General features: G+C 40.6%; 5 protein-coding genes and 1 long non-coding RNA gene across 16 annotated transcripts; 4 read left to right on the top strand and 2 right to left on the bottom strand.

Moving 5' to 3' along the window:
- Positions 1-20,687: 20,687 nt before the first annotated feature.
- On the top strand, positions 20,688-40,655 carry slc13a4 (solute carrier family 13 member 4). 2 transcript variants are annotated; one of them, XM_019265624.2, is made up of 16 exons: positions 20,688-20,832; positions 27,693-27,821; positions 30,623-30,759; positions 30,907-31,082; positions 31,295-31,358; positions 31,725-31,761; positions 31,855-31,953; positions 32,084-32,268; positions 33,927-34,046; positions 34,294-34,395; positions 35,072-35,173; positions 35,428-35,540; positions 37,056-37,168; positions 37,458-37,619; positions 37,935-38,072; positions 38,329-40,655. In XM_019265624.2, exons 1-16 carry the CDS (start codon positions 20,710-20,712, stop codon positions 38,464-38,466), a joined length of 1,938 nt encoding a protein of 645 aa, XP_019121169.1. In that variant the 5' UTR covers positions 20,688-20,709; the 3' UTR covers positions 38,467-40,655. The 2 variants fall into 2 exon arrangements, with proteins under 2 accessions (XP_019121169.1, XP_010733825.1); XM_010735523.3 differs by having other exon boundaries at positions 31,722-31,761.
- On the bottom strand, positions 40,647-42,236 carry coa6 (cytochrome c oxidase assembly factor 6). Its single transcript, XM_010735522.3, has 3 exons — positions 42,012-42,236; positions 41,561-41,715; positions 40,647-41,429 (listed from the first exon to the last, which is right to left on the bottom strand). The coding sequence occupies exons 2-3, from the start codon at positions 41,702-41,704 to the stop codon at positions 41,331-41,333; spliced, it is 243 nt and encodes an 80-aa protein (XP_010733824.1). The 5' UTR covers positions 41,705-41,715; positions 42,012-42,236; the 3' UTR covers positions 40,647-41,330.
- A 1,073-nt stretch (positions 42,237-43,309) lies between these two features.
- Positions 43,310-49,644, top strand: LOC113745664 (uncharacterized). The gene is made up of 4 exons (XR_003462304.1): positions 43,310-43,492; positions 43,888-44,031; positions 48,204-48,253; positions 48,345-49,644. It is a non-coding gene; the product is annotated as an uncharacterized LOC113745664 (long non-coding RNA).
- Positions 49,645-52,283: 2,639 nt separating this feature from the next.
- Positions 52,284-106,226, top strand: ptprz1b (protein tyrosine phosphatase receptor type Z1b). 2 transcript variants are annotated; one of them, XM_027274492.1, is made up of 32 exons: positions 52,284-52,598; positions 73,002-73,070; positions 85,896-86,075; positions 88,024-88,175; positions 88,287-88,382; positions 88,480-88,546; positions 89,159-89,316; positions 90,223-90,373; positions 91,861-92,045; positions 92,905-93,031; positions 93,123-93,175; positions 93,669-94,142; positions 94,320-94,521; positions 95,218-95,442; positions 98,635-98,779; positions 98,924-99,015; positions 99,126-99,211; positions 100,189-100,209; positions 100,693-100,789; positions 100,867-100,949; positions 101,025-101,159; positions 101,324-101,455; positions 101,583-101,740; positions 101,824-101,959; positions 102,049-102,195; positions 102,304-102,397; positions 102,488-102,561; positions 102,656-102,784; positions 102,875-103,027; positions 103,110-103,252; positions 103,350-103,485; positions 103,652-106,226. In XM_027274492.1, the coding sequence occupies exons 1-32, from the start codon at positions 52,535-52,537 to the stop codon at positions 103,793-103,795; spliced, it is 4,308 nt and encodes a 1,435-aa protein (XP_027130293.1). In that variant the 5' UTR covers positions 52,284-52,534; the 3' UTR covers positions 103,796-106,226. The 2 variants fall into 2 exon arrangements, with proteins under 2 accessions (XP_027130293.1, XP_027130294.1); XM_027274493.1 differs by lacking the exon at positions 100,189-100,209 and having other exon boundaries at positions 52,285-52,598.
- Positions 106,104-113,622, bottom strand: LOC104933233 (HMG box-containing protein 1). 8 transcript variants are annotated; one of them, XM_010748627.3, is made up of 14 exons: positions 113,598-113,622; positions 113,225-113,338; positions 112,130-112,234; positions 111,429-111,533; positions 111,137-111,332; positions 110,926-111,052; positions 110,704-110,815; positions 110,409-110,518; positions 110,143-110,299; positions 109,917-110,061; positions 109,705-109,823; positions 109,388-109,571; positions 109,150-109,291; positions 106,104-108,856 (listed from the first exon to the last, which is right to left on the bottom strand). In XM_010748627.3, exons 1-14 carry the CDS (start codon positions 113,614-113,616, stop codon positions 108,839-108,841), a joined length of 1,653 nt encoding a protein of 550 aa, XP_010746929.3. In that variant the 5' UTR covers positions 113,617-113,622; the 3' UTR covers positions 106,104-108,838. The 8 variants fall into 8 exon arrangements, with proteins under 8 accessions (XP_010746929.3, XP_019121175.2, XP_027130321.1 ...); XM_019265630.2 differs by lacking the exon at positions 113,598-113,622 and having other exon boundaries at positions 111,429-111,530; positions 113,225-113,335; XM_027274520.1 differs by lacking the exon at positions 113,598-113,622 and having other exon boundaries at positions 112,130-112,232; positions 113,225-113,283.
- A 1,311-nt stretch (positions 113,623-114,933) lies between these two features.
- On the top strand, positions 114,934-128,219 carry pik3cg (phosphatidylinositol-4,5-bisphosphate 3-kinase, catalytic subunit gamma). 2 transcript variants are annotated; one of them, XM_019265626.2, is made up of 24 exons: positions 114,934-115,102; positions 116,309-116,524; positions 116,616-116,787; positions 116,876-117,138; positions 117,549-117,635; positions 117,728-117,828; positions 117,928-118,097; positions 118,190-118,377; positions 118,787-118,894; positions 119,000-119,087; positions 119,173-119,602; positions 119,714-119,812; positions 119,903-120,038; positions 121,703-121,768; positions 121,969-122,112; positions 122,251-122,332; positions 122,608-122,711; positions 122,813-122,959; positions 123,036-123,126; positions 123,217-123,347; positions 123,870-123,981; positions 124,322-124,479; positions 126,134-126,215; positions 126,443-128,219. In XM_019265626.2, exons 2-24 carry the CDS (start codon positions 116,312-116,314, stop codon positions 126,640-126,642), a joined length of 3,372 nt encoding a protein of 1,123 aa, XP_019121171.2. In that variant the 5' UTR covers positions 114,934-115,102; positions 116,309-116,311; the 3' UTR covers positions 126,643-128,219. The 2 variants fall into 2 exon arrangements, with proteins under 2 accessions (XP_019121171.2, XP_010746933.3); XM_010748631.3 differs by having other exon boundaries at positions 116,305-116,524.
- Positions 128,220-137,680: the final 9,461 nt, after the last annotated feature.

Raw genomic sequence — 137,680 nt, 5'->3', positions numbered from 1 at the left:
CGTACTATATATATAATTATTTAACTTGTGATACTTTCACTACAGTTTTATGTATGTTTATTAATTTATTTCATCGTGCATTAAAAAAAATGAAAATAAATAATAATAAAATATAAATAATAATAAAATACATTTTATTTCATAGGTGCCTTTCTGTCACCCAAGGACACCTTACAATAAATAAATAAAAGTAGACAGCAAATAACAAAAAACAACAACAACAACAACAAAACAAAAAGAACCATAAAGTTTACCCAAATTACAAGAATCCAACATTTAAAAACAGGTTAAGATAGGACAAGTATTGAATCAGTCAGGTGGGTCTTCTTTAATGCGGACTTGAATTGTGAGAGTGAGTTGATGTTCCCTTATGACAATAATAGAATATTATTAAAACTACTATCTTGTTTTAATACTTTCATTCTGTATGTATTTGTTTATCTCTACTAATTTGCGTGTGATTATAAAATATACACTCACTGCAGACAAACTTTTCCTTATATAAGCTAACACAGGTTTACAATCCAGTTTTTGAATGATTAATGAATAATAAAAATTATTTCTCATTCTAGATGTCCAACATCCAGCACTAAGTCACCAATGTTTTTTTAAGATTTATTATAAAAGTAAAGAAATTAAAATGAATACATTTTACAAAACAAGTGTGTCTGCATCTTATATGTTGCCCCATTACTGGAACATAAAGGGAGAACATTCTAGTTTGTGAGGATAATATCTTTACTTTTATTATTTTGAATGCGGGACTTAAACTTGAACTGTTTTAAGGTTACCGGGGCAACGGACTGGAAGGGATATTTAAAGGGACAGTAGCACGGCAGCTGCAGCAGCTCGTGCAGATGTTCTTCCATGTTGTGAGACTTTACATCTTTTTAATCAAATATGATACAAACTACCCATCACTATATTACTATATACTGTATAATGCACCAGTAATACTATATATATAATATATTTAACTTGTGATACTTTCACTACAGTTTTTATGTATGTTTATTAATTTATTTCATCGTGCATTAAAAAAAATGGAAAATAAATAAATAAATAAAATAATAAAATAATAATAATAATACATTTTATTTCATAGGTGCCTTTCTGTCACCCAAGGACACCTTACAATAAATAAATAAAAGTAGACAGCAAATAACAAAAAGACAACAACAACAACAACAACAACAAAAAGAACCATGAAAGTTTACCAAATTACAAGAATACAACATTTAAAAACAGGTTAAGATAGGACAATGTAATTGAATCAGTCAGGTGGGTCTTCTTTAATGCGGACTTGAATTGTGAGAGTGAGTTGATGTTCCCTTATGACAATAATAAGAAATGATTATAAAACATAATATCTTGTTTTAATACTTTCATTCTGTATGTATTTGTTTATCTCTACTAATTTGCGTGTGATTATAAAACATATACACTCACATGCAGACAAACTTTTCCTTATATAAGCTAAACACAGGTTTACATGAATCCAGTTTTTGAATGAATTAATGAATAAATAACAATTATTTCTCATTCTAGATGTCCAACATCCAGCACTGAAGTCACCAATGTTTGTTTAAGATTTATTATTAAAAGTAAAGAAATTAAAAATGAATACATTTTACAAAACAAGTGTGTCTGCATCTTAATATGTTGCCACATTACTGGAACATAAAGGGAGACATTCTAGTTATGTGAAGAGATAATATCTTTACTTTGGACTTAAACTTGAAATGTTTTAAAAGGTTGTACTGCACCCTGAATGTGGCGACATGAGACAAAGAGACAGGAGATCTGAATACTTCCTCCAGCACTGCTAACGTCTGTATAAGAATGTGCTCTATGTGATTACTGAATAGAAATTAGGGCTTTGAAAATGAAGGAGAAAAAAATAATAATTGTGCAGGTGCAGGATCCCATGCCATTTGATTATGCATTAGGCTGGCTGTTTGACTCGCTGCAGGTGTGTGCTTTTGTGTTAAGAGTACATTAAGTCCATTCTTCTCCACTGACAGCTTCACTTTGTTGTTCTGTGTTGCATAAGAGAAGCTACATGACATTTTGATTGTGTTTAATTTGTGACTTGATGACTGATCAACTTTAGTTTTCCCCAGGATGAAGGACTATGGGAACAATCTGTATTTTATAGGATACATGAATTAGTGAAAAAGATGAAAAGAGCTTTCAGCAACCATATTTATGAAATACCAGTGTAATTTTAAGATTGTACAAAGTAAGGATAAATATATGTATCAACAGATAATAAAGTCAAATACTTCTGCCTATTTTACATGTGTCAACACTGTTGGGACAGGTAGTGGTGTATGTGTGACATGGTGCTTGTTTATCATGATAGTGTACTGTGAATATTTTATACAGGATTTGTGTCAGGATAAGAACATAGCTTTTTTTTCTCACCTGGGCCTGTGTTGTACCTTAGTGACTTGCAAGTGGTACTAAATGAATCTGATGACACACAGATATATCTTGCGCTGTCCCCAGATGACTGCAGTCCTATAGAGTCATTGTGTAACTGTCTAGAGCAAGTCAAAAATTGGATGAACCAAAATTTTCTTCAATGAAATCAAGAAAAAACGGAGGTCATTGTTTTTGGCAATAAAGAGAAAAGGGTTGCTGTCAGTAAACACCTTGAGTTACTGTCTCTAGAAACTAAAGACCAAGTCCGAAACCTTGGCGTGTTGATAGACTCAGATCAGACCTTCAACAGTCACATAAAATCAGTCATCAAAACAGCCTTCTTCCAACTTAAGAACATATCCAGAGTTAAGGGCTTTATGTCCCAAACAGATCAGGAGAAGCTGATCCATGCTTTCATCTCCAGTAGACTTGACTACTGTAATGGTCTTTTGACTGGACTCCCCCAAAAAAGTATCAAACAGCTGCAGCTCATTCAGAACGCAGCAGCTCGAGTTCTGACCAGAACAAAGAGATCAGAACACACCACCCCAGTTCTTAAGTCTTTACACTGACTCCCAGAATAGATTTTAAAGTTCTGCTACTAGTTTACAAATCACTGAATGGTTTAGGCCCACAATACATAAACGACATGTTAGAATACAGACCCAGTAGGGCTCTGAGATCTACTGACTCAGGTCAGATAGTGGAGCACAGAGTTCAAACCAGACACGGTAAAGCAGCATTTAGCAGTTGCTGCTCACAACTGGAACAAACTACCAGCAGGACTGAAATCAGCCCCAACTCTTAGCACTTTTAAATCCAGGTTAAAAACTTTTCTCTTTTCATGTGCTTATAGCTGAGCTCTTTTAAAGAACTTTTAAAGATTTTTTAATCATAATCCAGTGATTCGTTTAATGTTTTAAATTGTTTTCAAATTTGCTGTTTTAATGATTTTAAATGACATTCTGATGTGTTTAATTAAATTTTCTTCTGTTTCATGTTTTATTGGGGTCCGTGCAGCGAAGCTGCGGGAACCCATTGTGTTTCTACCTTTTCTTATTATTATTATTATTATTTCTATTGCTATTGCTTGTCTTAATGTCAAATGTTTTTCCTTGCCTCTGTAAAGCACTATGAATTGCCTTGTGTACGAATTGTGCTATACAAATAAAATTGCCTTGCCTTGCCTTGCCTTTGAGAAATGTCATTGAACAAACTTCTATGAATTACTGTAATGCAAAAAAACATATTTAGGAGTCGGTTTTGCACCTTACTCACACAGAGTACTCTTTTTTATTCTTTTATACTCTTTTTTACGCTACAGTATAGTGCGCCACATATGGGGGTTACACAGAAACATTGAAAAATGTTGGAACAATATCCACTTTTGTATTTTTAGCAGTGTTAACTTACATCCAGTTTAATTCAAGTGGTGCATTTGAGTTCATTTGACAGGCCTCTCCTAAAATCTGTCTTCACTCAGTGATTTTGATTTGGCTGGTCACACGCATAAAAGCCTTCTATATTTAACTGGATTATTTTTTGTAAATAACTACGAGACACTCGAGAAGTTGAAAACAGACCTGAAGGAAAGTCAAACAGGCTTAAGATGTGGTGGAAAGAAGTAAACAAACTGAGGAGCTTTTATCTGTTAACACTGTCCAGGATAAGTAGTTTATACTGTCATACACACACACACACACACACACACACACACACACACACACAATTTGATATTATTCACAGTTAAAGGATTTGGAATTGGTGGAAGCTCATGTACTGTAAAAAGCTCCGGTGTCACGCATGTGGTGCGATGTGGCAATCCAGCTGATCACCTGTGTGTGCTTTTGTGTGTCTAGGTGTGTATGTGTGTGTGTGTGTGTTAGAAAGTATAAAGTGCTTATTCCTTCTCTGTCAGACAGAGCTGCCGTTATGAAACGAGCAACTGTGTTGTTTATTCTCTAAACCTTTAAGAAGATTGGTGTCGCTTGGGCCGAGTGAGTCCATTTCCAATGTGTGTGTGTGTGTGTGTATTAGGCACGTGTGGTTTGCATTTTATCATCTGCTGTAGGCTGTTTATACATACACGTGAGTGAGAAGGGGCGGGCGAGGGACATAAGAATAAATGGTGGGAAGCGAAAGAGAGAAAGAGAGATGCAGTGGAAGGAAATAAAAGAAGAAAGTGAGTCAGAGAATGAAAAATAGAACAACAAGGAGAAAGAAAGAAAGAAAGAAAGAAAGAAAGAAAGAAAGAAAGAAAGAAAGAAAGAAAGAAAGAAAGAAAGAAAGAAAGAAAGAAAGAAAGTGACAGCGGGAGAAAAAAGCAATTAGTATAAAAAGATACACAAATGAGGCTGGAGAAGATGAAGAAGAGAGAGAGAGAGAGAGAGGGAGATGAAATGGACAGAGGGAGCGGAGGAGAAGAGAAAAGCAGCTCATGCTCCAGTGGAGGTGAAGTCATGCGAGCGGCTCTGCAGCTTTCTCTTCAGGCTGAGCAGCTCGGACAAAATGAACTGTCTTTAACTGCATCACCTGCCACCTCTCACACACACACACACACACACACACACACACACACACACACACACACACACACACAGACTTAAAATGCTCATTTGCTTGTACACACACGGCCAAAAACATAAATTCACACGTGTATGAACATTTTTTGTACATATCGACCTAATTATACATAATCAACGTTTTAACTCTCATTCATGTACAAGACAACACACACATTCATGCAAACATGCGTGAACAAATTTACTCTGAATCAAAAGTCACACAGAGTTAACACACGTACATGTACACTCCAAGTGATCCACAGTCACGCACACACACATTTCAGCATACACAAGTTTGCTCAGACACTTGAAACTATCTCTTTCTTGATAAGTCTTTAAGAGGAATATTTTTATGCCATGTGGATCAAAATGTGGATAGGATTTGGAGCGGTCTCCTCATGAAGGGTGCTCCAAAAAAAGTCCAAGTTCAAGGAACTTCAGTCACATTTAAAGACTGGTTTGGTATGGCTCGGTTAAGGTTTGGTTTTAGATTAGTTCACGTTAAGTATACACGGGATGAGGACTGAGGTCAGGTTCAGGTCAAGGTAAGGAGAAAAACAAATCTTCAACACAACAGGTACCATTTCAAGAACTTTTAAGAACTTTTTGCAATGAGAAGTCTTAGAAAACACTTTGTGATTATATATTGTAACTAAAATATGTTTCTGTGATGTTGTTACAAGGTCAACAATATCTACATTTATATATCTATAAACTATTTATATATCTATATACTATATACTAGAGTCAACACTGACAGTCCAAAACCCAAAGAGATTCAGTCGGCTATCACAGGATTTTAAAAAAACTTGATGAGTTTTGATGTAGATCAGCTAATTGTCTTTCTCTAGGCACAAACTTATTATCTCATTGACAGCGGTATGAGGTTTCAGAGTAAAAAAAGATTTGACATGAGGTGCTTCAGAGTAAAAGTTTAGTCCAAACTCCTTCAATAAGTCAACATTTGCTCTTATGGCTGCAAACAGGGAATCACTGGTGACTGACAGACTAACCTGTATAGTTGTTGGTGGTTCTCTGAGTTGGCGTGTCTGTCTGTCTTTCCGTCTGTGTCTGGGCTTCAGTCTGCAGGTCCGGCTGCAGCCGGACTGTGGTGCTGGTCGAATCCTCCGGCAGGGACGTGGTAGTGCTCTGCTCAAAGTCCTCAGGGCTCAACGTGGAGCCTCTAGCCAGGACAAGAGCACAGAACAGGGGGCACAGCAGCATCCAGAGGTGGGTGCCTGTGCTTTGAGTGGTGGGTCCCACGTTTGGAGCCATGAGGTCAGGCAGTAAAGAACAAGAGTTATGTGAGAGGGAAGAAGGAGGATGGATTCACTCCCTCGTGGATGAAAACATGAAAAAGATCCTTGAGGGATAACTTCCCTTTGCCTCCTTTTCTGTCTTCCTCCTCTCCCCTTCCCTCCTCTCCTCTGAATTCTTCTTGTCTGTCCTCCTCCTCTTTTTCTTCTCTCCTCACTCCCTTGACGGAGAGAGGAGCACCCCCTCCGTGTTGCCACTCATGATGCTGCCGTGCTGCAAGAATGTACGACAGAGAAAGAGGAGAAGTGAGGGAGTGTGTATGTTCATGTGTGTGTGTGTGTGTGTGGTAGATCCAGCTGTAATCTTCTTGCTCTCTGCTCACTTGCTGTTGTTTTCTCTCCAGCTCTCTCCTCTCTGTCCCTTGGCTGGTTTGCTCTCTCTCTCTCTCTCTCTCTCTCTCTCTCTCTCTTTCTCTCTCTCTCTCTCTCTCTCTCTGATCTCCAGCTGGGCTGACTGAGCTCTTGCATAACAGTAACTCATTCGCTGAGCTGTGCTGAGCTGTAACTCATGCAGCCTTAAGTCCTGATATTCCTGCTTGCTGCTCTCACTGCAGTTTTGGCGTATTGACTGTATAGACAGTCGAAGGTTTCGCTCAGACTTTTTACTGGAAGAACCTTCATGGTGATCAATATTTGCCTTGGGATCGCTTGATAAATCCATGAGCTATTGGTTGTAACCCCAGTTTAGGCAGCGGGCTGAGAGGCTTTAAGAGCATGTAGCTGTTGAGCAGAACAACACTGTCATCCATTGTTTAGCTGGAGAGTCTTACACCATAAGACACGAGCTCTTCCAACCAAGAGCTCATTGTTCTGTATTAGAGTGCAGTACACTGAGCATCAGATGTTGTGATGCTACAGTGTCAACAATATTTACATCTATCTATCTATCTATCTATCTATCTATCTATCTATCTATCTATCTATCTATCTATCTATCTATCTATCTATCTATCTATCTATCTATCTATCTATCTATCTATATATATATATATATATATATATATATATACTCTATATTAACAGTCCAGAGATTCAGTTTGATTACAGAAGATAAAGAAAACTTGCAAATCTTCATGTTTGAGGAACTAAAATCAATCATTTTCTTTGCATTTTTGTTTAAAAATGACATAAATCGGGGCGGTCGGTAGCGTAGTGGGTTAAGCGGCCGCCCCGTGTGTAGAGGCTATAGTCCTTGCTGCAGCTGGCCCCGGTTTGAATCCCGCATCGGACAGCCATTTACTGCGTGTCACTCCCCCTCTCTCTGCTTCCTGTCTATCTTCAGCTGTCCTATAAAAGGCCCAAAAAAATAATCTTAAAAAAAAATGACATAGATCGACTGATATTCTCTCATGGAGAGGCAGTATGAGGATTCCACACACTTGTACCCACAAACCTTTCTTCGCTCATGGTGATCTGGTGAACGAGTCTAGCTTCCAGTTCTTTGTGCTAACTTTTTCACAAGCATGAGCTTAACTCACAGGACTCACTAACATTCTTGACTACTCGACAATGCTCCTTCTCTATCAAGAACTTTGCTTTCATGGACAAAACTCTAAGGTCACATGCATGTTTTCTGGCAGCATGTCACCATTATCATACAGTTTTGTGCTGACTCTTGAACAGTATCTGACTATGAACTGACGATAGTGAGCACCAAGGCCTTGTGAAGGTCATGTGTTTGTGACACTGTGGCTTGTACGGGATCAGCAGAAGAGTTCCTAAACAAGAATATCTCTAAATATCTATGGAAACGTGACTTGACTACCTTCCAACCTCCCTGTGAACGCACAGGAGTGTGTGCACGGTCTCCCATTTGTGTTTTAGCCCCTACGTTTGTGTACACGTGCATGCATCCTCATGTGGGACTGCATGTGTCACAGGTGGGTGCTCAGGTGTAAACATGACAGCCCTGATAGCTCATCTTGATAGCTTTCTCATCAGAAAGCCCATGCAAAGACATGAATAATTGATGCAACCGAGACCAAAAATAGGAGGAAGATGGAGAGATAAAAAGAATAGAGATGGAGGTGGAGAGGGGAGCGGGCAGAGTGAGCGATGACATAAGTGCGGGAGGAAAACAATCAGACAATCAGAGAGAGAGAGAGGGAAAGACAGCATGAGATTGGAAAAGAGAGACAGATGAAGTGAGATGTGCTTTTAGCTCCAGAAAACGGTCTTCTATCAAATGTTCGGTCAGTAAATGGGGACGCGGCGGGCTCTGCTGCCGCAAACTACATTATTTACAGCCACAGCTTTGCCAAAGTGGACACAGGAAAGGCTTCAAAGGACTGATCCAAGATTTTATTTTAAGCCATCAAATTATAGCTGCACTAAGCAAGCTTTTTATGATAAAAATACACCCATCCTATCAGTATAAATCACAAATGACTGTTGAAGGTGTTTTCGGGTTTTAATTGATGCTCTTAACACACAGGAACCTGAAAGTCTCAGCTTAAGACAAAGCTGTCATGTGATATCGGGGGAGAACAATTTGAAACATTTCTATTAAAGCTACAGTTTCTCTTGGCTCTGCAGAGCTGATTTGGTCACTTTCAGCTCGTTGTTTTGGTTTCTGAGCGCACAACTCTACTGTTATCAAACCTGTATGCTACCACAGGAGACACACACGCTCATGAAGCGGAACATGTAGTAGGTACTTCAGACTTTTCTCAGGTGGCACCTTGACTCTGTAAACGCTGGAGTTGTTCTGTGTCTGCGGAAAGCGTGTTCACGGTTTAGAGAGCACCACAACAACACAACGCAAAACATACAGAGGTGTAGAGGACTGTGGGATTTCAACCACACCTCCCTCTTCCACATTGTTAGATCAGGAGGAGGAAAATTACATTAAGGCTTAAAGTTATGCAGAATTAACAGTGTGCCAGCTTTGATTGACTTGCTTGTTTGAGCAATCAGCCGTCATTCAGCGCGTCTCAGCTCCATTCACACTCCACATTTTTGCCCATTTTTAGATTCGCCAGGAGTCAGGACTGCCAAGGTGGCGATGGCCAGAGCCACCACACTGATCTTCATAGCGGCTCTTCAGAAACCTTTGGGTGACGTCACAGATACAACATTCATATTTTATATAGTTTTCAAACAAAGAGCAGTTAGCTAGTCGGCATCATTTAAAATATGGTACATTTACATTACTTTTTATACGAGGGAAAAGAGTTGAGTTTTCATATAAAAAAATATTTTTCACACATAGAATACAAGAAATAACTAAACAATTAATACAGAGACACAGGATTATTTCTGTCTCACTGTATCTTTAATGTTTTAGTACAGGAAATACTTCAAACTTGTTTTCAATTTTTTTTATTTGCAATCCGGTTTTTCATTTACAGTCTGTGTATCACTTTAATTATCTTGTGTGACTGTGATTTTGACAGTTATTAAAAACTGCATCACTTTAACTTTTTTTCCATTCCATGTCAAGTCTCAGCCTTTAATTTATTAGGTGAAAAGAAGCAATCTGATTGGTCAAAGACATACTTTAACCGTATAATTCCCATAAAACATCTGTGTTGAGACATGACTTCATTCTGTTCCTACTCTGCTTTAAGTGACGTTTCATGTTTTTCATTTGTTTTCATGTAAGTATTCATTTGACATCCACGGCTGCGACATGTATTTATTATGTAAAAGCCGTAATGCTCATGAGGATGTTCTTTACTGTATGATGATGATGATGATGATGATGATGATGATGATGATGATGTGGCTCATTGAGGCACAGCTCTGTATTAGAATCCCACATAACAAGCCTACTTTTCAGTCAGCTGGAGTCCCACGTCTAAAACCTTGCCTTTTTTTCTATAAATATGATTAGATTGTTCTGCAAGAATCTGTTATAATGTAATATCGAGAGAGAGTATTTGGTGACTGTCCAATGTGGTCAAATGAAAAGTTATACAAGCTCATCATTCAGTCTTTAGTAATCATTTTTTGACTTAACTCCCCTCAGTATGTTTTTGTCTTTTGCTGTAATAACCTTTTGCATCATCTCAAGTACTTATTTTATCATATTTCTCACTGTTGCAGTGAGCCACATCTGCATTTATTCAAACTGACACTGACTACAAAGTTTGATCAGAGAGCCATTAACAGTTTTTACTCACAGCCTCAGAGTAAATGTCCTTAGAGGCATACATTAACGCTAACAATCAATAATATATAGTGTTCTTAATATGCTACTTGCAGCATTTTTCACTTGAATGAATCACTACCGCATTAAATCTGAAGCATACTGTATGTACAGCTAGTTCAAACAAATGAGGTGGTCACCGAGCAGACTATCAGCCTCTACTCTGCTCTTTACACTGTGTTAGATGAATGTAAATCTGCTGAGTTGCTTTATGGAAGATTAAAGGGGCGAAAATCCATCCAAACGTGGGAAGGAGAAACAGAGTGTGAGTGCTGCTGATCAATGTCAATCACATGTTCACACATTTAAAACAACAAGGTTTACTCATGGGACTGTGTGTGTCATGTGTACAGTGGAGTGGATTCACTTGGGAGAAGGATTATGGGGATTACGGAAGCAGCCGGACAGATGTGGATGAGACGGATGACTGGAACGTGTCACGTTTCATTCTTTGTTTAACTGGAATGTAAACTGTGGCTTCTAACAGTCTCTAAAGAAAATATCTGACCGGCAATTTCAAATGCTGTAGGTTTAAAAAAAAAAGAAAAAAAAGTGAGCACTATTTAAAATAGTGTGAAATGTTTTTTTGGCCACTTGGTGGCAGCACAACAAGCTGTAAATGCAATATTAAAACATTTGTTTCACGAACATATAGCAAACCGTTGCCTATTCTGAAGGACAAATACAGAACAATGCTAAATGTGTCATTTGTTAGTGCTGGGCGAGTACTACTAAAAACAGCTGCCTTACTGGAGGCAAAGTTGACGTGAATGATGAGAGCGAACAAATATAATAAAGTTGTGGGCTACAAAACCAAAACAATGAGTTAAAAGAAGCTAAAATGCTTAAAAGGCAGAGCTGAGTGGTTGTTTTGGTTGGGTTTGTTGAATGACAGCTCTCATGATACATGTAGTTATTTTATCTATTGTCAACATGAAAATACTGATTTAATATGTAACTAAGAAGAGGTGGCTGTGTGTGTTCATCACTACAAGGGACCTCTTTCAGTTTACACATAAAGTATTGACGTTAAAGCTCAGCTGAGGAAGACGCCCGAATGTTAACGTCCTGTTATATCCTCTCGACTACGCGCGCCTTTTCTGCACTTTTTTTGGTGGGTGTAGTTCAGTTGAAAGATATTGATTCCTACGTGAAACTCAGCTTGTGGATTATCTTGAGTTACAGGGTCATGATTTCTGTAAAAACACTATTTATATATTTTTTTTGGTGCTTTGAACCCAACAAACATCCCATGAGCCCCACATCTATGATATTCACGAGAAGTCAGCCATATCTGATATCTCCAAAGCTCTGCAACTCACACTAAACTAAAGACTTAGATGGATAAATATCTAGAATTATAGGTAAGAGGAAAATATACTTGATTTTGGGGTTAACTCTCCCATTAAACTGAGATTTTCTCTGCAGTGCTTACTCGTACATTTCAAATTTACACTGCAGTAAAAGCATCCCCTAGCATCATTTAAACCCTGACACCTGAAACCACCTTCTCCATTCAAGATTTCTGATGTATACTGATAGCATGGGTGTATTCTTACCTTTGCCTCGTATACACGGCTATAATTTCTTTTAAATGAAATTCTTTCGTTGGACTCACACAGCTGCTTTTCACAGTTTAGAGATGAGGTGCAGAGGAAATGAACTGCTTTGAAAAAACAGTATGGAGAAAAAAAGGTGAGGTCTAATAGCCTGGGGAACAATTAACAGCCCATGTTTTTATATTGTAGTTCAGAGAAAAACATTGAAATGATTTCAAGTTCTGCCAGACAGCTCTCCATCCTGAGCTTTTCAGCCAGACCGGGGAAACACAGACTCATTCTCTTATGATGAACAATAAAGCTACGTGCATGTACGGTGTAGTTATTTTGATGACTGTTAAACATTATCATCTGTCTGTCACACACAGAGGCAATGCAGCTCTCTCACTATCAACCAAATCCCTAATGCCACATCTCACAGCACATTATATATAATATAATATGAAGACAGCACACACATGCAAATACACACACAAATTTGTGTTGCTTATAAAGCCAATAATCAGTGCTAAGTATGGAAGTGCAGGGTCACACACAGGACAGAGGGGCTTTCCTCTAATGAGAGATTAATGGAGGACAAGACAGCCCTTCACACTGGGGTTCAGGTAATCTGTGACAGCAGCTCAAATAATGAAGATCGGTGAGCAAAAAGCCGCTCTGATTGGACCGCGGTTTCCCTGCAGTGGCCGGAAGGCTCCAATTCTGTTGATTCCACTGATTATATTTTACTTTAAGGACTTCAGCACAAACCGCATGTGAAAACCTCGCCTGTGTGGAATATAGTTTTTATTTTACTTGTCAAAAGTTCTCTATGCTTCTTTTGTTATTTGTAGTTACTGCAAAACAACTATCCAATTGTCCTACAGTTGCACCAATAGGTCTACTGTGGTTAGCACTGTACTTTTTGCTCATAAAACAGGACGTGTGACAAATAAACTTTACATAATGCTAGAAACCACCACAATCCAAGAAAATAATCCAGCTTATAATGTGAAATGATCTCACTTGAACCTTGTGGACCAAAGTGTTTGTATATAAATGACCACTCAGTTTATCACAAACCTTCATTTATCCATGCCTTCAAGATAAAAAAATCAGCATTTTTATATGAACAGTGGTTTTGGTTTCACAGATTGTAAATGAACTGTTTTGCTTCACCACCTCCGCTGTTCTCATCAGTCTGTTTCCAGCAGCTTCTTTTCTTTTTAATTACCTCGGATAGTCTCGCTGAGCGGACAGCAGACGGCATTTAGAAATGTAAGAATGAGGAAGAGCCAAATATTCTTCTCACGAGTTGTTGGAGACCAAAAACAGGCCTAAAAGCAGAGGAATTATCAGACTTATACTCTAAAAGTGGCCAAAAAACAAAAAACAAATGAATGTTTCTCCAATGTGTCCAAATTTGGAGTTTGCCATTTCAGCTCAAAAGGTGATACATATGTCAGTGTTGTGTTTGTCCATGCATTTCATTGGCTTTCACCTACCATCCACCAGTCATTTCAATCCAGGTCCTGGCGCTGTCATCGCTTCACCTGCATCTCATTCCCTCATCAGCCACTCCCTACATTTACCAGATCCATTGTTCCTCTGCCAGTTTGGCAAGCTCCTGTACCTTGTTACCGTATCACCTGCAGCCCTCCTGCCTGACATTGTGACTTGGACTGCCTTCACCTGCCCCCTTACCTACCTTCACAAATCACTGAACTGATCCTGTCTGCCTGGTTTTACAGTATCTGTGTTTGGGTGTATGTATTGACCAGATGTGACAGCTGCTACTGTACTTCTAGTTAACTAAATAATTAGTAATAGTAAGACTGTGCGTCAACTGTTGCTAGCCAGGAGATCCCAAACACTCATAAATGAACATGTAAATCAGTAAGATTGATTTTAAATGAGCAGTTTCATCATTTTAGTATCACATTACATACTTCAAGTTATCTTTGGCTTGAAGAAAAGAGTTTTCGGGTACAAACAAGATCACAAAACCAAGTTGAAAAGGTTTTTTTCAAACAAACTTCATGAATGATTTCTTATTTTTTACTTTTGGATACTTTTTTGATGTTTTATTTTTAGTGAGAATCTGCTCGCTTCCAGCTGGGCCCATGTCTCTTTCTTCTCTCAAACTAAGTCGACTCATTACCTTCAATACATCTTTACTTTTCTCATATCTTACATCGTCATCACGCCAACAGCTAACAGCTCTGATGGTCCTACTGCAGCACAGTGTACTGTAGACTCAAGGATCCTCACTGACTGGACTCGAGTTTATCTCACACCAAGTGTTTTTTTATGCGAGTACTGGTTAAGTCTCAGGTCTTGTGATTCTGATTCCTGCTGCAACAAAACCACATCCGACCCCAGTGAAGCCGAAGCAAGGCTCAAACAAGAGGAAGGGGATTTGAAGGGCAAGGGGTCAAATCCCTGAACCAGCTGGGGAATAATCCTTCACAGAAAACTCCTGAAGCGTGTCTCTTGATACGGTATTTTGTCCACAGCACTTTGTGTGTGGTTCTTTTAGTGAGAATAATCATGTGCCTTATGGATAATTATGTGTTTGTTTGTGGACAAATGACAAATCCTTGAGGAAAAAATACTTGATTGACTCGGAGAGGTTGAAAATTGGAGTGTGACCTAAAAACAGCATCCTTCCATCACCGAGGTTAGGTATGAAAGATGAGATAAGATGAAGTTATCGATCTCTGAGGAAGCTCACACAAGAGTGTAAGATGATGCACTGAGCTCTTCTCTTCGTCTCTCCCCCTCCATTCTGTACGCATTCATGTCCCATTAATACATCTGACTAACTTTGGAGTTTTTCTGTTACACCGAGATCAGGGGTCGGTCGAACCTGCTGCTTGACATCCCCTGCTAAATACTGTCATTATTATCATTATTGCTACTAGTCTTAATTCCATTAAAGTTGATCATAATTTCTTTTGCACTGTATGAGTGTCTGTCTAACTCTATCTATCCGTCTCTGTCTGTACCAGTCACGACAGATGGACGCCCAATAATGAGCTCGGTTTTAGTCGAGGTAAAGAGTATAAAGAGTATGTAAATTGAATTTGAACGGTGAATAAAAATATGAAATCACAAGAAACGTTTAAAGCTGAAATGTAATCAATAATTCAATGTTTCTTCTTCCACTTTGACTGCTCTCTGGTTCCCACATGTGCAGATGCAACCTCCAACTCTCAAGACCGAGAAACACAGAACTACTTGTGAATCTATAATATAAGAACGTACAGTAAGATCCAGAGCTTTGGATGACTCCCTGCAGCTCTGACGTTAATTTGGGAGGCTGGACAGCCATGGCAGATTAGAGAATAAGCAGACGGACAGATAACCACGCAATGACGCTGTGTGAGGCCTGGGAGATTTTTTTGGACCCCTGTAGCTTGTCTGAGCTTCCATTTGATCTCCGCTGCGGGGACCTGGCTGCAGTCAATAACCACCATGGTTAGAAAGTGATTAGTCAGTATCGTTCCAAGAAAGGTCAGTGAGAGGACAGCAGCACGATGACATCTGAATGTAAAAAAAAAAAAACTTTCACAGTGCATATAACCTATTATATATTATATGCTGGACTTGAGGGAAAAAGCAGATTGCCACTCATAAAAATGAAATGACTTATTAAAGCTCAGACTATCTTTTACAACATCTAAAAATATATCAAAAATACAGCCAATGAAATCCAGATTATCTTGCTTTTAGGTTGACTGAAGGTTAAAACACTGTGCTGCTGCCAAACAGCTGACTCATGTGGGTTTAGATTTGGTTCCCAATATGAAGAGTGTGTGTCTGCTCATGGCCATGTGTGTGTGTGTGTGTGTGTCTCGTGCATTTTGGATGTGATTCCTAATCTGAGGTTAGAGTTGGCTGCAATCTGGCACTACATTTTCTATTTATATTCTCGGCCTTTTACTGAACTGTAATCTGGCGGGAAACGGCTTCTTCTTTTTTTAATGAAAATTTTTAATAAACTGTTAAAAAACAAGAGCAGAACAATATTTAAAAAAATCCACTGCTATCTCATATCATGATGAACCTGATGGAGTGGATATAAAGTCATATATAAATATGGAATATCGACTCCTAATGACAACAAATATAAGAAAAGTTGACAGACCTGCTGAGGTCAAATCTCAATTCCTTATGTGCTGCAGAATATTAAATGCCACATGCTGAGTGAGTGAGTCCATCCACACAACAGACACTTGACCTTTAAGGTACGTTCTTTATCTGCTGTCCCTCGTGATACACACAGTATGAACAGCATATAGGCAGATTAATTTAATTTAAAAAAACTTATTAAGAAGAAAAGAGGTCGCTGTCATGAACTAAAGCTTGTTCAGTAACATTTTGGATATCCAAGCACCACGTCTCAGCTCTGACACACACCCTGGGGAAGTACACAGCACCATCTTGTTGTGATTAGGTGATATTGCAACTTCTTTATCTCCTCTCTCTCCTCCAGCACCTCCTTCATTCACACATATTAAGTTGTTTCTTTCTTAAATACATTTCTAACAACATCTCACACCGCATGGTTCGGAGTCAAGCAAGTTTGAGTTGAACCGTGAAAGAAAAGTAAAGCAAAAGCTGGTGCTCATGAATGGTATTCAGCACCACCGCAGACTGGACAGCTCCGCCTCAGGCGACAATATTCTTTATTAGTATTTATATTGTGTTTATATTAGTGCGGATTGACTGCAGGGCGATGGATTTCTGCTGACTGTAGCAAAGAAAGATAGGTTTGGTTTCTGGATATCATAAGATTTCAGGATGATTGGTTGAGACTGTGCAGCTCAACACATCACAAGACCTTAAAAGAACGTCAGCATCCCGAGCCTCGGCGTTATCTATGCATTTACAGGAGCTGCAGGGCAGAGGATGCAAAAACTGCTGTGACAGGACGAAAAAAATCCCTTTGTTGCCTTTTGTAGATTCTGTTGACCCAAATTTTCCTTCTGTGTTACTCAGACTGTTATTTGTCTTAAGATCTCTCTCCTGCCTATAGCAGAAGATGATGATCCCTCAGCAATACCTTCAACAATCTATTTACAACTCATTTCAGAGAGCCTAAGTCTTGAGCCTCATAAAATATTAAAAAGCCCCCAAGATGGAGGGAAGGTCCCCACAGTGGAATGAGCTGTAAATTCCTCTGACCTCACATTGTAATGTAAACTACACTCCACATGCAGAGTCACAGCAGAAAGGTGTGAGGTCATGTCAGCACTGTTTCTGGATTTTAATCATTTGAGCACAACTTTACATTCCACAATGTATCCACAGACAAAAGTTTTTTCTTTCTTGCTTTTCTGGACACTTTAGGGCAACTGAAACAAGTCGTATGCACAAAATCGACAGATCATGACCTTTTAAGTTGATATGACTAATGTTATAACACACACTTTCTTATTTAAACTCTGAGCAACATTAGCGTTCAGGTCTAGTCATGTTACTGACCACATGGCAAAGTTAAGTTACTCTCTTTTAGCTCTGTTTTTAGTCTCTACCCCTACTAAGGGAAATGTCCAGCTAGTCACTAACTGTCCGTTATCTGCTGCTGAGAAGTCGTATGAGATGACGATGACGATGACCTCCCGACAGCTACCTGTTTGTTTGGTAGGAGTTTTGTGCTCATGGCTTTAGTGATTCTGAAATCCAAGAACAAGCAGAGAGCAGCCAAATAATGAAATATACTAACTTCACCTGCAGGGAGGCTCTCGCCTCGGCCTCCAATACTGAGGAGAGGAGCAATCTTTGAAAGTTTATGTCGCACTTACATTATATTTCATTTTTATAAAAAGCCCTGCTCTCTAACCCTCCATCTGTGAGTGACACACACACACACACACACACACACTGGAAACTCTGTGTGATGTGTAAAGCCATTGATAAAGTTTTACACAACACTAAAAGAGGTTTAGAGAGAATTAGCTAAAAGTGATTGTGTTATGTAAGCTCAAAAGTCCAATGAAGAGGAGACAAACACACACACACACACACACACACACACACACACACACACACACACCACTCACATATATATAAGTTATATCCAGACTAATAAGAAGCTTTTGGTCCCTCTTTGGTATAATTACATGTGTGTGATTTAAATGTGTTTAATTATTTTAGCATTAAATGACAATTCTTCTTCATTTCCACACACGTGCATTGATTGTATAATCCCTTGAAACGCCTCTTTGCATTTGTTTGCTGGACAAGAAGATAAGAATTAATCCTCATTACACAATGAAAGAAAAGCTGTTTGGTTGTTTTGTGAGTTTATAGTATGTGTGAGCTTTTGTCATAGTGGGGACCTGTACATGGTTTTTAAATGTTTTCAAGGTGTTCTGTAACTTCTGAACAAGGTTTGACCCAGATGGGAAAATGTCACTTTGTGGACATTATGGACAAGTTCATGGTAAGTGCAACCAGAAAGTGAGTCAGCAGCAACAGAATCAAACCACATGATGACATACTGTCAACATCAACAAAGCAGTGATGACTGTTGACTAATGAACTGGGCAAATAAGAGCTGTGGCAATTATTCTTTAGTAATTTCATAGATTGCAAATGTGTTCCTGATTCTGTAATATGTATCCCCGATGCACACGAATAAAGCAAGTAATATGCATCTTAAAGCAACCCCTGCATTATTATCTAATCTTGAGATGCATCTTTCATTTTTTCTGACTTTCATTATTTCTGTATTTTTTGTGTTTATAGTGAACTTGATCAGTTTGTACTTAAAGAGCAACTTAGCAGCAGTTGAAAATCTTTCTAGCTCCAGAGGTTTCACTTCTCACCTTGCTGCAGTGAGGTACTGTATAGGTGTACACCAGGACATGCCAGTACATTGTGCCACGCAGTTAGGCATGGTTACAGGTGCAGCAGAGCACAAAATCATTCATTTCTGCCAAATCTGACTGTCCGACAAAAATATTTGGAAAGTTCCCCTTTTTTGTACAGGAAATTAACTTAATCAACTTGATAACATGGACCAGAACGAGGTTCAGGACTGAAAACAGGATTTAGTGGCTCCTAGCAGTGAAGTTGCAGATTGCAGCCAAATGAATACTTTCCCACACCTCAAGCTCTCTGGCTGGCAAACTCACGCAAAAAGATCATAGTTTGTCTCTTCTGGGCTACTGTACAAAAATGGACTACATGGAAGAGGACCCGCTCTCACTGTAGATATAAAGGACTTATTATAAGACAAGAAAACACGTTCTTATTCTTATTTTCTGGTGATTATACACTAACGGAAACATACTTATAAATATTGTATTCCATTCCTGCTAATAGATATTCCTAAATCTTACACACTGGACCTTTAATTCAACCATAAATGAAACAGGTCGTTAATTGTGTGTGCTATACCTCTAGCCCTCACAGACTGATAGAAACATATCCTCTGTTTATCAAACAAATGTATTATAGATGAAAATCAAAAATCAAAAACATGCAGTCCTGCATTTCCACTGTGCCTCCATTGAACAACGTGTTGAACCTAATTGCTGACCTCTGTTAAAGAGTGTCGACCCGGCTCTGGTAAAAAACTGCATAAGGGAGAAGTATATGTATTCAGGCAAAAACATCTAATTATGTAATGTAATCATTGAAATGTCTACTTACAGCAGCTACCTGCCTGTGGTAAGAAGAGATAATAGTTAGAAACTTCATTGATCTAATTTAATTGAAGTGAAATTGTTTAACAAACTCAATCACCAAGCTGGAGAGCTCATATCCACTTCAATAATAACACTAATACTCTTCCAGGGTCCTGTGTGCAGCTGCTCGCACTGAGCCGGTGAATCCACCAGAGGGCAGTGTGTGACTGCAGCCACAACTCTAATCTGGCCTGTTCGTTTCACTGTGCAGGCTTGGTGATGTGTTATTAGATTTAAAACTATATAATTCATTAACAACGGCTATTGATTTAAAACCTTAGATAATAATATCATTATATAATAATTAGATAATGATATGGCCAACAAAAACGCTTTAAAGAATGTGGTGTGTTATATCCTGCAAAGCTCCAAAGTATTCTGTAATATTCTATTTTTAATTATTCTATATTCTATGTCTTATAGTGCACGATTAAATGTCCATTTTATCTAGCACCCTACTGTCCCAACAACATTTCTTGTCACAGTACTACCTTCCTGTTCAGTTCATATTCTTGTGTAGACAGTTTTTCAGCGTGAAAACTCTTGCACAGGCACACACACACACACACACACACGCGCACTTGTGCAAACTTTACTCGTGTCTGATTGGTCGAAACGCAGCCAGAGAGGGTGGTGCAGAGTTGTGATGAATTAGCATACCTATCCAGGCTCATAAAAGTGGCTGCAGCCTCACCTGATGCCTCGCTCAGTATCAAGCGCACAAAGGAGGTGAAGGAGGAGGAGAGAGACTTCGGGTGTAGTGCATGGCACGAGAGTCAAACACGGTGGTTAGATTTAAAAAAGCAAGTTCAGGCGACTCACCTCACAGGGACACACACCGGTCTGTGCGTAAAAGCGCACGGCCCAAACTTTTGCGCGCTCCTAGGAGACTGCTCCCCTCCTTCTCCTTCCTCCAGGCTTTGTCACAGTCGTTGGTGGTGTGAGACGGTTTGTATCTTTCACACCCGGTTCTGCTGAGTTGTGGCCGGTCCGACACAGAGCCCCGGGTCACCCATGAGGCTAGAGGCCGCAGCCAGGATGGATCTGTTCAGGAAGCTATGGAAGGCGAGGAAGCTGATCGTCGTGGTGTTCATCCCGCTGTTCCTGCTTCCCTTACCGCTCATCCACCCCACCAGCGTGAGTACATACAAAATACAAGACCATTTTTTTTAAAGTTATAATTATAGAAACAAAAAGTTAACTTATGCAATAAAAGGCATGCTTTTCAAAATAAGAGCACATTTCAAGTTTATGGTGGATTTTAAAGAAGGAAAGTGACAAAACATAACAAACTATTATTGAACATTTCACACATAATTGTCAGTTCTACCACAAGGTACTGCAACGTTTCTAACAAGCTATATGCCTAAAATATTTAAGATATTATACAATAATATTCCGAGTACCTGTATTATTGTGCCAGTGTGTATAAGGCTTACAAATTTGATATGACTGAGATATCACAAAAACATGAAAACCGACAGCGTACATTAAAGTATCATACGTGCTGCTTATAAAAATGTTGTTTTTATTTATTTCAAATTGAGTAATGTGGTTAGTCATTGTTAAATATATCAACAAACAATATAAATACCTCAAAAACATCAGACAGAGCAGTAAACAAAACATCCAGTTGATGTGTTCACGTTCCTCCTGGTTGCTGCCAACGGCTGTAGTGTCCCGATGGGATTGGATGTGTGTGTGTGTGTGTGTGTGTGTGTGTGTGTGTGTGTGTGTGTGTGTGGGAGAGAGAGAGAGAGAGAGAGAGAGAGAATCAATCAAAAGACACACTGTCTTCTGTTTTGATGAATGCTTGTCCTCAGCTGTCCCGACCATCAGCTGAGCTGTGTGTGTGGAGAGGAGATGTCGCGACATGTTGATGAGATGGAGATCAGTGAGAGAGAGAAGGGGGGAGAGGGCGGGCGGTGGAAGGAGAGAAGAGTGGACAACTTGATGCGCATTTAGGCTCAGGCTCGCTTTGATTGTTCGCTGTGAGAGTCATTGAAAATCTCTCTTTCTGCCTTGTGCTGCAGCTTTTGGAGAGTTTTGTCATGCACTAGAAATATCAGGGTTATCTCAATCTGCAAGACATGTTGCTTCATTCAATGTCATACTTCTTGCATATTGCTTGTCGTCTCATTCTTGCTTGCACTCGTCTCATTGCAGTTGTTTTGGAATTTTGGAATTAGAACAGGATCATGTTTAGTGAGGCTGTGATTAGTGTGGTTAAACTTCAGGAGTGAACTAAAACTCAGTGCTTGTCAGATTAAATAATACCTTATACCTGAATAATACAGCAGGTTTTCTGGCTCAGTAACTCACAACGAATGTCCTTCCAGAATGTTTTCTATAGTCTATGAGCCGCAGTTAGTGTCATTTCTCTGAAGAATAAATACCTTTAATAATCTTTGAAAAAGTCTAACAGCTGTTCTGAACTAATTTCCAGAATCTCTTTGAACCATCTGATGAAAAAAAAAACAGTTTTATTCTTCTCCAAAAGGAAGTTTCATTATAAGTTATATTAGTACATATGGTTTATACTTCATACAAAATAACCTTTAGTTTTTCTTGTGCTCTACAAAAAGAGAAAGGACAGCTATTATTCCCAGCTACCTGGATTAGAAAATATAGATTCAATTTAGATAAAAAGTCTAAGAACTCTTAGATGACTCCATTTAATAATAATTTGTGGGATTAGGTCACAACCAAAAAAGGTCATTTTTATTCATATAATATGATTTTGTCCAGTGATGCAATGAATTAAACAAGGTGAATGCTCACTTTAAAACAATATGAAAGCATGCGGATACAACATACAAGACATAATTGAGGTCTAAATATTTGAATAAACTTCAACATATTAATTATTAATATTAACATTCAGTCATGTTTTTTCCATCATTTGATAAATAGCGTACTTGGTGGCAGGTGTGTGTTGTTTGTGTTCATTAATATTCAAAGTAAGTGTCTTGTGCTCACAAGTTGTCCATCAGCCAATCACATTGTTGCCCAGGAGCCTTGCTGTTATGTCAGGACTGGTGGATGTTTGGCAGGAGTAGGTGGCGCAGGATGAGGCCAAGAAGAAACAAAAGAAAAAAAACTTCACTACAAAGAAAAAGAAAGAAACAATCCAAGCAATTAAGTTATATAATCAACCTACCACCACGCTGGATTTTGGCCCCCACGTGGCTTCCTTACAAGACCAGGGACCCCAGACTGTGTCAAGAATGTGCGTGTGTGTTTGGAGTGGTACTGTGTCCAGCTGCAGCAGGACAGAACATCTGTTGGATGCAGTCACACCAGGTCAGAGACACAAAGGGACAGACAGAAATTTAAAGCCAATGACAGATACTCATCATAGTCACGCTTGTGCCATTTTGCATCCCCATGTAAAGCGTAAAGTACATCAGCTTTAGAACAGAGGCAAGTCCGGCAAGACATGGGCCTACATGGATATGAAAAAATGTTCCCTAGCATGCTAGATTATAATCCATTAAAACTTTTGCTATGCAAGGACTGTGGCTAAAAGGTTGGCAATGATTGTTGGACTGTCCAGACTGAAATATCTTAACAACCTTTCAATAGACTGGCATTGACACGACATGACACATTTAAAGTGGTACACTGTCTCCTTCACACGCAAGCTGACAAAGCACATTTACACGATGAACCGTCACTACATTCTTGGACAAATGTACAGTACAAAAACAATAGGTTTAAAGTGAATTGCATTTTAGACAGTCTGCCAGAGAATGTCTAGAGTCTGCAGTGAATGCAGGTTTCAGCTGTAGTCTAATCTGCCCATCAGGAGATCTTAAGCCACTGTGTTTGGCTGTGTTTCTAAATACCAATCATCTCCTACACTGCAGATAATAGAGAATTGATCAATCAGCTGAGACAATCAATAGGCTTCTGTTACATGCTGAGACAGTTTTTAGGTCATGGAGATATAGCAGCCCACATGTACTGCATTTTGAAAACATGTTACTGATTTTAATAATTGTATGCAGTGTTCTGGCTTTTCTTCTGGGCTCTCTGGGGTCTGTATTTTCTGAACAGGATTCATAAGCAGAAGGAAAACCATAGCGTTAGAGGTTTTGCTATATGAAAATAACAAATGAAATGCATTGTTTAATTTTTTTTGAGTTCTCTGACCTAGTGGTTGCATCTCATCAGTCCTCATCACATTCAGTACACATTGGCACATTTGCTAGATGAGCTTCGACAGGATGGATGGATTACACAGACAGAAGTGTTTGTTCATATTTTGTGGCTTTAAAAAGAAGTCTCTGTTGGCACTATCTTGGATGCTCGGAGTATAAATCATTGTACCGGCCTAACTAGTGGAAAATAGTTGCCTTTTAGCTATTAGTTACTTAATAATGCAGCTATTCTATCTGAGTCGTGCATTTATCTGAAAATAATGCACACCCTCTGGCCAATCAGAATTCTCTGTGGCCATATTACGCCTCATTCCTCCGTATATAGAGCTATGCAAAGTCTGTGACATAATGGTTATAAACAGTTTGCATCCAAATGCTCAGCACTCGGCTTTGATTATGCATTTTTCATCCCACAGCAGGGTGCATAGTGAATGTATTTCTTCTACAAAAGGGAATGTATGTTCAGATTTTGTCAGTATGAGCTGGAAAGTCGTAGGAAAGATGTGATTGTTTCAGAAAGCTGCATTAAGGTTCAAATTTCTTAGCCTCAGCATTACTGATGTAGTGTGCCCCGCTGAAACACACACACACACACACACATACACACACACACACACACACACACACACACACACACACACACAATTACGCACAAACATTGTCCATTTCACCTCAGGCACTCCAGCATCACATTCCTTTTGAGCCTCCCAAAATCAAGTGAACTTTCGCCCAGATTTTTAGGCGAAAGACATTGATTAACTATGTCGCCACACTTCCTGCATTATTACCGGTTAATTTATTCACTTGTTAACCTGCTTACTTTTCAGAATCAGGTCTGACCTCAAAGCAAACACAGACACAGTCTTCCATTAGAGTCCCAGCATGTATTGACGTCTGTCTCAGTATAAAGTCTGATTATCACGGAGGTTGCATCAGCACACTCAGTGATTCCTTCCTCTCTGCTTACCCAGCACTTTGACTTTAACTTGCAAAGGTACGAATACTGGAAGATCTGATTGAAGCTGCAATCTTTGTGTGGCGACTATCTTCTGATAGGAGGAAACCAATAGTCAATGATCGGTGACTGAAGTGCTGAATCAGACTAACTCTGGTGTTTATTTTGTCATCGATGTTTGTCTCTTTTTATCTGTCCATTTGTTCTTAGTTCCCCTTATGCTGCATCTCTTTTCCTGTTTTCATTCTTCTCAGTGTGAATGACAGATTAACAGTCAATTCAATCTGATTTATCAGGCTCCTCAGCTATCTCATGATTCCTGAATGCTCAGACAGACATGCTGACTAAAACAACCAAATGGAGACTAGCAGGCTAACAGCTAATGAGCAAAAACTTCTCAACTGATGTAGATTTTGAACAGTCTGTCTTTTGTTTAAATCATTTTTGAACCACATGCTCTCTCTTTATGAAGTCTGGACTGTATGTGTTCGAGGATTTAAATTATTGTAACATTTCCATTGGCTAGGCTCTCTTTGATCTTGAACCCAAACACCTTGTTCTGTTCTCAGTCTAATCCAACAGCTGTGCCTAATGCCTAGAAATGCTTCTTTCCCTCTTGCCAAGTTAAATCCACAGCAAAGCATCCAAATAGAGCAGCGGTTGTGGCTTTAGAGTGACAAGCTGTGCCATGAAAGCCAAAGCAGTGCCAAGTGCTGATAAAAGCAGTATCCATTATGGATGGGAAATGTAGTTACATGTGTCAATATCTGTTCTCACGTTGAAGGAAAATCCTCATTGGGTAGTCTACAGTGCATGTGTTATGTTCATTGCTTCTCTGAAGTTTATTCATTCAACTTTGCCCTTGTTTAATCAAAAATGTTGCTCTGAAGCTGAATTCTGAGGCTATAATAGTTTTCTAATAAATACAGCAATTCATGATCATTTTAGGTTTGAGTGTATAGTCACACAAAGGCAAAGGGGTGAATAAAATGCTGGTATGCTGGCATCTCTGCTTTGCCTAACATTGGTGACTTCTACTGTATGTGTGTATGGTTTATCCCTAAAACAGACTACAAACTGGTAAACTGATTTCACAGTGGGACTAAGGTCATCCTCCCAGTGTTTCCCAGACAATTAATCTTTTTACTTGAATAGAAGTTCTCATCAGACTCAGCTGTACTTTGTGTTTAGTTCTAATAAGCACATGTATGCCTGCTAAGATCCTGAACTTTGGATGGTGAACATTGTGAACATAATACTTATTTAACATCTGCATGTTAGCATTGTCATTTTGAGCATGGTAGATGTATTTGGACTCATCTGAATCTGCAAACATGAGTTTGGCTTCCAAGTGTTTTATTTCTTCCATGTAGTAGATGATAGCACAAGAGACTTTCAGACTGCTATAGGCCACAATCATTTTATATTGTATATCATATTTTTGGTGGCTGTTGAGAACAGAAAGTTGTATTTTATGTCCCTTTTCAGTCATATCAGATTTGAACAGTAGACAGCAGATGTGCAGAAAGCTTCATGTAACACACATGGCTGATGATTGATCAAATTAGAGCTAGTGATTTCTGTAAAGTCCATGTTTTGAATGGCTGTGAGGTCTGAACAGGTCTGGACATGCTTCATCCTGGAGCCCCGTGGTTCATTCTTCCTCCTCTGTGGTTATTAATTTGAGATTAACTGACCCGCTTCTGGCAACATGTTATTCAGAATGTTCCTCTTACGCAAAAGCACTACAAGCTCACACAGCATGTGCCGTGAGTCAACAAATAAAACACTGAATCCAAATATTACCTTACTAATAGTAATAATAACAATATGACATAGTAACTATAATCGTAATTGTTAGAGCCATTTTGTATATGGTATATAAGGTGATTAATAATGCAGATTTGTTGCATATTGCATATATTGAAGTTACAAGAATGCCTCTTAGTTAATAGTAACTGCACTCTTCTTATTGGCTTAGACGTGTAACGTGATATGTGCATATTTTGTTTTTGGTTGGAAAGAATGGAGGCGGGGAGACTAGTACACTAGTCTTTGGCCGTGCTTGTGATTATTATTTTTTGGATTACTGCAGTTTTATTGTTTGTCATGCTCAATAGAAAGATAGAAAGACACGCGTCAGCTACATCCTCATGCTCCATAGCTTTAGTGTGTGTTTAAAAGTAAAAAAGTGCCAAAACCACACTAACAGTAATAATAATATAGTAATATCTGAAGGATTCTAAGAGAGCATATATTAACATGTATGAACATACGTGCAATTTCCATGTATGTACATGTGAGACTGAATATATACTGATATGACTGATGTCAGTGTCTATTACATCAGTTTCTGGCTCATTTATGACTCAATCCTGTGTACATACTGTATTGAACAGGACCTGAATGTTTTCTGATATCTTTAAAACTGTTTTTAACTGCTTTTCTGACTGATAAATATGAAGCTACAGCCAGGAGATGGTTAAGTCTGGGAGCAGAGGTGATCTAGCCTGACTGTATCCAAAGTTACCGCCCATAAAACAACAACTTACCATTTTAATACTTCAATTAATGAGATGTGATGTGTCAGTAGATCTTTTTCACTGATACTAATTAAGGTTCTGTTCCATTTAGTGCAGCAGAGACTTTCCAGTGAGGAAACATGCAGCACAGCAGCACCCTGACTCTGTGTGAGCTGAATGGAATGGGGCCTTAATTAGTAACATTGCTAACACCTGTGTTTACCTGCTGTTTCATGTCAGAATGGCTGCTGTAAGAAGGTCTAGTAGTGAGTTTTAGACGTGCTAACAGGCTCGTTTCTTTAATGAGTATGAACGTGTCTTTTCCCGCCGGTGACAAAGTGTTTTTCGCTCTCACAGGAGGCATGCTGTGCGTACGTGCTGATGGTGACAGCTGTCTACTGGGTGTCTGAGGCTGTTCCACTGGGTGCTGCTGCTCTCGTACCCGCCTTTCTCTATCCGCTCTTTGGGGTGCTTAAATCCAGCGAGGTGAGTCTCCGTGTATCATTATCGTTAGGAGATGAATTTATATAGCATCTTTATTTTATTTTTGCATTTGTATTTATATTGTGATTTTATCTTTTGCCTATCCTGTACTATTACCTATATTAGGACCAGCACCTTGTCAAAGCCCCCTGTAATTTCATTATGCTTACAGTATGTCTGTCGTACAATGACAATCAAAGCTTTCTATTCTTCTATTCTATTCTAATTCTGCACTAATTTCTCAGAAACTGAAATATCTTTCAAACTCTGCTTCAGTTGGTGTGGTCAGTGGGCTAACGTTGAACAAAACTAAGAGCGTAAGGGACAGTCTAGACCAGTTAGACAAAAAGTGACATAGTCTATACATTGTATTATTATGTATTTTATCATTTGGGGCTCAAAATAAGGCTTAGTTTATTACATCTCCACGAATTTAGAGCTATGCTAATTGTTTTGGTTTTTTGACCCCCTTTAGGACAAAAGAGCTACATAACATGTTGACAGGCACACAGTTTAGATATTTTATTACTATTTAGGCCTACAACAAATTTGCACAATATTTACTTGTTGTTTTAGCTCTGCTTGGGTCTCCACCAGTTTTAATGAATAATAGCTGACAGTTGACTTTCTCCCCTAGATAATGTTAGGCACACACCAAAAATCAGAGGAAGTGCAGTTGTTGGCACGTCCTCGCTGCTCTGGCTGAACAGTTGACTTACTCAAGCTTGTTGCTTGCTGAAAACAGTGAGCTAAAAGAGGCTAAAAAGCTACATCTGCGTCTTCCATAAAAGAGATAAACACCGGATAAAACTCCTCAGTTTTCCCATTTAATAGACAAATTAGCCTGGTGCTGATGACATTATCTCTTTACAGTGACTGCATTTAGAGAACATTTACATTTCTGAATTTCTGTCCAGGAATAAGCATACTCGAGCTGAGACATGGAAACCTTTCATTTGATCTGAAATATTAACAGTTATTTGGGTGTTCTGTTTTCAGCAGGTAGGCAAATATTGTATAGTCGGTGTGAATACACGGCCAATAATGAACTCTACTGACCTTAATCTAGATGAGCCTATGCTGAAATATGTCTGCTGTCTCTGCAACAGTTGTGTTTGCATGTTGCAGAGCGGAGCTCATTTGATAACTAAGGATGTCCCGTTCACTAAATCATTTTCACGACAATGTAAAGCTTCACTGTTTGGGGATTGGAAAGAACAAATATATGGAGGGGGCTATAAATGGGGGAGAGTGAGAAAAACACTTCAGATCTTGTATGGATTAACAGCAATGCATGGATCAAGCAGGACTTCCCTGGATATCCGGTTGTGTTACTGTGCTGGTAGTAAGAGTCAGCTGATCAGATTGTTGTATATGTGGGTGTACAGTAAGTCCAGATCAGGAAGAAAATGGGTGAAAGGCCTTTCTATGCCTCTATAAACTGTGATCTACTTTCTGTACGTGGGAGGTGTGCCAAACACATTTCCATTAGTGTTTTATGATGAGGTGTTATCATATAGCATGCCAGTTTAAGCCAGAGGCGTAATTATTTAGCTGTAAAGGTTTTATTAGCCATGATTCTATGGAGTGTGTGACTCCATTAACCTGGCGCTCATCGTCATTATCACACTGATGTGTCTCACTGTTCTTTCCTCTCAGACATGCATGCGTTCAGACCTGTCTACTCAGACACGTTACCAAACATCGTCACCCTCGCCAGCTCTGTCGCTTCATCCCGATTGTTTCCTCAGGATGTCACGTCTTTTTACATACCAGTGACACGCGTTTCCATTAAACTCACCGCCTCCTTCTTCACTTTTCTCATTAGCATTACATAAAGTGATCTATATACGCCTCATGTGACCAAATCGCATTGACAAACAGTGACAAAGCTTTCTGTGAAAACTGCTGTAAGCCTCTTGTGATTGTGTTCGGTAAATATGCCGGTGGAGCTTTATGCAACATTTCCAGTCTATTACTGTATTCACAGTCTCTCCTTTCCTCCTCTTTCACAAAGGACCCCACTGAGTGAGTATAGAATCCCTGTATAAGAGATTACTATGTATAGTACACACAACCTAAGCTCTTGACTCACACACTGTAAGTGTTGAATGGAACAACAAAGCGAGGTCCATATTAAATCTGGTTTGTCATTTTCCCAAAAATTGAGTTTTCTGATGTTTCCTAAAGACCAGAGACATGAAAACCCCTGAGACTACGACTGCTGATTGCTGGCTAGAAATCTCATTCAGAGCGGATTCCCAGGGTTTCTAAATGTGTCTCTGACACTGGTGAGACATGGAAAGGAGTTCTGATTTTTTAAGTGGACCTCATAGTCATCAAAGCACTTTAGAAAGTTGCTCTTTTAGTTGATTTTACCATGTTTACAGTCATGGCCTGAGGAGGAGAGTTAAAATATTACAATACATCTTGTGTACTTAGGTGTATGTTTCCTGCGTTGCACCTTTCAATGAATGGAAATGACGGAGAAAGACGATGAAGAAGGAAAAAAAAACAGGAGTGAGGCAGATTTGCAGCAGGTTTTAGGTGAGACGTGGGGAGATGCAGGCTTATGCAACTGAGGCCATGAACCCTGCAGGTGGGAAGTAGAGCAGATTAAAAAGAACAAATGGCAAACTGTAAGGAGGGGCAACTAGGGAAGTGGGTGAAGGAGGGAAAAGCCTCCGTCACTCCTTTCTGTCTCCTCAGATCTCCTGCTGTTTATTTTTCCTAAGTTCATGTGCCATCGCATGAATTTTGTAAATACATACCACTACTTATATTTTGAAATGTGCCTCTGTTAGGTTGCAGCAGAGTATTGTAAGGACACCACTCTGCTGCTGATAGGGGTCATCTGCCTGGCAGCCTCCATAGAGAAGTGGAACCTGCACAAACGAATTGCCCTACGCATGGTGATGATCGCAGGGGCCAAGCCCGGCATGTGAGCAGCACACACACACTGTCACACATTCAGTAAGCGATGCAAACAAATCCAAAAGTGAGTGTTACATTAAGCCAAATTGTCTTTACATCACAGATCTAAAGCACATAGACACACACATCAGTCTCACACATCTCTCATGTCCAGGTTGGTGCTGGGCTTCATGTGCTGCACAGTGTTTCTCTCCATGTGGCTCAGCAACACTTCCACCACCGCCATGGTGATGCCCATAGCCGAGGCTGTCCTGCAGCAACTCATCTGCACTGGCCTGGCTGACAGCCATGCCGACTCTGAAACCGCTGAGCCCCCCGATGATGACGGTGGTAAGTTCGGCTCTGTCACTACAGAGTGACTAAACTCCTAAAGCTCCTGTGCAAAAAAACTGTGACATTACACAGTGCTTGCACCAACATTCATATTAGTTGTAGTTCAGCAAATCCAGCTGTAGCAGAACAGTTTTTCCTTGTTACCAGACTTGCCAATGCCACCAGCAGTTTTCCTGTTGCATTTGTATGATGAATGTTGTTATTTGCAGCTGCTTCAGACAAAGAAGAGAACCTGGACAAAAACCAGTTAGAGCTGCTCTATCGCAACGACAGGTACGTGTATGTTTGTGTGAGCATATACTGCAGGTGAGGTGAAAATGAAAGATTTTCTGACAGTTTTTCTCCAATTCTCCTTCCCAATGGAAACACTAGTATGTACCACAGTGCTTCTCACTGTAAACCTTTCAAATGTTGGCCTGGAGAGAGTGCAGCACACTTTCCTGATGCACACACCTCTGAGGAGTTTGACTGGGAGAATAATGCTACTGCACAGACTGAGAAACTAAAAACTAAATTTTAGCTTTGTGTTTTTTTTAGTTTTACCTTTATTTTTATATGAATGCTGTTTATACACAGTTTTTCAGCATGTCTCATGCAGTTGATTATCTGTATTAACCTCAATTCTTCTCCCCCCAGTAGTGACTGCACTAAAGAGGAGCTCTCTACACTAAGTGAGGTGAGACCTGTTAGGCTTTTTGCCACATAGACAGAAGTAATTAGCAGCAGAGTAACATAAACTGTAAGTAAGGTCTATTTTTCTTGTTCTCAGGTCCAGACTGGTGAGGTCAATGGTTTGGGTCCGCAGCCTGTCTCTAACCAGTCTAACCTGATGACCACCATCAGACACACCAATGGACATCTGCCCCAGGTTAGGAACACACTCACGCAGATTATTAAAGGTTAAACACATGAATGAGAAACACACCGCCACTCCCTTATAAGTTAGATTTAAGTAACATTTTCTATTTATTTACAGTATTCTCCTCACTCTCTCTCAGGCCGCAATCGAAATCCCAAACGTGAAGCGGGTGAAGGCCAGGAGGGACTCGCAGTATCCCACCAAGAGGGATCACATGATCTGCAAATGCCTGTCGCTCAGCATCACCTACGCTGCCACAATCGGCGGTCTCATCACCATCACCGGCACGTCAACCAATCTCATCTTTGCCGAGCAGTTTAACACGTAGGTACACGTGCAAACACTGCTTTAGAAACTGGTATTTTGGTTTGGTCTAAGCTCAGGACACCTGTGGACACCATCTAGATTTTTAAGCACATTTACAGCTTAATTGATTTCTTGGCTGAAGTGCTAGTTAGGCTCATGTCAACTGAGTGTCAGGGGAGCAGGCAGGCTCTGAGATCAAACTAATCAGCCTGTACACTCCTGACAGAGCCGATTTCCTCCAGCCGCAGCACTAAGCCCGACAGAATGGCCTCCTTCATGTCGCAGCTTGTTGGACAAAGGTCAGGTTTTGACTGTGTGGGTTTGTGTGTGCAGTAGTAGTTGTAATCCTAAAGTGATGTTACCAGGACGAGCAACCAATGCAAGCAGTGAATATGAAAAGGCCCAAAAGCTATAGCTTTGAGTATGAATTTTTGAATTTTTACTCAGATAGCCTGAGGTCGACTTCTGTAAATAAGGTTAGTGTTTGTGTGTGTGTGTGTGTGTGTGTGTGTGTGTGTGTGTGTTTGTGTTCAGGTCAGTCAGTCCAGGTCCTTGTTGCAAGTTCATACTTGTACGACAAGGCCAAGTTATCAACTTGACCCTTGTGTTTCAGTCTACTCTTGTTTTGTAACTCTGCTGTTGTAAAACATGTATTCATTTCATTTTGCTGAGGTCAGCAATCAGCAAGATATGATATCAAAACATTTTTCTCAGATTTAAAAACAATAATTTAAAAAAATTGGGTGGAGATACAGAACCAGATTAAAACGATCTATCATCATAATAACAACTTCAAAAGATTGTGCAGTCTTTGTGGAGGTGTGTGATTTTCAGTTTTTTGTAATATTCATTTAAATGAATATTATTTAGATTTTAAATGGAGAAAAAGACTTTACTTTTACTTTTAATGTGAAAAGGATCGCTCATAGTGACAGACTTGCACAGAATTATTGCCCTTCTCCACAGCTTCCCTTTATGGACCCATTATGGAGCATTGTAGTGTCTTTCAGCACAGTTTTATTTGTTTTGTTTTTTTCTTAATGCCATAAGTTGAATGTTTTGGTCCAGGCTCTTTTCATCAGCAGAAATAGGCGTCTTTTTTATTGAAAGCACTCATAATACATAACCCCGCTGTACACTATCTGCCCAGCACTAAATGACGTAGCTAAATGTAGCTGGCGTAGCATGGAGCTAGTGGAGAAACCCAGAGCTAAAGTTTACCATGTGTTATACCAGTTGTTTATAGCTTGTCTGCAGCTAAGAACTCCCTGTTTTCTCTTTGTGCATCTTCCAGTTTATTAGTTTTCTTTCCTTCATTTTGACACTCAGTCAGTCAGCTGATACAAAGTCATGGATGGTGCTGCATTATTGAGGATTATTGAAGGGATGACAGACTTGTTTCTGCAGCACACACACGACCATCATCTCTGAACGTCACCTTTACCCTACTTGCAGTCCAGATAGCAGAGAGCTCAGTGAAGCACGTCTGAGCAAACACACTTTATCACCTGTACAGCTACGTGCTCTTTTTGAGCTTAAAGACAGTCTATCAGACAATAGACCTTGTTGGAGGCCACTGGTGGCTGATTGTCTAGATCCCATCATCCCTTCTCTCCTACGCACACACACATTTGCAGACATCCTCTCAAACTACCTGTCTCTCTTTGTCTTTCCAGTCGTTATCCAGATGCGAAGGTGATAAACTTCGGCACGTGGTTCATCTTCAGCTTCCCCATCGCCATCATCATGCTGGTCCTCACCTGGCTCTGGCTTCACTTCCTATTCCTTGGCTGCAAGTGAGTGTGTGTGTGTGTGTGTGTGTGTGTGTGTGTGTGTGTGTGTGTGTGTTTAGGTGTATTTTACAGATTGTATCCAACTGTGTGATTATGTTAGTGTGTGTATCCACTTCTTTCCTGCACATCTTATCATTATAGACTCATGATAATCCCTCCGTCTCTACATCGCTGAGCCATGGCGCCTTCAGGTGTCATGTGGCTGTGTCGGGTCACCCTGTGGTTGACATTGCTGTTGTTGTGTGTTTAGCTTCAGGGAAACATGCTCATTGAGTAAGAAAAGGAAAACCAGGAGAGAGATGATGTCAGAGAAGAGGATCCAGGAGGAGTACGAAAAACTGGGACCCATCAGGTGTGTTTGTGCGCTCCTGTGTACGTTTCTGGTTTCTTTGTCCTTGCTTTCCCGACTGGATGTCACTATTGGAAAACTATACTATAATATTGAATTTGGTCAATTCCTTTCAAGAGTCTGACATAACACGATGGATATTTAGAAATCTATAGGAATTCATAGAAATAATAAAAGAATATATGAAATCTTATGTATATAATACACTGTTTATTCGTAGTGACACTTCCTTAATACTCAGTATACTTTGTCACTTTTACACACAATCCTTAATCAATGCTTTTATGCTGCTACGCAACTAGGACTCTTAATGCTGAGCTGAGTTTTTCATTTCATAGTACCATTGATTGATAACCTTCTAATGACCAATAAAACTGAAAACTCAAACTGAAGGAAGACCATTTGGAAGTGGTCATCTACTGAAGTTACAGAAACTCACAGGAAAAGATTGGATTTTTTTTTACATCAGGGTCATGGTGAAAACTAATAAAAGCCCAAATTTGTCTGAGAGGAGGATTTAAAGACTTTTAAAGTGATGTGAAACATCACTACTTTTGGTAGCAACTAGTTATCTTACTCACATACCTAGACATGACATTGTGGCACGATCATTTCATCACTCATGTAATTGTTGCTCACATGCGTTTGTGGTTTTGGTGTGTGTGTGTGTGTGTCGCAGCTACCCCGAGGTGGTGACCGGCGTTTTCTTCATCCTGATGACTCTGCTGTGGTTCACCAGAGAGCCAGGTTTCGTGCCCGGCTGGACGTCCCTTTTTGAAAAGTGAGTACCCAAAATGTTGTGACATCACCACCGCAATTGGTGTTTTTATCATGAACAAGCGTTAGAGATCAGACAGGTGTCTGTGGCTTTAGGGAGGCAGTGCAGTAAGAACTACATAAAGACATACTGTCACACAGGCAAAGACGCACATGACACTGTAGGCATACACTTCATGTTGAACTTCTGGTTTTCTCTCGTCTTCTGCATCTTTTATACCTGTGTTATATCTTTTATGTGGATGTTTCCTTTCTAAGGAAAGGCTACAGGACCGATGCAACAGTGTCTGTCCTTCTGGGCTTCCTGCTCTTCCTCATCCCTGCCAGGCGACCCTTCTCCCCCTCCTCCTCCTCCAGATATGCAAACACAGGTCAGGACCATACCCCTGTCCAACAGAAAGTTTTTGATATAGTTGTGCTATGTTCAGTTTATCTCCCTGGGGACCAGTGTTGGGTATAGTTACTTTGGAAAGTAGTTAGTTAGGTTACAGCGTTACCTATGAATAAAAGTAACGCGTTAGAGTACTCATGTGTTACCAAAAATTAAAAGCCATGACATGCTGCAACTTAACAGACACAGACACACAGCCTCCTTTAAATGCACCGAGACGTCCTGACAATGAATAACGTCAGTCATCCAACCAGACTAACAGGAAAGACAGTCAGCAATATGCCACATAGTGTTTTATTAATTAATTATTTTTTGATCAGTCAGAATATTCTGACTGATCATATAGGTAACTCCTGACTCACTGGCACACAGGCAAATTACAAATAGCCTAATACGAACTATGAAAATACTATTCAAGTGTCACAGGCTTAAATTCACTTTACCACTGTCCACTTACATTTACTCTTCACGTAGCACGTAGCAGAAGAAGATTTTCGAAATGTCTATTTCTCTGAGGAGTAAGAACGAGACTCCCAGGGCACAGACGCATCATCACAGCGCTGCACCTCTGCTGACACATCCGCAGGTGGCACAGTACTGTCTGACAAAAAGCAGGCTGCAGTTGGAATTTTTATTTCTATATCTAGGAAAGAAAAATTCCTAAATTCTTAAAGCAACGGATTAATTTTAGAAAAAAATAACGAAGTTACTGATTACTTAATGCCGAAACTAACACGTTACGTACCACAAAAAAAGTAATTAGAGTACTCTAAACAAAGTAACGCATTACCCACAACACTGCTGGGGACACAGTGTCAAGGGGGTCAGTGGGTTCCACAGACCTCAGTTATCATTTCTATATCTACTGTGACGGCATAAACATCACACTGCAGTTGTTATCTTCATTCATCTGGCGCTATTATGATCCCAAAATGTATAACAGTATTAGACAGTAACACACACCTTCCTTGACCTGCAGCAAACAGCTGTCCTGTCTGTGTTATCCAGCCTGTGCAGGTTGATTTACTGTGTATGCTGCAGGTTCACCAGGTCAGACAGACCTCTGCTTTAACAGAAAAACAGTTCAACCTGACACACTGGTGCTGACACTCAGTCAGTGCTGTCAGTCAGTCCACTAGCACCATAAGAAACACAGATGTAGTTCAGGCATGCAGACAGCTGCATGATGTTTAAGACTCGGAGACGTGAACAAAAAATTACAAGAATATTTTACATGAATTTACTGCCTCAGAAAGTCCTTCATTCTAATCAATTTGTAATAATTTGAGAGACATTCTAACCAAAATGTATTCATTGCTAGCATAACCTAGATGTTCACAGCCAATCAGCTGAAATGCAGAACTCTAGGTAAAAGCATTCTGTTAGACATAGTTGCTTATTTGATTTAGAGGCATGATGCTTATTTTACAAAACCACCAATTAATCCATTAGCATTACATGTGTGTACATGTTTTCTGTGGTGTTAAACCATCAGGTGACGATGACCCACTGGCTCCCATGATCACCTGGAAGGACTTTCAGAGACTGATGCCATGGGAGATCGTCATCCTGGTGGGAGGAGGCTATGCCCTGGCTGCTGGTTGCAAGGTATGCATGTGTTTAGGTGTGCTGTGCAGTACTGCAACATCTTGTTGAGGGTTAAGAACCATTTTTATCTTCTTCATATGTGGAAATAGCAGTATATCTGTGAATACAGCTGATTTTTTATTTGATGGTGGATGGATTTGCTTCCATCTGTTTACACAACCTTGATTTACATGACTTGAGGTCAAAGCAGCAGAGGTTCAGGTAGACGTGTTTGCAGCTGGAGGGCGAAAGGCTCTTTCAGGATGCTCACGTGGTTTGTCCTTAAGTGTATGAGTGTGTGTGTGTGTAGGTGTCAGGTCTGTCAGTGTGGATCGGCAGACAGCTGGAGCCCATGAGTGGTCTTCCTCCCTGGGCCGTCACCCTGTTAGCCTGCCTGCTGGTGTCAGCGGTCACAGAGTTCGCCTCCAACCCAGCAACTCTCACCGTCTTCCTGCCCATCCTGTCAGCACTGGTACGACACACGCTCCTCTACACACTTACACAAAGAAAAAACTGCACTGACAAAAAATCTGGCTTGTGTGTTAGATGAACATTTAATGAAGCTACTTTATGTGATGACGAGTGTAGTACATTTGTGACATGATGCTGCAACGTCAGTGAATAAGTGACACAATGAATGTGTTAGGAGGGAACATTCTATCTCAAACTATTGTCTCCCGATTCTCTCTCTGCTACCCCTTCCACATTATTTACTATCCCTCTCACTGTCTCTCCTTTCTTTTCCTTTTTTTCTTTACCTCATTTGTTCTTCTTCACCCACTTCCAGTCAGAGACTCTGCAGATCAACCCCCTGCACACTTTGATCCCTTCCACCATGTGCGTGTCATTTGGGGTCATGCTTCCAGTGGGGAACCCCCCCAACGCCATCGTCTTCAGTTACGGACACGTGCAGATCAGTGACATGGTACGACACACACGCACACACACACACACACACACACACACACACACACACACACACAGTCACACAGTCACACAGTCACATGCTCTTTCTGCACCTGCAGCATCAAAAGGCTCAAGAGTACAATGTGTCAAAGTTGTTTTACGTAATCAGAGGGATGAAGATTTTTTCTTAACTCTTAAAGAACCAAAACACCAAATTCTGAATATTTTTTTAACAAATATTGTTTTTGTTTTCTTTTCCCCCTCCCCTTCTCCAGGTGAAAGCTGGTTTTGGGGTGAACCTGATCGGCGTGGCGGTGGTTATGTTGGCCATCACTACGTGGGGAGTTCCCCTCTTCAACTTGACTGAGTTCCCAGCCTGGGCAGTGGCCAGGAACGTCACCGGGAGCTTATAACCACTGCTGGGGTGGGGTCAACGGGAGGAAGATGGGATGAATCAGTAAAAGACAGAAAGAGAAAATGATATGTGAAGAGGACGGTCATTAACCTCCTTGATAGACTGATTAAACTGGATCTGAGGGAGGAAGAAGGATGGAGGGAAGGAGGAGAAGAAGAGGAGAGTGAAAAACCATTACCTGTTGCTTAGATTTAATACTTAGGATTCTATATTTTTGTTGGCCAGAAGAGGGAATGCATAATGCCTTTGTCAAAGTGGCCACTGTGTGGAGCTCTGACCGCCAGCAGAAACACTTTTCTTCTACTTCTTCTTCTTTTTTTTTTTTTTTTACCTCCGTTAACAAAGTTTGATGGAGATCAAATCACTGAAGATATTACGAAAACACTACAACATATTTGTGGTGATCGAGAACTGAGATTTTGTTTCATGATTTTTTTTAAAATAGACACTTTTTAGAAGCTACCTGGGAAGTCTTTTCAGAGTCACATCACGCCTCGGTCTGTGGATTTTTTCACGTTTAGTTAGAAATAATAATAAGCTGTATGGACACTGGAGAAAAGCCTCTCTTTACTGCACACTTGCTGAACTTCTGCTGCACTTAGATGTGTTGCTGTATAACCAGATCACACTGCAACATGGTGGGCTGGTGACAAGTTACTGAGAAAAGAACGAGCTGACTGTTGTATTAAAGCAAGAGTTCACGAAAAGAGGCTTCTGCTGTGGCTGATAATGTACTGTATACAACTTTCAGATGAACCCAGTGTCTATATGATCTGCTTCTAAAGATATTACAGCTTGTGTACATTTAGCAACACATTGAAAGTGTGCACACAATCCATAGACATTCTTAGCTGCTATATACATTGCTTTACAAATCTAGGCCTCTTAATATCTGCCTGATGTCTTTACCAAAGTTTCTGAAGCTAATTTTCATCATACTGTGAACAACAAAGCGCCTTACAGTACCACTAGTGCCTTCACCACATCACTGTCTGTCATATTACTCTTTTAGCATGACTGTCTCTCGTGGAATCCAACCTGTAACTCTGACAGTGTTGCTTCATGTGGTATCAGAGCAGTGCAGGAACTCGGTTCACTACGACCTTTTTCTCAGCCATGTTTCTGTACCTGATACCAACACAATATTAAGAATGTAAACTGTACTGTATTTAAGGTAAAGAAAGTCGTACCATCATGTATTTTATGCTGACTCCATTTCTGAGCTTTTACTTAAAGTGTCTTGCATTTTGGGGTTTTGTAGACCAGAGGGGTTAGACACAGTCTTACTATTATTCTGTGTATTCATGTGGGTGCTTTGGACTCCACAAATAAGGCTCCTAACTGTGTTCTTCCTAATCCTATTTCTCAGTGTCATAAAATCTGAGAAAATTGTACCAGCTGAGTTCTTGAGCTATGCCAATATAAAGAGCTTTAACCATGAAAATGTGATTCTGTTAGTAGAAAACACTTAAGCTTTTTTCAAAAATCAATGAAACAAGAATTATGACAAAAAAAAGAGAGGAAAAAAATGAATGTGTTACAAGTTAAGTAACACAAATGTCATGTTGGAGGTGAGGTTTCTCTCCTGGCATGTGAACGCAGAAAGTTTTGGGAGGTTTCAAAGTCCCTCCAAGTTCTGTGGAGTGTTTGAGTGTTGAATGCAGCGTCCAAAGCTTTGAAGGAAGACGGACAGAGCGAGGGTTGTACCGTACAGGAGTTTGTTCAATCAACTCTCAAATCACATTAACTGTTGTCTGGTGGTGAAAAGGTTTGCACATAACTTTCACTGTACTGTGCAAAAATATTAAAGATATGCTTTATATTTTTACACAATTTTTAAATGTAATTTGTGGCTTTTTTTTTTTTATATATTATTGCATGAGAGGTTTAGGTCCTAGCGTAGGCAGAATCAAAAGCCTGTGCATTTCTTGTGTAATTTATTCAGTTCTACTGAATGTTTCATACATCTTGATGGTGTTACAGCAGTGACTTTTGACCCAGGGGCCACACTCCTTTGTACATATACAGATTTGTAATATAATGTGCCTTTGTCTGTTGCCAAATGAGCTGTAATATTCCTAAATGATATCTTGATATTTTAATTCATATCCAACTCAAACGAAAACTAGAGTTAGGATGATACAACATTACAAACAACAACAACAACAATAAAACAACTAAAAGCACTGATTGTATGTTTTATTTATTTAAATACACCACCACAAATCAGTCACACTTAGATTTTGCCTCATGAAATAAAAGTTAAGTATCAGCAACCATTAATAATCAGCATTAGTCTGTAAATCACACTAGGAGGATTTAATCGATCAGGACTCATGATTGGTTTGAATGCACAAAAACACACAAAGCAGAGGCAGTACACTTCTCTGTGTTCTGGAAACTTTCATTCAACACAATCAGAAAATTCACAAAGCCGTGTTGGTGTGTGTGTGGAGGACTGTACATGTGGATATGTGTCAGAGCTGCAGGAGTATTTCAACATCATTTAAATGTTCACAAGGAACAATAGAAAAGGTTCTCCACGGGGAAATCCAACTGGCCGGGAAAACTGGATTCACTGAAATTTCCCCTGTCGTAGTTTCCATTTCTTTTGTTGAGCAACATCTCAGAGCAGCTGAGCGGGTTAACATGAGCTGGTGTCACGCATTTCTGATGAGAGCAACTCAAACAATTCAGGTCGCTCATGGTTTCTTGATGCAGCTTACACTGGTACAAATAAATAAATGGGTACTCCGTCCACAGTAAAGTTTTTAAAATCCGCTCCGAGTCCTGCACCTCTGGCCCTGGTCTGAATAAGGCTAAAAGTCAGTCTGCAGATTCTGATGGTCTGCTGTCTGCTGGTTAGGAAGGCTGGCGTGGGCCTTCAGCAGGCGTGAAGCTATCCTTCTCCATCTTCTTTTTGAATTTCAGGAAGTCTCTCCTCTTGGTGAAATATTTCACCTGCAAACGGGAAAAGATGAAAGCGTGCTTGTTTGAATGATGACTATTCTTCTTTACACACAGTTCATGCTTTATCGCCATCACGGTCTACACATGGCTGATCATAGGGATAAAAAGACGGGACAGTTTACCCACTGAGCCGGGCAATTTGCCTCAAACTCGCTCTGGAACTTCTGGCAGGATGCAGCTTTGTCCTGATTGTCATCCAGACATTTCCATAGTCTGTCCCTGGCGTCCCAGCAGGCCTTCCTCTCTGCAGAGTTTGGAGCTGTCATCACTGCTTGACCTGGAGGAGATTTAAAAAGTAAATATGTTAAGTCCAAGTTAACATGGATGGAAGTAGCCTAGGATGTGTCAGGGGTTGATTGGGCGCACAAAACATCACATTAACCTCTGCTTTGTAATGTATCACTATAATCCATACATTACTGCAGGTTTACACTACTTGCTATATTACATGTTTACATCATAACATCTTCATTTAACCTCTTAACACCGCTGTCATGCACCGTGTTCACTTTGATATTAAACTACAAATCCACAGAAGGGAAGCTGACATGTTCACACTCAGCTGCCACTCACCGGATTCAACGCTTAAAAACTCACAAAACCATTTATCAGTCCCAAACACCGCTGCTGCTCGCTCCTGTCACTCCATCAAACCTTAAAAAACAAAAGGTAATACTGTTAATAAACTACAAACACAGGTCCTCCATAACGTGCGCAGGCTGTGGTGAAGTGAAGGACGCCGCACTTCCTTGTCGCTGCGTGATGACGCAAAGGCGCGGTTGACGCTCAGTACCAGGTGATGGCGCAGTTTGTTAAAAAACAAAACTCAGGTAACTCACTAACTTTATTATTAACAGCCATAGGAGTATGGCGTCATTTAAAAACATTAATTACATTTGTGGCATTAATTACATTTCAAGACTCCAACACACACAACCTGTGTTTTACAATAACTTCCTAAATTAAGTGTCACAGTTTGACAAAACATAGTATGTGCGACTTATCACCATAAATGTTTTGCTTTTATCATTAGTAGCACATTTTGTAGAGTACAGCTGAAACAATAAGTATTTTTTTTTTTTATTAAACTTTGTTACATAAACAAAGGAACACAGATCATATACACTCATCATATATGATGACACTTTTATCATTTCTTATTCGATTTTGTTGCATTTTATTGTTTTTATTTTGTTTGTTTTTTACCTATTGTTCTCGTTATTTATTGTCTACTGTAAAGCACTTTGGTACACCGAAAGGACTGTTGTAAAGGGCTGTATAAATAAAGTACATTTACATTTACATTTACATTTACATATACAAAACATTACAAAAACATTCATGTATATTCTACGCCAAGTGGGAGAAAGAGTTTACATAAATATATTTAAATGTTCACATATATTAAGAGTTTTAATAGCTTTTGTGTTATTAGAAAACCTAATGGAAGCGATGTACTGTCTGAGCTCAGCGTGAAAGGCAACAAAAGATGGTTTTCTTCGAGTAAATTTACTTATGAATATGAAATTTTGCCATCAGTATGATGAGATTGATAATAAATGTTTTGTTTAATCTTACTCTATTTTTGTTCAAGTCAAAGAGCCCAAACAGTACATCCCTCCAAAACAACTTAAAATCATTATCAACATTTTTAGCAATAAAGTTACAGATATCAGTCCACAGACTTTGGACAAAGGGGCAGTGCCAAAAAGCTGAAACAACAAGGAGTCAGTAGACCTTCTTCATGGCAGCCATTTTGACATGAAATAGCAGGTGAACAGGTGTTACCAATGTTACTAATTATGGTTCAGTTCCATTCAGCTCACACAGAGTCAGGGTGCTGCTGTGCTGCATGTTTCCTCACTGGAAAGTCTCTGCTGCACTAAATGGAACGGGACCTTAATTAATATCATTGGAAACACCTGTTTCCTGTTAGCAAAGTAACCAAAGACAATTTTCATTGATTAACTTGCTTAATATAACAAAAATGTCATGTATGTGCTGCTCCGCTTATGTGAGGCTTCTTCAAAACGAAAGAAAACAAAGGTAAAAAGGTAGGTTAAAGTGTAACTGTTATATTGATTGAGTAATACGTGGTATACAGTATTTCGAAAAGTCTAATTGCTTCTAATTTGAAAATCATTTCCACTTATCTTTAGCCAAGTATTTGCAGTAGCATTAACTAAAGGCTAAAAGTTCAGTTTGTGTCTGTTTATATGTGCATCCATACTCCATACTCACATCAAGAAGGAAAAACTTTTTCTCCCCTCAAAGCATCTTTTCCTCCACAGCACAACAAGGGCTTGTCACTGAGCTATGTGAATGTAGAATAAAGTTTGTGTGTGTGTGTGTGTGTGTGTGTGTGTGTAGCTTGGCAGTGAGTAAAGGCAGAATAAAAATGTGTGTTGTTGATGAACTCTCTCCCTCTCTCTCCTTCTCCCTCCCTCAGCCACAGTGGCGGAGAATAGCCCCATCGGTTGCCATGGCGCCCAGCAGCAATCCGTCTCAGTTGGTGTGCTTGTGCGCACTGAGGGGGAATGAAAAAACAAGTACTCTGATGCAGGGCTGAGGTGCTCGCCCTCTTCCTAGGGAAGTAAGTGTTTGTCACCCTGTGTGCGTGTGTGTGACTTAAGTGTGTCTCTGTAGCCGCTTCGGAGACAGAACTTCATTCACTATTCATACCACACACCATTTACTGACCTCGCTTCAAGTTTGTTTCCTCCTCCGTTAGTGAGTGTTTTTATTTTAGTCTGTTCCAGTATGGAGATTTAAGACCAAAGTTCCTGTCCATGAATACTTTTTTTTTTAAAATGTGTCCTTATGCATGACAGGGCAAATATGCACAAGTCCTGTGAAGGAGGACTGCTACGATGAGATTGGATCAAAGACCAGACAAAAAGATTTTCCAAAAAGTTCTAACAAGTGGCTAAAATTGTCAGTAGCTGTTGTGTTTGCATTCAACTACCACAGTAAGAATAATTAGTAGATTACATTTTTTCATTCATTTCATGCTTTAGATAGAAAATTCGACCTAAAAGAACACCCACAGTCCAGATATGTCATACTCGTATCGACCAGGACCTTATACCACTGTCAGACAAACTGCTATAATGTTGTTTTAGAAATTAAAAATATCCAAAAAAGAAAGCCTGGTTCACATGACATGAATCACAAGCAAACACACTCAGGTGTAAAGTAAAGTAGTTTTTTTCTAACGAAGAATGAGTGCTTCCTGCCATGTCATATGTGACACATTTTGTATAGTATAAGTATATTTCGCGAACAGAGAGTTTAAGTGAAAATGTTCCACAGCATCATCTGCACTGTTTGATTAGCAGGTGATCTCTGACAGCGAGTAATAAAGATGCAGACTAAATAAAAAAAACATAATTTCAGTGCACATGCACACATTCATCCTCACAGACATTTCAAATGCACACACCCACAACATGTTTTGCACTGTTTTTGTCCCTGCACCATATGTTGACACTGCTTAAATGTTAAAATGTGGCACCGCTGGCCCCAGACAGAAAAGGAGTTTCATCCCTACTGTGTACTTCTATGTAGATGGCCTGACAATACACTTCTCTTGAGACTTGATATCATGCGCAGGATGTTATGTTAATAATTGCACATCATTCACAGTGACCTCTGATCACTGAAAGAGCTGTTCTTTGCAGAGCTCCAGCTGAGGTACATGATTTTCAGATGTATTAGCATATAACCTGTTCAGAAGGTATAACATGTTTAAAGGGGAGGGAGAGTTGTACTTGTCACTTAATATTCAGTTGTGTTGTTTGATCATTGAATATAAGTTTGTACATATTCAGCACAGGTGGTATAGGTGGTGTTTGAAGCTTGCATCCTGGCTCACTCTGTTCTGTATTTCAGGCTCTCCCATCACAAAGCTCTCACAGGTTTCTGCTTTTAGATGCTGTGTGTGAGAGGCTTTCATTACACCCTGATAGCTGTTGAACTTATTTTCCCCATTCTGTTTGAAACTCTTGTTTTCTGGGTTGTTCTAACTAAACTAGTGAGCGAGCTGTTCCACAGTGCCATTTGGAGGCTATTAAAAGCACTAAAGCATTTCCTCGTTCTCCCTCTGCAGCACAGCAGCCATGTGACGTGGCTCTGGAACATTTGCGGAGAGGACTAGAAACATGAAGAGGGTGATATGTGATCCATTCACATCATCATTATCATGACTAATATCTGGATAGACAGATCTGTCTGTAACAAAATTACTTTGAATTTTGAAAAGAGCATCTCCAGTATGAGTACCTGTCTCATAACAGAGAAGTAGCTATCACAGCCTGGAGCCACAGCTGAACTTCATACCTGTTTTGTCTCAGAAGTAATAAAAGCAACATTAATTTATCAATTGTCCTCTTTATAGAGTGGATTCTTCATTAAATTCACCCATCCACAAAACAACCTGGCAACCCAGTATCACTCCCTTCATGGACAAAAGAGGAGCTGCAGTGGTCACGAGCCTGCTGTCAGCTGTCAGTCAGTGTCAGCTCAGCCAGGACGTCAAAGGAGGGATGACAGTGCTTGACACAGGACACTTTGTTAAAAAGAGGCATATACAGTAGATCCAAGTGGTTGTCAGGCACAGACTGAATGCACAGAGGAGGCTGACATTTACTGTGGACTCAAGGCCAAACTAGTTCAGTTGAAGCCAAACCAATCCGTCTGATTGATTGCCTTATCTTTTATTAGGAATGAATCATTTTAAGCAGCATTCTCAGCTGTTTTTGACCTCACTTTAACTGCATTTCTTTTTTGTTTTTGTTTTTGGTCACTGCCAAAATACCTCCCCACTGGTAATTCATATGTGATCTGGTCAAACTACCATATCTGTGGATTATATTGTTAACAGCTGACTTAGACTTCCCAACTTTTTAGTCAATAATATAGCAGTCAATTGTTTTTTCCCCTCATTTATTAAGAACCTACTTGTAGAAACCTACAAGAGATTTGACATATAGTCCGCCTTTGTGAAAACACTTGTTGATCCACCTACATGTCCATCTCTCCCTCTCTCCACCCTCTCACTCACTCTCTCTCTCTTCTGTCTTACTTTCTGCTGACTCATTGAAACTGTGATACAAACAGCTCCCTCTGAATAAGGTCATTAAGGTTAATTAGATTATTGTGATAATGTGAATGAGTATGCACAACATTTATCAGCATGTGCTAACACACTTTTGTCTTATCCACATGTGCAAATTGGTGCAATGTGGCATCTTTAGAGAATTGAAATAAAAGGGAAAATTGCTCTGATGTGACCGACTGCTTTAAACTGATAATAGAAAGACATGTAAATCCAATAAATACCAATAGCTGTCCATATATGGATACAGATTGTCTTAATAGGTGGTAGTCATCATTCCTCACATGATATGAGTCATATAACTTTAAGATCTGTGGTGGAACCTTTAGTATGCCAGGAAGGTAAATGTCAGATCACAGTCAGACACACACAGGCTGTAAAAAGGCCAAAACACACACTTACACAGAAACACACAAAGATGCGGCAGGTAGCTCCTGCTGTTTTCTGAAGCCGCTTGATGCTGATGAGAAATGACACCATGACATTACTATCCACTACATGTCTGAGTCTTGGCTCACTGGTTTCTGTTTTTTTTCTTGGATTCAGTAAAATTAGAGTTTATTGATCATCAATTAGTGCAGATTCTCTCTAAAGGATAGATCAACCTGCCTGTTAATTAAATACCGATGTAAGAAGTGCTTATACTGTAGATCTGGGGCTCCTCTTGCACTACAGTGACAATACCACCATGAGTTTTTCAGTCATACAAGGACAAATATACCACAGAGGAGTGTTTTGTTGCACTGCTGTATCGTGCGCTGTTCCTGCAGTTGTAAAGTGCACGTGAGATTTGTGGGATTTAAAAGAACAGGTTGCTTATTTTTCTGTTCTGTAAAAGAGAGAAATGAGTTTCCACCTAAACACAAACATTGTCATTCCTGATGTCATAATCACCAGACTAAAAAGCATTAGAGCTGCAATAAATGTTATATTCCGTTATTCTGCCGCATTGTCACCATCACCATGAGATCACATTGAGTTTGCTGAATGCTACCTTAAAGGTTCATCTGATCTTTGCAGAGTGTGGCCGTCCTATGATAGTGGAGACGCTGTTTTAGAAGCTTTTCCAGTCTGAAAGAAATGTTTTAATCTTAATTTAAGAAATAATCATCAAATCAAATAATCAGCAGATCATCAGTCAGTTGTTCACAAACCTGAGTTTTTACAGTTCTAATATTATTTACTACAAAAGCACAGACTGTTAACAGTCGTTCAGTGCATCTCCAGAACACTTGCTGTGTTTGTGTGAGTGGTAGTAAATGATCTAACATGAACTCACGCTTCAACACTCTGAAAATTAAGTGTTTTGTTAACAAAGAGTCTGATTTTGTTTTTCAGTGAAAGATGTATTAGATAGATTTTCCATTTTTTGAGAATTTTGCAACCCATAAATGTTTTGGGTAAACTGATGATCCTGTCACTTTGTGTTGTAGTAGAATTGACTTGTTAGATGTTTGCTAGAGCAGAGTGAACAGGCTGGGGCTGAGGTGGGTATTGTCTGTTTATATCCTTTGGGCTCTGTGCATGTACCTCCCTGCAGTAATATCACTGATACTTATACTTAAAGGTGTGTGTCCTTATTAGAGCAGCTATTTTCCTTTTGCTGTATATATGATCGATGTGTGTGAACACTTTGTCTCTCCACTCAGATTTCCAATGACCCCAGTCCAGGTTACAACATAGAGCAGATGGCTAAAAAGTGAGTGAGAGCACTGAGCAGCTTCACTGACCTGCTTGTTTTTACATGACTTAACATTTGACTATACTTTGCTTCCTGTCTGTGCTGTTAGAGGGACTCAGTACGTGGAGCTGCCGTATACAGTAAAAGGAATGGACGTCTCGTTTTCTGGGATTTTATCCTACATCGAGCTCAGTGGAACTATGAATGTACAAGAAGTGCTATCTAAATCATGATTTCATTCTCTCTGTTGTCTTTTGACAGGAATTGATTTCTAAATCTGTAAAGTGTAGAATCAAGCCTCTTCCAAACTCCACAAGAACAACATCGACATGTCTGGAAGGCCTGTTCTGTTTGGAGCTTTAGATATGAGGTGTTAAACATCTTGACTGCCACAAGAATTTTCTTGGTTTATCAATTGATTGTTTTGGCTGTAAAATGTCAGAAAATGATGAAATCTTTAAATGCCCTGTTTTGTCTGATGAACAATTCAAAACCGAAAGATATTCATCTCACTGTCATGTATGGCAAATTAAAAAAGATCAAATCCTGCCACTTCAGGGGGCTTTAAAAATACTGCTGGTTAACTTTCTGTTGAACGTTTACTCAGCTAACTGTTGCATGTGCATTCTTGAATGTTGTCAGTGTTACCCAGCAGTGACACGTCTCTCCATGCATGATGATATTTAAACATATGTCAAATGATAGACACCCCCACTTTAACATGCACAGGCCAGTGCTTTCAACACTTTCACATTTGCACACACACAAATGCACATAGACATTAATTAACTACTCTATGCACGTGCAAGACCAACAAGCTATACACACGCACACACACACACAAACACACACACAGCTATGTTGCTCCATAGGAGGCATCAACCACCGATGGCATCTCTCTCTGTCACACACACACACACACACACACACACACACACACACACACACACACATCGACCAGTATTTGTCAGCCCTGTGGTGTCCAGAATACTGACCTCCAGTTGCCACTGCTGGAAGTCAATATCACTGTCAACTGAGAAACAGCATCCGCTGTCATGGCAACAGGAGTTAAGGCACATACACCACATACATGATATATCAAATGTGAGGTGGATGTAGCAATTAATTATATTTGTCACTTTTTGTTATGTCTCCTGATGACTCCTTTAACTGAACCTTTAGAGGAAGAAATTATTTTTTTGACCGCAAATACTTCACCAGAGGACGTTTCATTTGAGAAACTTGATTGGTCTATATCTTGTGGTAACCAGAGTGCCATTAGGGGGTGATCTATATTGTTTTGCTCATATTCTTGCATATCATTTTAGTTTTTCGAAATATAGCAACATCTTTAAGCCTACAACTGCTTTCATTTTGAACTTACAGTATAATGTCCCTTTGTCAAACTCCAACACCTGCTTTAGAGACAATAAAGAAATTGCAATGCCATCCTCTGAGCAACCAGTCTACATCCAGCTATAATGTACAGGAGCTATGGTGAATCTTTTTCCAGAGCAGGGCCAAGCAGTTGACAGTGGATGGCCTAAATGAACTCCTGGGGAGTTGTTGACCTTGCCCCCCTCCCAGTCCAAACTCGCAGTCAGAGCGAGGAAAGGCAGAGCAAACACATAATCTATAATCCATAGCTGCCTGTGTGCGCTGTGAAAACCAAATCAGCTTTCTGCAGCAACAGGATCTGAAAGAGCTCAGGATATTTTGCAGGAGGCAACAGCATGCTGTGATCATTCACCACACAGCTTGTGTCTTTACACCTATCAGAGCAGACAGGAACTCTGCTTGTGTGTGTGTCAGGCGAACATGTGTGTTTTGTGGAGAAGTGTCATTCTTTTTGCACTGACATTGTTTAATTCAGCTCCAGCTCCAAAAGATCTGTGTGTGTGTGTGTGTGTGTGTGTGTATAAAAGTTTGTCTCTGTGTGTGTTTGTTATATAAGTCTCAACAAGAGGGCATTTTTTTCAAGCCGCATTCATTTCTCTCTATTCTCTATTTTTGTCAGTAATCACACAGATGCTACAGTCAACATGTTGTTATTCCCCAACCAACACTCCCTTTCTCCAACAACCACACACTCACATAGGCTTATATACCGGAAACACAGAGGCAGAGAGGATAATGTAACAAGCATCCGAAAAAATGTTGGTCCAACAAGTGAGACAAGGCTCCTGTCTGAATCAAAGAGGATTATCTGTCTTAATTTATGATAATGAATGCACACAGAGTAATGAGAGCAGCATGTTATTGTGTGACTGAAGCCTGTCTCACACACACTCACTCTCCCAAACACAAACCGTGTGTGCCTGTTACTTGAGCTACACTAGCTCTTTTTCCTCAAGGCACACACACACACACACACACACACACACACACACACACACACGTACTATGCCATTGTGTACTTCATGGGAATCTTGTGGTCCAACGATTGCCAAATCTCCTCACTATTGCGAAAACACACACGCTGATTCCGCTGTGGGACAGTCCTGCTGGTTGGATCCACATCCTTGTTTCTTTTCAACGCTTTAAAGAAAATCTAAAAACACTTGAGAGGTTTCCCTCCTGAGTCTCCTTAAAGCTTTGTGAGGGACTCAAATGAAACCTTTCCTGAAAATCACCAAGATGAAGAGAAATTTTGTTCATTTCCTATGATGTCACTACCTTCCTCACCTAGCAGCACATATGTTATTTGAAATCCTTATTTCGTATCAAGAACTTTTTATTAGAATTAGATCAACAACAATCAACAAAACTACCCATCATTCCCTGTATAAATTCTACAAGTTCATAGATGAAGCCACAGCAACTGTTTGTGGAACACCTAACAGTGACATATGGGATAAAAATGTCATATATGATTATATATGCACTGACAAATCTACTTTAATACATTACAGTGACACTAGAGGTGTAGAAGTTTCTTGATGCTAGGATACATTTCGATGCGGACGTGGAAGATTCTGCATCGATGGTATATAATCTGGAGTGTGCAGCCTCCACAAAAGCCTCAGCCTCAGCCTGATGATGATGTTGCTACATCACTCTCTTGCATTGAGGCTAACAGTGCATCTTTGGCTAACCAACGTTACTTTTATTTGTTGACTGGGACTGGGAAACACAAACTGGACAAGATGCATGCTGTGTGTAAAACCCAAGTGCCAAACTCTGTGGCTGTGAAGTGAAGCCTAAGTGCCAAAAACTGCAGTTCCTCAAACAGCCACTTCTGTTCTACAGAACGAGTCAGTCTCCATAAGTCCCCATGTCCAAATGTCCAACTTCACAGCAGAAATAAACATGTTTACAGCCTGGTACAAAAAACAGTTTTGGTCTCTGTAGCTAAATTCCCAGTTCATGACAACTGTACTGAGGGTGAATTTATATACAACTCACCTGTTCAGATTATAGTAAAGCTTAAAGTTTCACATAATTAAGAGCATGGCGACTTTGATTGACAGGTGAATGCCATTACAGATGGCTTGTTTGAGCACCCAGGTGTCATTCAGCCCACCTCAGGTCCACCGACACTCCATCTTTGCCCATTTTTAGATGCCAAGATGGCAGCAGCCAGAGCCCCCACACTCTGAGCTTCACAGTGGCTCTTGAGAAACCTGTGATACAACGTCAATCTTTTTATACTGTCTATATATAAAGAATACATTTTTCACTGCAATACATCTAGAATTGCTGGCAGGTGAATCGTAATGGAATCAGTGAAGATCCTCTAAGTGTCACTGTAGAAGCTGATGAGGTCACAGGATGACTGGATACACCTTGACCTCATCATACATGAATTTTCTTACAATATTGCGTTATATTCTCTAAATACCATAAAGTATAACGTACTTCAAACACTTTGAAACATCTATAAACTCGTTGTTTTAATTCCACACATACTATAAAGCTACTATATGAATATGAAATGAATCCCACGCCTGTAAACCGCAGCAGCATGCCGCAGACGCACACACGTCCCTGTGGTAACATCATAAGAATATAACAGGAGTGATTTCCGTTAAGAGCAGTGGGAGGCGCGCACACAGTCTCCTATTGCGATTTACGAGTGCGCGCGTCCGTGATCATCCAACCAGCCGGCGAGCCAGCACTCCTCCAGCCGAACCACGCCGAGCCGAGCCAAACCGATCCGAGCGTTTAGCCCTGCCGCCCCACACAGAGGCAGCAGAGGAGGAAGGATGACCTGGTAGCGCATCTTTACGCACAAGACCCGCCGTCCGTCCCTTATAAACCCACACTCTGCCTCTTTACGGTTATTTTCTCGCCGAGACCATGGAGACGGCAGTTCACAGGACCAATATCTTCACGTGCCAGCTTCTCCTGTTCAGCCAAATAGGTAAGAAACTGCAAAGGAGGGAAACATGATTTAATTGACTGTGGTGTCTGACATGTGATGCTGGGGACGTTTTGCCCGCTGTCAAAGACTGGACTGAAAGCACATATAGAAATGTATTTCTGTGGATATTTAACAGCCTGCACACTTCACTGTTTTTTAATCTGCAGTCAAAGCGGCAAAGAAACATGAGTGTTGCATGTAGATGTAATCTGTCAGGACGTGCGTGGAAATGTGTCCCCACAATGAGCACTGACGCTAAATGAAATGTAGTTTGAAGTGAATCATCTGCAGTCCGCGGGCTGTTTCTCTTGCCATGCTTTGAGCAGGTCGAGCCGTTCTTCCAAACACATGTTGAAGTGTGAATGAAATTGTGCAGTGTGACGACGCTCCGTGTTTTCTGTCGTCTGTCCTGAATACTGGATTTGAAGCTGCTGCTCCCACAGCGTCTGATCAGCTTTGATTTGATGGAGGATCGACACAGTTTCCTTTCAGAAACTTGGCTTCACTTCCAAAATCCATTTAATATATTTTATAACAGCACTGTGATATTTTTCCAAAAGTATTGTTACTTAGTCATGACTTTTATAACCTTGTTAGTTATATATTATTCCTATGCTATATGACCTGATCACTCTTCACATTGGCTTCTTTTCACCATGTTAGTTCTGTTTAGAGAATGAATTCATAAATTTTAATAGTTTGATAAAACAATCAAGATCTGAGACATTAAAGCACAGATCCATGTATGTAAAGAAATCTGGGAGTAGGACTTAAAAACAAAAAACATTTTCTATGCGTTCAGCCTGTATGCTCATTTCTCTGCTTCTCTAGAACCAGAATCATAACTTCAGGTTTCATCAAATCCAGCCTGGAAGCAGAGCAGATATTTACAGTTAATTATCACTTCCCAATCACTTCCATGATGCAAACATGTATCATTGCTTCATATCTAGCTAAAATTAGACCAGTGGCATTTGTGGCATCAAGCTTGAAGTCAGATGTTTGAGAGAAAAAATTGGACTGTTTATTTTGAACGCTCTGTGGAAAGCAATTAGTTTGAAGGGTTCTCTCGATTCTGTCACAGTATTAATGAAAAAACTTTTGGTAAATATACAGACACCTGCCTTTATCAAATAGACATGACATATCTAATCACTGTCATGAAACATGAGACATAATAGAAGCAGAGAAGAGCTTGACCAATAAATCACCAGTGCTGATGTATCAGACAATATTTGTTTATTATTACAGGTAAATCAGTGGACGGGTTGATCGTTGAGTAACATAAAATTGCAGTATAGAAGCACCAAAGATATCTTTGTGCTAGATTTAAAACTGTTAAACTATTACATAGTTTGTCCATCAGACAGAAGCAGATTTTTGCAGCTGTTTATGTTGTTGATTCAACATACTGACCACTAAAATCAAAAATGGTTTGACGTAAACTTAGTATCATCAGGTTCTGTGTAATCTTTGTCCAGACAGAAGGACAAATCCTTTTTTTTTTTACGATGAAAATTAAACTGTAAAAGTTCCCGAATTTTCCTCTGGACCCTCTGAAGGACCCCTGGTAGTTACCCAATAAACTCTGGAACCAATAAAGAAATGTCTTTGGAAAAGATTTGATTTGATATTTTGATTTGACCTTTAAGGAAAAGATTAGCATGCTCAAATGTTTAACCATTGATTTTTGATGTTATCACTTTGTTTTTATTCCATTGTGCTCGTTCTGGGAAAGTGCACGATATAAATCTTTTGAAATTCAATTCAGGAAAGCCGAGATCAGAGGTTTCTAAGTGATTTCGTGTCCTGAACCACAAACCTGCGTGTTCCTTTTTGATGAAATCTTGTGTGACCAGATTAACTCAGGTGAGCCGTTTTTTAATTTAATATAACTTAGTACAGAAATAGACAAATGGTGATAGATGGGGTGAGTGAGCTCTGTCATTCCTCAGACCTCCCTTTGCTTTTGATTGGTTGTTTCTAATCACAGCAGTGTCATTGCTACTGCTCTTGTTTCATAAAATGAAGATCACGTTTCCCATAAACATGAGTAGACTTAAACTCCTTCCTCCACCTGCTGTCACCAGAGAAGAAAGCTGTTCTTTAATTAACTGGAGATGCTTAGAATCAAGTCATCTCTGGATTCCAAATTGGCTACAAGTGGCTGAGATCATTTTCTGGTAGATTTGATGCTCATTTGAGAAATGCCTTCTCACAGCCAAAGTTTGGTTATGCTCTGCTGGTTGCAGCAGTCGACTCAGTTTTAGCAGATGTTTGTGAATTTACGCTTGTGGATTCACTTTGCTGTGACTCTTAAGTTTAGAACTACTGTATGCAATAAACATGCTTTTGTGCTCAACATGCTTTTCAGGCACATAGAGAGAGAAAGACAGTTTGCTTAAGGGAAAGGAAATAGAGCATCCTCGAGCCATCTGTCCAACAATATGCCTGGACTCCACTCAAAATCACACACAAACACATTTTCTTGCATGGCCTCTCGCTCGCACTCTCCCATACAAACACACACAAACGAGTCACCGCGATGTCGTGGGAGCTCTCATTTTGGCCCTGTTTGTTTGAGCAGTTCTGCTGGAGTCCTTCACAGTGCCATATGGTTTTTCAACAGCATGGTGGCCTCTATACGTCTGACTTCTCAGTGGTTATCACACCGTACGCCTGTGGTTCCATATGCGCAGTTCAGCAGGGATTTAAAGGATTTAAGAGCATAGTCCTATTTTGATGTAATATTTTTTGAATATATGGCGATACGAGTGTTGGAAACCCTTATAGCTTTGAGTTTTAGTACCCTGCAATCCTCTTGGTTTAGAGATTTATAACTAATCTGTTCAAGCCCAGCTTGATGGTGGTATCTGTGCTCCTCTCATAGCTCTTTTCTCTAGACTTCATTTTGTTCTGCTCAGCTTTCAGACATGAAGAACTGCATCTGACTCCTTCAACTCATAATCACTCCCAACAGACTGCATTTCATTTCTGTCATTAGATGAGCCACTCACACATTTATTTTAGAACTTCTGTTGCAATAATGTGGTACCACCAGAACTCTCCTGGCATTATAAGTAAATTGTACATCATATTGCTACAGTATCGAGATATATTTGTAATTTAGCCATAGTGTTTAAAATGAAAGTGTTGGCAAATGCACTGCAGGATTAATAGATTGGTGGTGTATGGTGATCGGTTAGATGGAATAACACAGCCTGCATATTCCATTGATCATTCAACAGCTCAATAGGATCTATACTGGAGTTTGGGCACCATTCATTATGTAAGTGTGAGTGTCGACACAAACAGTCAGTACCTACAAATCATTAAAAAAACTAAAGCAAAGGTCCCCTATATATTGCTTCTAAAGAATTCTGGCCAACACACCACCATACTCATAGTCATAGTTGATGTGTTTTGGTTAATAAGACTTCAGTGATCATATGTCCTCCTTGTGAGATACCATCTGGCCACCCAGTGCACTCAGGGCATTTGAACCAGAGGGGTTGCATCCGGTGGCATAATAGGATGCCTGATGGTGTAATAGTAATTGCCTACAAAATACAGGCACACACATTCTGGCACACAGAGCACACTGAATGTTTAATTCCATCAATAATATAAAGAGAGCAGAGATGACAGAGAGTCAGGTGCACAGTAAATTACAGGAGGGATGAAAATGTCTCAGAAGAGGTTCAATACATTTCAATTGATACATTTAAAAAAAAAAATCTATAAACGTATGTACTCAATGCTAAACTTACGCATGCATGGGGTGATCAGTAATGTCTCACACTGAACTACAGGTGACGGCAATTCACCAACAAATTCAGCAATGTGCCAGCAGAGACAGAGAAAAGTTAACACTACAAGCTAGTAAACATGAATATCAACAAGAAAGCACTAGTGGACCTTCTTAAACGTGGATCAGTTTCATGTGGCCATTATGTCATTCGTTTAATAAGGTCAGGTTTTAGGGGGGTGATGTTGATCTGATGGATTGCATTGGTGCATCCCTAACTGAATTTTTTAAATTAACTTAAGTTAAATACGACAGTCATTAGGGTCTTAATGTTTAGGCATCTATTTAATCCTCCTGATGCTTGAGAGACTGGTCTGGTCAATTTATATATATAGGGATGTTGTCACCAGCTTCATATGTCATATGTCCTCATGGTGACCCTCATGGTGACCCTCGCACAATCAACATAGTCCATGCCAAAGTGTTGACTCATATTATAAGAACCTATTCCCAACTCTTTTTTTTTGTGACTGTACACAGTGTGAGTTGTAACTGTGTCTCCCTCCTTCTAGTTTGATCTCCATGCTTAAAATGAGATTATGTGTGCTCTAACTTACAAACATGCACACACACATACACACAGCTTGATGGAGTCAAGCTCTGTAAGCCAGCCAAATAAAAATCTTCACTGAGGGAAATAAATCTTGTTAGAAAGATTTTCCAAAGCCTTCTTAGCTGTCTGGTTTCTAGTGGAAAAAAAAAATCTAATCAGATTTTCTTATTTTTTTTCTTTATGGCATATAAATTTGAGAGATGATGATTTTGTAGAGAAATCTTTAATTATGACATTGAATAGAACGATTGTTGAGTGGATCTCATTTTGATTTTCTCAGTGTTGCACTCTCATAGTCACCTCAGTCTTGGTATTGCTAAAAACCACAGATGTTACATTGAATAATTGATTGCCTGCTTTCTACTGTTATATTTTGTCTTCTTTCCCTCTGCCCCCCTCTGTCTGCTGCTTTTTTTGTCCGGGCTTTCCATCTAAAGCATTTTATTCATAAGTGCTCTTATTCTTTAATCCACTTAGCTGCAGACTGCTTTTACTGTGGCAGCGTACGGTCACAGTTATTTTAAAGCTGGTCTGTGCCATGAGGACAGCTGAAGTCCTTTGATGCTGAGAAGCCTGGACAGGGAACTCAGCTCAGTGAAACACATCTGTCACTCAAAAGTTTCTTCAGGACTGTTGTTGGCAGTGATTGGTAGAAGTACAAAGTCTCAGGTAAAAGTGGAATCCAATTGTGGAAGGCTCTCTTGTATTACACAAGGGAAGAGTCAACAGAGCAGTGACAAATCTAAATCCAAATTTGGGAGTGTATCCCCTTAAAAGGTTTCTGGTTTGAGTAGAACATCAAGGAACGCTCTCTTCTTCTGTCGTTCACTTCCTCACTTTAGCCTGATTTGACTCTTAAAAACCCTTCAAGGAATGTTTGACTCCAAATCTTCAGTATCAAATACTCACCACCTGTTGCTTTGAAAAGTGTACAGCTTTCCAATGGTGACCCAAAGTTATGTGTCAAAGTAAAAGCATCAAACCTTCAGAGAAACAACTCCTGCTGTTGCTACTGTAAATCAATAAAAACTGGTGGAGCTCCTGAGTTATGAGGAACCAGGGTTGTGTATTTCACCTATGATGCTGAATAACTATGTTAACATAATGAACAAGAGAATGATGTAGATAATGTTGCAGCAGTGGTTTGAGAAGTGCTTGAGAACTCCACTGGAATTCATTGTAACTGTAACTCTGTCCATGTTAACAGCTGCTGTACTCAGAAAGAGTTTTTCTTTGCAGAGCCACTTTTCAAGGCTTCAGAGGAAATTAGTATTTGATATATTGAAGAGATTTTCAGTGGAGTACTAAACACTGTCAGTGCAGGGCTCAGGTTACTTGATAGATAATGTGGTTGAATATATGAACTAGATATATATATATATATATATATATATATATAGATATAAGATGAACTGAAGAAGAGATGGGCAAAAGCCATCTTTTTGAACAATTTACTGACTTATTTTGTCAGTTGTCCTGTATATTGACTGTTGAAGGTACAGTACTGTATATATGTATACAGTATATGTAAAATTAGTTGTATGATCCTGGTGTCATCCCAGTATAAGTGTAGTATAGTAGTAGACATGCAGTTAAAGCTATTAGAAAAGAACTAGTTAGTAAGATGCATTAACTGACCATCTAGGCAGAGGTGTTTATATTTCTAAACCACACTTAAAAAAGATGTCCGTCATACAAAGGGAGAATGCTTTGTACCCATGAAAAATGTCAGAAGTTCTTGTGAAACAAAAATAAAAAAAGAGAGCTTGAGAGAGAAGGTCAACTCCTTTCTTCTTTCCTACCTGAGCACAGCTGGCCAATAACCGTGCCAAGTAGGTGGATGTTGGATTGTCTGTTACAAAAATGTACAACATTTTTAAGAATAATGACCACCTTGCCAATGAGAAGTCATCTTGGCCTTTAGGTACTTCCTGTCCAAGGAGTTAGTCAAAATGCTCTGCTACGCATTGTGTGTATAGAATCGTGGTTTAGCTTTCAAGTCCTGTAAGTAATTATAAAGGGAAATGGAGAGGGGAGTTTCTGGATTATGACAAGAGGAAGGATTTAGATTCAACATTTGGGACTTAAGGAAGTAATAAGGCATATCCAGCAGAGGAGCGTGTTGTAGAAAAGGAGGATGGCAGGATCATACAGGACAAAAGGTGAAAGGAGAGGAAGAGTGAAACTAAGTCACTGAAACCACAAAATGCCAATGCTCTCTCTGTGGTCTCTCCAGTTGAGGAGGCCTGTCTGAAGTTACAGCCACTGACAATGGCCGTCTGTCTTTGTCGGTGCCCACATACAAAAGCCACTGTTGTTTTTTTAAAAGGCTGGCACCAAGGACTGAGGCTACTGGAGAGGGAAAGAACCTGGCTAACAACTTCGACTGTCCAGCTGAGTCGTAGGTTTTAATATGTACAAACAATCATTTGAACAAAATTAGTCACCAGATATTGTGTAGAGTTGGAGAAGTGATGAAGTAATTAGACTTGTGAACTTAATCTAGATAAGAACGGGTTTAATCTGTTATGCCAGGGTCAGACTACATTTCAGCCTGATTATAGCCCCATCTGGCAGATGTAGGTTGTCGGGTCTGATGAGGAACATCAATGGGTCATGCATTGTGTAGGGTGGCAGAGTGGATGACGACCAAAGCTGCAGCCTCACAAAGTCTCGACCAAAAGGCTAGCAATTTTTTTTTTCCTCAACACGAACTCTGCAACATTTAACGTTGAACTGGAGCACAGAATGTTCTTCCTTGCACACATGGAAACATGCCATAACGAATGAGGAATGATTTTATTGGTAATTTGGAACTGTGAAACAGAAGAAAAGGTCACTATTGCCTTTTTAGGCTTTTCCCAACGTGAGGCAGCCAGTACCATACACACTGCCATGCTTGTTTACATTGTTGTTCTGCCACTAGTTCCTCCTTCACAGTGACAATATGCGTCTTGATGATGATTGGTCAGGGAGCAACATGTGCTATAGTCTGTCTTGTCTTCTGGACAGTACATGTCAAGAATTTCTCTATAATCACCTAATCTGACCCAGTGACGGTTATAAAAGGCAAACCTATCTTGTAGTCTGACCCAAGAATTACATGCACTCTTTAAATGTCATTAATATTCATGTTTTCCCACCTTGGAGCAGAGCTTGCGTCACAGTATGACTCCCACAGTGTAGCACAGCTTTGAGGCTTCTCTGTTGTGTAGTATTTTCTGTCATGGTGTTACTGTTGATTCCTCTGTGTAACACCTACATCAGCAATGAGTCAGGTCTTGGCAGCACCAAGACTTAAAACAAAGTTATCACAAGGAGAGGATTGCATACAAATAAGCTGTGTAACCTTTGGAAAACATATTATGAGCACATTGTGAATGATTCATTGCTGTACTTATACTTACATATCATCCTCGGCTTAAAGAGAAAATTCACCATGACAAGATATGGATATTTGTCCACAGGTGCCCATTCCTAAGTACAGTACAGTACTTAACTACAATTTCGAGGTACTTGTACTTTAATTCAGTGTTTCCATTTTCTGCTACCTTATACTGCATCGATGTATAATCGATGTACAAGCCTATCACTGGGATCTGTGTTAGATAAGTTAGATAAAGAAAAAACTTTATATACTGCCAGATAGCTCTGAATTTAACCCTAAGGATCAATAAAGTCATTAAATGAGCTGGAACGTTAAAGTGATGAACACAGTAATGCATCAGTAATTATAATCCAGTAGCATATATCATTCTGAAATGGGCCGGACTGCATAATGAGTACTTTAACTCAACGAGCTGAGTACTTCTTTCACCTCTTCACAGTAGTGAGCTCAACGCTCATTTCACACAGATTAAAATGAACAGGATAAAATGTTTTTGCTTTACCAAATGCTGAGTTTGACTGCAGACTTGACTTGCAGAACTCCTGTTCCACTTGCATTTCACATGTGTTTGCTATCTAATGTGCAACAGAAGTTATCATTAGCACAGCAATTGCATTTTGAACATCTGACTGGGGCAATAAACTTCAAAAAACTATTGATGAAGTGGTTAGAAAAAAGTTTTGAGACATGGTAATTGGTGAAATTCTTTATCTGAAACACCTTTTTGTAGAATAGCTGCATTTGAGCATTGTCCAGTGAAAATAAACCCTCTGAGCCTATTAAGTGCTGGCAATTTGTCCAGACCACAGGGAATGAATCCAATGACACTGCCCTGTAGTGACTCATTTAAAACTGTACAAGACAACTTCACATTGTGTAGTACGACGTGTCACGGAAGGATACAATAAGTCTGTTTGAAAGACTTGAAATGTGACCTGAGTAAACTGTGACCATGTCAAAGCTAATAGGTTTTTCTTCTTAAATCCAGCTTTGTCTGGATACATGGACAGTTTTGTTTTCAGATTCATGATGTTGATTTCCAACTTGTGTTCCACACTGACATCTGAAATAATGCTTTTCCTGTTGTACCTCTAATTGGTGACTTTATCTGAATCAACAAGGTTTCATTACACCAGCAATGAGCCAGTCAGACAGTAAGCAGGAGAGGTCTTTGAAGTTTACTGAGCTTCTCAAATGAAAGTCTCTTTTTCCTTTGAGCTTTGTTGTAGTCGAGGACCCGCTGTGAAAAACAGTCTGAATGAAAGTTAGACAGAGAAATGCAAAGTTAGTACTAGAAGTTACTTTACTTGAAGTGCTGACAAATATATTGTTCAGAGAATTGCTGAGAGTTCAAAGAGAGAAACAAATGAATCACAACTGAAACTCATTTCTCAAAGTAAAGCCTTCGTTTCCTGCAGAAAAAGTCAGCATTTCGTCACAGGGCTTTCATCTGATGATTCGCAGACAGGTTTGTTGTTTTAGGCAGCGATGAAGTAAAGTGAAAACCAAAACCAATTGGTTTGGTGAAAGTTAACGGAGGCTTGTCTATTGCTTTGTAAAGCGTGGAATTCAGAGACGAGCAGAGTGGAAGTTAACGGGATCTCGGCACAGGACGAACTTTCTTTTCCCAGTGAGGAAGTTCATTGGGGGACTGCCGCTGTGACCAATTGGTTGGTTGAAAGTTGATTAACCCCAACCCCCACCAGCCAACCACCCCCCTTAGTCACACACACATTTCAAAAGAAGTCTGTGGGTGGGTGCATAGAGTAGTCTCCCCTCCCAAATATACACACACATATATATTTATACACACATCGCACACTCACAACAACAGTACTTCAATGGGCATGTGAGTGTATATATATATACATGCATGCTTTTATTTTTGTAAGGGTTATATTTGCACGTCTGTGAGTGCATATGTCTCTGAATACAGTCTTTTTGTTATTATCCCTGTGTGTGTGTGTGTGTGTGTCTGCCAGACAAGTGAGGAATTGGGGCCGCGACCCCACACTGAAAGATAGAGAGAAGAAGGGATGGTTTTGTATCCATGGCGATAGGGAGAGTCAGAGCAGGAAGCTGACAGGAAGTCAGGGTGTTCCACGCGCCATCGGGGGCCCTTCCGTTGTCATGACGCTGTGAGCCGCTGTCATGGAAACTCCGCTGATTCAAGCTGAATGCTGATGGAAAACATGTCAACTAGATTCTTCAATGAAAGTATATCATCCACAGACACAGACTTGTGTGTGTAAAAGTTGAACTAAAACAAGGATGAATGAATCTGTATAATCAATATATAAACTGAATGAAACTTTTAATATTCAACAAACCTAGGACAGAAAATCCTACAGCAAAATAATTTATTCAAATCCTGTATGAAGCCAGTTGCCTTTATGATTTACTTTCTTCTTCTTTGTGTCCTTTTATGTTGTGCTGCTGATTAAAACAGCAGCAGACTTCAGGCTCTGCTCTCCTCGTTAAATAGTGATCAATGCTTTAGATACCAGAAAATCTCAGTCTTTTTTTTTTTTTTCTACCAGAAGCTGCTGTAGCAGTTTGTGGCCCTGCTACAGGATTATTAATCACACACACACACACAATGCTATTTCCGTCACTTCAGAGGACATTGCATTCATTTTCTGGAGACTTATCCTTCTGTAACCATAACCACTACTTAAACCAAGTCTTCACCCAAAAAGGACAAGGAAGAATTAAATTTGCTAAATACACTCACACACACAGACACACACACACACACACACAAACACACACACACACACACACACACACACAGTAGATTCACACTGAAGACATAAAAACTGTGAAATAACACATGGAATTATGTGGTAACTGCAAAAAGTGTTAACAAAGCAAAATATTTTTATATGTTAGATTCTTCAAAGCAGCCATCCATGAATGAGAAGGTGTGTTTGAACTTTTGACTGGTACTGTACACACCGTGCAGTATTTTCTCAATTTGTGCTGAGCAGATGGAAATGGTGCATCTCGCTGCTCTAACTAGGCAGGCAGATTAGTAGCAGACTGTGTTTTCTGCCTGTGTGTGTGTGTGTGTGTGTGTGTGTGTGTGTGTGTGTGTGTGTGTGTGTGTGTGGGTGGGTCCTAAATGTCATGTCACATCACACGCCTTACTGTTCACACATGATTTCAATTATCTTTTTTGATACTTGTGTTTTCACCTCATTTGTCAGAGACATCGATCTGTGCATGTCTGAATCCCTGCATGTGTGTGCGTGGACACATTTGTCATGTGTTTATGCAGGTCATTTATTCATAGCTTCTTGATTTGTCCTGCCTGCCTGATTCAATTTTTAGCCCCAAGCTAAGTTTTGAGGTCAGTCCCTGCAGGGTCTCTACCTCTCACGGTCCATCAAAAATATCTGTGCTCCAGGGTAAAATGTGGAAGAAACATGTTCATCCATCCCCCTAAATTCTGACTTTAACCCAAGCCTGTAATTGGACAGCTCTAAATAAATAAAATGTAGGTGCAACAGTTAAAAAAACAAGTCCAAAGAGAAATGAGAGATCTCTTGCCATTAATTGAACAAATATCTTAATCTTTAGCTTGTAAATTAATCTTCTTAGCATCTGTTATCATGCAAAATATAATCCGGAATTGATGAACTAGAAGTGTTTTGCAATTATACTCAGTTACACAGAGGTAAGGGGTTATTCAGTATTTATATTTTGAGTTCTGACAGCAATCTCGTGGAATCATATTTTATGAAAAATGACAAATACTCTCTTGTTTCAGCTTCTCTACTAGATTAATCTAGTAGTGTGGTTAGTGTATGTGTAACTGTCCCCAGCTTTACCTCTAAACAAAGACACATAATCTCAGTGTGTTATTCTGAAATTTGCCAAACCTTTTGACACGTAGAGACCCAGCAGAATCTGACCAGCGATCACTTTTCCATTGTCAGCATTTTTTTTTTTGCTTGAAGCTGAGCAGCGTTTTAAATAACAGAAGTGTTTGGTTTTATTAGAATTTTGTGGAGCCAAAAGGAGCTGCAAAGGAATCTGTGATACCCCATCTGGCTGCACATAGTGGGGCTGTTACCTGACACTGTATGAGTGTGTGTGTGTGAGTGTGTGTGTGTGTGTGTGTGTGTGTGTGTGTGTGTGTGCGTGTGTGTGCATGTGTGGACTTTTTAACCCCCCAGCTGTTCCAACTGTATTACCACCTCCGACACAGGGCCCCAAATTCTCACGGTCACCTCAAAACTGACTCCCTTTATCCCCACCAGAATAACTGGAGTCCAAGACACTCCACACACTATTACACACACCCACACAGGCGTGCACACACACACACACACACACACACACACACACACACACACGCACACAGATCCCAGTGATAGGCTTGTCTGATAAGGTTTTGTATTGCGGCTCTAATGCTGTTGTGTCCCTGTAGAACAATGCGGGGTTTGTGTAGCACTCAGAAACAATATCCTCAGTTTAATATGGAGCCTAATCTCATCAAGTCATAACCTGAGTCTGTGCTGGACTTCACTGTAAGGTTTCGTTCATTAAGCCAGACAGAGGAGCTGAATGGGAGACGTCTCGCATACTGCATCATTAGTAGCAGGGCACAGACGGACCATAAAAGATCCAGAGTCTGTGGACTAATTTGTGATTTTAAAGCTGTGTGAGACAAATTATCTATATATCATTACATATTCTATTATTTTACTTTTTGGATGATATTAAGAGAATGTTGTAGTCTTATTCCTTATCCAGATCCAACAAGAGCCACTATTTGGTTTGAGTACCTGCAGCATCTGTAGTTATAAAAGGCTACAAAAACATAATGAAAACACAGTTGTGCATAATATATTCCATTTCTGCCATGTTCTATGAATAGAGCCCCCTAAATCTGACACACTAGACCATTAAAATCTTCACTATCCTCTCTATCCATCTACTGTATATAAATCCTCTCTGCTTTGTTTTTGTGTAGCCATCTTGTTTACAGCTCTGTGCATGCTTCCTCATATAATCTGCAGCAGATCAGAAAGAGGCTGACAGAGTTAAAGATAAGGCAGCAGAAACCGTGAGACAGTGAATGAGAGAGAAGTCAAGCGTACTAATTTAACCAGCTGACACTCAACACAGCTGAGTGCTATATAAGTTATAGTGTGGCCCCTGGAGTTATGTGCCTGTATGTATGCATGTAGATGAGAGTGTATACGTGACACTGAGGTCAACAGGTGTCATGTTTTATGTGACACGGATGTCGTGTGCTCATCAGTTATGGCAGTCTCAGAGTCCTTTCACTTGGCGAAAGACAGTTAACAAAAGTTGTTTTAATTAAGTGTAGACTGTAGGAATGCTACGTGTTGATGGGCTTCATTTAAATACTGTCAGTTTTACAACCCTCAGCCATGTTGGAACGAAGACTGTGACTCAGGTTAGACTGGGTTTCCATATTGCCATGAGGGGTTGAATTGTGATGTCTCAATTTGGCTTTGGATGACCATGTTGGGTGGTCCACCGCTTACGATGGCTGGACAGAAATATCTCATCAACTATTGGATAGGTTGGACATGGTTGACGTTGGTGAATCACAGACTTTTCTTATGCCTTTTTTAGTGAAATGTCTTGACAATTTATGGATGGATTGCCATGAAATCTGGTGCAGCTATCACTGGTCGCCAGAGGATGTTGTATGAATGCTTTGTACAAGTGCTTTGTAAGCACAACCTCCATAACTGTAGTTTTTGCTGCATTAAACAAATATTTCCCTGCCTTGGCACTGAATCATCTGAAATCATAGTTTAATACTTAATGTTTAATGCTGAAGCCTCGTTCAGACTTAACCCTTCATAAGTGGGTAAGTTCACAGAACAGTACACTCATACTTTGACTCACACTTTGACTGTGGGTTGATCACACAGGCTTTGTGTCCCTGGAGCAACACAGGGTTTCATTTATTAGAACAACAGTAATCACATCTACTGTTAAAAATCAGTTTGTGTTGGTTTAAATGCAGCCGATGAAAGATTCCCTCATCGCAGGGATTCGGGCTAAATCAGCCCCAGGAGTCCTGTAATCCAACGCGGTGCTATTCATTAGTGTTCAGCTGGGACCGGCTCACTTATTTCAACACTAACAACATAGAGCCAGATTCAGTGAATACTCCCTGCAGCGACTCCATCCCAAAAAACTCCCATCTAGCGCTGATGCTGCATATATTTAAAGAAGAAATCTTTTTCAAACTAGTCCCTGTTAGACTTGAAATTGATGCAGTTTTAAATAGATCAAACACATGATCAAATTCATGCTCCAACTAGCTAGCTATATTTCGTTGCCCGTATTTGATTGAAAGCAGTAACTTCATGCCGCCTCCCTCTGGATTGTCGAAAGGTGTTCTAGGTAACATAAGAAAATTGGTAACTGAAGAAGTGCAATGGTCAAGGCCAAGTGGATACACCTAACAGTAAATGTCGACACTTCATCACAAAATAACTCCTGGAATGAGCAGAACATGATGGATTGATGCAAGACGATCTAAGGAGACACCCTAGCCTGTTGGGAGAGTGAAAGCAGGCAATTTCATGACCTTTGCCTTTGCGATTGATCTGGCGACACCTGTGGTTACTGTGATAACAGGAAGTGTGGCTTAATACCACAGCAGACATTCTCTGAGCAGCTATTTTGTCAGAGATACATTTAAGACCTCTTTTTCTCTGTCCAAAAAAATGCCAGACATGACCCAAAATCTAACGGGACTGCTTCACGATAAAAGCTGCCGTGCCTTTTGTCAGTTGAATGCTTTAATGGGCAATCACACTGAGATGAGTTACTGCTGCATTGCTGCATTGTCTTTTCCTTGTATTTTTTAGATGCACTTAAAAGTCAAAACTTCTCATCACTGTCACACTTGGGCTTAACTACTTTACCACTTCCTTCCTGTTTTTGATGCCTTTAGTTGGACAGCGTGTAATGCAGCCAATAGAGTTTCCTGTTAGTTATATATGGTCACCCAGTTATGCAAGCAGCCATGCTCCACAATGCTTTCTAGCTGCTTTGCCTGATGCACTTTGCCCAGGTGTTTTTGAAGCAGACCTGCATGTATTAATGGGTGTCTATGTGATTTTCCCTTTTAAATGTGAACTAATAGCAGAGGACGGGTTGGTTTGCATTAGCATGAACTAATTACAGGTCTGATGTGGCGTTTGGAGAGAGAACAGTAAACAGTGAGGCTGATACCATTAATATATCATGACAGACATTAACACAGCAGTAACACTGGCATGCATCATTTCCAGTGATGTGCAATTTAAAGGTGGGAAAGGTGGACTCTGCCAGTAATGTTAAATACTATACAGTGTATACAGAGAGGTAATTGCTGGATGTAAATTGTAAAAACAGATTTTATATTCAAATAAAATCTCAAAGATGATAGCTTTAAAACAGCTGTACTGATGTAAATTATTGGAAATGTACATTTCATTTTCAAAAAAATGCACATTTCATTTTAGAAAATAAAATAATGTAACTCGAAGTAATCCCATTACCACCTCAGGAAGGTCAGCAATTATATTTTAGTGTAATTCACAATCTGGGTTTGCATTATGTCAGTCAAACCCTTGAACTTCTCACTCTGTGTTTAATGTTTATAAGATCAATCCTCTGCTATGATAGGAATTTTAACATCCTCCTGATTGACAAGTGAGAACTAATGATCTTCACTTCTGCATTGCCTCAACATGTTTTGGTCATATTACATGTTTATGAGTGGTGCTCTTTTAATAAATGATCCTCAGTGACTGACACTTCAGTACGAGAGGAGCTTGTAGTTGGAGTATCAGGTGTCTGGCTGACACACATCCTCATCTGGCTTTTCATTTCGCTTCATTATTCTGCCCCACACCGACAGCCGTGCAGTCCTACTCACTCATGCCAACACACAGAACAGAGTTCAAATTGGGCTGAAGCGCAGTTATATTACAAATTGGAGTGGAAATCAGAAATTCACTCCATCAGTTTTTGCATTTGGTTTTCACTTCCCGTGATACAGGTGTTGAAAATGAGCTGTATAAATGTGTGACAATGAAGTGGAGCATGTCTGTTGACCTTTCCTATATGAATAACACCATCCATAGAAACGTCTTGTTGGAACCGCAGTCACATAACCCTTTAATGTCAGGTCTCTAGTTCCTCCTGGGAAATGATAAATCAGATAGAGTTCAGATGGGTGGAATAATACAGTGATTCAGCTGTGAGCTTCATGCATGGCCAGCCTGTAGCCATGAAGCCCCAGCACTATCTGCTGTGCTCCTAAAGCTGAGCACCGGTGTCTTTCTGCTCCTGGCTGTTCACCTGTGCAGCACTGTCTCATCCCCTCATTCCTCTGCTGCCTCCAGTGACTGACAGCTACTGTATCTCTGTGTCTCTTTAGCTCTTACAATACCATTAACTCACCACTGCTTAGTGAAGTGTATGACCCGAAACGTCCATCAAAACCAAGTGGCTGCTATTACATCTCTCCAAAAACCATGTAACAGTGTTATCTTCTTGTGAAGCACGTGTCGAAAAAGCCACAGAAATAGTTCACAAACGGCAGTTAACTTTTCACTGATTTATTATTTCTGCACTGCCTATAAACATGAAATGATAAGCTGTAATTGAAGAAAGATATCTGATGAGCAAGTTGTTAATATTTTGTGATTTTTAAAGCAACCAGTCAGACTAAGATAAGACTTTAATGATCCCGCTACAGGGAAATTAAAAAAATCAAAGATATACTCAAAATAGGACAAAATAGCAAATAAAAGATCATACTGTATAACATAAGATAATAGTAAATATAATTAAAACAGTAAAAAGTAATTAAACAGTGCTACATGGAGTCACGCTGGTGTTAAAGAGTGTGACAGCTGTTGGAATGAAAGACCTGTGGTAGTTCTTCTTACATGGTGGGAGTAGCAGTGTTCATGATGGATGTCAGCTATATGTCAGCTATATGTCAGCTATATGTATATATATATAGATAGAATAGAATATATAATATATATATATATATAAAGCCACCTTCATATTCTCATATTCCTCTTCAGCCACCTTTATGTATTTTCATTAAATTAAGGTGCTCAGAGGTGTAATCCATCACTGCAGAAAAACTGACTTGGCCAGCTCTTCCCTGTGAGTGCAGCCTCACTTAGATGTCTCATAGTCACATCAAGATGCATCAGCCTGAATAAAGGGCGACTGTCGGTCCATCAGCTTTTGTGCCCTTTGCTTTCATAAATCAGGGCAAATCAAGTGAGGCCACGAGACACTGACTGCATGGGGAGAAAATACGTTTGACATACATTTATTATGGATCTCAAAATGTGTTTGGTACATTTGAATACATCTCAAATGCATTTTTAATGCAGTTCCACGCTCTGATGATCAAGTTCTCATGCACGTTACATTCTAAATCCATTTTCAGTAGTTTGGTTTTTCCGATTTTAGGTCAGAATATTCCAAGTACTTTCCCTTTGCAAATGGAAATTCTGTCTAATAAGCTGCCAGAAACCACATTGAAACAACAAGTGATCCTTGGGGTGTATTGTGTGAAAATGTATGTGTGTGTGTGTGTTGTGTGGTATGCCAAGGGCAAATTAGATTAAAATCCCTCAGTGTGATGTTAATGAACCATTATTGGCGCTACAACCCCACAGTCGTCTCTATTCTTCACTCTTTCCTTTTTGCTTGCTTTCATTTGTTTCCCTCGTCAGTTTCTCCTCCTGTGCGCTAACATGAATATAATTATTTAATGCACTGGATGGCGGTCTGAAGGACACTGGCAAACAAGGCTGTAAATAAACTGCTATGTTTATTGTTATTTTCAAGGATGTACTGGAGACCTTTGGGCATTTTCTTGTGATGGTCTATATCTTTCTGTTTTTTTGTCTCATCACATTTTCTTTTTGTAAAAAAGTTTCTTCTCTTTATTCTTTCTTCAGTCCTTCTCTCTTTTCACCATCCACTTATATTACACAGACATGAAAGATGATCGCAGGCTGCATGTGCTCAGGTCAGTCTGCTCAGCCCATAATTGTCTACACTGTATAATATATTGGTCCAGTATTTGTCATTTCTTTCAGTGCAGTGTGGCACAATGTAGGACTCTGATCACGTGTTCCACACTCAATCTTATCATTTCTCATTTGTAGTACTTATATTTTCCACTTCATTTCATATTTTTTCTTTTAAGGACTATTCCCAAGGTCAAGAATCAGCTTCATCTAATGGTGAAGAAGCATCACAAAGAAATATTACTTATAATTCATTTTAAGGTTGAAGAATTGAGTCCCTGCTTAGACTTTTAAAGACCTTTTTGATTCTCAGGTCTGTTTTAAGCTCTTCCTCCAGCCAGTTAACACAGACCCCCAAAGGCAGAAATGAAAGAAAAGATTTTTTTTACTTTTAGCATCAGTCTCCGTGGGGAAAGAAGCAAGAGTGAGATAAAAAAAAAGTGTAAAGTACAACATGAAATCCCCCCCGTGGCTGCATCAGTCTCATCGGGGTTTGTTGAATATTCATTGATGCAGAGGATTTTATAGCTGATACACAAGAGATGCACACACTGGGTTGCATGTCACACAATTGATAAAACTATATGAACAAGTGCATGTTGTCCCAGTGTTTTAATCCGGCTGCTGTACACAGTAAACAATAGGATTATACAGTGTTCATCTGGGCCACATGGACAGACCTAATGTCGTCGTTATGGTGGTATTTGCTCATGACCTAAATCTGATTCCACACGGCTTTCATCTTCCTGGAAACGAGGTTTTTGGTTTTCTCAGTGCGCAGTGAAAGATCAAAAAATAAATGTATTGTTTTATTTTTTATTTATTCATGTGTTTGTATTCTGTGATGAGTTCTGATATTGTAATATGCGGTAGTCTGTATCTGTCTGATGCTGTAATCCTCTCTATATAAAGGGTAGCTCAGCAGCAGGCTTCGACACATTGTGCGATGTGCTGTTTGTGCTTGGCTGCACAAGTTTTGATCACATGAATCTGATTGTGTCTTAAGTGCTGCTGTCAGTACCCGTGCTCGGCCCCTGATGGGCTGCTAAAACTCCTGAAACATGAACCGCATGTTTTTAGTATGTGTCAGCTTAATGGAAGTGAAATCTCGGCAGAGTGTGTTAATGTTGCGATTTTTGTACTTTTCCCACCAGCAACACTTCATAATGTTGCTGACATTATCCATCTGACATTAGTTCACTGTTCAGCTGCGAATGAAATGTTCAGAACAGTGCTTTTAAAAGTCAGAGCCTGCCCTCAGACGAAGGCTGGACAAAGTCCTGTAGTCGACTTGACTGAAGCTTTGCTCAATTTCTGGATGCCTGTGGGATCATTACTATCCTGTTAAATCCCACTCAACATTTGAGCCAAGAAAGCCTAATATTGCTGTTTGACATAACTTCAGATCACATTTAGGCTGCTCTGTGTGATCATTAATGTTTTTATCCTTCCATTCATTTAGAATGAAAGACTGGGAAGAGCTGCTTTTCACTTTGAAAATTCCTGAATAGGAAAATATACTGGTGTGGCTATGTCACATACACCAGGTGTATGTTTTAATATACAGATTTCATGGATTTGTTGTTATCAGTTCACATGTTGACCATTTAAAAAGAGAAGTGACTCATTCCTGTTATAGCATGAGCAGGAAGAGTGGAACAGAGAGAGAGATTTATAGAAACAGAAAGAGAGACTTCAATAGAGATAGCATATGTAAAAGAGAGAAGTGCATTTTTGTGTGTTTGCGCACGTGTGTGTGTTATACAGTGTCCTCAGATGTCATGGGGCTCGAGAGGAGGGCTCGAGAGGGACACAGAGCTATTAGTGAAGGTACAGGTAGTACGGTATGAGCATCCGTTAGGCAGGGAGCACTCACACAGATACACACACTGAATCCTCCAACTGTGACTTCATACATCATTGTCTCCTCTGCTGTCCCTGTGTGAAAATTACTACCATAAAATAGATAGCTGTGTCTGCGTGTGTGTGTGTGTTGATAAAACTGATGTTAATGGCGATGCAGTTCCTTCCTGCACCCTAAGTGGTCCACTGTATAGTGATAACTGTGATATCGGTACCCTGTGTGTCTATTAGTGAGACCAAAGGTTAGTGTTCTGCCGTTGCTTCACCTCGGCCACCTGTGTGTGTGTTGCATCATTTTCCAACCTATGAAAAAAAAAACGCTCATAGGTGCTGCGTGGCTGTAGAAGGAGTCAAGTCACTTCATGCGCAGCAGCAGCAGCAGCTGACAGAATGGCCAGAATGGTCCAATTAAAATCAAAGTGGGTAAGATGGCAGCCTGTTGTCAGTGTTGCTGTTCTTATCCAGGGCAACTCAAGATTGGCTCTTAGCACAGATAACTTGGTGACATCACATATTTGGCACGGCGTCGGGACATTTTCCTCTCTTATTGAATGAAGTCTATTTCCAGGCAGGCTGTGTCGCTATGAAATGCATCCGGTGAATGACAGAAAAAGCCACTCATCGTGAGGCAAAGTTACACAGCAGCTGGTTTGCGGCTTCACCTGTCGGTCTCTACATTTGTGTGTGTTCTTTCAAATGCAAAGTGACACTAATAGCCTTTCTCTCTTTCTCTCTGCTGTAGTTGTGGCAGCAGAGCCGCTGGTCCGAGGCCTGAGGAAACTCCCAGAAGATATCGACTGGTCGTACTCAGGTCAGTATGAGCCCTTTTTTTGACTGTCGTGTGTGCAGCAGGAGCGCTCTACCACAAAGATGACAGAGATTCACAGAGATCTGAGGTGTTTTCTATCTATTGTGGGTCACATAGTGCATCTTACAGGTATTCACTGACTAACAGTGTAATTCAGCCAGTCAGATCTAAAGCTAAGTACAATTTTTATTGTTAGAAAATGTTCTTCAAACATACTTTTCTACATCAATAATAAAGGAGCAATACAGTGGTCCCTCGTTTATCGCGGGGGACACGCTCTAAAAATAAAGTTTTACAATTATTGTACATGTTTTAAGGCCGTAAAACCCCTAACCACACACTTTTATACACATTTTTACACGCATTTTGTACAGTACTCCCTTAACTCCCTGTACAGATTGTAAAACCCTCTGAGGCAAATGTACTTTGTGACTTTGGGCTATACAAATAAAATTGATTTGATTTGATTTGATTTGATTTGATTTAATTAATCAGGACGCAGAACACATGTGCGGTTCTCCCTTAGCCAATCAGGATGCAGAACACAATGCGCGTTCATACTGTACAGTACGCTGTAAAAAAAGCATGCAAAATTACACTTAAAAAATCCGTGAAACAGCGAGTCCGCGAAAAGTGAACCGCGATATAGCGAGGGACGACTGTACAACACAAGTGTACTAACCACAGGAGCTGTTTCTGAGTTCTTAAAGGACTTGATTGTTCAAACATAAGTCATTGACAGGATGTTGCACTTGGAAAGCCCCAGACATCGGGTTGCCCTCTGCTTGTCTCTGCTTGTCACATCACACACACACACACAGACATGGTCAGTATGAACAGTCTTTATATGACATGAACTGAAGGAATTATCTGTCAACATCTCCCATTAGAGAGCCTTGAACTGCCTCCGACCATATGGTTGGATGACATCAGCTCAACTCAGCACAAAGCCCCCGCTGGGCTAAGCTGTGGTCCAACAGAAACAAAGAGTGGACACAGACAGACAGTAATGGTCCCAGAGGGAGAGATTAGCCTCTTTATGGTCTGTGGGGGGGATCAGGAAGAACGATCAGGCTCAACAGGTCAACAGTGGGCTAAATACAGACTATTAAACTTATTAACCTGCACCCTGAGTGGCCCCCTGCCAATAATTGACACATGTCATCAGAAGCTGATACTACTGCATGAGGCAGGCAGAAGAAGCCTTGTCTATAATAGTGCCTCTTCTGTGAGGTCATTAATTGATCAACCATCTTGAATTTCTAGCATGACTGCAAATTATTTCAGCAGCTTATCAGCTGAGAAGCTGCTGATTTGTTCACCTCACTTATTCACTCATTAGTGGATTAATCACCATCATCATCACCAGCTAATGAAGATCATTTATTAATGCTTTCGTGAGGAACAACTATGAATACAATGGGATGGACTTTTTTTTCTGAATGCTGTGAAAAAGAAAGGTCTATGTTTAATGTTTGTGTTTTTGACTTATCGACCAATCACAGACAGAGTTGGGCAGGTGAAAAGAATCTGAAAACTATGCTCTGGAATAACATGAGAAACTGCGGTGACCACAGTAATGAGCTCAACTCCATGGTTGGCGTCACATGACGCAGCCTTAAAAAAAAAAAAAAAAAAAAAAAAAAAAAAAATCAATTGATCGAGAAAATGATTGACAGACTAATCAATAATGAAAATTATTATGAGTTGCAGCCCAGCTTGTAGCCGGAACAGCCACATGTTGAAGAAAACCAAATATATTTACTGATAAAGGACTCGGGTAATTGCAGGAAAAGCACAAAAAACATTATTGATCTTACTCATAAACACAACTACTATTTTTTTCTGGCTTGAGTATTTTTTTAAAGTAAGTATTAATGACTTGTAGCAACATTTTGAGCAGCCCGGTAACGAGAAGGGAGTTGGCAGTGCTGTTCTCCGGTATGCTCGATCCAGCGTTTGAAGCCCTGCAGCAGGTACTTAAAAGGGAAACGCTTACCGTTGCACAGACACACAGTTAAGTCACAGTCTGTCACTCAAAAACGTGAAACTGTGTTCAAGAGCCAGAATGGAGAAAAAAGGTAAGACTTTAAATTACCAGAAAGTGTGTGTAGATTCTTCTTCTTTAGTCTGTAAACTTTAAGGCATCAGTCCTATTCAAGAAAGAAAAGAACTAACATCCACTAAAACCATGACACAATCTGACACAGGCCAAAGCTATACAGTAGATGAATAATCACCATACATACTGCACCATTATTTTTTATGCAACTGGCAAGAAATACTGTACATGCTTTCTTAGCTGGTTGTTCCCAACAACTGATCAACACTTTCACATTCATGGTATCAAATAAATATGAAACACAGAATCAAATTATTGCAACATGACCAATTTGTTGAGCTACAACAACTTAAACTACATGAACTTCTACTACAGCATTAAATATGAAACCTGCAGATGAGCCACGCTGTAATGGACTCATATTAATGCAGTGATTCAAGGCAGATTCATTCACATGCAACAGTACAGCTGTGAGATTTTGTCTCTTCTCATATCAGTCAAAGCAGCATGAATATCAATAGATTCATACGTATTTTCATCTTGAAGACTGTTTTCCTCCCGTCTGTCAAATCTTCACAATCAATTCGCGGGCACATACACCCCGTTCAACAAAGTGTAATAGGTTTTTTTGTGTGATACACTGAAGTAGACATGACAGACCAAAAGCCTGTCTGCAGTCCAAATGAAGTGGAAACACCTTTTCTGTCTGTGTCTTCTTTTTCTAACTTCAGTTTCTTTCTTTCTTTCTTTCTTTCTTTCTTTCTTTCTTTCTTTCTTTCTTTCTTTCTTTCTTTCTTTCTTTCTTTCTTTCTTTCTTTCTTTCTTTCTTTCAGTTTTCTCTCTGTTGGGTTTAGAAGTTCCACATCACAACTGAATTCAACTCAGTGGCAGTTCATTTGGATTCATTGAAACTGTAGCCATTCCTACATCATGTACATATATGTGTGTGTGTGTGTGTGTGTGTGTGTGTGTCCACAATCTTGTTTTTCTGAGCAGCTCTATTTCTTGCATTGTGCTGTGCACTGAGCCGTGAGTAAAAGCATTAACATGTGAAAGAAACGCACTTCATTGTGAGGCACTGTGCACAGCTTTTTGGTTGGGTCAGAAGTGGGAGGGCAAAGGAAAATAAAGGGAAATAATAGAAAGAGGGGGTCAGGAGAGTGAGCGAGTGAGTGGTGGAGAGAAAGAGAGTTGAAAAAGAAGAACTCAACTGAAAGGAAGAGAGAGGCAGGAGAGGAAAGTTTAAAATTAGGCTACATCAAAATCACAATACACTTTTTCAGAGTTGGTTGCGTCAAACAAACTACGGTTGTTTGAATAGATTTTTATCAAGAGGTTTACATTTTAAAGTTACTAACAGTTACATTCAGAGTTTTTTTTGTAAAATTGGAACTCTCCACAACAAGCCAGTTAGTTTTATGTTCTGTCATCACTGCTGGACTACCAAATAATAGTTTTAAATTATGAGCGTTAAAGTCAAAATGAGTGAGGATTCAGGACATAAAGTCATCGAGTCAATTTGCTTGCAAAGTGCAGCTAAAAAAGAAAATCAGAGAAATGCAAAATGATCTTAGGCGTAAGCTAATACAGACAGATTGAAGTATTTGTTAAGATAATCAGCACTGTCCTTCAGCATGTCTTACAGGCATTATAATGTGAATGCTGGAGCAGATTTAGGACAAATATTAGTTACAAATATTCAGTTATAGGACATCCAACCTCCTCTCAGATCAGCTGGTCTCATGTTCTGGAAGTGCACCTTTATTTCCACAATGTAAAAAAAAACAACAATTTAATCCCTTGTACTCTATGAAGACTTAATCTCTAGAAGTGGGGGCAGTTCAACAAGCTGCATGTTGTCACCTAGCTCACTGAACAGTCCAGTATTCACTTTCCTTTAACCTCTCTTTTGTCTTCTACCATCTCCTGAGAGGAATATCTCTCTCTGTAGCTGCTAGATTATGCACAATGTTCACCAGCTAGTTGCTAACTGTCTGTTTACTGTTTGGTGATAGGCAGGTAGCATTCAGTGTGCTTATCTGACAGCAGCTGCATGCTACACTACAAATAAAGTTGTATGCTGTAAAACCAAAACAGTGAGCTGAAAGGCACTAAAATGAGTAACTATTAATATTTAGCTTATCTGAAGCATTTTTAGTATGTTAGCTTTTGATCCAGATTTTAAATCAGAATGTTTCTTTGTTTCTTAAGCTGATCTCAATAAAAATGTATTCGTAGCATGGCAAAACGTATTTAAAAGTCCTAAAATTAAGCCTGGAGGTACACTGTGCACCTTACTGTTTGCCTGTGAAAGAATCCCTGCTTCTCCTCCTCCATGTTGTTCTCATCATTCCTGTCTGCTTTGTCTCCAGGGGTTCCCTGGGATCCTTCTGCCTGGAAGACACCCCCGGGGCCCCATATGTTATGTGTGTGCGTCTGCATGTGTTTGTGTTTGTGTATAATTGTGCACTCTGATAATCCAGAGTTTCCTCCTACAGGTAAATGCAACGGGTCGCAATACATTTTTCAAATAATTCACAACAAAACTACAAGTCCTTATAGGAATACCATAGTTATATGATACTGCTGCTACTTGTTTGCTTTTTAATTGTATCGAAACTGCATTTAAAGCCATTTGCAATAACTTAGTTGCCACAGAACAACATAAATAAGAACAGAAGATACAATTAGATGAGACTAAACTTAATTGTTTCCTATCATTAAAGCAGCAACATTAAGAGGAACAAAAATAATGTTATAAAATCAAAATATTGAATTCATTACTGATCTCCCTGGTCTCCCTCTCAAACTAAGTTTTACTCAGGGGTGATGTAGGCTTCAGTATTCCCCTGGTGCTTTTTCTGGGGCACATTCACATCTTCTTGCAGATTTTTAATATGAATACTAATGCCCGTCCATGTAAGTTCATACAATTCTGTGCTTAAATAATGTCTTCATGTTCTAAATTAGGAGAAGTAGACTGTGGCAGACACAAAGGGCTTTATATGTTCACATTTAGAATCCGATTACTGCAGTAGTTTCCAAGAAAACACCATGTATCTGCCCTTCATTAGTACAGCAGAACCATTAGGATCAATCTAACCAAACCCCAGAAGAATTCTCTATGCAAAATTGACTCTAATCATTGCAATGTCAGAATGGTAATTTTGGATCAGTATGCAGGTGTGAATAGTTTAAACTCCTCTTCCATTCGTTCAGTTGTATGTGAACATTATGTGTAACTGTCACCAGGGTTTTTAAAAATGAAGGGATGGTAACACCAAAAGATCTGTTTCTAAGATACGGTAGCTGCAGTTTTCTTATATGCTCTAGGGTTGAACTCAGGTTATCGTACCTTGAAAATCTCATCCTGTTGCAACCCTACTCATCATATTATACTGCAGTGTGCACTGTGCCGTGTTTCTGTGTCTGATAAGGCTTCAAACTAATGTTCTGGCCTTTCTGTATCATAGTTTAGTTTCTCATCACACAATGCTGTTTTCAATATGAAGATCCGATAAAGTCTGTTTGTCATCTACATGATGAAAAGACGGAGACTGTCTTTGTATCTATGGTAACAGGCTTTGTAAGATGTATGTTCTATGCAGTATGAGATGTAATTACAGGCGATTAGCGTAATCCTGCCAGTGAGAAAGTGAAAGCATTTTAGAGATGTGACTAAACCTGCCAGGCTTGGCACCGAATCAGACAAAAAGAGCACATGTATAGCTGTGCTTATCAATATTTTACATTAACAATAGCTCTAATGACTTTAATCTGAAAGGTGTTGCTTGTAGTGACAAACACGAAAAAAAGAAATATCACCTGACCCTGGAGTTCCATTTTTGTATCTTTTATTTGGTTCCACTGCCTTCGACTTTACTATTAGGTTCACTCTCACCTCTCAAATCCACTGTGGTTCGAGCCATAGCACTCTCTGATGCTACCCACCCAGCAGACAGACAGAGATAGTGACCAGCCAGTGAACACAGTTGCTTTAGCAGCTAAAGAACCACATATTGGGGTGTTGTTTAGAGTGTGCGCCCCATGTAGGAAGGCTCAGTCCTTGCAGCAGCCGCCCAGGGTTCGATTCCAACCTGTGGCCCTTTGCAGCATGTCACCCCCCCTCTCTCATTCCCCGCCTTCCTGTCACTCTTCAGCTATCTCTGTCAAATGAAGTCTGACTAGAACAACAAGAAGCTGTTTGCCGGCGTGATGTTTACCATACCCACAGAATATTATAATATGTCAGCGTTGTGTTGTTGGCTTTTTCTGCTGCCTCCGAAATTGCCCAAGACTTATTTCATAGAGTGCTTCATTTCATACATTACAGTTTCTAATGGCTGTAGAAAACATTATAACTTGACAAACATATACAGTAACCCCACAACATCAGTGTAGTCATTTGAAAGCCATATACCAGCCTTCATTCTGTTATCTTTATTCTGCGGTGGGTACGATTACATAATTATTGTAGAATGCATCCCTAGTTATCTGTTAGAGGCTCTTAGCCTGAGTTGACTGTAATCCTTGTAAGTACACATCAACATGCCTTTGTAGATTTTATTATCATAATTTTAATGAGAAGGTTTTAGTCCCGTGAGGGTCTAAAAGCTGTTGCAGATGCTTTCCCAGTGACAAAAGAAGAACGCCGGAGCTTTGATCCTCGAGTGCCAGGAAGCTGTTTTCTCCTTCTCGCATCTCACATGTGTATTGTGTCTTTTTTTTTGTTGTTGTTGTATACATGTGTGTGTGTTCACCACCCACTATGTTCTCAACCGCTCTCTTAGTCACCAAATACTTTAGGCTGCTGTCTCTTCTGCTCCAGTTGCCGCTCAGCTGATGTGGCTGCTCCTGGAGCCTTGTGGGAGACATGAGGTAATGATGCAGAGGTGTATATATGTGTGTGCTCCTTTTTTTTTCACACAACACACACCCTCTGCCCACCATTTTCCTTTCTTGCTCCTTGCCTGTGCCAGTATGTGGCCGGGCTAATGAGTTCACACGGCCATGACAGGCAACCATGAACTGAGATGACCTCATTATCCAGAAATTATAGCCGCAGAGCAAGGTCATGTTAGCCAGCCTGGCCAGTCTATTTCTCTTCTATGACAATCACAGGTGATTGATGCAAAAACAATGCAGGAGTAATCTCATTGGTTCAGGTAAACATCAGTGGGCGGAGCCAAAGGAGCATACTTCTTTTGTTTAAGTTTTGTGCTGCTTTATTTTTGAGTTGCCTTCGCTGTATACGATGAGATAAACAGTAAATCAGTTCAGAGATTCAGTCTGCCACTGTTTAATATTTAAACTCCACACAGAGAGTCTTCTCCCAGTCGTCTCTCGCTCCAGAGACTTGCTTTATATTCACACGTCTAGACGGAGCAGAGATTACATGAAGAGCATGCAGGGACTCTGATTCATACCCCAAGTCTTTTTTTTTTCTTCTTCTTTTTGAATAATCTGACAGGTCTGATTGTCAGATACGCCGGCTGCTGATGTGTGTGACAGTCCATCATTAACATAGTAGATCTTGCTGGATGTGTGTGTGTGTGTGTGTAGTCCTTTCTCTGCCATTCATAATAGATTCATTTAGTAGCTTAGATCTTCGTCAGCCCCCGGCGCACTCTTTTATATCAGTCAGTGCGTGTGCATGCGTGTGTGTGTGGGTGTGTGTGTGTGTGTGTGTGTGCACGCGCGCCCATGAATGCATTCATAGACATTGATTCTGCAGAATAGATATGACTCCTATCTCACAAAGGAACGGTTCTTATTTTTCTGCTCAGGCTTCTGCCGTGTTATAATCGAAGAGTCTTTCTGCAAACTGAGAAACTGAGTGAAACACATTACACCAGCTCAGACACTAACACTTTCTCTCTAATGGTGAATCTACCATTGAATGTTGAGGTTTTTGGATGATTTGTTTTCAGTGCTAAGCAACAAACTGTATCTCAAGCGACTAAAAATGTTGGTGTTTTTCCGACACTTTTGGTGTTGTGGGTCTTTGCAGTCCCTTTTTAAACACAGAATACTACAGGCTGCTAATAACAGTATATATATATATATATATATAGTATATATAATAGTGATTGCTCCGTTCAGTTAGTGTGTACCAGTAACCATACCCCTGAGCCAGCAGGCATAATACCAGAGCACTGTGACTGGGACAACTAAATGGCATGCAGCTTCTATGAAGATAATTAATTCCACATTTATGTGTAATGTCTGCTCTGAAAAAGGTTTATTATTGAAGCTGCTAGAGGCTTTCTTATTTGTGTGAATAATAATTCAACTAATTAGTTATGTAATGATGATTGCCAGTGTATTAATTAGCAGACGTTTGTTGGTTCCAGCTTCTCAGATGTGGGTTGATTCGGTCCTATGCCCCTTTTTACGTCATTAAAGTGAGTATGTTTGAGTTTGGACTGTAGATTGGGTATTTCTGCGATTGTATGTGTTAATCAGTTAATTTTAAGATAATTAAGTATTTCTAAATAAATAAGTATTTCTAAATGCTGCATCTCAAACCTTTTAGGATAGAGACTGTGGCACTGAATGCATGCATGAGAAGAGGTTAAATGATTCAACTGCATGTTGTTTATCCTGCCGACCAGACAATGATGCAAATTCAAAAACACTATGGGTTAAACTGAACCAGCAGCCGGCTCTCTGCTTTTAATATTCATATTCATAAGAAATTCAGCTATTTTTTGCCAGCAGTGATGCAAACAGGAGCAGACAGTCCCCAGAAAAGTCGAGCCCTACATTATTCAATTTAATAATCCTGCATGTTTTCTGAACTGTTAGCTCGCTCAGCAGTGCAGAACCTTCTCACAGAGGGTGAAATCAGCTGTGTGTGTGAGTGTGTGTGTGTGTGTGTGTGTGTGTTTGTTTGTGCCATCCAAAGGAGCTTAATTGGTGTAAGCGTAGGCAGGAAGAGGGAGACAGAACACGCACATGTGCCGTCGTGCACTTCTTTGTATATCTGCATGAAACACACCTCCGTATGCTGCATGAGTGTGTGTGTGTGTGTGTGTGTGTGTGTGTGTGTGTGCGTGTGTGTGTGTACACAGAAAAACACTTTCACTCTCCCCCTTTTTTCCTCCTTTCTGTCCTCTCTGTCTGCCTCTGTCTTCCCCCTCTCATCCCCTACAGCTATTCTTTTTTTGTCTCTCCCATTTGGCTCTTGTATCTTCTCTTTGGTTTTTCTTCTTCACCTCCTCTCTGCTCCTCTTTGCACTCTTACCTTTGTGTCCTCGGCAGCCTCTCCACTTTGTCCTCTACGCTCCTTTTTCGTCTCACGTCTCTTCCCACGAGAGTTAGGGGTGAGCTGAAATGATGGGAGTTGGGGGGAGCAGCAGGCACATCAAGTGTAAATGGTTTCTGCCTTGACCACTTTACCAGCTGACTGCTCTTTGAGCTGCTGCAGAGGACAAAGTGTCTCGACAAAGTTTCCGCACATATTTACTTGTCTTTTAGTTCCAGCTTCAGTTCATCAGAGTACGAAATGTAATTTACATATTTCATCCTATAAATTTGACTCCTTGACTGAAAGCGAGTGGGTGTGCATGCATTTGTGTGTTTATGGATTCCAATGAACACAAGAAAGTCTTGCTTTGGGGGATTTTTTTATTCTTTTCTCCAACCTGTCAGCTACTTGTTGCCATGGCAGCATTTTATCAAAAGAGTAGTTTTGTGTGTGTGTGTGTGTGTGTGTGTGTGTGTGTGTTTGTGTTTGTGTGTCATGTAACGCTGACAGATGTGGCTTCAGAGGCCAGATGTGGTCATTGACACAGTGACAACCCCCTGTCATTTGCCCAGCACACAGACACGAGTGCTTTCATACAAAATATAGGTCATGATGAAAATGTGGAGCTGACAGATGTTCAATAAAACACACGGAGATCAAATGTGATACTAAAATTACACTTCCAAGAAACAAACAAACACACAGCTTTGGTAAAAACACACAGATGACACAAAAACAACCAAACGTGACCATAATAACTAATGACTTTTAATTCTAACATTCCCCTTCAGTCACCTCCAAACACTCCCAAAAGGATTGTTTGTGTAGCTCACGCATGGAAAAACTGAAAAGCTTCTCTTTATTCAAGGAAACTGAAAACAAATAGAATAATAAAAAATAAACCATGTGCATTATATTTTTGGTTATTCCACTTTAACTATATTTGAACATTCAAAGCACCCAAACATTTATGTATTGCACAACGATGGAGCAACATTAACACACCATTGTTGTCTTATCCGCAACTCTTTCTCTCTTGTTGTTGTTGACCGGGAACTGGAATTATTCTCAGGCAATCGGCTTAAAGGACACAGGTTGGTCCTTTGCGCTCACCATAGTGTGATTGACTTGCACGCCAAAAAAGTTTCCCTTATGAACGTTGGTTCCACATTACATACCACATGACACCAGGCTGTGACTTGATCACACTTACCCAGTTTGCATTTGAAGACCTGCTCCTACTCTGCCATGGCTGAGTCACTCTCCTCCTGTGCTTGTCTAGTTCTTATTGCTGGTTAGTATCTCAGCTCTGCCTGGAAGGGTATAACCAGTCAGAGGCATACTCGGTAGCCAGGTTCTGAATGTGAGAAGAGAAAGTTGATGGCCTGCTAGCCTGGCTGACTACATTGTTCAAAAATACACCTAACAGCACCTCAGAAGCTCAATAACTAAACATATCATGTTTATTTATTTCATTGAAATAGTTACACTATGTAAGTCTCCTTCTAACCACCACTTGTTTTTACAAGTGAGCAAGGCTAGCTGTTTCCTCCTAGCTTGGATCCAGCCCACTGGAACTTCTTTGCTGTTTGAACAAAATATAATGTTCAGTATCAGAATAAAGGAAATCATTTAAATGGCTATAATGGTTGCAAGATGCCACATACATCCTGCAGGTGTGCTCTCTTTGATTGACAGCATGCTGCAGTAAACATGGCGGTTCTACTCTTTCCTGTATTCTGGTCTGCTGTTTGAGTGAAGGATATTATATCGGACTTCTGTGGGTAGAATTTAATTCTAGACTGGGTGTAGTGTCATTTCACGGTTGTTATGTGACCTGTCTGTTGTTTGGGTTCCTGCGTTGTTCAGAAAAATAATCTCAACAACAATCCTCCTTATATCTTCTATAACAGGACTGTCCAAAGTGAGGTTTCATTTGGTCTGCCAGGCCATTCTAGTGAAAAACAATCACTCCAACTGTGTGAAGCCACAATATTACAGGAGGAAAAAAAAAAGCTATTACTCGTAGACATTGTATATTTGACTAGTTAACAACTGCTGTAAATAAAATGCGCCTGGATATTTCTGAACTAGTGAACTTATTAAACCACAACCCTCAGTGTATTTCATTTCATTTGTACATGCAGGTTCAACTGCAAAAACAAGCTCTTTACCTCTTCCCCACACACACACACACACACACACACACACACACACACATGCACAACCGACGCACGCAACTGACACAACAAGGAATGTAAAGCCAATACCTGTTAAATCATGTGTGACCAGTTACCGTTAAACCATCTGCTCTGACCTCATTAGACCCTTTGTCTGTACTGTATACTGTAAAACAGACACACACACACACACACACACACCTACACACACACACACACTCACACGCACACTGGATAAGCAGCGTCCAGTGATGTATTTTCATTATCTAGTAAGTGTTTGCTCTGCACAGATAAAGTAGAGCATTTTGACAACCACTTTTTAAAATAATATTGCTGAATAATGCATCCTAATCCTAATTACATATGTTTTTTTTTTTTTACATTAATACATTATTTGTCAGTGTTCTGTGTTTATAACTAAAATATTAGTCAGCATAATAAATGCAGTTTGGATTCTGAGAGTTGCCTGGGGAAACGACTAAATGTTAAGAGCGGATGAATGCATGCACCATGAATTAACACATTCGCTCATGCAAAGACATGGAGCTGCTCATGCTTGCACACGAATATATACAGCAGTTCAGTGTGTTCGCAGGTAACTTGGACATGTGCATTAATATTTCAAACACACCACACACTGCATGCCAATAAATGTGAAGGTACAGTACATATATATGCCAAGGAAGAAAAAAGAATAAATAAAAGCTCACACACGTCACGTCAGTAGACGTAAAAGCAGTTAGTGTGACATGCAAACACGCACACTCATAAATAACAAATCTTTTATCTCGCTGCTTTTTCTTTCACCCTGTTTTGATTAAGGATTTTGTGTTGCGTGTTTGGCCGTTGCAAATTTCGCCTGTCCTTGCGCCGTTCAGATTCTTTTACATTATTCATGTGAAAACATGTTAAAACACACAAATACACACCCACGCTGTATCATTGCGCTTAAACAGACTTTGTGCCATGCTCTCTCGCCTATGAATAAAAAGGCAATTCACAGAATAAATACACAGAATGCACTCATGCATTAACAATAGCAGTGTGACCTGAGGCCGAGCAGTAATATTTAACTTACAGTTTGACCATCTGGCCTTGTTAAAGCTACTCTACTCTACTGTCTGTAAACAGAAATACACATTACTAAACATGTCCTACAAATAAACCCTTTAAGACGCTTAGATAACTGCTGGAGTCTCTGTGTGCTACCTTCAGAATTTCCAGATTTACTAAAGTCAACAGATAAAAAAAGACTTTGTAAAAATGCTTGACATTTTCAGACCAGAAGTCCTTTAAGTCTCTTCATGTATCTGCCTCTCTCTGTCATTTTCATGCAGGTACCCTGAACCAGCGCAACTGGGGTAAAAAATACCCGTCCTGTAACAGCGCCAGGCAATCTCCTCTGGATGTCGACGAGTTATTTACCCAAGTCAGACTGCAGTACCAGAATCTGCAGCTCGAAGGCTGGGACAAACTGACAGCAGAGTCCAGCACTATCCACAACAATGGGAAGACTGGTATGTTGATCTTCTTCTTATATACCTCTCCTCTTATTGGAGAATAAATCTTATAAGCCCAAAGCACAATTTGGCCACAATCTAAATCTTTTTCCCAAGATTTCTTCCAGTTCAATCCAAGGAAGTCCTGTTTGCAATGTAAATCTGCAGGAGATCAAACAACAAGCTGTTTCTGATTGATGATGAGTGACATGTAGGCGTTTTCTTTTTCATCCCAGATAAGCACATATTAAAGCAGCAACCAGAGGAAGATACAGCGTGCAGTAGAATCAAACTATGGAAATGATTTTGACATTATTCTGGTGCTGTAAAACACAACATTTTAATCCCCTAGATGTGGAAAGAAGCTTAACTTTCCAGATGAAGAAAGAAAATGATTCACAACTCAAAGGTTAATGAGAGACAGAAGCAGTGAGGATTTAAAGGAGAAAGAGGGAGAGACCAAGTAATAACCGAGGGACGCGACCAGAGGCATAACAGTGCCGAGAGATCATGTGGAGGGAGACGGAAGATCGATGTCAAGAGGCAGAGATGAAACTGAGCAACAGAAAAGAGGCAACAAAAGAGAGAGAGAGATGTAGAGAGATAGAAATGTGTACAGAGACTAGAGGGAGAAAGAGCCGGGGAGAGAAATGAGGACAACGTGAAGAGACAGTGAGAGGGAAGGCAGCGCGTGCACTGATGTCTGGCCTGATAAACAAATGAAAGCTGCCTGAGCTATCATCACCATCTTCAATACAGCCTACAGTGTGTATACGTTAATGGCCTTTAATTCATCTTTTTTCCACTGTAGAGTCGGTGAGGAAATTGCATATTAAAATAGATATTGCATAGCTGTCATGATGTCATCATAAAGAGAATATATGGCCTGCACTAAACTGAAAGTTATGTCTTGTTATGAGTGAATTTATTTTAATAAGACACGTTTAAGTGGATTTGAGAAGACTGCATTGTCTTTTCATCACACAGTTTACACTTAAATGGCTTTTTAAAGATGCTATTATCAATATTTAACAATAAACAATGCATTTAATAATGGATGTGTCATGTGATGAGTCACTTGTGGAATTATCGCAGAGAATAATCACTTGACTCTGCAGATCTCTTCACCTCTGTGAGGCGTTTCAGCATCTTTCAGCATTGTTTTTCTAGCCTCCGACTTTACTGTTCACTAGCAGCTAATGAAAGAAAACTAAAGAAAATGTAGCTGCTGTGTGATGTGTGAATAAGCAGCTATTTGTTAACAAGATCACCTTCATAAGGTAACAAGGTGATAATGTAAAGCTAAAAAACTTTGCTCCTAAGTGGGAAAAAAGCAGAGTCAAGGGTCAGAATACATTTCTAACAGACTATTATATCCACCTTAGAGCCGCTGATGCCAATACTGATATTACAACGTTTTGGATTTTGATATATATCGGCTGATATTCTTTATTTATATGAATAAACATGCATTTTTTTGCAATGAGCAAATCCACAAACGTTGTTATGAAACACTCATGGCAAAGATAAGTAATGGAGTTTTACAATACTGTCAAAAAACCTTATACACAACTATACATTAAAAAAAAAAGTTTTTCACATCATATCATTTCAATATATGTATCTGTGAAAGGCTAATAAAGGCCTAGACATATATCAGTTAGGCTTTAATCCACATGTAATGCATGAACACATTAATTATTCAACTTGTAGCAGCCAAAAAGTGTTGCTTTCACTATGAAAAAACACCGTCTTGCAAGTTGTTCAGAGCCAAAAGATCCAAATTGAGCCTGGAAGCCAAGCTGCCCACAGCTGAGTATTGAGGACTGAAAGCCTTGTCAGCCTTGTTATGTTTCAAGTAAAGCCTTGACATAACACGATTAAGAAAAATTTGACTCTGACAGAATTTTCTTAAATTACTCACAAGTGATCACTGGACTAACTGTTGTGTGTGTGTGTATTTTAGTGTCCATCGTTGTGGAAGGGGACTTCTTTGTGAGTGGAGGAGGGCTGAGCTCCAGGTTCCGTGTTGGTAGAATCGCGTTCCACTGGGGGCGCTGCAACGCGACGTCAGATGGGTCTGAACACAGCCTGAATGGGATGAAATACCCTCTGGAGGTACAGAAGTACACAGCGTCTGTACATCTGTCCATCATTTATTGTTCACACATCTGTCTGCCAGTGAAGCCTGAGCTCAGATAACCGGCCTGTTTCCTGACTCTCGTTCAGATGCAGATCTACTGTTACGATCCAGATGATTTCCAAAGTCTGGACGATGCTATCCGGGAAGGAGGGAGGATCGCCGCCTTGGCTGTGCTCTTTGACGTAGGTCCAGCTGTTGATTTGTTCTCCAGAGTAAAGAGAAATGATTCAAAGTAAAGTGATTATTGCCTGTCTATGAAGCTCATGTTCTTTTCCACAGATCAGCCTGGAAGACAACGAGGACTTCAGTCGTGTTATAGATGCTGTCAACACTGTCAGCAGGTTTGGTAGGTCATCCCTACACACAGTACTACCTGAGCTATCACTGAGTAAAAATGAACATCTGTCCTCAACAAATAATGTATCTTGAGTTAAGGTGGTGACAGAATAAAAACAAATTCATAGAAGCTGATGATTTTCTGCCTACAAGACAAAACATGTTGAGGAGAATATTTTTGTTTAAAGCAGAATAATGTTGACAAAAAGATGACTGAAATCAAATCTGGTTAATTTAAGCAAATGATGAGTTTAAAGATAAATCAAGAAATTTTACTAATTGATAGTGAATTAGACATTAGATTAAACTGAAACTGTAGTCCAATTCATTAGTGTTCAAAATGAAAAAAAGAGAAAAGAACCATTAACAGAACTAGTAGCTAGAATTAAGCAAATTAATGGTGGATTTAATATAATTTTACCCAACAAGTTTGAGTTAAAGCAGTGTAGTTTCAGTAAGAGAGAATGATCAAGTAAAAATAAAAGGTCTTTCTCTCCTAAATCATGAAATTCTGAAAGGCTCCTGATGATGCATATCAAGGGCTTACCAAACCATACCATTTGTTGTCACATTTTGTTTCTGATGAAACTCTATTATTTTATTACTCTATTATTTTCACCAGGTAAGAGCGGGTCGATGGAAGCCTTCACCTTGCGGTCCTTGCTGCCTAATAACACAGATAAATATTACATCTACAACGGCTCACTGACCGCACCTCCCTGTTCCGAGACGGTGGAATGGATCATCTTTAAACACACCGTAGCCATATCAGAAACACAGGTCAGTGGGTTCTATCACACACACACACACACACACACACACACACACACACACACACACACACACACACACACACACACACACACACACACACATACATCTGACGAAATCCTGCAAGCTTGACGATGATGTTCAGATCTTCATATTAGACACATGCAGTCGTAGTCATGTAGTTTTTCCAAATAATGAAAAACAAAGTTTATACTGTTATTTTTACCTCTATAAAAACATCAACCTCCACTGGCTTTGAGCTTAGACAAGCTTCATTGCTGCCTGTAGTGTCTGGTTGTAGTGTGCGGCTGATTTCAGGTCAGCTGTCTTTGACATCTGCGCACAAAATGAAAAACAAAATGTCACATTGAGGGGATGCAATGCGACAGCTTTAGTCAAAATGTGAACTTACAGTTTTTGTTGTGGCACGATGTGGTAAAAAAAATTCCCATCATGCAGCGACAACACAAGCTGACACTGTAACGTTACTGCAGCGTTACTCCGGGCTGAAGACCTTTAAGGACATCTGAGGAGCGGCGACTTTGGATGAAACCATCTGTGTAATAACTGTCAATTATGTAACAGGATAATGGAGAGGGAATGAAATCATGGAAGTGGTTGTGTGTATATTCTGTGTGCATATTTGTGCGTGTGTGTTAATCTGTGTTTGCATGATTGAAACAGAGATGGCAAGGCATGACATCGGCACATTGTGGCAAACCAAAAATAGAGCGGCGCTGTCTCTGCCTCCGCCTGGCACCGACACAAACCTCTTAAACAAACACACACTGGCAAACATCAGCGTTGGCAACTGTGCAGAAACGTGGAAGATGCAACAGACACATGTTTATTTTCTTTGTTTCAGTTGCTACTTTCTGTCTGTTTACCCATCCTCTTTACCCTCTCTGTGCTCAGTTGGAGGTGTTCTGTGAGGTGATGACGATGGAGCAGGCGGGATACGTGATGCTGACGGATTACCTGCAGAACAACTTCAGGGAGCAGCAGCAGCAGTTCATGGGACAGGTGTATGCCTCATACACCGGAGTGGAAGACGTGCTCACACCCAGTACGTCATCAAACACACAGACCAGAAGTTTATTTCATGCTTTTATCTCAATTGAAGTCATATCATTTAATTTCAGTAGTTCACTTCATTTCCCATTCTGTCACTTCACTTTCATGTTAACTTTTCTAACCACAGGAAAACACACTGTATATAGACTGTATATAGATAGCAAAGACAGATGCCAGTTTTATTTGCTAAAGTCACAGACTAAGTTTAAACCTATGATGTAGTGGTGACATGGCATCTTACTGTTAAATGATATTTTGTTGGCTGGTAAATATAATTTTTGGTACATCGTCACAATGCTATGTTGAGTATAACTTAAAGTGGTATTTAGGTAGTATTATCAAAGGCTGGTGACCAGTAACAATAGGAACATGAGATCTGTCCTCTTCAACCAACAACGTGAAAACATTTCACACTGAAAAGTCCCTTTAGCAATATTTCACCATGATATTATTATATTATTTGTGTTAAGAATGATGGTTATTTGGTTGCTTCTTTCATTATTTTTTCTGCATTTGGGTTCACATTTCTGGTTTACACATTCGCAAAAATATGTAAACAATATGTACATGTACCATCACCTGCCTGCTCACATTGAGTTTTAGATCATATAGAAGACAGGAAGTGCGTTTGCACAGGCAGTGTCTCAACACTGGAGAGATCAACAGCACTATTTAGTCCCAGCAGAAACAGCATGTTATGATTTTGTACTCTAAATAATTCTTCCATATTAGGCTTTAAAGACTTCAACCAGGAGTCTCCACTTCTCCAAAGCTCTAAATCTTTGCACTTGCCTAATTTATACCACAGTATGGGCAGCATGGTGGAGAAAATTGATATCCCTCTTCAGGGATCTATATGAATATTACATCATTAGTCTTATTTTTTTGCCATGACTGAAAAATATTGCTCACCGTCTGCTTTCTCTGTAGCTGTAACGCTGTCCTCCAAGGTCAGCCTAGTCATGATCATCAAAAGATATAATTCACAACGCTCTCCATCTCTTTAAAGTCGACCCTCTAGTAAAGTGGGTCTTTTGGGTTGCCAAGGAGCTCCACTTTGTAGTTCAGCGCCCCTGCTCCTCTCAGCACAGGCAATTTATTTTGCAGCTCTTTTTGAAATTGAAATAAAGTATTCAGAAATTCAGAAAAGGGTTTTTTTGACTGTAAAAAATTCATGAAACCATGCACACACACACACACGCATACACCTCCCACTCATTGCCACGCTCACCTCCTGAGCTCGGCTTTTTAAAATGTATTCCTGTTTTCTGTACAGTCGATTATCATCAAGTTACCTTCACCAGTACTTAACTTAATGTGAGAATTTGCACTGTTCTGTTCATCTTTAGATGTCCAGTTGTACCTCTCCCTTTCATGTTTTTTCATCTCTTTCTTTCTAGTTTTCTATTGAGGTTTCTGCTTCATCCACATTTTACATTTTACATCTTACCCTCTCTTTTTCTCTCTGTCATTTTTTAGCCTGCAGCTCGGAGCCAGAGAACGTCCAGGCTGACGCCCAGAACGACACGACCATCGTGGTGACGTGGGAGCGTCCCCGCGCGGTTTACGACACAACCATCGACTGGTACACCGTCACCTACCAGAGGCTGCAGGGCCGAGACCCGAGCAAGCAGGAGTACAGGACAGACGGGGACCAGGATGTGGTATGAAAGAATCCCTTCACACCAACTCAGCACTCATGTATACTTACATTATGATTTGACTTAGATAATAGGTAGATATTACAGTCTCTATCTGTCACTGACATATTGTGATTGCTGTTAGGATATATATTGATTGATTGATTGATTGATTGATTGATTGATTGATTGATTGATTGATTGATTGATTGATAGTGACAATCAATTTTGGCCTCTTAATGGGTCATTGAGCATCCCATAATGTGACCAGCTTTATCTGTGTGTGTGTGTGTGTGTGTGTCTGTTTGTGTATTTAATATGTATGTCTGCATGAGTGTGCGTTTTTGTGTTTTGTTTTGTTTTTCAGTGTGTTTGCTTATTTAGTTTTTACATTTTTTTGTGTTGTAGTTATTTTTTCAAAGGTTCTTTATGTTGATAAAGCATGTTTTAATATATTTCTGTTTTACAGTAGATCATATATTTATAGGATCATTTTGAAAACTCAAATACAAACTCATGGTGGTACATTTTCTGCCACTCTTCAGCTGTATCTGTCAGTTAAAAGCTCAAAATGCCCCCCAAAAATATATAAGAAATGTATGTATGTGTGTATATATATATATATATATATATATATAGAGAGAGAGAGAGAGAGAGAGAGAGAGAGAGAGAGGTACTGAGGATTAGTTGAAACACTGAGTACTGCTTCTCTGAGTGGTCTTAGTATGAATGCAAACAGATTAAACCTAAACATCATCAATTCTAGGGTCATCAGTGTGAAATAACAAATAAACACATTTGCATCATGAGGGGTGATGAACGAGTACTTGAGCTCCTCTTGACAGGGTTTTGGGTGTCTTTAATTAAAACTATGACTTCACAGGGCGCCATCATCCCCAGCCTGCTGTCCAACAGCAGCTACGTGGTTCAGGTGGTGGCTGTTTGCACCAACGGACTCAGAGGACGATGGAGCGACCAGATTATTGTGGACATGCCGTTAGAGGACCCCGGTACAAACACACACACGTGAAAGCTCCTACAAAATAAGAGCATATATTTTAAGCGGTGCAGTCAGCAGTGTTTCCTTCTTCCTCTCTGTAGTAAGTGATCCAGATCCTGACGCTGTCACAAAAGACTTGGAAGGCTACAGGGAGGTAGGACCTGACACCTCTCACGTCGGCATTCATTTCGCTGAATAGTAGTGATGAAGTTTGCCCTGTGTTCAGTAATATCAGTGAACTTAATTATTATGCAAATGATTGTAATTATGTCAGTAGAGGCTTGTCACTGAGTTTTTGGAGAGTGGTGCAAAAGGTTGTCAGGGACTTTCCAGCATGTTTAGGAGAGATAAAAAAAACAACAACCTGAAATAAGAGCGTAATGCTGCCATGTTTTTCTCTCTGAGAGAAGCAGACAGCCTGCGCTCCTCCGCACCGCATTAATGGAAATTACTTTGTGTCTTATTATCAGTTCATTTGAATGTTGAGTGTTGGAGATGACTGCACTTTAAAGAGGAAGCGGCAATAGCAGTAAAATCCTTTTATGTCGTTGTTCCCCCTTAACAAAGCTCTCATAATCACACACATTATAGAAGCAAACATGCTGTGACACAGCTCCACACAGAAGTGCTTTTTCCTTTTGTGGTAGGTCTCATCTAAAGCCAGATGGGAGAAACCAGAGACTCAAAATCAGGTGGATTTGTCTCCAGAGGACCACAGCCCCGTAGAGGAGATCCCAGTGGAGCAGACCAGAGTTTACCAAAACCATCCAACACACCAGCAGAACCAGCCCAACCCAGAAAATCAGAACCGGTCAACCCCAAAAACTCCCTCCGAGTCTGCCGTTTTACAGAAAACTCGACTCAGCCAGAACGTGAAGAAGAAACAGAGCCGAGGAAAGTCCAAACCCGATGATATGGATCAGAACTGGATCGATGAGGACCGGATGAGCCTGACAAACAGGCCGTTCACCAACGCAGGTTTTGACGGCAATGGTGCAATATGGGTGACTGAGCTAACTGAGCAGCCGGGCTTCCTGTTCCCAGTGGCTCGTACAACCACCCAGCCGACAATCCGCCGACAAATCACAGAGGAGGCCTCGTTGTCAGTGTTGCCACATCAGGTAGTCCACCAAACACATTTTTCTGTGTCTTTACTTCATCCTTAAACCTGATTATATATAATACATCTTGAAACAAACTACTGGCACACAAAATTGAAAACCTAAGTTGCTCAACCAAAGATTGTCACCTGTACCTCAACCAAGAAAAATTTCGTGCAATGCCTGTTCTGCTTGCAGTCGAGAGATCACGGTCCACCAGACAAAGGCATTGAGAGCGGCCTCTCGTCTCCCCAGTTGGACTTCTACACCCCTCCTGTGGAGGACATCCAAGTCACAGATGTTTTCTATGAAGACACAGTCAACAACTCTCCACTCGAAACCACCAGCTCTGCGGCAACAGTGCCTGCTGCTGCTGCCACTGCTGCTGCTGTGTTGCCAGGTCAGATTTGTTTGGAAGAGCTTTTTTTCTTTTTTCGGCACTCATGTTTGCCAAAAACATCTCTGGTTGGTGCTGCTGCTGCAGCTCTTTGTGCAGTGCCAGGGAGGAATTTCAGCTCATAAATATTTGAATAGGTAGAAGAAGATTCTGGACGCTTGCCACCGTTTCTGCTCAGATTGTCACCAACACATTTCATTTTGAAATTAAACCATGTCATGTTTAAATGTAATGTTTCAAATGAATAATATGAACAGCTGCTGCTTAGGATGTAATTCTATGTAAAATCCTTACAAACGGCTGTTTACTTATGATGAAGTATAGGATAATTTTGTCTCTAAGCCCAGAAAATTAAGCAAAATGTACAATTTAACTAAAATTTACTCTAATTTCTTTAGTATTTTTGGACTATCAGTTTAAAATGCATTCTGGATCTTGCCTTTATGAATGTGTGGTAGCAATGCAGGCTAGTTGTATGATATAATCATAAAAACTTCATTTATACATAACGTATCATGCAATATGATGCCTCATTACATCCCACATTACATTACGTCATGGCATGTCAGATCGTCTGTCATTTTGTGTCTCATATGTCACAACATGTTGTGACATTATGCCATGAGAAGTCATCGTGAGTCATGTTGTGGCTCAACAGGTGTCCCATCACATCATCATAATGTGCGTCGTGTCCCACAGGTCAAGAAGTGGACGAAGTCTCACCGGCGGCCCCTGGAGACAGCGATACCCCCACAAATAAACCTCCACCAGAAACCACATCAGATCCCTCCAGCCCCTCCTCCCTCTGGATCACAGAGAGGACGGTGACCGCCAGCAACACACTCGCTGAGTCAGTCTACAAATCATACACCACCTCCTCTCTGCTCAGGGTGCTGATTCACACAACCCAGCCCATGTTTAATGGTAAGATGAAAATGACTTTTAATTCCTATTAAAAGTGGCTATGAATTTATAATTTGAGGGATTTTACACAGCAGCTTGGCATAAGTGGTAGAAATATTTTGTGTGGTGGGTCGACAGCTGGACTTAATTGCGGTGGATGATTGCCTGTCTCCTCTAATAGCCCACTGCTGTTTGTCTAATCACCGCTGTGCGCCGTGATCTCGGTGGCATGATGTAGATAATGCTGGTGGTGGTAATGGTCAGAGAATAAGCTGGCAGTGATAGTGATTAGCGTCAAAGGCTGCTTCACTCTCTGATTCTTGCAGCATGAGGTCATATCTGTGTAATCTACTTGATTCCACTCAAGCTTGGTGATTAACATCCACTTTTGGGATTCCTCTTCTGGGTTTGCATTCTTTTTTTTCCTTTTTTTTTTGTGGCTTGACGGCGCTCTCTGGTGGTTGTTTCTTCTTCTGTCCTTCTCACAGATTGTAGGGTTCACTTCATGATGAAGCCTCATCTGTGCGTCTTCTTCACCAAGCTGGTTTATAACATCTCTTCATTCAGGAACTCAATGAACCTATTCTTGCCTCTCTTCTGTTTTGTGTGCGGCGTGAGCATGACGATGACTTGAAAACTCTACCTTTGCTGAGTCAAGATTCTTCACCTCTGTCTGAGTTATTCAACTTCAGTCAAACCACCATGTGCAACAAATCTGGGAAGTTCAGTTCTCACCTTTTTTTCCATCTTTCTTGGTGTGATAAACACATTTCACATTGCGGCTGTCCTGGATGTTTTCTTTCAGACATTTACTTTGGCTTTTCTTGCAGTAAATAAGCCTACGTCCAAAGTTGAGGATTCAACCACTGATCAGTCCTCTGGCTTAACAAACCCACCTAACACTCTTAGTGGAGGGATCATCGACCCTGCAGACCCTGCAGTCTCTGTCCCAGAAGGCGGATCCTCAGCTAAAGATTTATTCAGCATCACGCCTGAATCGCTCAACCCTTTTAATAAATACACCGACAGTCCCAGTCCGTTTCCAGCCCTCCCTGAAGATAAGAGGGCAGGCATTATCTATCATAATGACACTTCTTCTAGCATTCTGGGTTCTCAGGATCACTTAATCACTGCGTACTCCCCATCTCTGCTACCTGGTAATGACTGGAGTAGAATCAACGTATCAGAAACAAACACAGTTGAAGGAAATACCCCAAATACTTCTCAATTTCAAAGTGATGATAACAGTCAAGATGGTCTGAACATCTTGCCACATCCTGACAATCAGGAGGAAGGCAGCACACATAGACATAAAGAAGACTCTTCCTTTGACTCTAAAGATTTGACTTTGTCTCTTCCTTATAATTCAGAAGAGTCCAACCAAGACATTTCCGCAGAGGGAAGTGGATCAGGCTCTGGACTTGGCAACAGGCTAGATCAGGAATTTGATGGAGTCACCACAGTCCCGACTGATCTTTCTGCTATTCCAAATTCAACTATTACCTTCAAGGTGGATATTACTGGGAAAAAGAGCACAGCCACAGGAATTAAAATGGATAGTGAAACAGGTGATGATACAGATGAGACAGGAAGCAAATTAAGTGGCAAGAAGTGTGAAACAGCAGCAGAGAAAGATATGGAGGGAAATGAAAGTGAGCTAAGTGGTAAGGAAGACATAGGAGAAGGCATACAGGACACTGGGATTCAGAGAGTAAGGAAAGTGGATAGTGAAACAGATGAGAGTGCCAGACAGCTCGATAGCACAGCAGGTTGTGACACGTCGAAAGAGAAGGAGAGTGAAAGTGTAGTAGGAAAGATAACACACACTGAAACCGGCAGTGGGGATGAAATTGAGTCCAATTTCGGAGTGTTTAGCTGGCCTGAGGATATCCATGGTTCTGGGGAGGGTGGAGGAGATGGAGGGGAAAATGGAAAGGGAAAAGGAAAGAAATTCAGTGATGACAAAGAAAGTATCAAAACTGTAAGTGAAAAGGAAAGTGATGCCAAAGGTGATGGAAGTGAAGACGAAGTTGTATCTGAAAGAAGAGATGGACTTCAGCTGTCCGTCAGTCAAGATAAACCAACAGCAATGCTCCCACTGTTTGGCAGCAGTGAAGAAAATGGCGATATTGATGGACACGATGAAGAGAGCCAAAGCACAAGTCTTGACAGTCAAATTGTTGGATTGGATAACTTTACACTGGAGGACAACAGAGAAGGAGACAGAAATGGAGGTCTGGGGAGTGAGGAACACATCGAAGGAGGCGCTAAAGAGGATAGTGAAGCAGCTGTAACTAGAGAGAGCGTGCATAAGTCCACAAGTATGGACAGGTTGTTGTCTGATGCTGCAAAAAGTCCTGTGTTGGGGCGCCTCGTCCCTCTGCACAGACTGACAGATGGCAGCGAGGCCACAGAGGAGCAGATGGAAGGTAAATGTTCCTCAGCGCTCATCTTTTCCTCAGCTCTGCTTCTCTGTGACAGAACGCTTCTCGCTCTCACATGCATATTTCTGCACACAAGTCAATGTTACATAGTTTGAGTTAGGTCGCTGTTTCGACTATACAGCTGTGATTACAGCCTACACTGTTATTGCTGGCGGAAACATAATTAATATTTTTTACAGCAACAGAGGATGAAATGTGTGTAATGAGAGAGAAGAGAATCATCACCCAACTCTGCAGTTCCCCTCAGTTTTTGTGATTTGGTTTTCCAGCTCACTCAACCTCGTTTTACAGCCACAGCAGGCAGCTGTTTTCAGCTCTTATAAACCCATGATATTCCTGCCCAGCTCCAAATGGCAGACACACAAAGTTAACGACAGCTACAGAACATAATGAAGCAGCCGAGATGCCAGGTTCTTTCAAATGTCGTTAGAGACCCAAACAGAGCTATGAGGAAAGTGAAAGTCCAATGAGGTGATTATCTGTCAGTGTTGTGCTGTCCCCAAGGGACCAAAAACCACTGAAAAATCACTGCTGTGTTAGAAATGTCATCAAAACAAGTTTGAAATACATTGTTATGGATGGCTATTAAAGGTCTAGTAGTGTGTAGCTGTTAGTGCCATCTAGTGGTGATGTTGCAGATTGCAACTAAGTGAAAACCTATAAACTACAATCACAAATGATTACACTGACATCATCTCTGTCTCATGTCTCCTTTTTCCTTCTGTCTCTGCCCTCTCTGACACTTACCCTCTCCGTTTCCTCCTCTCAGAGGGCAGCAACAGCAGCCACGAGTCTCGGGTGGGTCTGGTCGGAGGCGTTGAGAGAGAGAAGAGGACAGTCATTCCTCTGGCTGTCGTCTCCACTCTCACCATCCTCTGTCTGCTGGTACTGGTGGGCATACTCATCTACTGGAGGTACACGCGCACACACACACACACACACACACACACACACACACACACACACACACACACACACATGTACACACATGATCAATATCTGTCTGGATCAATTTCACCTGTGTACTTGACTGAGATTCTGATTTGTTTGTGTCACAGAAACTGTTTCCAGGCGGCTAATTTCTACCCAGATGACAGCGCCTCACCTAAAGTCATATCTGTTCCATCTACACCCATGCTGCTGGCTACAGGTAACACACACACACACACACACACACACACACACACACACACACCTTATTAAAAAACTACTGGGCTGTGAATGCTAAACACACACTTAATGTTTGCCCTTTGGTTGCAGACGGTCACGAGCCGCTGACAGTGAAGCAGTTTGTGAAGCACATCATGGAGCTGCACGCCAACAACACCTTCTCCAAGGAGTTTGAGGTGTGTTAAAGAGTCCTAATTGTTTTTGTTGGACATTTTTTACAATGGGAACATAAAGAGCTAAAGATATTTTGAAAAAAAAAAAAGTAGAATAGCATCAAGACAAATGGATTGCTTCCTGTAGTTTTAGTTCATGTGTGTACGTAGGCAGTACTTCATTTGTCACAGCTGCTTAATGCTCTTCCATATCTCTATTAACATCATATTTTTTAGGATTATCATTCAGCACAGTGATGATGTGTAACTTCCATGTACACATGTTGTGTAACAGTATGCAGGAAGGGTGTTTGGTACTAACCATGGCAGTGTTACTTTGTTCTCATCCCACACTCCAAATTCAAATAGGCAGAGCTGAAGATGGGACTTCACTGACAGGCACAAGTTGTCAGGCTGGCAAAAATATTCATTTGCATGTTAGAAAGGTCTTGTGAGGAGCATTGACTTCATGAATTTTAATGCTGTTGCACATTGTAGAGCAGCTTGTGGGTCAGTTCCAACAACAGGTACATCTGCAGGACATTTCCTAGCATGAAACTCCAGTTAGGATAAAGTCAAGTATACTTATCCCTCGATAGCTGCAGCATCAAACCTACATTTCATCACAAAAAGCAAAAACAAAACTTGAGTAGCATGTCGGTAGATCACAGCTTGTCCTGAAGATACACACAAGCTCTTTAGGAATATCCATCAAACACGATGCCTTAATAATCCACAGTGCAGAACAAGAGGATCTGGGAGACACGGTTCAAAGTCCACGTCTCAGTTGGGAACATCAGAGTGTTTCCCACTTAGCACTGCCTCTCTGTGTGTATCTGAACCCCATATTCCTGTACCTGCACTGACTCCCTGTCTGTCTGTCTGACTCCCTGTCTGTCTGTCTGTCCGTCTGTCATCTTGCCCCCCCTTCCCTCCCACTCTCCTTTCACCACCTCCACCACCATCGTCGTGCTTTCTGCATCCTCACCACCCTCCATTAGATTGTCAAAGAATCCTATGAGGTAAGACACCTACAGTAACACCCCTGTCCAGTTACTGAGTTTTGTTTCAAATGAAATCTCCCATGTCTGACCCTCTGTTGTAGACATTTGTATGTCAGATGTGATACTGGATGTAAACTTTGTTTCTTTGCATGCAAATAAATATAATAATATATAAATGTGTACATGTAAGAGTTTTAGTTATTGAGCATTGTGTGAGGCAGAGCTGGTTTTCTCTGCTGCTCTCAGTTTATTGGACACATTTCCAAACTGAGGTGGAACCAAGGGCACATCTAAGTGTCAATTTACATATTTTATTAATCCATCTTTATAGTAATGGAATAGAAATTAAAATCAGCTCTGCAGCTGTCTCTGTAATGATGATCTGTTTTGTGACACTGTTGTCCCACATCTGCACACCAATGAAAGATAAAAAAGACTCATTTCATGTTCACTCCCCTGAGCGACTGACCCAAACCCTCTGTGTTTTCTGTTGTTTTTCAGGAGGTGCAGGCGTGCACAGTGGACATGGGCATCACTGCCGACAGCTCCAATCACCCCGACAACAAAAGCAAGAACCGATACATCAACATCCTGGCCTGTATGTCTCTGTTCAACATTTCTGTTTAATTGTCACATCTGGAGGTGATGACACTGATGAACCTTTTCCTCTCCCAGACGACCACAGCAGAGTGAAACTCTCCAACAGTTTGGACCGAGATGGGAAATGTGGGGACTACATCAACGCTAACTTTGTGGACGTAAGTGTGTTTTTGTCTCTGGTACACACTGCACATTTACATCCAGCATTTACTAAACGGCGATTTCTTCTGCAGGGTTATGAGCGAACAAGGGCGTACATCGCAGCTCAAGGGCCTCTGAGAGCGGGCAGGGAAGACTTCTGGAGGATGATCTGGCAGCAGAACGTTGGAGTTATTGTCATGATCACCAACCTCAAGGAGAAAGGACGGGTAGGAGGTCGCTCCAGTTCAGCCACCAGATCCAAACAGACTGATTTTATATTTCAATATCTTTGTTTTCATCATCACATGTAGAGACCAACCTTGAGTTTTCTAATCTTGGAGGTATTTTGTTGAAATACTTCTCATCATCTGCTCTTGTTCTGTCTGTGCAGACAAAATGTGACCAGTACTGGCCAGAGGAGAACCAGGAGGAATATGGCCCGTACCAGGTGACCCTGAAAAGCAGCAAGACCCTCGCTTACTACACACTGCGGACATTCACTGTCAGAGATACCACAAATAAGGTACTTCAAACACACACACACACACACACACACTCAGTTTAGGTCTGTTCAAACTGAAAACACACTGTCATTTTAAAGTTCTTAAGATAAAGTCACACACATCATAACTCAGATTTTGGTCCTCCAGGCTTCTCAGAGGAGAGTTGAACACACAGTCCTTCATTACCACTACACCCAGTGGCCAGACATGGGCGTCCCAGAATACACTCTCCCTGTCCTCTCCTTCATCAGAGCGTCATCTCGTGCACGGACACATGAGATGGGACCCGTGCTGGTACACTGCAGGTACCACGCGTGTGTGTTACAATGTCCATATACTGAACATATATATACATGTATATATTTGACATGATGTGTGTGTGTTACAGTGCCGGTGTAGGAAGGACGGGGACCTACATAGTGATAGACAGCATGCTGCAGCAGATCCAGGATCAGGGCACAGTGAATGTTCTTGGTTTCCTAAAACATGTACGCACGCAGAGGAACTTCCTGGTACAGACGGAGGTAAGCACACACACACACACACACACACACACACACACACACACATCCATCCATCAAGTCAATCCTCTTCTTCTGCTGCTCACCTGTAGGAGCAGTACGTGTTCATCCATGATACTCTGGTGGAGGCCATCTTGAGCCGTGACACCTCTGTGACCTCTGACCTCCTCCACACTTATGTGTCCGACCTCTTGACCCCCGGGGCGTCAGGCAGGACGCGCATGGACAAACAGTTCAAGGTCTAGAATCTTTCTAAATATCTATTCTATTCTTTGAGCTGGGCCTTTTTGATCATATCGTTATCATGGCACACACTAAATGTTGGGACTGTTTTTGTCGCGTTTCAGTTGATCAGTCAGCGTCAGGCGAAGCACGCGGACTACAGCACTGCCCTGAGAGATGGCAACGCTGAGAGGAACAGAGCAAGAGCTCTGATGCCTGGTAAGGAGGGCCGCTTCCACCACTTTTGCACTTTGAAAGTTTAAACCTTGTGTTGTATTGCTGTTTTTATGTCTTTGCCTTTTCGTACAGTGGAAAGATCAAGAGTGTGTCTAACCGCTTCGGAAACAAACTCCACAGGATACATCAACGCCTCATACGTCATGGTGAGAACACTGGAACTGTCATTGTTTCATTAAACGGCCCTTTGGCTGTTTTTACATGAATGAAACATCGCTGCTGTTTGTCGTGTGTCCACAGGGACGTCACCACAGTAAAGAGTTCATCGTGAGCCAGACTCCTCTGAGCAGCACGGTGGCAGATTTCTGGAGAATGATCTGGGAGCACAACACACACACTGTTGTCCGTCTGCCAGACACACACTGTCAGGTACACACTCACAACACTTTGGCATAGCACTTATGAAATGACTTTATATAAACACACACACACTCTTTCATGTTTTCCTGTCTATGACAGAGTGAAGAGGGGCAGTCATGTGTTTACTGGCCCAGTAAAGACCAGCCAATGAGCTTTGAGGGTTTCACTGTGTCGTACTCGGGGGAGGAGCATATATGTCTGTCCAATGACGAGAGACTTTTGGTGCAGGACTTTACAGTGGAGTCTCCACAGGTAACACACACAAATACACACACAGCATGTATACATGAAAAGACACACATCTGAAACCTTTCTGCTTTTCTCCGCTGCCTAGAACACTTATCTGTTGGAGGTTCGTCAGTACAGCGCCACCTGCTGGCCCAACCCAGACAGTCCAATCAGGAACAGCTTTGATCTGGTCAACACAGTCAGAGAGCACAGCAGACATTCAGACGGGCCCACAGTCATACATGACCCGTGAGTATAACACAGACGGGCTCACTCACATTTTGTTCTTTCTTTGCAAGGTTATATTTATGTGTGTGTGTGTGTGTGTGTGTGTGTGTGCGTGCAGGTTGGGAGGTGCTACATCAGGCCTGTTCTGTGCCCTCACCACCCTGTCCAGTCAGCTGGAGGAGGAGGGAGCAGTCGATGTCTACCAGGTGGCACGGATGACCAACCTCATGAGGCCTGGGGTTTTTAATGATGTAGTAAGTAGTGACACACACACACACACACACACACACACACACACACACACACTCACACACACACGTATAAACACACACTAAATACCCTGTTTTCAGTGTAACTTAAAAACAGTAGCTGCTGTGGAGTGTTTTTACTGACAAACATCTTTGTGTTCTGCCCCCACAGGAGCAGTACCAATATCTGTACCGGGCTGTGCTGAGTCTGGTGAGCAGCCAGGAAGACCAGAGAGCCCTGCAGAGTCCAGAAACCAACGGATCTGTACCACTGGGACAGACTAACATCGCAGAGAGCCTGGAATCCCTCATGTAGACACACACACACACACACACACACACACACACACACACACACACACAAACATGTCATATACACAGAAAATCATCACAAAAGTATCATTTCTGTGTCTGTGATTCAAAGCTGTGTCCACTGAGCACGCTAACACTTTAATGTTCAACAGACATCATTATTCAGTATATAAACAGAAAATATAATTATCCAGTACAAGTAATCTCAGTTTTCTTATCAAAATCAGCTCTTTAACAGCAGCTCCAACTGTGTTATCTGTTAGACATGACCACACACAGAAGCTTTTTGGCAGGTTCATGATGAGCTTTACTCATACTACAAGATACCACTGTCTAATAATGCCTGTCTTATGTTTAGTTAACTAATGACTTTATCAGTGGTTCAAAAATAAATAAACAACAAATCCTTTATTAATGGCGTGTTGTCATATATAACTACATAATGGTAGTAATAAGTAATAACTGATGTATTAAGCATTAGTCAATGATTTCTTAACTATTTATAAAGACATATAAGAGCGTCTTTATAGCAGGCTCATTATTCGAAAGTGGTACCAAAAAAGCTTCACTGCCTTTCCAACCAGAACCTTCAGACTGCTGCTGATGTAAGCCTGAGGCAGCAGTGTGTGAGCCAACACTTCTCCTAAATAAATAAACAAACAAACATAAATGAAAAGATTCTACCCAAAATCATTTTTTAATACTTCATTGGAAATATTTTTTTGAAAGAGTCAGCTACTTAATTTTAATCGTAGACCTTCCTAGTCTTTAACTTTTAATTGTGTTCTTCATTTGATCATGTATTGTTATTTCCTGCCTTCTTCATGACTCTCATGTATTCCATTAATGTTCTAAAAACAGAAAAAAATAAATAAAAATTGCAATTGGCAAAACAGACAGAATCCTAGTGAAAGTAGAAGATGACTTCTATGTTTAAAGAAGGGAAATGATGCAGGAAATGACTTTCTCCTGAACTCTTGTTTTCCTTCATGATATTTTATGCACTGCTCACTAACCAGCAGATTTTGGGGCTCAAACTACCACGTTTCCTTATTTAGCGTAATGTTTTGAATAACCAGTACAATGACTGCTGGTATTCACTGCTGTTGATGTCTCTGTTCATGTCTTGTTGCCACCGGCTTGATGGTCTCTGGTACCCTGTGCCTTTTGTAATTCATGTCGTTGTACTTTAAACCTGTTTTGATACGACAACTGTGTGACTAATATGCCAAAATAATGATCTGTGATTTTTTTTTTTCTATTTTCTTAAAGTCTTGTTACGCTCGTTATTTTCGTATGTAAATGTCAGAGTGGAGAGAAAGGAAATGTCGTCAGGCTCAGATGTTTTGTAAAAGATATAAACTGGAATTTAACGTGATAATCCACACAAAATCTATCTTCTGAGAATCAAACATGACAGTCCCTGTAAGGCTGGAAACAGTTAACAATGATATTCCTCTGATAACCACTACGGCAAGAGAAAAATCAATAAATATATTCAGCTGGAAGAATGTCAGTAAATCCTTCAGCTGGGACAGTTGTAAAACATTTCGTGCTGAACTCGCTGATGAGATTTTTCATCCTCTGACTTTGGATCCCTCAAGTCCCTCTGCATCCCAGTGCCACTTGCTATGACTGTTTTTCATTTTGAGGGAGTCCAAATGTCGTCAGTGAGTCAGACAAGATCAATAAATGAATCAGTCCCCTCTGAATCACTTTCAAAAAGCATTGCAGCTTTTTGAAAAAGCTGCAGTGTTCCTGTTTTGTGTCCACACAGTGTCCACTGTTTATTCATCTTATCTGGGGATGCAAAATGGCACTAATTATAGAGGCTACTGCAACTGAACCAGACAGTGACTCAAACCAGATCTAACTGTAATATGTCTGAACTTTATGTGTAAATATCCCTGAATACATCAAAAGGCCAAATTACTGTATGTTTATAATGTACCTCTATATATTTTCTATTTTACTATAAAAAGTGATTTTGTAGTCATTTACACATATGTATAACTGTGTGGATTCTATTTGATAATTTTAGCCTGGAAATATTGATCATGTTTATAGTTTTACTGGAATGTTATCTCTTTTTATCTTTATGATTACCGTAGCAGCTTAATGTCTCTACCTTTATCTCCAGCCATAAACTGGTGCAGTATGTACTGTATATAGAAACAGGTTGAAGCAAACATTGTTTATGATTTAAACTTGTTTCTTTTTCTGGGAGGGAAAAAAATAAAATGTTCTTGTTTAGACCCAAATGTATCCCTTAATTTGTCAGTCTCCAAAACATAAGGACACAGGGCAAATGGATTTATCATGCTTTTATTTATACCATAATACATTGTATTGCATTGTCTCCCCTGATCGACCTGTACATGACATGATAGTAAAGACAAACAAAAGTTAAATAATCAATGCACAACCATGAAGGGTTAACAAAGATTAAGTCAAAACCAAAAATATATATTTCTATATAATCATATTAATATTTGCCATTACACATTATACTGTAGCAGTCACATAAGATAAAGTGTATATAGTGCATTAAAAATAAACCTCGTTATGCAGTGAGATTAGAAAAGTCCACCCTGGAAGTATTTCCTTTTTTTTTCTTCCTATAACTATAAAAATGTCATTTTCTCAAGCACTTACACCTCAAGCAAATCCACATCATGCCTTCACACTCTGCACTGACACAACTCTATATGAAGCACTTTCATCCAATCGTGACATTTCTAAAGCCTCACACATCTGGGCTCCCACACGCTGGTCAGTTTCCAAATGATTTGTTTAACATAAGATAAAATCACATTACTGTAGCGGGTAGCGGTTTTTTAATTTAGGATATAGATTTTTCACTCAGTGTCTTGTGCCCTATCTGCCCGGGGTCCTTGTTTTCCAGGTATAACAAATTACAAATGAGCAGAGCTGTTAGCTGACAGGTGTTTTGCTCAACCAGACCTCTGGTCATTTTTTTTAAAACACCAAAGGTAGCTACAAAACAGCCCACGATGCTGTAGGCTCAGTTTCAAGCAGTAACATTTTTAAGCAGAAGTTCAATGACAGACTATGACAAGCCTTTGGTTTTGACAAATCCATATTGGTAAAGCTGTCAGTGAATTTTCAGGGCTCTTTGATAGGATTTCTAACTCGGGCAGTTTAAACAACGTGAGGATCAATAAGCAAAGATTTCTCTAGACCTCCATCGTCTGGGCCAAAGGTGCTACTAGACCACATTGAGAGTTTAGAGAAGTGTTGCATTTTCTACCTCAATTCTTAGGTCCACAACAGCCTGATCAAAAATCAAAAATACAGAACAATACTTTGTATTTTTTCTGATTTCTGATAATATAAAATGAGTAGTTTATGGCAACGAGTTCCACTAAGTACAATGTATGTTGAGCAGTGAAGTCCTATCAACCTGGAGCAGCTTTGTTCTGCACCATTTACTTTGTCTGTCTCTTCCCATCCTTGTTGTCACAAAACCTTTTGTATTTTCTCAGTGTGCAGACCTGCCTGACAGAAGCTAGAAATGCTTTTTTTAATCTTCTGACATAAAGTAAAGCTATCAAAACCCAGTGGGGGAGATAAACCTGCCAGTGGAAGCCATGAGTGATTAATGTAGGAATATGCGATTATACACAAAAATACTGTACTTAAAACACAGCTAAGAAACTTTATTATGGCACGTACAGACAAGTTAGAAAAAGCAATAACTTACTATATGAATTCCTGCATTAAGAGTATCTTTGCCCCTATAGCTGCTGGGGAACGAGTGCCTTCCTCAAGGACACTTCCGCAATGTAGATGATGTCTGACAATTTCCAATCAAGTCCTGTCATCCTGCAGCTTGTGCTACAATGGCAATTGTCTGTAACGTAACCCATGTGATCTTTATATCTTTATATTATTATTATTATTACTCTAAATTCTGAAATAAAAGCCATGAAATAAATAAAAAGCAGAAGAAACATGCTATCGCTAGTATGCGTGCTACAATGTCTATCGTGAAAAAGTCGTGAAAAGCTTAACAAACCCACTACGCTAATTCCGTCTGTACAAAGTATTTTTCATTGTACTTTCTCAAGCAACTGTCAGGAAAATGCTACTTTTTTTTTCTCTTTCAAAATAAAAGCCTTCCAGAGAATTAAAGAGATTCTGCCGCTGAACTGCTGGGAATGATTTGAATGTTGTAGAAAATAGAGATGGTTGAAATTTGACCCATTGGCCTGTCTCAAATAAAGGCCTGGTTCCTGTTAATGTTACATAAAAACACCAGGGCCAATATTCGAACATTTATGGTGAACTTTTGTAGTAACTAAATATTACATGATAAATGGCATGAACGCAAAGTTAAAATATGTAGTCTTGTGCAATACACTGAGTGCAAATGCAAGTAGTACAGGCAAGAAAATACTTTGTATATATCGTTTTATATAATATAGAATTTTGGGAAATAGCTACATTCTCTACTTTACCTAAAATGCTACAGCACCACAACTTCCACCTGTTTCAAGCATATGTGAGAAACTGAAAATGATCAGAATCTCTTTTTTGTTATTGTCACATTGTTGTAAAATCACTCGTGGAGATGAACTTCAGTCACAAATAGAACCCAGCTCATCAGCTTCATAATTGTGTTTTGATAACTACATTACATAGCCTCTCTGTAGGTAGATGCCACGTAATGTTTTATGACTTGTTATAACTTATATCAACAGATGATTTAAACCAATTTAAAATGTTAAATTTAGCACATTTTAAAAGCAAGAGAAAGAAGTGACTTTATGAGAGCCGCTATGATGTCGACAAGAAGTAGACTGCTGCTCTTTTTAACGTGACAAGATTTGAGAATCCTTAAAAAAACTCGATCAAATCCTCACTTTGGGAGATCAAGGCAAGTCTGAAAATATCATCTTGAAGCATAGTATTAATATACACATAGCTCCTTGTCACTTCTGAACATGTCTGTGTGTGTGTGTGTGTGTGTGTGTGTGTGTTTGAATGCACAGGCCATTCTGATCGTTCTCTCTTGTCTGCAGCCTTAATTTCCCTGACAACCCTGTTGAACACAGAAGAAAGATGAATTAGACAACAGTATAGAGTGGATTCAGATATGTGTGGATGTGTGTGTGTGTGTGTGTATGTGCGGACCTATACTACTCTGTGGGGACATAAACATGTTTGCACAGTCTCATTGTGGGGACTTATCTTCCTTTTGGGGACAAAATGCAGGTTCCCATTATGTAAATCATTAACTTTTAAAATCAAGTCTTGGTTTAAGGTTAGGGTTGGACAATGTAAGTGAATGTAATGTCCACTTAAAACTGTGTGCATGTGTGTGTGGATCCTTACAGAGTTGGTTCGTTTGCGTTTCCAGCAGTCAGGGTTGAGTCTTTTCTGTTCGTCTGCGAGGGCTTTGGCCTGTACAGTGAACGCCCGGCGTTCCTCACTTCGCATTTTCTTCCACCGCTCACCAAGGAGGACGCTGATCGCTCTGACACACACACACACACACACACACACACACACACGTTACCTTACAATGAACATTAACAGCTTCACAACACGTATAGATACAGAGCGCACCTACCTGTTGTCCTTGCCTGGGTACATCTGTGTGTACTCCACCCTGAACTTTTTGGCAAACAGCATGAAGGCATTCATTGGCCGCTTGCACTTAGTGGGTGTGGCATTATTACTTCCTGCTGTGCTAGCATGCTGGCTTTTGGTTGGCTTTTGTCGTGGGGAGTGGGGATTACCGGGACTGTGGGCATCTGCAGGTTTTAAACACATCCACGATTGATGGCTTTCTTTTTTTTTCTTTTATGAAATACATCTTCAACCTTGCGAGCATTTTGCATTTTGCAAATTGAATGAATCCTGGTTGTAATGCTTCTGCTACAGTACCTTGTGATGTGTCTCTGTCTGGAGAAACGGCTCCCCCACTGGATTGGGAGGCACGCCGCCGTCTGGCCATACTGCTCAACACGTAAACCGCAGAGGAGTCCAGAGGAGTGAAATCGTAACTGAAGAAGACACACGTGATGTTTCAAACACACCAATCTGCTTAATTTCAGAAGCATACAGCAAATGTATATTACCATAAGTGTCTATTTTACCTTCTGAATGTGTCAAACACCACTGAGTCATCTGTGTGTTTGGCATCTCTGTGTCCTGGAGGAAGACACACACCTCCCACCTCCATTTCATAACATGGTATCCCATGACGCACCACGGTCAAGCTCGGGTAAAATGACGACCAGCCTGACAGACAGCGAGACAGAGTGTAAGAAGAAGCCAATGTGATGGTGCTTTGAACAGTTGCCATGTTTTCTCAGCTCCCACCTTTCTTTTTGACATAGAAGGGGTGATCAAGTTGGCACCGGGCGGTCAATGGGGCATGTCCGAATGCCCCGGGGTCAAAGGTCAGCTGTAGGACAGCCTGACCAGACAACACGATCTCTGAATGCTGCACCAGCTGCAGACCCTCAGAGCCATAACTCTGCAAAAGAGCCAGCAGTGTTTTTACTCAGTGTTTACAGCAGCTGAACTAAACTGACAAAGACTACTGTGAACTCAGACCGCTGCCACACACTTCTTGCATTATGTACCTTCAGAGATGTGGATTGCTCCTCATCACCAGAGTCCTCCTCAGCAGAGTCCAGGTCCTCGACATCCTGCCACTCCACATTAGAGCCGCTGTGAAAGCGTAGCTGAGTGCCTGGGGACAGAGAGCAGCTGCTCTGAGACAATAACCTCAAATAACATCTCATGTTCATGTCTTCCCACTAGAGGAAAACAACTGATGACTCAGAATGTGTGGCAGACAGGTAAAAGGCACGGATGATCCCATCTAATTACACAGTTAAGCCCAGTGTATGCATGTGCATTTGTGTATGTGTCTACCTTTGAGGAAGCAGTGCCAGGTGGTGGGTGGCCAGCAGAAGCTCCAGCCCATGTCTTCATCATCAGACAGAGAGGATCTGGTGGACACTGCTGATCCACATTCACTGCTCTTCTGCGGAAACATTGTGAAGCATTGTCAGACATGACACAGCTGTAGGTTTCAGACATGAGAGGTTTCAGTAAAAGATGATAAAGACGGAAGCAGGTAAACATGAGCTCTACCCTGCTGCGCCGACGCTCCCTGTCATGACTTCTGGAGAGCAACAAGTCACTGCTGGGGAGAGGGGGAGGAGGCCGAGCGTAGGAATGTAGATTACTGCTGGTGCTGGAGAGGCAGGCCGGAGAGGAGCTGGAAATGACAGAAGCTTATGTTCATACTCTCGTCCATAATATTCATGTTTTAGCGCATGGAAAAAGAACAAAGTGCGCCCACCTGCTGTGAGGAGACTCCTGCAGCAGCGGGCTCTGGGGTCCAGTGGCGATGTGTGCCAGCTGCGTCAGCCAGTGTGTGTCAGGAGGCTGCGTGTGTGCGCGTTGCTCCTGGTGTGACACGCCCACATCCACCTGGTAGACAGGTGGTGCTGACGGCGCCGCCTCTTCCTGAACCTCCTGCAGGTCTGGGAGGTCGTCTAGATGGAGAAAGTTTGAATTTGAAAAGTCCACACGTACTATGACATTCATTCATCTGCTGTGATGAACCCGGCATGCGCTGGTGTTTTATGTACCGTATTCCATGTAACTGTCACTGCTGGGGATGCCAGGTGAGGAGGGGAGGTGTTCACAGCAGAGCAGGTCGTGTGATTGGTCTCCAACTGCATCCATCATCACTGCTGAAGGTAAGGCCAGACAAACAAACAAACTAATTAGTACAGAATTTTACAGGGTATGTTTATAAGTATTATACCATGGACAGTAATAGTAAAACACATCTGTGACTAGAAGAAGAAAAACATATGAAAGTCTTTCCTTAACTCAGTTAAAAGTAGTTACAGAGAAACTGACCCTGACTACACACTGACACCAGTTTACTCAGCTGTATGATGACTAATGTCGCTCTGGAGGAGTTTCCCCAATTTTGAAAATAACCCTGATGATGTCGTCAGAGTTATTTTGACCTGGGCATTTGTAACAGAACAAATGTGTTTCACTGCAAGTGTAGGTGGAGTTACATCAGGATATAGATGTGGACCAGGCAGACAAGGAGACAAGACGTCTGAAATAAAACGTTTTAAAGCAATGCAAGTTCTGCTTTCTTTAAATCTAGCCTCGTACTGTCAATCCAAAGTTTCGAAATCTTCTTTCGCCGCTTTAAATTTAGTCTCCCTTGAGCATCCGAACTGTCTGAAATTGCAACACTAAACTTGGAGTGCCCCTTTGAGAGTTGCATTTATCATACAGCGGAGATGCAGGTGAACTCTGCGGTTACCTGTGTGTTCGCTTTGACACTCTGAATCCCTCACGTTCTGATGTTTGGTGTCACTGGACAGCACAGCTGGGGTCACCACCTCCCAAACCATGATGTCCACAGGCTCTAAAACACACACACACCTTAGTAGCTGTACTGTACACTCTATGACCAACAATGAACACTCATATGAAAGGACTATATATTAGTGGCATTAATATCACTATGAACTATATTCCAAACACACACACACACACACACACACACACACACACACACACAGAAACTCAATCCCTCCCTGCTGTAATGTATAGGCTATAAATGGTTGGGGTGACATAGGGCGACACAGGGTGACATAACCTAAGTTTAGACACGTTCACCACCTCACTGTTTAATGTCAGTGTGTCTTTAACTTTGCACATTGTGTCTAAAGTCCCGTTAAGACATGTAAACACGATAAGCGCGTGCTTCAGTCTTATCCGTTTCGCAACATTCACGTCATGTGACTCCTTCTTGTTTATAAACTTTTCAGGTCCTGCGCGCATGCGCATAAAAAGGCCCATTCATTCAATAGCGAGAAGGGCAGCGAGAATACATTTTTTATATAAGTCGTCCAAAAACGAGTGAAAAGCACCAAATGAACCGAGTTACCTCGGTAACTATGGTGACATTACCGACTGCTGCCGAGCGCCGCCGGTGTCAACGCGTTGACGGTTCGGAAAAGTTGAGACGAAGCAGCGTTATCTGTTGTCACCAAACAAAAAGTGCCGTTCAGACACAGAAGTTACGTCGACGAAAACGAGAAAAGGTGTCAACGGCCGCGTCTGAACGGACGTTCATGAGGTTTTTCATAAAGTGAAACTCTCGTAAAACACGTTAAAATGGACGGGCTGTCGTCTTGCGCAAAGGCAATTTACAACAAAACAACTAACGTCAACAATGAAGCTTCACGGAGAGCGGCGAAACTGCGTCCGCAGCACAAAAACACACGCTGTCAGCTTCACATTGTTACCCGTGTGCCGAGCTCAGGGGGAGACCATTCAAATGCTGTCACCACATCTGAAATCCAACGCTTTAAAAGCCATTAATGATTTCAATGAACTTTCAGTAACTCACCAAAACAGTCGCCTTCTACGGGGAAGAGGGCTGGTATAAACACATTTCCCCCTGCCATCCTATTGGCCAGACCCGATGTCACTCTACGGCTTCTCGCGTTCTCATTGGTCGGTTCTGTGCAGACAAGTTCTCTTCATTATCATTGCCACAACAATAAAACACAGGGTGGATTAGAGCGATGAAAGATGGCTGAACCAAAAGTACCACAAGTGGCAGTTACAAAACATGTAATCTCCTGCACAGTGAGCATAACTTCTCTTCAGCAGTGACAGTATTTATAACAAGAAGAAGACTGTGTGAAAACAACATGGTACACAATCTCTGAGAGTTACAGTGTGTAAAAAACATGTAACAACAGTTTAAAAACTCACACCTGAGCAAAGATAAAGCATGCAGTGCTGCTGTGTAATGATGCAGGTCTGAGAACATTGAGAATATACTGTATTCGTATGAAGTATAAATATCTTGATCATTTTACCAGCAGACAAGAAGAATCCAGCTTAAATGTCATGCAACCAGAGCAACTCGTACAACAGGTAGTTTCAGCCATCATGGCCAAAGAGAGTGTCCCTCTCCTGTGTCAGACACATGCTTGTAAGAACTGGATGAAACCCTCAATATCCATAAGTACACTCTTTAGTGTAATTATAGATGCCATAATCAGAGAGCAGCCTCCTCTCACTTAGCCAGAGGTGGTTATTCAGGTGAAAAGTATTGTTACTTTACAATAACAAGTAACCAAGAAATAAAAGGTAAAAATACTCAAAAAGTATATACTTAAATGGTGAATGACTCTATGAGTGCTCAAATGAATAAATGCAATGTGGTAAGTAATTGGAAGTGTGATCACAATGCCATATAATGTTACATATATGTTAGACATCAGCAAGTGTCTGATACTCTGCTGTACTATCAAATATGAATGGACAGTGTAACTGTTATATCAAAAAGTGTGAAAGGGTGAAATAGAGCTCCTTTCCCCCTCCAAGACAATTAAAATTAAAATGTACATTATTATTACTAGTGTGGATATTACAAATCTCAAGCGCAACGTCAGTATTGGTTGATTAGATTTTTTAAAATAACTCTTTTAGAGTTGTTTAGTAACAGTTTTGTCATGTCTGTTGATGCTGATACAGCTAGGAGTTGGCAGAATCACGACTTTCACTGCCCTCAAGTGGTCACAGTGAGGAACTGCATCAAGGCAGGGCACATCAAGTCACACATGATTACATCATACCTTTTCCGGTCAATATTTTCGTAATAAATCAATACAAACCAGTAATAGAATAAAAGATCATCAAAACATACTGAAGCAATCTAAAATAGACAGACATTCCAAATTATTATGAATTAATAGTCATGTAAATTGTTTTCTGGCGGCCAGAGCCTATAACTGTTAAAAGTAATAACTAAAAAGTTGTTGTTATTATTATTATTATTTATTTATTTACATATATCAACAAGGCTGATCATTAGAGAGCAGTGAACACATGAGATGAGACAAAATCATTACTTTTTGTTTGAGAACATATTTACTTCTGCTATGTCTTTAACAGTTTTATTCCTTCTTTTGCATCATTTCTGATAATCTGAAAATGAAACGTTTGTGCCTCCACCCTTCACGAGAATACGCCGTGCGTGCTTTATTTTGAAGAGAACAGCCGGAAGCTGTTGTTCTCGTCCTAAGCTAAAAGACGTGAGCCGGTTGAACTTGACGTTCCTCTGCGGTAGACGCGCAGCGTTTCCTCTCCGCAGACCGAGTCCAGACTCACCGACACTTCTTCAGCCTGCCCTGTGCTCTCTTCATGTAGCATAAATGCCGAAGCCTTCGCCCAAAACTCCGGGTTTCGCTGCCGTCTGCGTCCTCGTTCATTGGTGAGTCATAAAACAAATGTTTTTTATGTTCTTGTCTGACAAACTTGACGCCTCTCCTTCCGATTATTCTAGCAGCTTGCACCGTTACATCCACCACAGGCTCACCCAGTTCCGCCATGGCTGCTTTCATAAAAAAGTTTTGTGTAGACTCCTGGCGGGTTTTTTTAACTGTGCATTTTAATTAGTGACACAGACACAGACATGTTTATGACACAGCCGTCAAAACAGTTTATATTCATCCATGCTGGCTGCTCAGTTTTGCTTCCTGCTTTTCAAAACTTCCTCTGCTGCTGTGACAGAAGCAGAAGGGAAACTCCAGCCAGTTCATCCTGTGACCTCAGACTCTGCAGTCAACAAGATCATGAGCAGTGTTTAAAAAAAAAAAGAAGAAAAAAGAAAACTTTAACATGTCATTACTCATCTATATTGTGTTGTCATGACAGTTTTAGACAAAAACCCAGTGAGACTTCAGTGTTTGGTGTTGGAGAGTTGCTCCGACAGAGGCTGACAGTCACCTTTGGAGATCATTCTTTATATTATAATAGAAATTTTACATGTCTATAATAAAATCCTACCGGTTCTTCGTGTTAACTTCCTGCATATCAGTAGTTGTTGATTCATGCCTACCAATCCGTGTCTATTATTAGACTCCTGTCACAGTCCATGTCTTTACCGCTGTGTCACAAAAAAACCTCTAAGTGCAGTTTGGAGCTGAAATGGTGCGGATGACTGACTTCATTAAGTATTTTCTGAATTGATTCATTATTTGAGTCAGAAATGCTGATTGTTCTCTGGTTTCCAGGATCCTCATCAGGTTCCTCATCAGGGTCTGAGGGGGGGGGGGGCTGACTTAGGGCGAGAGGCGGAGGTACACCCTGGACAAGTCACCGGTTCATCACAGAGCACATTGAGACAAACAAGCATTCGCACTCACATTCACACCTACGGGTAATTTAGAGTCACCAATTACCTGTTAAGGTTTATGTCTTTGGACTATGGGAGGAAGCCGGAGAGAACCCACGCAGAAAGAAGCAGGAACCTTCTTGCTGTGAGGAGACATAGATCAGTGTTCCTTCATAGTTTTCTGTCTCTATTAATGAGTATTTGTTCATTTGTTGGTGCATCATCTGCATTACTGCCTCTAAAGAAAGACGAGTGGTACACAAGACCACAGAGTGTTCTATCTGTTTCTGTGTGTTAAGCTAGGCGATGGATGGGAAGCAGACCCCGGTGAGTGACGAAGAGCCCAGAGTCCTGCGAGAAGACACCCGGAGGAGAAGAAGAAAGAAAGCCATCACCTCGTCGTTCAGCGCCTCCATGGATCAGATCACAGTGGAGTTCGTCCTGCCCACGGCGGCGCGGGGTGGAAACAGCCCCGACACTCTGCAGCTGGAGGTGGCTGGAAACTGGACGGTGGAACAGGTCACCTGACTTACTGATGTTATTGTCAGATGGTGGTCACAGTGGCTTTCAACATGCTTTGTGTTGATCCAGTTCATTTCTTGTCTCCCAGGTGAAAGCTCAGGTGTGGCTGAAGGCAGTGACTTTAAACCTCTGTCCTGACTTCTACCAGCGCTTTTCTCCTGACCACTGCATCCTGCTCTACCAGAAGAAAGGCAACGTGTGTGAGATCTACGACAAGCACCAAGTCTTCCAGACGCTGGACTGCATCCGTTACTGGAGAGGTAGCAGCCGCTGACAAAATGTGGAGGCACAAACTGAGTTATTCTGCAGTGACGATGTCAAACACTTGGTCTGTTGTGTCTCTTAAAGCCCTGAAGAAAGACGTGGGGCGGATCCAGCTGGTCCCCCGTCCACAGCCCTCAGAGGAGTCCCTGCAGTACCAGCGCTACCTCAACTACCTGATTGGCTATGACGTGACTGATGTCAGCAACGTGCACGATGACGAGCTGGAGTTCACCCGCAGGAAGCTGCTGACACCGCGACGCATCGAGCTGTCCGACCGAGACCCAAAGCTCTACTCCATGGACCCCTGGGTGACCCGCAAGCCACTGCCTGAGCACCTTCTCAACAAGGTGTGTGTGTTTGTGTGACCTCTTGAGTGTATTTCAGTCCAAAACATATTGTTTTCTGTCAGCACCTAAGTACATAGAATAAATTCAAGACATCTGAAAGTAAAGCAAAGCTGGAACATGTGAACTACTATTTAAGACCATTTTTTGTCCAATTTATCAACGTTCATTGGTTTCAACAACAGGTTTTTCTCAAAATGAGCTTGCTATCCAACACCTGCAGGTGGATTTGCGTCATTAAAGGAGACATATTATGTTTGTCTATTGTTTCTGTCACGTCAGTGTCAGATGTTGATTATAAAAAAGGTGAAAGTGTCACAAAATGAGGCAAATGTATGTAAAAATCTCAGGCTGACTGTCATGTTTCTGTTCTCTCTTTTCACCTCGGGCAGTCTATTTGTTTCTCCTTTCAGGTCAGTAACAATCACATCCTGGTGGTGATCCACATTGGCACGGCCAGCCAGACCATCAAGGTCTCCATCGATGACCCTCCAGCACAGGTAGAAAGTCGTAAAACACAATGAAAGACGTCATCACCGCGCCCGTCTGTCTGCGAATGTAACATTTCATGACGACGCTCCATCCTGTTCAGGTGTTGGCGAGTTTTTTCACCAAGACGGCAAATAAGAGAGTTCTGCTGGGAATTCCTGACAACATGTGCGAGACAGACTTTGTGCTACGGGTGTGCGGAAGGTACAATATGTCAGATGCTAAAACACATCAGTCACACCATTGCTACTTATACATGGAGCCATAGTTTGAAAGTAACCCTCTCTGTGTCTGCTCACACAGGGAGGAGTACCTCTACAGTGATAAACCGCTGCAGGACTTCAACTGGGTCCGTCAGTGTCTGAAGAACGGGGAGGAAATCCACCTTGTTCTGGAGACGCCACCTGATCCTGATTTGGATCTGGTCCGGAAGGACGACTGGGCACAAGTGGATGACTGCACCGGAGTCGCAGGTAAGCAGTTAAATAGAGTATACTGTGCTATTTCTGTGTATATTTGATTGTGTTTGAATAAGTGGGAGTAATTCACCTAACTTCTCTTTCAGGTACCCATGAGCAGCTGACCATCGATGAGAAGGATCATGAACGAGTGTTCACCATCTCTATGTGGGACTGTAACAGGAAGTTCAGAGTGAAGGTGTTGGGTATCGACATCCCGTCCCTCCCCAAAATCCCAGAGTTTATCGTCTTCATAGAAGCCAGTATCTTCCATGGGCAACAGCTTTTGGCCCAGGTAATCACACACATAGACACATTTTTGATGAATGGTTTGCTGTCAACCTCAGTGACAAATCCTTTCATTTCTTTTGACTGCTTCACAATAAAAGCCTTACCAGTTGAATGCTTTTTCTACACCGTTTCCTGGTAATTTGAATCCTGCAGGAGAATGGCGGACTCTGCCACAATGGGAACTACTGCAAAGAAAGTGATCAAAGGCAGGATTTCATTTGATGAAAGTCTTAAAGATTGTGCCTATAAAGAAGATCCAGCAAATCTGACCTAAGAAACCAAAACGACCTCAGCTCTGTGTTTCTGTAACTAGCAATTCCAAGAGGCGCTTATTTTCCAAAACACATATACGGTAGGTTTTTCGATGGGAGATATAACAGATATGAAGTTTAACCCTGCGCTTACTCTCTCAGGAGAGGACATCCTCTAAAACTTTCAATGAAGAAGTGCTGTGGAACTGCTGGCTGGAGTTTAACATAAAGATCAAGGATCTGCCTAAAGGAGCACGCCTCAACCTCCAGGTAAACTGCAGATAGTCTCAAAATATGTATTTTTGTTAGACTTTGGTGGTAGGAAAAGAGTTGCTATATGCTTTGATGACAATCGGTTCTACTTGTTCCACCCAGGTGGTCTGTGGGAAACAACCCCAGACGCCAAACTCCAAAGGAGGCTCGTCCTACCAGGATAACACAGCAGGAACAGGCAGCCATGATGGTGACTCCTCCTAACATTTGCCTTCTGTATCATCTTGGCAGTCACTAGAGCGAGGCTCATATCTGTCTGTCTGTCCACTTTTCAGGAAAGACCAAGAGTCGTCTTCTGTACTACGTCAACCTGCTGCTGATCGACCACCGCTCTCTGCTCCGCCAGGGCGAGTTCATCCTCCACATGTGGAAAATGCCGGAGAAGAGTGAGGAGAGCAGCAGCAGCATCAACGCCGACAAGCTCACCTCAGCCACCAACCCAGACAAGGCCTCCTCCATGGCCATCGCCATTTTACTGGACAAGTACTGTTACCCAGTGGTGCTGCCCAAGAGCCGAGACGTGGGTCGGGATTTGGGGGCCGGGAGCGAGGAAGCTGAGGGCGGGGAGCGAGGTCAGAGGGAGATGCCCAACCACCTGAAGAAACAGTTTGCAGCTATCGTTGCCACCGACCCCCTGCATCCACTCAGTCCTGAGGACAAAGAGCTGCTGTGGCATTTCAGGCACGAGTGTATGCGTGACCCAAGGTACTTTTTTTTGTTTTATTCCAAAGAAACTCAACCACAAACTGTAGAATTATTGTTATTTAGCTTGTATTACAGAATATTTCACGTACAGCAATTCCTTCCTCTCTTCAGGGCCTACCCAAAGCTTCTGAGTTCAGTCAGGTGGGGGAAACAGGAAGACGTTTTGGCAGCACACCGTCTTTTGGAGCGCAGCAGTGCGTGGGACAGCAGGTAAAAAAGGGATTTCACACCGTCACCACATGTATCTGTCCTCAGTAAGTTCAGCGTCCCATCACCCGTCTCCATAATGTTCCTGTTTAGTGGCCTGGATGTTGGTCTGGCTATGCAGCTACTCGACTGTCACTACTCGGACGCTCAGGTTCGCTCAATGGCTGTCAGGAAGCTGGAGACCCTGGAGGACGATGATGTGCTCAGATACCTGCTGCAGCTCGTACAGGTGTGTTAGAAAATACCATCTATCCAACTATCCAACAGGATATGAAGGAGTACAAATTAGTTTGACAAAAAATCCTTAGTCGAAATGAGCTTCACTTGCTATAGCAGCTATAAAGCATTTAATGCTGTTTACGTGTTAGTCAATTAATAATAATTACCTATTAACATGTGAACGGAGCCACTCTGCATCATAAGAAAATTAAGACACGTTGGGACATACACATATTCACTTTCTTACCAAGAGTTTGATAATAGATGGTTACTTTTTATTTGTTTGTATACATGTATACAAAAATAATTTCCCCCTGGGATTATTGAAGTTTTTCTGATTTTGATTCTGATACCACTCTCATGACTGTACGCTTGATACGAAGCTACCGCAAGCAGACGGTTAGCTTAGCTTAGCTTAGCACAAAGTTAGCCTAGCTCTGTCCGGTGGTACCAGATTAAATGCTGTTTTTTTGTTGTTGTTGTTGTTATAACATGTAAATTATTTCACACAGAGGAGCTGGTGGGCGGATTGTTTTGTTGTTTGTACCTTTTAATAGTGCCTGGCTAGCTTTGTCCATTCTTTTCCATTCTTGTCTTTGTGCTAAGCTAAGCTAACTGACTGCTTGTGGTAGCTTCATATTTAGCATGCAAACAGAGTGGCATCTATCTGCTCATCTAACTCTCACAGGGACGCCAATAAACACATTTCCCCAAATGTCAAACTATTCATTTAAAGACAATTTTTTCAAAACCTTTCAAACCACCGCGTACACACTGCATGTGTTGTATTCTGATGTGTTTCCATAGCCACTCTGTGGTCAACTTTGCATGAGCAATATGGATTATGTCAGCTGAGTCTAACAAAGGGCGCTTTGGTCTGATAGGGAAATGAGTCTTACCTTCACAGACACTGTTGTGTATCCTGGAAACTGATACGTCTGATATGATATGCTTCAATCCAAAATGTTTTCCAAAATGTCTTTCTATGGAGTGTGAGAGAGTGAAACGCTGCTGCCTGAATTTCAGGGCTTCAAATCCCGATGACGATAAAGGAGATTTTGACATATTAAACTTGCTGAATTTAATCAAATATTAGTCTTCAAGCTAATACTGGGGTCATTTATTCTGAAAAATGAGCAATAGATTTTGATGATAAAAAAGTAATGTAGTGGTTGGATCTGTAGCGTTTCATTCTGATCATCATGTTACTGTAGGTGACAGTAAATGTGTCCGGTCAGACAGTTTGATGTTTGTCCTTGAACCACTCCCTGCTTCCTTCAGAGAACACACTGAGCTCTGTGTTCACTGAACTTCCTTTACTGCCACAGTCATCACGCTGTAACCTGTGAACCCAAGCTGCCCTGAAGTTAACCTTTTGTCCCACAGCACCGCTACCCTGCACGGCACCCTTTAAAATTAGAATTTACAAAAAGTCAAAGCTTCAGGTGCAGTATGTTTAAAACAAACAAACAAAAAGAATAGCATGTTATTTTCACATCTCTAATATGTGGTTTGGAGTGTATCCAGGTGGGTTATACATGACAACAGGACTAGAACAAAATGTGTCTGCCTGTGTCTACTGAAACCTGAAGATCCTGTTTAGTTTTCATCAGAAATACATTTTATTGTGTGTGTGTGTGTGTGTGTGTGTGTGTGTGTGTGTGTCTACTGCAGGCAGTCAAGTTTGAGCCTTATCATGACAGCGCCCTGGTCAGGTTCCTGCTGAAGAGAGCTCTGAGGGTAAGTAGGACAGACGTCTGTCTCTCACACTGTCCTGCAATGTTTGCAGTGTATAGTGAGTGAGTGAGTGTGTGTGTGTGTGTAGTCTTTCTGGCCTTTTTTGTGTTGAAAGTTTACTCGTCTCCTCTGTCTCTAACAATCTGAACATGTTTGTGGACTGATGTTCTAATAAAAAATCCCTCTTCTTCTTCTCTCCACAGAGTAAGCGTATCGGTCATTTCCTCTTCTGGTTCCTGCGCAGTGAGATCGCCCAGTCCATGCATTATCAGCAGAGGTATGCTGTGCTGCTGGAGGCCTACCTGAGAGGCTGCGGTGAAGACATGCTGCAGGACTTCAGGAAACAGGTGACATCACAAATCTGCCACAACAGGCTTTACAGGATACAACCCCCTCTATCATTAAACCATAGTGGAGCCATGTTAGCTTCAGTCACCTTTTAAGTTCATGTGTTATCAGCTGGTTGATGAACTGGTACTCTGCAGGTGGAGATGACTGAGGCTCTGCAGAAAGTTACCCGTGATGTCAAAGCCATGTCTGCTGACAAGTACGACGTTACAGCACAAGGTGAGAGTCTAAAGTTTAGCTCTGAAAAGGGTGTTTCTAATAAGTATGATATGTTCATGAGCCAAATTTAAGATGCACAACTTAAACTTTATGTGATCATCAAAGCTTCAGTCCAACAAAATCATCAGTTACATTTTCACTACTGCTGCTGCTACACCAACCGGTTGGATTAATCTTAGACAACAAGCTCTTGTGAACAAGTTCCTGCCTTGTAGCAAAAGAAACACCTAGCAGCGTGTGTTTACAGGCGTGTGTGTGTGTTGTGTGCTTGTCAGTGGTGTTTCAGTTGCGTCAGAAGCTGGAGAGTCTGCAGTCATCTGGTCTGCCAGAGAGTTTCAGAGTACCTTATGATCCTGGACTCAGAGCTGGAGCCCTGCTGGTGAGAGACACACACTCACATAGGCACAGGTGGTGGAGAAACTCATATACACTCATCACCAGGTGAATTAAAGACGTGAACATGTGTTTCCTTGTGTTCAGATCGAGCAGTGTAAAGTGATGGCATCTAAGAAGAAGCCCCTGTGGCTGCAGTTTAAAAGGGCCGACTCCACCACCCTGTCCAAAGACCCCATCGGCATTATCTTCAAACACGGTGACGACCTCAGACAGGACATGCTCATCTTGCAGGTGAGCGGCAGCACAGCCTCTAAAACAGACGTCAGCAAATGAAGAAAGACTCTAACTTCCTGTCGCGTCCCCTCAGATTCTGCTGATCATGGAGTCCATCTGGGAGACTGAATCACTGGACCTCTGTCTGTTACCGTATGGCTGCATCTCCACGGGCAACAGGATAGGTCGGTCTTTCAGCTTGGACGGATATGAAGACGAATCAGTCACAGTGTGGTAGCTCACCTCCTCCCTTTGTTGTTAATGCTGTGTTACAGGTATGATCGAGATCGTGAAGGACGCCACCACCATCGCTAACATCCAGCAGAGCGTCGTGGGAAGCACCGGAGCTTTTAAAGATGAAATCCTTTATCAGTGGCTCCGGGACAAGTGTGTCAGCGAGGATAAGGTACATCACAGCCAGCTCATGCAAATCATTTTTATATGGATGATATCAAGACACAGAATGCCTGTTCTATGATGCGTCCATCCTTCCACTTTCAAAACACTGCTGGCAATAAACATTTCTAGGTTATTAACTCAGTAAGTAATAAATCTGTGTCCATTTTCTGGAGCAGAATTCTTATTTCTGTCAAGTTTTGTCTCCAGCAGCTGCTCTGTTTATCAGACGTTGCAGGAAGTAGCCGTGCAGCAGACAGAAAGGAAGTAACCCCTGGGTTCTTTTTCCTGTTGTCACATATACATACACTTTTAGCTGTGACACCTGCACCACTAGAGTCTGTATCTTCTGTTTTTGAAACGTTCCCGCTGTGTTTGTAGAATCTATTTCACAAAATGTTCAAAACATTTTTTTTTAAATGTATTAGCAGAGCTGTTTTATTATTTTTTTTATGAAGAATCTGTTCAGTCTCATGCTCGTGGACATCAAACTGAATGTTATGGATGTTACATCTACTGTGTGTGTCTGTAGTTCCAGCAGGCTGTGGAGAGGTTTCTGTATTCCTGTGGTGGCTACTGTGTGGCTACCTACGTCCTGGGCATCGGGGATCGTCACAATGACAACATCATGATCACTGAATCTGGTAAAGGCGTCTTTCTTTTCGTCTGTATTTCCATCTCATGCATACTGAAACATATTGAAGTCATGCTGCGGAGATATTGCTGCCTGCAGCATCACTATTTTTAAATCTTGTTAAGCAAGTTCTTACATTATTAATAAAGGCTTACCTCAAAGTATCTGTGAAATATGTCGAGTCTTAATAAATGTCATCATTCACCACGTCTGCAATTTAATTAACTTTTTTTTTGTTGAAAACCTGGAAATAGATTCAATCTCAGCATGTTTCAGACTTCTTGAAACACGTCATGAAGCCTCATACGCACAAGCAGAACTCTGAATGATCTCTCTTTGTGTTTCTGCAGGGAACCTCTTCCACATTGACTTCGGCCACATCCTGGGGAATTACAAGAGTTTCATGGGAATCAGTAAGGAGTGGGTTCCCTTCGTGCTCACGCCAGACTTCCTGTACGTCATGGGAACGTCGGGAAAGAAAAGTAGCCCCCACTTCCAGAAATTCCAGGTGCAGTAAAGGCGACGTCTTCATGTGAATACACTCCTCCACACACACACACACACATAGATGCACTCCCGCATGCACAAACATTAAATAGTTATATATATATTAGTGCTGTCAAAATTAACGCGTTAATTTTGTCGATTAATTTTAAAGAATTAACGCGTTTAAAAAAATTAAAGCCCTCACGGAGACTGCGCCCTGGGCGGTCGCCCACATTGCCCATAGCTAAAACCGGCCCTGCTTGTATTAGTTTACGGACAGATCTGCTACATCCAATATGGCGGACATGTTAACGTATTGCAGCAACGGACCAACCTGCTCAATGAGGCGTCTGTGTATATATGTCTATGATCTATCCTAACTAAAGGAGAGTCTATGTATATGTCTATGATCTATCCTAACTAAAGGAGAGTCTATGTATGTATGTCTATGATCTATCCTAACTAAAGGAGAGTCTATGTATATATGTCTATGATCTATCCTAACTAAAGGAGAGTCTATGTATATGTGTCTATGATCTATCCTAACTAAAGGAGAGTCTATGTATATGTCTATGATCTATCCTAACTAAAGGAGAGTCTATATATATATATGTCTATGATCTATCCTAACTAAAGGAGAGTCTATGTATATGTCTATGTCTATCCTAACTAAAGGAGAGTCTATGTATATATGTCTATGATCTATCCTAACTAAAGGAGAGTCTTGTAATATGTCTATGATCTATCCTAACTAAGGGAGTCTTGTATATGTGTCTATGATCTATCCTAACTAAAGGAGAGTCTATGTATATGTCTATGATCTATCCTAACTAAGGAGAGTCTATATATTATAAGCTTATGATCTATCCTAACTAAAGGAGTCTATGTTATGTCTATGATCTATCCTAACTAAAGGGAGTCTATGTATATGTCTATGATCTATTCTAACTAAAGGAGAGTCTATGTCTATATGTCTATGATCTATCCTAACTAAAGGAGAGTCTATGTATATATGTCTATGATCTATCCTAACTAAAGGAGAGTCTATGTCTATATGTCTATGATCTATCCTAACTAAAGGAGAGTCTGTGGTGTAAAGATGGATAAGGACAGACTTTTAGGGGGAACATTTCATTTTAAAAAGTTGCCCGACGGCTCGTTGGACAAAAACAAGGCAATTTGCACAGTTTGCAAAGCCGAATTTAAATTCCACAGAAGTAACACGACTTTAACATATCACCTCAAAGCAAAACACCCAGTCTACACTACAGGAGTGTGGCACTCGTCAGTATATTTCCTCATTCTGGCTTTTTTCTGTTTGCACTGTGCATATGTGCACCTTAAGCCAATAACATGAATGAATTTCATATACTTTATCTGTGTTTATTCTACATTAATTTGATCATTTTACATAAATAAATATTAATTATAAGCTTCAGTCTCAGAAAAATGCATTTAATTTATTGATACATTTATTGATAGATTAATCGCAATTAATCGCGATTAATTACAGAATTTTTTGCGATTAATTAGTTAATTTTTTTTAATCGATTGACAGCCCTAATATATATATATATATATATATATATATGTGTGAAGAATCTTCTTCTTCTTTGTTATCTTCTACATGTATCTGTCTGCATGCATGTGTTCTTCATCCTTCATCTCTGTCTCAGGACGTGTGTGTGAAGGCTTACCTCGCCCTGCGGCACCACACCAACCTGCTCATCATCCTCTTCTCCATGATGCTGATGACCGGTATGACTCTCTTCCCTATCACAACAAATTTTGATTATTGAATTTGGATTAAAAACGATGATGATGATGATGATGATGATGATGATGATGATGATGATGAAAATGATACGACTTTGCTTTTGTCTTCACTCATTTGAAAGAAAACAGGACTACAGTCAGATGTATGAACGATAAAGCAACAGACATAGATTCAATAGATGCTCATACTTCTTCTTGGCCATCCACAGGCATGCCCCAGCTGACTAGTAAGGAGGATATTGAGTACATCCGCGAGGCGCTGACTGTCGGCCGTAGTGAGGACGAGGCACAGCGACACCTGCTGGACCAGATAGAGATCTGCAGGGAAAAAGGCTGGATGGTTCAAATCAACTGGTTTGTTCATCTGGTGCTGGGGATCAAGCAGGGTGTGGAGAAACGGTCCACTTAGCAAAGATTTAAAATTTCTTCTTCGTAAGTGGTTTATGTTTTTTATTTGATGTAAATAAGAGTCTTAAATTCCAAAAGAGGACTGGAAAGTCTGGAAAGCTTTTTTTAAAGTCCTAGTTTACCTTCAAACACAGATTTAGCATCTCAGTATCAAGTCATTTCTATGAAAAATAATAATAATAACTTGGGCTGTGACTGTAATTTAGTGTAAATCTTGTGCAACACAATCCCATCAAAAGTAGTTATTTCAACCATGGGAAGACACTGGAACATTTCAAAGCAAAACTATGCAAGAAAGAGTGACGAAGAGAAGATGAAATGAATAAAAATCAGGAGTGTTTTAGTGTGTGATGCTGCAGGCATGCAGCAGCAAGATGCATGAGTGTTAAATTAAAGTCATGAATTCTCCTGTAATGTGAGGAGATGTAGAATTAAAACTCAAATCCACACCGACTGTTTCCATCACACAGCTTAGACCAAGTCAAACAAATCAAAAGTCCGATCAGCTTTACTAAGAAACCAAACCCAAGTTTGCCTGTTTCCGTGAGCGGGGAAATGGATCTCTGCACCTCATCCTTTTACAAAGTCTTAACTACTTCCTTTTTCTTGATGTCTTATTCAAAGCAGTTTCCTGCTGAGGAAACACATTTCTCTCACATTTCCTTCACATTGTTTGCATTTTAAATCGTGGTACATGTCACACTGGTTATTGAATTCTCACTGAAGTAGCTGCACTGTCCCTCCGCTCCCAGAGGAGCGCTTAGACTGAGAGATAGATTAAAGGATCAGTCCGTAAAGGTTTTGACTGAATAATGATGCAAAAATGATTGAATTAGTTGGATTCTTTTGGTCAGAAATTGAAAACAATGTAATATTACTAAAGTGTTAAAGAAGAGTTTTATTATTTATATTATTAACAATCTTTTTATTTGCACTGATTATTAAGATGTACTTCTCAGATGTCTTGACATCTTGACATTTACATTTAAATGCCAAAAATATGTATTAAAGTGAACTTAAATTATACTAATTTATAACAACATGCTGCACGAATGTGGCATTGTAATGCTACGGTGGCCCGTTGGTGACATTGGCACATGCTGGTCAGTGTGGTCGTCGCCTTTTTCAGGATTGTGGAACATTAAAGTGAACTCTTTTTGTTTGCTTGCCTAAAATTTTGAATATTACAGTCACATGTGAGAAGTAACATAATTCTGTACACTAACTGAATTTTAAAATTTCTGTGTGATCTTATTATCTGACTGGAAGCTACAACACGTTGATAAATCACACACCTCTCAAGTTTTTTGTTGAAATGGATCCAGACTTTTATATTTTTGTCATATTTCATTGTTTAAGTGGAGATAAAAGCTACAGCATCACCAGTTAAAATAAAACAGTATTTTAAAAAATATATATTTTGGAAAGATTCAAACCAAACTATTTTTCTGAAACATGAAATTTTGTAATAAAACCTTTTGTTACTGTAAATGCTCAGTCATTGATTCTCGAAACAACTGAAACATGTCAGCTTTTCTATGTCATGATACCAGACAAATTAAAGTTATGTACCATAAATACTTTTTTTGTCTTTTCTCTTATATATTATTGTTAGTGTTATGTATAAGAATAAACTTGACGCAAGTCAAACCATTTCAACCCAATTCCAATCTGTGTCCAATCGGGTTCCTTTGAGCAACACACAATAATGTTCATTTATATTTATATAATGTTCATTTCAGTTAGACATTTGCACTGATGACCATTCAGCATGTGCCTGCTGTTGACTTGTGTCATTTCTGTATGAAACTTTAGCTTAAACTATGAGAAATTACACAATATATTGAATTGTTACGCTAACAATAAACCCTGGATCACCAAGGACATTAAGGCCATCCTTAATGAAAAGAAGAGAGCGTTCAGAGATGGCAACCGTGATATGGTGAGGAGAGTGCAGGGGGTACTCAAATTTAAAATCAGGGAGAATAAACTCCAGCGAAACAACATGAGGGATGTGTGGAGTGGCATGAGAACCATCACCGGGTTCCAGAAGACTGGTAGCATGGGGCTGGAGGGAAGTGTAGGCCGAGCCAATGAACTGAACCTATTTTTCAGTAGGTTTGATACTGTGGCCCCTACCCCTCAAGACTCTGCTGCCGGCTACCCAACATCCACTACCATTCTACCTCCCCCTACTCTCCCTCCTTACAGACCCCTAGTCTGCACCTCACCACCTCTATCAACTACAACCTACTCCACCCATTCCCCCTGCTCTGCATCATGTCTGCCACAACCTGAGGACCTCTCGCCTCCCCCAACTGTCACCTCTACAGTGTCCTTTACACCTTACCTGGTCAGAAGACAACTGATGAGACTCCACCCCGGCGAGGCTGCTGGTCCTGACGGTGTTTTTCCAAGGGTGCTTAAAGCCTGTGCCCCTCAGCTGTGTGGAGTACTGAGTCAAGTCTTCAGCCTGAGCATTCACCTCCAGAGGGTCCCAGTGTTGTGGAAGACGTCCTGTCTTGTTCCTGTGCCAAAGATGCTGCGTCCCAGCGGCCCTCAGGACTACAGACCGGTAGCCTTGACGTCCCACATAATGAAGACCCTAGAGAGGCTTGTCCTGGAGCAGCTAAAACCTATGGTCAGGCCCTTCACTGATCCACTACAGTTCGCCTACCAGCCCTGACTGGGAGTTGAGGACGGCATCATCTACCTGCTGAACACAGTCTACACTCATCTGGATAAGGCGGCGAGCACTGTGAGAATCATGTTCTTTGACTTCTCCAGTGCTTTTAACACCATCCGTCCAACTCTACTGGGTGACAAGATGACTGCAATGCAGGTGGAGGCCCCCATCGTGTCCTGGATTGTTGACTACCTGATGGGCAAACCACAGTACGTACGCCTACAGAACTGTGTGTCGGATCTTTTCACCTCAGATTTCAACTATTGCACCGAATCCTGCCACCTTCAGAAGTTCTCTGATGACTCAGCAATAGTTGGTTGTATTGAAAAGGGTGATGATAGTAAATACAGGACTGTTGTGGGCAACTTCGTCACTTGGACTGAGCTGAACCATCTGCAGCTCAATGTGACAAAGACAAAGGAACTAATAGTGGATCTGAGGAGGGCGAAAACACCAGTGACACCCGTTTCCATCCAGGGGGTCACTGTGGACAGTGTTGAGGAGTATAAGTACCTGGCCGTGTACTTGAATAAAAAATTGGACTAGAAACACACAGGCTGTCTACAAAAAGGGCCAAAGCAGACTCTTTTTCTTAAGGAGGCTGAACTCCTTTAACATCTGCCAGACAATGCTGAGGATGTTTTACGAGTCTGTTGTGGCCAGTGCGATCTTCTTTGCTGTCACATGCTGGGGCAGTGGGCTGAAGATCGCAGACACCAACAGACTTAACAAACTGGTCAGGAGAGCTGGTGATGTCGTGGGGGAGGAGCTGGACACTCTGACGACCGTGGCAGAGAGGAGGATGCTGTCCAGGCTTCAGTCCATATTGGACAATGTTTCACACCCTCTATAAATACCCTCTGTATTTATATATTTCTATTTTATTTGTAATTAATGATTACTTATTACTTATTTATACTGGAGTATTATAACTAAAATAATTTCCTCCTGGGATTATTAAAGTATTTCTGATTCTGATTCTGATTACACCTTTTTTGAACCCATTGTATGAAATTTGTTTTCATTTTGGCTTTTCTGTTGATTGTAATTACAGCCATTGGGACTGAGGGAGAAACAATTCCACGTCAGAAATGTGTGCATGTTTTGCTCTGTAACTACACAGTGGTTGAACAAATGCCACACAGAAAATATAGTTCTTAGATTAAAAAGTGTTACAACTGTGACAATTCTCAAGAGGTGCATATAAGACTTTCTGTGTCGCAGAACAGAACTATGCTTTTTGTCAGTGCTGCAAGTTTACAGATACATCTCACATAAAATCTTAAACTTTAATAAAATGATCACAAATGTTTCTCATACTTAAGATGCAATTCTCCCACATGAATGTGCAGTACTTGGACATAGCAGCCCTGCAAAAACACATGAACCAAAAGGTCACACATTAAGTGTTGGCTCATCTCGTCATTTACACTTTGTCTCGTGGTCGAGCCCTTTAACTAGAATGAGGAAGCTGAAAAATTACAGCACATGTTTTATTTATTTATTTATTTATTGTGCACCACTCTGAAATCATTAAAACAATTATTATTACTGTTTTTATATTTTATAGTTTGAAAAATATTTTAAAGTACAAGATAGGTCATGATACCAGACCAAGTGCAATAACTAACTTTGACCAACAGATGGAGCAACAGCACAAGTCTCAATACTGACACCACATCCAACATTCTCATCTTTTCCTCCTTCACTTCTTCCCAAAGTTTCCTCCTTTTCCTCTCACAGTTCTTCCATCTTCCATCCTGTCAGTTTCCAATTCATCTTCATCCTGCTCCTCTTTCTGGATCCCTGTTTTCCATCACCGTTTGAACAGAAAAGTATGAGTGGGTGTGAGTGTGCTGCATGAGGAATAAGTCTCTTTCATGTCACTGTTTTGTGGCTGTAAAACAGTAGTATATGTGTTTCTATACAGGATGTTGAGGGTCTAAATGGATTAGAAAGATAAATCTCCTTCCTCACAGCCTTCAGGCCTCTTTCTGTGTGTATGGCATTACTCTACTCAGCTTTTTAGCATGCTTCTACTGTACGGAGGCTTATCCACAAAGTGATGGGAGTGAATAGAGTGAAATGTGAATGGATGGCAGGACCTTTCTTCCCTTTGTTCCCAGCTTCTCTTTAGCATCCTTATTGTTGTAGACACATTTGTTGTCTTTTTTGTATTCATCATGCCTCTGAGTGCCAAATGAACATAAAAAAACATGTGTCTTCAAGGAATCATTTCCACTGAGTGAGATACATGACTAGATTTCAATTTGCTTCCACTGAACCATGAGTTGTGCAAGCTGTATGTATATTACAATTACACATTGAATGTAGTCTGTGGAGAGACTTTGACTAGAGTTTATTTTGGAAGTACAATTACAAAACTTTAATTCCTCGAGCGTCCACCTAAGGCTGGCTGCAGTGAGTCAATCTCCATGTTCAAATGTCCAACTTCACAGCAGAAATAAACATGTTTACAGCCTGGTTCATAAAACAGTTTTGGTCTCTGTAGCTACTCTCCCCGTTCATGACAACTGTACTGAATCTCAATTTTTATATTATATTATAAATATTTGATATTAAGGCTTAAAGCTATGCAGGCAGGAAAATGCATTCAGTGTGTTTTTTTAGGTCTGAAGTATAGACACAGGAGAAACATTCACCAAACTGAAAAAGCAAAAAAGCAGTTTTACTTTGACCGGTTTTATGGCCTCTCGTTCCATATTTTAAAAGTCATCCTCCAGGATTTTACTTCTGTCTGCATGGAAAGTCTGTAAAATCATATTTAGAAGATTTTATTGTCAGTTAACCAATTTAATTTGTATGTTTATAAAGCTACATATCTTGGTTCCTGACAAATAAATTAAGAACAAAACAAATTGATTGATTATTCCTTGATTATTCTATAACATAACAACTATAATATTACAAACATTACAAAAATGGAAAATCCATTTTTTTTCTTATAGAAAGTTTGCTGGTAAAATATGACAGTAGGAGTTATACCAAAGTTGAAAATCACTCTAAAATCCCGAATACAAGACCCACTACGGCTTTTGTAATGGTGACTGACTTTTGTGGAATAACGTCCTCGGCTCTGACAGGTGTGTGAGGTTGGTGTGGGAGGAAAACTGGAAGAAAGTGGAACATCGAGAATCGATTCACTCTCTTTCTTTATTATCTCTGGTTCTTCTCCAGGAAGACGTGAACCAGATCAGACGACGGGGGAAATCACTCTGCCTGTGTGTGTGTGTGTGTGTGTGTGTGTGTGTGTGTGTGTGTGCATGCTCATATGTGCACTCATATGTGCCCTAATGTGTTTGCGAAGAACAATTTGAAGTGTCAGATCCTCGGGGTGAGGTCATGTTGCCTGTCCTCACTTCTCTAAGGGGTTATTACAGGGTCAGGACTTGGGTTGAGGTTAATTAGAGTTAATTAGCATATTTTAACCTATGGGTCCAGGTGAGAGTAAAGGTTAAGAGCTCGGCATGTAATCAGTGAGGGCCCTCACATGTAGCCTACTGAAAGAGTATATGTGGGATTTGTGCTGTAAATGTGCATATTTTTCTGTATGCAAATGTATATACTGACATACTGTATGGACATGTATATGATTATCATGTGTGGGTGTGATGCATTTCACTCTATTTATGGCAGCTGCCTTGTGGCATAAAAGAATATAAATACAGATTTAATTCTTTCTGTTTGAATTTAAACGCTGTAGCTGTGACCTGTGTGGCTGTTAAAGCTGTTTCCATTCATCTCTTTACACCTTCTTTTTTTGGAGGCTTTTATTTTAGCATTGAAATGAAATCAGTGTATGGTGAAGGTGTATGAGCCAGTTTTCCAACCAGTCCTAGTATTACTAGTTTGTCTTCCATGATGCTATTTCATGCAGTTATTACTAGCACAACCTAGTGTATCTCAGGCGTAGCCGGGTATAGAAGGTAAAGATAAGCCTTCAAACTGGTCTTCAAACCTGCCAGGAAGTCCAGAGTTATTTTCCTCCAGTGTTTTTCATGACAGAAAGTGGAGTTGTGTGTTTAAACTTTTAGTCAAGTTGAAACGTTTTCAACTTTGAAACGTGGCTTTGCCGCTTTGAATTTGCATCTGCTGTTGCCCAGCTGTGTCTTTAATCCTGCCTGTGGTCTTGTCACTCTAAAATTTGCTTTGCATTTGATGTGAACATGTCTTAAAGTATTAGTTCTGTCATGTCAGGAATTTTTAGTCCCTCGTTTCCCTCGTGGCTTATGTCAGAAAATCTGTTCATGTGGCTACAACTGTAGTCTTGACTGACATTGCTGTGATATAAAATTGAATTTATCACAGATTATACTGTCTGCATCCACCAGCTCCAACTTGATATTTTTCTCCATTTTTTTTTAGTTGTCTTATTTGAATAAAATAGTCACTGGATGACTTACTTATGCTCAGGGTGAGCAACCATAGTTTGGTCAAGTGGAAAGTGTTGAGACGTGTAATGTGAGTTAACACAACGTAGAAGATTAATATAAATGTTCAGTGTCTGCTCAGCTTTGCGAGGTTTATGTACTCTGAGCAGTTGCCAGACAACTGGCAAAGACTCCAGGAAATGATTGCTCCCAGCCCAGTAAAATGGCAAATTGTAATTTTTATACTTTGTTTTTTTTTGTACTGATTAAATTAATGAGATATAACTTCTGATCTTGTAACTGAGCTAGGCTAGCTCTTTGACCTGTTTCCAGTCTTTGTGCTAAGCTAACCACCTACTGATTTAAAGTATTCTGATGTATTGAAGAGTGCAAATGTAAAACAAATGCAGTTTGATGATTTATACAATGCAATACAAGGTTTCAGTTTGAGCTTAACACCTGATCGTAGCTTTACACGAGACAGTTGGAATGGTGCACAATTAGTATTTAACTAAACCTTTAACGTCCGTGTAAAGGTAATTTTGAGATTTCTTTCAAAATACATTTAATATATGTATAGATTCATTCAAACAGACTATGGTGGATATATTACTGAAATGTGGAGTTAGAGGTTTAAACTGTTTTTCTCCAGTTTTCAGTCCAGGATTTTGTGGGCGGTCCTTAACGGGTGGCTCGATGACACGCTGAGGCCACCCTGAGCATACCCCTGCACCCCTAGCAGAGAGATAGAGATAGATTCATCTCGCTCAGTGTTTCAAAGTTAGTCATGTCATTTTCTGAACTCATCTGACACGGCTGCTTGACTGCTCCCATGAGTGGGCGTGGCTTCAGCACCTTCAGCGGACACCACCCCCACAGTCCTGGAGCTGAGAATTAATGTTTACCAGATTTTGACACTTCATTTCATAAACCTGTCGATATTTTTAATCATTTATATACTTACTTTACACTGACTTTAAATACTGTGATTAGATGTTGAGACATAAAACATTCAGTCCAACAAGAGTCACTTGAACTTGTGTTACTCCTACAATATTTGAGAAGTGCTTTCCAGGAAAGCTACATAACACAACCAGAGCAGCCTGTTCTTCGAACTTGACCTCTTAACAGTTTTCTCAATTACAACACCTAGCCGTTAATATTACAGCCTTTTAATATTTAACACCCTGGACATATCTGTACCGGCTGTAACTGGAGACTGAACATAGAGGTGTGTTTGGGTGCGCGTGCATGTGTGTGTAGGCGCCGCCTGGTCAGTGTGCCATATCAGATACCCTTACTGACAGAATACGAGGGCGCACAGGAGTGCGTGTTGGTGTGCATGTGCTTGTGTGTGTGCAACCTGACGCTGCCTCTCACACTCTATCCGTATTTAGCATCAGTTACCATCAGGTAGGACAATTAGTCACAGAGGAGGTTGGCAATTAGACTGGGAGGAAGTCGAATGTGCAACACACACCGCCGTGCAGAACATTTGATCATTTATTTCATTCATTACTTTTAGTGGTTAAAAAGCAAGACACCACAGTCACGAACACTGTGGCATACCAGTCAGATGGAGAGGTAAAAATATTTATTGGTATTTAAACTTTAACGTAAAGAAAATAATCTTTCTTTATGTCATATGCTGAATGTTACACTGCAGTTTGTTGCATATCCCTCCTCGAAAAAAACATTTGAAATGTCAAGTCTTTGAATATTTGAATTGTTTACATCCATGTAGAGTGCGACGTGGGTAGGAGCTATTTGGGTACTCCTGATACATGACTTGAAACAGTTCCACCTCTTGGATTGGCATGAAACTCTTATTGAATCATCACTCCAAAAGTTTAGAAAATCACTTTAGATCGCATTAGAAAATATCTGATTCTTTAATAAAAATTCAAAGGTACAAGCCTGAGTACAAAAAAAATAATAACTACAACTCCCAGGGTGCTTTTCTACAACAAAATGTAAAGATTGAGCTTGAAAATCAATCATGTACACTGCTAAGAACAGGTGGCAGCTGAAGAGTATGCCTTGATGATCTGCAGATGAAATCAGTCCATGTTGGATTTCTGTGATTTTGGGTGAATTCATCTATAGCTTCACTTTTTGTTTACAACTGCGATGAGTATAATATTTTAAATCTGTTACAACTCGTGACTGCCAAGACTCATGACAAGTTTTGCAGTATTTAGAGCTGCCGTGTCAAAATGACAGACATGATTTCTCAGGAACAGCATTGGAATAATTAAACCTGACATGATTGTATATAATTGTTATATTAACTGGGAGAGTCACAGTTTCTGGGTCAAGTAATAAGTATATTGTTTAAAAGGTTTGAAATGGAAATACAGAAAAGAAGTAAAACCTATTGTAACCAGTGACTGCACATTTCACAGCTCTGTGTGCTAGCCCGTAGGGTTGAGTGAGCACTCGGCTGAAATCATCATCAGAGCAAAATGTCATCATCTGCACATGTAAACATAGTGAGTTTTATGAAATTCTCTTAATAGTTTAGTTTCTTGTAATCCAAAACATTGCTCTGGAGCTCAAGTTTGAGGCCGCTAAATCAATAGGTTTCTAATACAGCAACGTCTAATGAACCCACATCAATTTCAGAGCTGAGGACTTAAATTAACAATTTCCAATTAGTCCAGATTGGTTCCACAGATACAGATAATGATCGGCTCGCTCATCCCTGCTAGGTAGCAGTCTTTTTCAATCCAGACATTTGTTGGTGTTTTTGAATGGAGATGCATCCTTGTGCAGTGCTGGCAGAGCACGGAATACAAACGAAACAAGAATCCGCTCATCCAAACATGACTCTATAGTGCCAACAGTGGTCAAAAACTCCACAGGGTACCTTCATTTCTAGAAGAATGATACCGTTCTGTTAAGTATGTGTACAAAGTACTCTTTGACACAGACCCTTCAAACTAAACTGACCGTACTGAATGAGCACTGTCACTGACAAACTCAGTAGTTTCTTTTTGCATTGGAGCTCCAGTTTTCAGCTCAGCTGCTGTATACGTACTTCAGACCATGAAATCCACAGATACAATCATGATGTGAGAACTGTTGCATGACAGGTGGTTAGTGTGAAAAAAAGTAAAAAGCTGAAAAAGTATATACAGTATATGATCTGTGAACTACTCCATTTGCTGTTGTTGAAGACTGTGCGAAGCAGTTGAAGAACGTGAGTTTGTGGACCTTTGAGTGTGGACACACAGTAGCTGTGTAGCCAGTGTGGAAATCTGAGAACTTTATCTGAGTGAGTTGCAGCTCTTTTAGAAGCACCTAGTCCAACCTGCTTGAGATAATTCTAATTTTCAGCTGGTAAAAGACTGACTTTGTTCTCGTCTTGATGAGGCTGCACTTCAACCTGCCACTGGAGACCTAATGTCCTTATGTCACATGTGCCTCGAGTCAATTATCTCCCTTTCTTGGGTGAATCTCCTTGTTGTATAACTTTAATTTGCACGAGGATGCCTCTACCGTTGTCTTAAGCTCTATGAAGTGGACCCTTAAGACCCCACAGGTTTGCAGTTAAACCCAAACAGAAGGCACAATAATTAATGCACATTAGAGAGCCTAATAATCTCAGCTTGTCTGTGTGTGGCTGTAATTCCTTTGCGAAAACACCCAATCAGCCAGCCAGTCTGTTACCCACAAGTCCGGTGTGCAGTGTGTTAAGTGAGTGTAGACAATAAGCTGAGTTGTAGAGTTTCTGCTACCCAGCCAGCCATTTGGAGAAGAGTATTATCCCGGCGGAGCTAAGCTTCTACTGAGCTGAGGATTGCACTCCTGAGTCAGAGTGTTGCTGTTCTTGCTCTCACATGCTGCTGACAGCAAACCAGCATGACTGACTGACCGCCTGGGAATTCAAAGGGAACAAGGCCTGCCTCTTAGCTGGTGTCATTCAGAGTTGAGGTGAAATGGCTCTCCGCAGATCCCCC

This window comes from Larimichthys crocea, chromosome III, assembly GCF_000972845.2.
Source record: "Larimichthys crocea isolate SSNF chromosome III, L_crocea_2.0, whole genome shotgun sequence".
NCBI classification, from domain to species: domain Eukaryota; kingdom Metazoa; phylum Chordata; class Actinopteri; family Sciaenidae; genus Larimichthys; species Larimichthys crocea.
Note: the sequence above shows the minus strand (reverse complement) of the source record. Positions and strands in the feature narration are given on the sequence as shown.

Bases quoted from the DNA above. Each gene is read 5' to 3' on its own strand.
- slc13a4 (XM_010735523.3), top strand. From the start codon at position 20,710: ATGAGGCTAGAGGCCGCAGCCAGGATGGATCTGTTCAGGAAGCTATGG. The intron at 31,762-31,854 runs GTGAGACCTGTT...TCTTGTTCTCAG, and splicing joins AGCTCTCTACACTAAGTGAG to GTCCAGACTGGTGAGGTCAA. The intron at 38,073-38,328 runs GTACGACACACA...CCCCTTCTCCAG, and splicing joins ACGTGCAGATCAGTGACATG to GTGAAAGCTGGTTTTGGGGT.
- pik3cg (XM_019265626.2), top strand. From the start codon at position 116,312: ATGGATGGGAAGCAGACCCCGGTGAGTGACGAAGAGCCCAGAGTCCTG. The intron at 118,895-118,999 runs GTAAACTGCAGA...TGTTCCACCCAG, and splicing joins GAGCACGCCTCAACCTCCAG to GTGGTCTGTGGGAAACAACC. The intron at 120,039-121,702 runs GTGTGTTAGAAA...TGTCTACTGCAG, and splicing joins ACCTGCTGCAGCTCGTACAG to GCAGTCAAGTTTGAGCCTTA.
- ptprz1b (XM_027274492.1), top strand. From the start codon at position 52,535: ATGGAGACGGCAGTTCACAGGACCAATATCTTCACGTGCCAGCTTCTC. The intron at 52,599-73,001 runs GTAAGAAACTGC...TCTCTGCTGTAG, and splicing joins TCTCCTGTTCAGCCAAATAG to TTGTGGCAGCAGAGCCGCTG. The intron at 100,210-100,692 runs GTAAGACACCTA...GTTGTTTTTCAG, and splicing joins TTGTCAAAGAATCCTATGAG to GAGGTGCAGGCGTGCACAGT.
- coa6 (XM_010735522.3), bottom strand. From the start codon at position 41,704: ATGACAGCTCCAAACTCTGCAGAGAGGAAGGCCTGCTGGGACGCCAGG. The intron at 41,430-41,560 runs GTAAACTGTCCC...TCCCGTTTGCAG, and splicing joins CAAATTGCCCGGCTCAGTGG to GTGAAATATTTCACCAAGAG.
- LOC104933233 (XM_010748627.3), bottom strand. The intron at 109,572-109,704 runs GTACTGTAGCAG...TAAAACCTGCAG, and splicing joins AGACAGAGACACATCACAAG to ATGCCCACAGTCCCGGTAAT. The intron at 109,292-109,387 runs GTAGGTGCGCTC...TGTGTGTGTCAG, and splicing joins TACCCAGGCAAGGACAACAG to AGCGATCAGCGTCCTCCTTG.